Genomic DNA, 119,732 nt, shown 5'->3' on the forward strand with positions numbered 1-119,732 from the left:
TATAACCAGTAACTCCCAGTATAACCAGGTTTACCTTCCCATGCGACCACCCACACTCCCAGCCTTGTCCCTCCATGCCCCCAGTATAGGACCAGTATAACCAGTATAACCAGTATAACCAGTATCCCCAGTATAACCAGTGCCCTCCCAGTATCCCCAGTATAACCAGTACTCCCAGTATAACCAGTTACCTTCCCCGTGTGCCACCCACACCCCCAGCCGCGCCCCCTCCATGCCCCAGTATAACCAGTATAACCAGTATCCCCAGTATAACCAGTATCCCCAGTATAACCAGTACTCCCAGTATAACCAGTTACCCTCTCCATGCGCCACCCACACACCCCCAGCCGCGCCCCCTCCATGCCCCAGTATAACCAGTATAACCAGTATAACCAGTTACCTTCCCCATGCGCCACCCAACACCCCAGCAGGCCCCCTCCATGCCCCAGTATAACCAGTATAACCAGTATAACCAGTTTTACCTTCCCCGTCGCTCACCCACACCCCAGCAGCCCCCTCCATGCCAGCATATAACCAGTACTCCCAGGTATAACCAGTATAACCAGTATCCCCAGTACTCCCAGTACTCCCAGTATAACCAGTTACCTACCCGTCAGCCACCCACACCCCCAGCCGCGCCCCCTCCATGCCCCAGTATAACCAGTATAACCAGTATAACCAGTATAACCAGTATAACCAGTAAAACCAGTATAACCAGTATAACCAGTATAACCAGTATCCCCAGTATAACCAGTTACCCTCTCCGTGCGCCACCCACACCCCCAGCCGCGCCCCCTCCATGCCCCAGTATAACCAGTATAACCAGTATAACCAGTATAACCAGTATAACCAGTTACCCTCTCCGTGTGCCACCCACACCCCCAGCCGCGCCCCCTCCATGCCGCGCAGCATCAGCGCCGGGCCCGGCTCCACGCGCACGGTGACGAAGCGCGACTCGAAGCGGCCGGACGCGTTCCGCTCCAGGGCCACCGCGGGGACAGGGCCACCACCGGGGCTGTCACCTGTGACGGGACATGGCACCAGAGTGTCACCAAAGTGCCACCAGGGCGGTGGCATTGAGGGGACATTGAGGGGACACCTTGGGGACAGTCCGAGGACAGGAACCCCAAAGGGAAACCCCAAAGGGACAAAGTTGGGGACACCTTGGGGACATCCAGGGCCACCGCGGGGACAGGGCCACCGGGGCTGTCACCTGTGACGGGACATGGCACCAAAGTGTCACCAGGGGTTGGGGACACCTTGGGGACAGCCCTGGGACAGAAACCCCAAAGGGAAACCCCAAAGGGACAAAGTTGGGGACACGTCTGGGGACACCTTGGGGACATCCAGGGCCACCGCGGGGACAGGGCCACCGGGGCTGTCACCTGTGACGGGACATGGCACCAAAGTGTCACCAGGGGGTCACCAGGGCTTGGGGACACCTTGGGGACAGCCCTGGGACACCGCGGGGACAGGGCCCGGGGAGGTGTCACCTGTGATGGGAAATGTCACCAAAGTGCCACCAGGGCGGTGGCATTGAGGGGACATTGAGGGGACACCTTGGGGACAGTCCCGGGACAGCAACCCCAAAGGGAAACCCCAAAGGGACAAAGTTGGGGACACCTTGGGGACATCCAGGGCCATGGTGGGGACAGGGCCACCGGGGCTGTCACCTGTGACGGGACATGGCACCAAAGTGTCACAGGGGTTGGGGACACCTTGGGACAGCCCTGGGACAGGAACCCCAAAGGAAACCCCAAAGGGACAAAGTTGGGGACACCTTGGGGACACCTTGGGGACACTTCTGAGGGGACACAGCCACGCCCACCAGGACCTTGGGGCTGTCACCTGTCACGGCAATGTCACCAGAGTGTCACCAAGGGGGTGGACACAGTCAGGGGACACCTTGGGGACAGGAACCCCAAAGGGACAGAGTTGGGGACACTGCTGGGGACACCTTGGGGACATCCAGGGCCACTGCGGGGACAGGGACACTGGGGCTGTCACCTGTGACGGGAAATGTCACCAAAGTGTCACCAGGGGGTCACCAGGGCGGTGGCATTGAGGGGACATTGAGGGGACACCTTGGGGACAGTCCCAGGACAGGAACCCCAAAGGGAAACCCCAAAGGGACAAAGTTGGGGACACCTTGGGGACATCCAGGGCCACCGCGGGGACAGGGCCACCACCGGGGCTGTCACCTGTCATGGGAAATGTCACCAAAGGGTCACCAGGGGGTCACCAGGGGGTGGGGACACCGCGGGGACAGCCCAGGGCCACCGCGGGGACAGGGCCACCGGGGCTGTCACCTGTGACGGGACATGGCACCAAAGTGTCACCAGGGGGTCACCAGGGCTTGGGGACACCTTGGGGACAGCCCTGGGACACCGCGGGGACAGGGCCCGGGGAGGTGTCACCTGTGATGGGAAATGTCACCAAAGTGCCACCAGGGCGGTGGCATTGAGGGGACATTGAGGGGACACCTTGGGGACAGTCCCGGGACAGCAACCCCAAAGGGAAACCCCAAAGGCACAAAGTTGGGGACACCTTGGGGACATCCAGGGCCATGGTGGGGACAGGGCCACCGGGGCTGTCACCTGTGACGGGACATGGCACCAAAGTGTCACCAGGGGTTGGGGACACCTTGGGGACAGCCCTGGGACAGGAACCCCAAAGGGAAACCCCAAAGGGACAAAGTTGGGGACACCTTGGGGACACCTTGGGGACACTTCTGAGGACACGGCCACCGCCACCAGGACCGCGGGGCTGTCACCTGTCACGGGAATGTCACCAGAGTGTCACCAAGGGGGTGGACACAGTCAGGGGACACCTTGGGGACAGGAACCCCAAAGGGACAGAGTTGGGGACACTGCTGGGGACACCTTGGGGACATCCAGGGCCACTGCGGGGACAGGGACACTGGGGCTGTCACCTGTGACGGGAAATGTCACCAAAGTGTCACCAGGGGGTCACCAGGGCGGTGGCATTGAGGGGACATTGAGGGGACACCTTGGGGACAGTCCCGGGACAGAAACCCCAAAGGGAAACCCCAAAGGGACAAAGTTGGGGACACCTTGGGGACATCCAGGGCCATGGTGGGGACAGGGCCACCGGGGCTGTCACCTGTGATGGGAAATGTCACCAAAGTGTCACCAGGGCGGTGGCATTGAGGGGACATTGAGGGGACACCTTGGGGACAGCCCTGGGACACCACGGGCACAGGGCCCAGGGAGGTGTCACCTGTGACGGGAAATGTCACCAAAGGGTCACCAGGGGGTCACCAGGGCTTGGGGACACCCTGGGGACATCCAGGGCCACCGCGGGGACAGGGCCACCACTGGGGCTGTCACCTGTGACGGGACATGGCACCGAGGGTCACCAAAGTGTCACCAGGGCGGTGGCATTGAGGGGACATTGAGGGGACAACTTGGGGACAGGAACCCCAAAGGGACAAAGTTGGGGACACCTTGGGGACACCTTGGGGACACTTTTGGGGACACCACCACCCCCACTTGGACCTTGGGGCTGTCACCTGTCACGGCAATGTCACCAGAGTGTCACCAAGGGGGTGGACACAGTCAGGGGACACCTTGGGGACAGGAACCCCAAAGGGACAGAGTTGGGGACACTGCTGGGGACACCTTGGGGACATCCAGGGCCATGGTGGGGACAGGGCCACCGGGGAGGTGTCACCTGTGACGGGACATGGCACCGAGGGTCACCAAAGTGCCACCAGGGCTTGGGGACATCGAGGGGACAGCCCGGGGACAGGAACCCCAAGGGGACAAAGTTGGGGACATGTTTGGGGACAATTTTGGGGACACCATCACCTCCACCAGGACCACGGGGCTGTCACCTGTCACGGGAATGTCACCAGAGTGTCACCAAGGGGTCACCAGGGGTTGGGGGACATCACAGGGACAGCGAGGGGACACAGATGACACAGGTGACATTGAGGGGACATTGGGGCGACACACACAGGTGACACAGGTGACATTGAGGGGACATTGGGGCGACACACACAGGTGACACAGGTGACATTTAGGTGACATTGAGGGGACATTGAGGGGACATTGGGGTGACATTGAGGGGACATTGGGGTGACACAGGTAACACCAGTGACATTGAGGTGACCCCTGTGACACAGGTGACATTGAGGTGACACAGGTGACACAGGTGACACAGGTGACATTGGGGTGACACAGGTGACATTGGGGTGACACAGGTGACACACAGGTGACATTGGGGTGACATTGGGGTGACATTGAGGTGACACAGGTGGCACAGGTGACACCATCAGATGGAGATGCTCTCAGTGACACAGGTGACACAGGTGACATTGGTGTGACACAGGTGACACACAAAGGTGACAGGTGACCCACAGGTGACACACAGGTGACACAGGTGACATTGGGGCGACACACAAAGGTGACAGGTGACCCACAGGTGACACACAGGTGACACAGGTGACATTGAGGTGACACAGGTGACCCACAGGTGTCACTCACCTGTCCCCACCCATCCGAGCAGCGCCATCAGCTGGCAGCCGTTGCACACGCCCAGGCTGAAGGTGTCACACAGGTGACATTGGGGTGACACAGGTGACACAGGTGACATTGAGGTGACACAGGTGACACACAAAGGTGACAGGTGACACAGGTGACATTGAGGTGACACAGGTGACACACAAAGGTGACAGGTGACACAGGTGACACAGGTGACATTGGGGTGACACAGGTGACACAGGTGACACACAGGTGACACACAGGTGACACACAGGTGACACACAGGTGACATTGAGGTGACACAGGTGACACACAGGTGACACAGGTGACATTGGGGTGACACAGGTGACACAGGTGACACACAGGTGACATCGGGGTGACACAGGTGACATTGAGGTGACCCAGGTGACACAGGTGACATTGGGGTGACACAGGTGACACACAAAGGTGACAGGTGACCCAGGTGACCCAGGTGACCCAGGTGACCCACAGGTGTCACTCACCTGTCCCCACCCATCCGAGCAGCGCCATCAGCTGGCAGCCGTTGCACACGCCCAGGCTGAAGGAGTCCCCATGGGCCGGGTGTGACACAGGTGACACAGGTGACATTGGGGTGACACAGGTGACACAGGTGACATTAGGGTGACCCACAGGTGTCACTCACCTGTCCCCACCCATCCGAGCAGCGCCATCAGCTGGCAGCCGTTGCACACGCCCAGGCTGAAGGTGTCACACAGGTGACACAGGTGACACAGGTGACATTGGGGTGACACACAGGTGACACAGGTGACACAGGTGACATTGAGGTGACACAGGTGACATTGGGGTGACCCACAGGTGTCACTCACCTGTCCCCACCCATCCCAGCATGGCCATCAGCTGGCAGCCGTTGCACACGCCCAGGCTGAAGGAGTCCGCCGCGTGCGGAAGCGCTCGAGCTCCGAGCGAACTCGGCCGTTGAAGAGGACGGAGGCGGCCCAGCCTTGGGGCGAGAAACGGGGAAATCCCCCAAGGTTGGGGCGTTTGTTAGGATGGGATTGTTTTTGAATTTTTTGGGGGTTTTAAAAATATTTTTTGCGGAATTTTGGAGATTTTTAATGGATTTTTTGGGGAATTTTTAAGGATTTTTTGGGGATTTTTTCTGATTTCAAACAAAAATTTGGGGATTTTTTTGGAGATTTTTAATGGAATTGTGGGGATTTTTTGGGGGTTTTTGGTGGAATTTTTTAGGACTTTTTTAAAATTTTTTGGGATTTTAAAAACATTTTTTGGGTGATTTTTTTTGAGATTTTTATTGGAACTTTTTGGGATTTTTTGGGATTTTATTTTTTGATTTTTTGGGGTTTTAACAACATTTTTTGGGGATTTTTTGGAGATTTTTAATGGATTTTTTGGGGAATTTTGGGGTTTTTTGGTGAAATTTTTTAGGATTTTTAAAAAATTTTTTTGGATTTTAAAAACATTTTTTGGGGATTTTTTTGGAGATTTTTAATGGATTTTTTGGGGTTTTTTGTGGATTTTTGGGGATTTTATTTTTTGATTTTTTGGGATTTTAAAAACATTTTTTGGGGATTTCTTTTCAAGATTTTTTTGGAGATTTTTGGGGATTTTGGGGGGTTTTTGGTGGAATTTTTTAGGATTTACTTTTTAATTTTTTTGGATTTTAAAAACATTTTTTGGGGATTTTTTGGAGATTTTTAATTGAACTTTTTGGGATTTTTGGGGGTGTTTTTGGGATTTTTTGTGGAATTTTTAAGATTTTTTAAAATTTTTTTTGATTTTAAAAAACATTTTTGGGGATTTTTTGAGATTTTTAATTGAACTTTTTGGGATTTTTTGGGGTTTCTTTTGTGGATTTTTTGGGACTTTATTTTTTGATTTTTTGGGATTTTAAAAACATTTTTTGGGGATTTGTTTTCGAGATTTTTAATGGAATTTTGGGGATTTTTGGGGGATTTTTGGTGGAATTTTTTAGGACTTTTTTAAAATTTTTTGGGATTTTAAAAACATTTTTGGGGGATTTCTTTTCGAGATTTTTAATGGAATTTTGGGGATTTTTGGGGTTTTTTGGTGGAATTTTTTAGGATTTTTTAAAAATTTTTTTTGGATTTTAAAAACATTTTTTTGGGATTTTTTGGAGATTTTTAATTGAACTTTTTGGGATTTTTTGGGGTTTTTTTTGTGGATTTTTTGGGATTTTATTTTTTGATTTTTTTGGGATTTTAAAAACATTTTTTGGGGATGTCTTTTTGAGATTTTTAATGGAATTTTGGGGATTTTTGGGGGGTTTTTGGTGGAATTTTTTAGGACTTTTTTACAATTTTTTGGGATTTTAAAAACATTTTTTGGGGGATTTTTTTTGAGATTTTTATTGGAACTTTCTGGGATTTTTTGGGATTTTATTTTTTGATTTTTTGGGATTTTAAAAACATTTTTTGGGGGTTTGTTTTCGAGATTTTTAATGGAATTTTGGGGATTTGGGGGGTTTTTGGTGGAATTTTTTAGGATTTACTTTTTAATTTTTGGGGATTTTAAAAACATTTTTTGGGGATTTTTTGGAGATTTTTAATTGAACTTTTTGGGATTTTTTGGGGTGTTTTTTGGGGTTTTTTTGTGGAATTTTTTAAGACTTTTTTAAAATTTTTTGGGATTTTAAAAACATTTTTTGGGGATTTTTTTGAGATTTTTAATTGAACTTTTTGGGATTTTTTGGGGTTTCTTTTGTGGATTTTTTGGGACTTTATTTTTTGATTTTTTGGGATTTTTAAAACATTTTTGGGGATTTGTTTTCGAGATTTTTAATGGAATTTTGGGGATTTTTGGGGGATTTTTGGTGGAATTTTTTAGGACTTTTTTAAAATTTTTTGGGATTTTAAAAACATTTTTGGGGGATTTCTTTTCGAGATTTTTAATAGAATTTTGGGGATTTTTTGGGTTTGCTTTATGGGGTTTTTTGGTGGAATTTTTTAGGATTTTTTAAAAATTTTTTTTGGATTTTAAAAACATTTTTTTGGGATTTTTTGGAGATTTTTAATTGAACTTTTTGGGATTTTTTGGGGTTTTTTTTGTGGATTTTTTGGGATTTTATTTTTTGATTTTTTTGGGATTTTAAAAACATTTTTTGGGGATGTCTTTTTGAGATTTTTAATGGAATTTTTCGGATTTTTGGGGGGTTTTGGTGGAATTTTTTAGGACTTTTTTAAAATTTTTTGGGATTTTAAAAACATTTTTTGGGGGATTTTTTTTGAGATTTTTATTGGAACTTTCTGGGATTTTTTGGGATTTTATTTTTTGATTTTTTGGGAATTTAACAACATTTTTGGGGGATTTTTTGGAGATTTTTAATGGAATTTTGGGGATTTTTGGGGTTTTTTTGTGGAATTTTTTAGGATTTTTTTAAAATTTTTTTGGATTTTAAAAACATTTTTTGGGGATTTTTTTGGAGATTTTTAATGGATTTTTTGGGGTTTTTTGTGGATTTTTTGGGATTTTATTTTTTGATTTTTTGGGATTTTAAAAACATTTTTTGGGGGTTTGTTTTCGAGATTTTTAATGGAATTTTGGGGATTTTGGGGGGTTTTTGGTGGAATTTTTTAGGATTTACTTTTTAATTTTTGGGGATTTTAAAAACATTTTTTGGGGATTTTTTTGAGATTTTTAATTGAACTTTCTGGGATTTTTTGGGGTGTCTTTTGTGGATTTTTTGGGATTTTATTTTTTGATTTTTTGGGATTTTAAAAACATTTTTTGGGGATGTCTTTTTGAGATTTTTAATGGAATTTTTCGGATTTTTGGGGGATTTTTGGTGGAATTTTTTAGGACTTTTTTAAAATGTTTTGGGATTTTAAAAACATTTTTTGGGGGATTTTTTTTGAGATTTTTATTGGAACTTTCTGGGATTTTTTGGGATTTTATTTTTTGATTTTTTGGGATTTTAAAAACATTTTTGGGGGATTTTTTTGGCGATTTTTTATGGATTTTTTGGGGATTTTTGGGGTTTTTTGTGGATTTTTTGGGATTTTATTTTTTGATTTTTTGGGATTTTAAAAACATTTTTTGGGGATTTGTTTTCGAGATTTTTAATGGAATTGTGGGGATTTTTGGGGGATTTTTGGTGGAATTTTTTAGGACTTTTTTAAAATGTTTTGGGATTTTAAAAACATTTTTTGGGGGATATTTTTTGAGATTTTTATTGGAACTTTTTGGGATTTTTTGGGATTTTATTTTTTGATTTTTTGGGATTTTAAAAACATTTTTGGGGGATTTTTTGGAGATTTTTAATGGATTTTTTGGGGATTTTTGGGGTTTTTTGGTGGAATTTTTTAGGATTTTTTAAAAATATTTTTTGGATTTTAAAAACATTTTTTGGGGATTTTTTTGGAGATTTTTAACGGATTTTTTGGGGTTTTTTGTGGATTTTTTGGGGATTTTATTTTTTGATTTTTTGGGATTTTAAGAACATTTTTGGGGATTTTTTGGAGATTTTTAATGGAACTTTTTGGGATTTTTTGGGGTGTTTTTTGGGGTTTTTTTGTGGAATTTTTTAAGATTTTTTTAAAATTTTTTTTGATTTTAAAAACATTTTTTGGGGATTTTTTGGAGATTTTTAATTGAACTTTTTGGCATTTTTTGGGGTTTCTTTTGTGGATTTTTTGGGACTTTATTTTTTGATTTTTTGGGATTTTAAAAACATTTTTTGGGGATTTGTTTTCGAGATTTTTATTGGAACTTTTTGGGATTTTGGGGGGATTTTTGGTGGAATTTTTTAGGACTTTTTTAAAATTTTTTGGGATTTTAAAAACATTTTTTGGGGATTTCTTTCCGAGATTTTTAATGGAATTTTGGGGATTTTTGAGAGGTTTTTAGTGGAATTTGTTTGGATTTTATTTTTTAATTTTTTTGGGATTTTAGAAACATTTTTGGGGATTTTTTTGGAGAATTTTAATGGAATTTTTGGGATTTTTTGGGGGTTTTTTGTGTAATTTTTTAGGATTTTTTTAAAATTTTCTTGGATTTTAAAAACATTTTTTGGAGATTTTTTTGAGATTTTTATTGGAACTTTTTGGGATTTTTTGGGGTGTCTTTTGTGGATTTTTTGGGATTTTATTTTTTGATTTTTTGGGATTTTAAAAACATTTTTTGGGGATTTTTTGGAGATTTTTAATTGAACTTTTTGGGATTTTTTGGGGTTTCTTTTGTGGATTTTTTGGGATTTTATTTTTTGATTTTTTGGCATTTTAAAAATTTTTTTGGGGGGGATTTTTTGGGGTTTTTTTGTGGAATTTCTTAGGATTTATTTTTTAAATTTTTGGGATTTTAAAAACATTTTTTTGGGATTTCTTTTTGAGATTTTTAATGGAGATTTTTAATGGAACTTTTTAGGATTTTTTGGGGTTTTTTTGTGGAATTTTTTTAGGATTTATTTTTTCAATTTTTGGGGGATTTTTTCAGATTAAAAAAAACCTTTGGGGGATTTTTTTTGAGATTTTTAATGGAATTTTTGGGATTTTTTGGGGGGTGTTTTTTGGGTTTTTTTGTGGAATTTTTTAGGATTTATTTTTTCATTTTTTGGGATGTTAAAAATATTTTTTGGGGATTTTTTTTGAGATTTTTAATGGAATTTTTGGGATTTTTTGGGGGGTGTTTTTTGGGGTTTTTTTGTGGAATTTTTTAGGATTTTTTGGGGATTTTTTCAGATTTAAAACAAAAATTTGGGGATTTTTTTGGAGACTCAATGGAACTTCTGGGGATTTTTGGGGTTTTTTTGTGGAATTTTTTTAGTATTTACTTTTTCATTTTTTGGGATTTTAAAAACACTTTTTTGGGGGATTTTTTTTGGAGATTTTTATTGGAATTTTTGGGATTTTTTGGGGTGTTTTTTGGGGTATTTTTGTGGAATTTTTTTAGGATTTATTTTTTGATTTTTGGGGATTTTAAAAACATGTTTGGAAGATTTTTTTGAGATTCTTAATGGAACTTTTTGGGATTTTTTTGGGGCTGTTTTTTGGGAATTGTTGTGGAATTTTTTAGGATTTTTTGGGGATTTTTTTCAGATTTAAAACAAAAATTTGGGGATTTTTTTGGAGACTCTTAATGCAACTTTTTGGGACTTTTTGGGATTTTTTTGTGGAATTTTTTAGGATTTTTTTTTAATTTCGGGGATTTAAAAAAAAAATTGGGGGGGGATTTTTTTGAGATTCTTAATGGAACTTTTTGGGATTTTTTGAGGTGTTTTTTGCGTTTTTTTGTGGAATTTTTTGGGGGATTTTTTCGGATTTAAAAACAAACGTTTGGGGGAATTTTTTGGAGATTTTTATTGGAATTTTTGGGATTTTTTGGGGCGTTTTTTGGGGGTTCCAGACTCACCTTTGGCCGAGCCCAGCACGTCGGCGTAGCTGAAGCCCCCCACGAAAACGAGACCCCGGAACCCGTCCAGGGAGGCCGAGCCCGAGCAAAGGTCCTGGGTGGTCACGTCCCAAACCTGGGAACCCCAAAAACCCCAAAATTCAACCCAAAACCGACCCCAAAAAAAACCCCAAAAATCAACACAAAACCGACCCCAAAAAACCCCGGTCAGACCCCAAAAAATAAACCCAAAAAATACCCCAAAAATCAACCCAAAACCACCCCAAAAATAAACCCAAAAAAAACCCCAAAAATCAACCCAAAACCACTCCAAAAATAAACCCAAAAATCAACCCAAAACCGACCCCAAAAAAAACCCCAAAAATCAACACAAAACCGACCCCAAAATACCCCGGTCAGACCCCAAAAATAAACCCAAACAATACCCCAAAAATCAACCCAAAACCATCCCAAAAATAAACCCAAAAATCAACCCAAAACCACCCCAAAAAAAACCCCAAAAATCAACCCAAAACCAACCCAAAAAATACCCCAAAAATCAACCCAAAACCGACCCCAAAATACCCCGGTCAGACCCCAAAAATAAACCCAAAAAATACCCCCAAAATCAACCCAAAACCACCCCAAAAATAAACCCAAAAAAAACCCCCAAAATCAACACAAAACCGACCCCAAAATACCCCGGTCAGACCCCAAAAATAAACCCAAAAAATACCCCAAAATCAACCCAAAACCACCCCAAAAATAAACCCAAAAAAAACCCAAAAATCAACCCAAAACCACCCCAAAAATAAACCCAAAAATCAACCCAAAACCAACCCAAAAAAAAACCCAAAAATCAACCCAAAACCAACCCCAAAAAAAACCCAAAAAATCAACACAAAACCACCCCAAAAATAAACCCAAAAATCAACACAAAACCGACCCCAAAATACCCCGGTCAGACCCCAAAAATAAACCCAAACAATACCCCAAAAATCAACCCAAAACCATCCCAAAAATAAACCCAAAAAAACCCCCAAAAATCAACCCAAAACCACTCCAAAAAATAAACCCAAAAATCAACCCAAAACCAACCCCAAAAAAAACCCCAAAAATCAACACAAAACCGACCCCAAAATACCCCGGTCAGACCCCAAAAATAAACCCCAAAATACCCCAAAAATCAACCCAAAACCACCCCAAAAATAAACCCAAAAATCAACACAAAACCACCCCAAAAAAAACCCCAAAAATCAACCCAAAACCAACCCAAAAAAATACCCCAAAAATCAACCCAAAACCGACCCCAAAATACCCCGGTCAGACCCCAAAAATAAACCCAAAAAATACCCCCAAAATCAAGCCAAAACCACCCCAAAAATCAACCCAAAACTGACCCCCAAAAAAACCCCAAAAATCAACCCAAAACCGACCCCACAAAAAACCCCGAAAATCAACACAAAACCGACCCCAAAATACCCCGGTCAGACCCCAAAAATAAACCCAAAAAATACCCCCAAAATCAACCCAAAACCACTCCAAAAATAAACCCAAAAAAAACCCCAAAAATCAACCCAAAACCACTCCAAAAATAAACCCAAAAATCAACCCAAAACCGACCCCAAAAATAAACCCAAAAATCAACACAAAACCGACCCCAAAATACTCCGGTCAGACCCCAAAAATAAACCCAAAAATACCCCAAAAATCAACCCAAAACCACCCCAAAAAATAAACCCAAAAATCAACACAAAACCACCCCAAAAAAACCCCAAAAATCAACCCAAAACCAACCCAAAAAATACCCCAAAAATCAACCCAAAACCGACCCCAAAATACCCCGGTCAGACCCCAAAAATAAACCCAAAAAATACCCCCAAAATCAACCCAAAACCACTCCAAAAATAAACCCAAAAAAAACCCCAAAAATCAACCCAAAACCACTCCAAAAATAAACCCAAAAATCAACCCAAAACCACCCCAAAATTTTGGGTGTTTTTAGGGTGTTTTGGGGTGGTTTGGGGTGGTTTTGGGGTGTTTTGGGTGTTTTTAGGGTGTTTTTTGGGTGGTTTTGGGGTGTTTTGGGGTGGTTTGGGGTGTTTTGGGTGTTTTTAGGGTGTTTTTGGGTGGTTTTGGGTGTTTTTAGGATGTTTTCGGGTTGGTTTGGGGTGTTTTGGGGTGGTTTGGGTGTTTTTAGGGTGTTTTTGGGTGGTTTTGGGTGTTTTTAGGGTGTTTTCGGGTTGGTTTGGGGTGGTTTGGGGTGGTTTGGGTGGTTTTAGGGTGTTTTTGGGTGGTTTGGGGTGTTTTCGGTGTTTTTAGGGTGTTTTTGGGGTGGTTTTGAGTGTTTTAGGGTGTTTTTGGGGTGGTTTGGGTGTTTTTAGGGTGTTTTTGGGGTGTTTTTGGGTGTTTTTAGGATGTTTTCGGGTTGGTTTTGGGTGTTTTGGGGTGGTTTGGGTGTTTTTGGGGTGTTTTTGGGTGGTTTGGGGTGTTTTCGGTGTTTTTAGGGTGTTTTTGGGGTGGTTTTGAGTGTTTTAGGGTGTTTTGGGGTGGTTTTGGGTGTTTTTAGGGTGTTTTTGGGTGGTTTTGGGTGTTTTTAGGGTGTTTTGGGGTGGTTTAGGGTGTTTTGGGGTGGTTTGGGGTGTTTTGGGGTGGTTTTGGGTGTTTTGGGGTGGTTTGGGTGTTTTTAGGGTGGTTTTGGGTGTTTTTGGGTGTTTTGGGTGTTATGGGTGTTTTGGGGTGCTATGGGTGTTTTGGGGTGTTTTGGGTGTTTTTAGGGTGTTTTTTGGGTGGTTTTGGGTGTTTTGGGGTGGTTTTGGGTGTTTTCGGTGGTTTTAGGGTGTTTTTGGGGTGGTTTTGGGTGGTTTTAGGGTGTTTTTGGGGTGGTTTTGGGTGTTTTTAGGGTGTTTTTGGGGTGATTTTGGGAGGTTTTGGGTCTCACCTGGAAGCCGGCCATGGCGAAGGCCGCGGCCATCTCGCGGTCACCGTTGCTGCCCTCCTCCCTCAGCACGGCCACGCGCGGCCCCGGCAGCTCTGGGGGACCCCAAAAATCGGCACCGGCACCCCCAAAAACCCCAGAAACAGCCCCAAATCCCACAGACCACAAATAACCCCAAAAACCCCAAAATCCCATAAAATCCCATAAAAATCTCATAATAATCCCATAAAAATCCCACAAAAATCCCACAAAAATCCCACAAAAATCCCACAAAAATTCCATAAAAATCCCATAAAAATCTGACAAAAATCCTGCAAAAATCCCACAAAAATCCCATAAAAACCCCATAAAAACCTCACAGATCCTTCAGGCAGCTCTGAGGGACCCCAAAAATTGGCACCGGCACCCCCAAAAACACCAGAAACAGCCCCAAATCCCACAGACCCCAAATAACCCCAAAAAACCCCAAAATCCCATAAAATCCCATTAAAAATCCCACAAAAATCCCATTAAAATCACACAAAAATCCCATAAAAATCCCATAAAAATCTCACAAAAATCCCATAAAAACCCCAGAAACAGCCCCAAATCCCACGGACCCCAAATAACCCCAAAAAACCCCAAAATCCCATAAAATCCCATTAAAAATCCCACAAAAATCCCATTAAAATCACACAAAAATCCCATAAAAATCCCATAAAAATCTCACAAAAATCCCATAAAAACCCCAGAAACAGCCCCAAATCCCACGGACCCCAAATAACCCCAAAAAACCCCAAAATCCCATAAAATCCCATAAAAATCCCATAAAAATCCCATTAAAATCACACAAAAATCCCATAAAAATCCCATAAAAATCCCATAAAAATCCGACAAAAATCCCATTAAAATCTGACCAAAATCCCATTAAAATCTGACAAAAATCCCCCAAAAATCCCCCAAAAATCCCATAAAAACCCCACAGACCCTTCAGGCAGATCTGGGGGACCCCAAAAATCGGCACCGGCACCCCCAAAAAACCCCAAATGTCAAATCCCCCAATGTCCCCAATGTCCCCCAATCCCCCCAATGTCCCCAATGTCCCCAATGTCCCCAACGCCCCCAATGTCCCCAATGTCCCCCAATGTCCCCAATGTCCCCAATGTCCCCCAATGTCCCCAATGTCCCCAATCCCCCCAATGTCCCCAATGTCCCCAATCCCCCCCAATGTCCCCCAGTGTCCCCAGTCCCCCCAGTGCCCCCAATGTCCCCAATGTCCCCCAATGTCCCCAATGTCCCCAATCCCCCCAATGTCCCCAATGTCCCCAATGTCCCCAATCCCCCAATGTCCCCAGTGTCCCCAGTCCCCCAGTGCCCCAATATCCCCAATGTCCCCAATGTCCCCCAATGTCCCCAATCCCCCAATGTCCCCCCAGTGTCCCCAGTCCCCCAATGTCCCTAATGTCCCCAATCCCCCCAATCCCCCCAATGTCCCCCAATCCCCCCAATGTCCCCAATCCCCCCAATGTCCCCAGTGTCCCCACCCATGCTCCGCGCCACCGGTGCCACGTAGTCGGGGTCGAAGGTGACGCTGAAGTCGGGTCCCCAGCGCGTGCCCAGGTCCTGCTGCTCCTGCTCCACGCAGGCCGGCGTGGCCTGCAGCCGCTCCAGCTGGAAACTCGTCTGCTCCCAGATGTCCCTGATGTCCCCAAGGGGCTCGGACAGCACCTCCTGGTCACCCACGGTCACCGTCACCTGCGGGGACATCGGGGACGTTGGGAAAAATTGGGACATCGGGGACATGGAGAACATCGAGGGACGTTGGGGACATTGAGGACCTGAGGAACACTGGGGACATTGGGGACATCGGGGACATCGCGGACATGGAGAACATTGAGGGACATTGGGGACATTGGGGACATTGAGGACCTGAGGAACATTGGGGACATTGGGGACATTGGGGACATGGAGAACATTGAGGAACGTTGGGGACATTGAGGACATTGAGGGACATTGAGGGACATTGAGGACCTGAGGAACATTGGGGACATTGGGGACAATGGGGACATTGAGGACCTGAGGAACACTGGGGACGTTGAGGACATCTGGGACATTGGGGACATTGGGGACATTGAGGGACAATGGGGACATCGGGGACATGGAGAACATTGAGGGACATTGGGGACATTGGGGACCTGAGGGACATTGGGGACATTGGGGACATTGGGGACAATGGGGACATTGAGGACCTGAGGAACACTGGGGACGTTGAGGACATCTGGGACATTGGGGACATGGAGAGACACTGAGGACATCGGGGACGTGGAGAACATCGAGGGACGTTGGGGACATTGGGGACATTGAGGGACATTGAGGACCTGAGGAACATTGGGGATGTTGAGGACATTGGGGACATTGGGGACATTGAGAAAAATTGGGACATTGAGGACGTGGAGAACATCGAGGGACACTGGGGACATTGAGGGACATTGAGGACATTGAGGGACATTGGGGACGTGGAGAACATTGAGGGACGTTGGGGACATTGAGGACCTGAGGAACATTGGGGACATTGGGGACATTGGGGACATTGGGGACCTGAGGAACATTGGGGACAGTGGGGACATTGAGGGACATTGGGGACATTGGGGACATTGGGGACATGAAGGACACTGGGGACATTGGGGACATTGGGGTCACAGGGCCATTGGGGACACAGGGACATGGGGACAAGGGGACATGGGGACACAAGGATGAGGGGACAACAAGGACAACGAGGGACAACGGGGACAGCAACGCCACAAAGCCACCACTGCCCACCCCAGGGGACAGAGCCACCTCCTGTCCCCTGTCCCAAACCCCCCGATGTCCCCAAACCCCCCGATGTCCCCAAACCCCCCGATGTCCCTAAACCCCCTGACGTCTCCAAACCCCCAAATGTCCCCCAATGTCCCTGCTGTCCTCTAATGTCCCCAATGTCCCCAATCCCGCCAATGTCCCCAATGTCCCCATTGCCCTCAATGTCCCCAGTGTCCCCAATGTCCCCGGTGTCCCCAATGTCCCTGATGTCCCCAATGTCCCCAATGTCCCTGATGTCCCTGACGTCCCCAATGTCCTCCATGTCCTCCCAATGTCCCCAATGTCCCCAATGTCCTTGATGTCCCCAATGTCTTCGAATACCCCAATGTCCCCCAATGTCCTTAAACGCAATGTTCCCTGATGTCTCAATGTCACCAATCCTCCCCAAATGTCCCAAATCTCCCCTTGTCCCCAATGTCTTAATGTCCCCAGTGTCCCCACTCCTCAATCCCCAATTCCATCCCCCAACCCCAATGTCCCCAATATCTACCCCTAATCTCCCAATCCCCCCCAATTCCCCAATCCCCCAATCCCCCCAATGTCCCCACGCCTGTCCCTCACCATGGCGCTGGGGTCCATAGGGGGCCGCTGTGGCCGATGGGGACGCAGGTGACACCCGGCGTCCTGGTAGCGGCGGCACACGGGACAGCGCCGAGCCGGGACCTCGAGCAGCACCGGCCCTCGGCAAAGAGCGCCAGCGCTGGGGACACATTGGGGACAGTGAGGGGACACTGGGGACACTGGGGACATTGGGGACATTGGGGACAATGTGAGGATCCAGGGCATTGGGGACATTGGGGGATTGGGGACATTGACACTGGGGACATTGGGGACATAACGGGATTGGGGACATTGGGGACATTGGGGACATTGGGGACATTGGGGACACTGAGGGGATTTAGGGCATTGGGGACATTGGGGAGGGATTGGGGACATTGGGGACATTGAGGGGATTGGGGACATTTGGGACATTGGGGACATTGGGGACATTGGGGGGATTGGGGACATTGGGGACATTGGGGACATTAAGGGGATTGGGGACATTGGGGACATTGGGGACATTGGGGGGATCGGGGACATTGGGGACATTGGGGACATTGGGGGGACTGGGGACATTGGGGGGACTGGGGACAGTGGGGACATGGGGACATTGGGGACATTGGGGACATTGGGGGGGGATTGGGGACATTGGGGACATTGGGGACATTAAGGGGATTGGGGACATTGGGGACATTGGGGACATTAAGGGGATTGGGGACATTTGGGACATTGGGGACATTGGGGACATTGGGGGGACTGGGGACCTTGGGGGGACTGGGGACAGTGGGGACATTGGGGGGATTGGGGACATTGGGGACACACTGAGGGGACACACTGGGGACACATTGGGGACATTGGGAACACATTGGGGACATTGGGGACATTGGGGACATTGGGGACATTGGGGACACATTGAGGGGATTGGGGACATTGGGGACACATTGAGGACACCGGGGACATTGGGGACACATTGGGGACAGTGGGAACACACTGAGGGGACACTGGGGACACAGAGGGGACACGCAAAGGGGACACACTGGGGACACAGACAGAGGGGACACAGAGGGGACATTGAGGACACACAGAGGGGACACACATGGGGGACATTGTAGAGCACAGAGGGGACACACTGGGGACACAGGGGACACAGAGGGGACACACTGAGGGGACACACTGGGGACACATTGGGGACACATTGGGGACACAGACAGAGGGGACACAGAGGGGACACACACTGAGGTGACACTGGGGACACAGAGGGGACACACACAGAGGGGACACACTGGGGACACTGGGGACACAGAGGGGACACTGGGGACACAGAGGGGACACATTGGGGACACAGAGGGGACACGCACAGAGGGGACACACACACAGGGGGACACAGAGGGGACACATTGGGGACACTGAGGGGACACTGAGGGGACACAGAGGGGACACACTGGGGACACAGAGGAGACACGCAGAGGGGACACAGAGGGGACATTGGGGACACAGAGGGGACACACATTGAGGACACAGAGGGGACACTGGGGACACAGAGGGGACACTGGGGACACGCACAGAGGGGACACAGAGGGGACACACAGAGGGGACACAGAGGGGACACACGTAGAGGGGAGACTGGGGAGACATTGGGGACATTGGGGACACATTGAGGGGATTGGGGACATTGGGGACACTTTGAGGACATTGAGGGGACACTGGGGGACATTGGGGACACATTGAGGACATTGGGAACACATTGAGGGGATTGGGGACATTGGGGGGATTGGGGACACATTGGGGACAGAGGGGACACACACAGAGGGGACACATTGGGGACACAGAGGGGACAGACACAGAGGGGACATTGGGGACATTGACGGGACACACTGGGGACACAGAGGGGACACGCAGAGGGGACACAGAGGGGACATTGGGGACACACTGGGGACACTGGGGACACAGAGGGGACACACTGGGGACACACTGGGGACACTGGGGACACACTGGAGACACTGGGGACACAGAGGGGACACACTGAGGGGACACACTGGGGACACAGAGGGGACACTGGGGACACTGAGGGGACATTGGGGACATTGTGAGCACACACTGGGGACACACCGGGGACACTGGGGACACAGAGGGGACACACTGAGGGGACATTGGGGACACAGAGGGGACACACACAGAGGGGACACACACAGAGGGGACACACTGGGGACACAGAGGGGACATTGGGGACACAGAGGGGACATTGGGGGACACACCGGGGACACAGAGGGGACACGCAGAGGGGACACACACAGAGGGGACATTGGGGACACAGAGGGGACATTGGGGACACACTGGGGACACATTGGGGACACAGACAGAGGGGACACAGAGGGGACACACACTGAGGTGACACTGGGGACACAGAGGGGACACACACAGAGGGAACACACTGGGGACACTGGGGACACACTGGGGACACATTGGGGACACATTGGGGACACAGAGGGGACACACACAGAGGTGACACTGGGGACACTGGGGACACACTGGGGACACACTGGGGACGTAGAGGGGACACCGGGCACACTGACGGGTGACGCCCGGCGGCGTTGGCACCGCGCACCGCTGGCGCCGCAGTTGCCGGCGTAAGGCCATCTCCAGCACGCAGCCCAGCAGGCCCCCCGTCGCTGACGCCGGGGTCGCCGCCGCCAGCACGCTCTGGGGACAGGGTGTCACACGGGGTCACCGCAGGGTCACCGCGGGGTCACCCGGGGTCAGCAAATGTCACCCAGGGTCACCATGGGGTCATTGAGGGTCACCCAAAGTCATGCAATATATCACATCGGGGTCACCAAATGTCACCCAGGGGCTCCAAATGTCACCCAGGGTCACCAAATGTCACCCAGGGTCATCAGATGTCACCTCAGGGTCACCAAATGTCACCCAAGGTCATGCAATGTCACACTGGGGTCACCAAATGTCACCCAGGGTCAGGAAATGTCACCCAGGGTCAGGAAATGTCACTCAGGGTCATCAAATGTCACCCAGGGTCACCAAGTGTCACCCAAAGTCATGAAATGTCACCTCGGGGTCACCAAATGTCACCTTGGGATCATCAAATGTCACCTCAAGGTCACCAAATGTCACCAAGGGTCAGGAAATGTCACTCAGGGTCACCAAATGTCACCTCAGGGTCACCAAATGTCACCCAGGGGCACCCAAGTGTCACCCAAAGTCATGCAATGTTACCTCGGGGTCACCAAATGTCACCTTGGGGTCACCAAGTGTCACCCAGGTGCTCCAAGGTCACTTCGGGGTCACCAAATGTCACCCAGGGTCAGGAAATGTCATGTCAGGGTCACCAAATGTCACCCAGGGGTTCCAAATGTCACCGAGGGGCACCAAGTGTCACCCAGGGTCACCCATCGTCAGCAAATGTCACCCAGGGGCCACCAAATGTCACCTCAGGGTCAGGAAATGTCACCCAAGGTCGGGCAATGTCATGTTGGGGTCACCAAGTGTCACCCAAAGTCATGCAATGTCACCTCAGGGCCACCAAATGTGACCCAGGCACTCCAAGTGTCACGTTGGGGTCATCAAGTGTCACCCAGCCATGAAATGTCACCCAGGGTCATCAGATGTCACCTCAGGGTCATCAAATGTCACCTCGGGGTCACCAAGTGTCACCCAGGGGCTCCAAATGTCACCCGGGGGTTCCAAAGTCACTTCGGGGTCACCACAGGGTCACCGAGGAGCACCCAAGGTCACCAAATGTCACCTCAGGGTCACCAAATGTCACCCAGGGGCACCTCGGAGTCACCAAGGGGTCACCCAAAGTCATGCAATGTCACGTCGGGGTCACCAAATGTCACCCAGGGTCACCCAGGGTCACCAAGCGTCACCCAGGGGCTCCAAATGTCACCTCAGGGTCATCAAATGTCACATCGGGGTCACCAAGTGTCACCCAGTCATGAAATGTCACGTTGGGGTCACCGAATGTCACCCAAGGTCGGGCACTGTCACATCGGGGTCACCAAATGTCACCCAGGGGTCACCAAGTGTCACCCAGGCCCACCTCGGGGTCATCTTGAGGTTTTTCACCCAAACTTTTCACCCCAAAAATCCCCATTTTTTCACCCCCAAAATCCCCATTTCTTCCCCAAAAATCCCCATTTCTTCCCCAAAAATCCCCAATTTTTCACCCCAAAATCCCCATTTTTTCACCCCCCAAAAATCCCCATTTTTTCTTCCTAAAATCCCCGTTTTTTCACCCCCAAAATCCCCATTTCTTCCCCAAAAATCCCCATTTTGTCTTCCTAAAATCCCTATTTTTCACCCCAAAATCCCCATTTTTTCACCCCAAAATCCCCATTTTTTCACCCCAAAATCCCCATTTTTTCACCCCGAAATCTCCATTTTTTCTTCCTAAAATCTCCATTTTTTCTTCCTAAAATCCCCATTTCTTCCCCAAAAATCCCCATTTTTTCTCCCTAAAATCCCCAATTTTTTCACCCCTAAAATCCCCATTTTTTCACCCCCAAAAATCTCCATTTTTCACCCCAAAATCCCCAATTTTTCCCCCAAAAATCCCCAGTTTTTCACCCCAAAATCCCCATTTCTTCACCCCAAAAATCCCCATTTTCCACCCCAAAATTGCCATTTTTTTCCCAAAAAGCCCCAAAATCCCCATTTTTCACCCCAAAACCCCCATTTTCCATCTTCAATGTACAAATTTCCCCCCTAAAATCTCCATTTCTTCCCGCCCAAAAATCTCCATTTATTGCCCTAAAATCCCCATTTTTTCTTCCTAAAATCCCCATTTTTCACCCCAAAAAAATCTCCATTTTTCACCCCAAAATCCCCATTTCTTCCCCAAAAATCCCCATTTTTTTCCCCCAAAAATCCCCAATTTTTCACCCCAAAATCCCCATTTTTCCCCCAAAAAATCCCCAATTTTTCACCCCAAAATCCCCAGTTTTTCACCCCAAAAATCCCCATTTTCCACCCAAAATTGCCATTTTTTTCCCAAAAAGCCCCAAAATCCCCATTTTTCCCCCCAAAATCCCCATTTTCCATCTTCAATGTACCAACATTTCCCCCTAAAATCCCCATTTTTTCCCCAAAAATCTCCATTTTTTTGCCCTAAAATCTCCATTTTTCCCCTAAAATCGCCATTTTTGTCCAAAAATCGCCATTTTTCCCAAAAATCCCCATTTTCACCCCAAAATTCCCATTTTCCATCTTCAATGTGTGATTTTCCCCCTAAAAATCTCCATTTCTTCCCCCCAAAAACCTCAATTTTTTCCCCTAAAATCTCCATTTTTTGCCCCAAAATCTCCATTTTTTCACCAAAAGTCGCCATTTTTTTGCCCAAAATCCGCTTTTTCACCCCAAACCTTTGAGCAGCTCTGGTGTGACCGTAAAGGCCCTCCAGGCTCTGGGGCGCCCATGTTCCCCAAACAGCCCCAGACAGCCCCAAAATCCCCATTTTTCACCCCAAAATTCGCATTTTTCTTCCTTAAATCCCCATTTTTTCTTCCTAAAATCCCCATTTTTTCTTCCGAAAATCCCCAATTTTTCACCCCAAAATCCCCATTTTTTTCTTCCTAAAATCCCCATTTTTTTTCATCCCAAAATTCGCATTTTTCACCCCAAAAAATCTCCACTTTTGCCCTAAAATCGCATTTTTTCCCCCAAAATCACCATTTTTCACCCCAAAAATCCCCATTTTCCACCCCAAAATTCCCGTTTTTCCCAAAAGCCCCAAAATCCCCATTTTTCACCCCAAAATCTCCATTTTCCATCTAAAATGTACTATTTTCCCCTAAAATCGCCATTTCTTCCCGCCCAAAAATCTCCATTTATTGCCCTAAAATCCCCATTTTTCTTCCTAAAATCCCCATTTCTTCCCCAAAAATCCCCATTTTTTCTTCCTAAAATCCCCATTTTTCACCCCAAAAATCCCCATTTTTTCACCCCCAAAAATCTCCATTTTTCACCCCAAAATCCCCAATTTTTCACCCCAAAATCCCCATTTTTTCACCCCCAAAAATCCCCATTTTTTCTTCCTAAAAATCCCCATTTTTTCACCCCCAAAATCCCCATTTTTTCACCCCCAAAATCCCCATTTCTTCCCCAAAAATCCCCATTTTTGTCTCCCTAAAATCCCTATTTTTCACCCCAAAATCCCCATTTTTTCACCCCAAAATCCCCATTTTTTCACCCCAAAATCCCCATTTTTTCACCCCGAAATCTCCATTTTTTCTTCCTAAAATCTCCATTTTTTCTTCCTAAAATCCCCATTTCTTCCCCAAAAATCCCCATTTTTTCTTCCTAAAATCCCCAATTTTTCACCCCCAAAATCCCCATTTTTTCACCCCCCAAAAATCTCCATTTTTCACCCCAAAATCCCCAATTTTTCCCCAAAAATCCCCATTTTTCCCCCTAAAATCCCCATTTCTTCACCCCAAAAATCCCCATTTTCCACCCCAAAATTGCCATTTTTTTCCCAAAAAGCCCCAAAATCCCCATTTTTCACCCCAAAACCCCCATTTTCCATCTTCAATGTACAAATTTCCCCCCTAAAATCTCCATTTCTTCCCCCCCCAAAAATCTCCATTTATTGCCCTAAAATCCCCATTTTTTTTCCTAAAATCCCCATTTTTTCACCCCAAAAAATCTCCATTTTTCACCCCAAAATCCCCATTTCTTCCCCAAAAATCCCCATTTTTTCCCCAAAAATCCCCAATTTTTCACCCCAAAATCCCCATTTTTTCCCCCAAAAATCCCCAATTTTTCACCCCAAAAATCCCCAGTTTTCACCCCAAAAATCCCCATTTTTCCACCCAAAATTGCCATTTTTTTCCCAAAAAGCCCCAAAATCCCCATTTTTCACCCCAAAATCCCCATTTTCCATCTTCAATGTACGAATTTCCCCCCTAAAATCCCCATTTTTCCCCCCAAAAATCTCAATTTTTTTTGCCCTAAAATCTCCATTTTTTCCCCTAAAATCGCCATTTTTTGTCCAAAAATCGCCATTTTTCCCAAAATCCCCATTTTCACCCCAAAATCCCCATTTTCCATCTTCAATCCGTAAATTTCCCCCTAAAAATCTCCATTTCTTCCCCCAAAAACCATATTTTTTTCCCCTAAAATCTCCATTTTTCCCCCTAAAATCTCCATTTTTTCACCAAAAGTCGCCATTTTTTTTGCCCAAAATCGCCGTTTTTCACCCCAAACCTTTGAGCAGCTCCTGGGTGACGTTGAAGGCGCTCTCCAGGCTCTGGGGCCGCTCCAGGTCGGGGCAAACAGCCCCAGACAGCCCCAAAATCCCCATTTTTTCACCCCAAAATTCGCATTTTTTCTTCCTTAAATCCCCATTTTTTCTTCCTAAAATCCCCATTTTTTCTTCCGAAAATCCCCAATTTTTCACCCCAAAATCCCCATTTTTTCTTCCTAAAATCCCCATTTTTTTCATCCCAAAATTCGCATTTTTTCACCCCAAAAAAATCTCCACTTTTGCCCTAAAATCGCAGTTTTTTCACCCCAAAATCACCATTTTTTCACCCCAAAAATCCCCATTTTCCACCCAAAATTGCCGTTTTTTTCCCAAAAAGCCCCAAAATCCCCATTTTTCACCCCAAAATCTCCATTTTCCATCTTCAAAATCCCATTTTCCCCCTAAAATCGCCATTTCTTCCCGCCCAAAAATCTCCATTTATTGCCCTAAAATCCCCATTTTTTCTTCCTAAAATCCCCATTTCTTCCCCAAAAATCCCCATTTTTTCTTCCTAAAATCCCCATTTTTTCACCCCAAAAATCCCCATTTTTTCACCCCCCAAAAATCTCCATTTTTCACCCCAAAATCCCCAATTTTTCACCCCAAAATCCCCATTTTTTCACCTCCCAAAAATCCCCATTTTTTCTTCCTAAAATCCCCATTTTTTCACCCCAAAATCCCCATTTTTTCACCCCCAAAATCCCCATTTCTTCCCCCAAAAATCCCCATTTTGTCTTCCTAAAATCCCTATTTTTCACCCCAAAATCCCCATTTTTTCACCCCAAAATCCCCATTTTTTTCACCCCAAAATCCCCATTTTTCACCCCGAAATCTCCATTTTTTCTTCCTAAAATCTCCATTTTTTCTTCCTAAAATCCCCATTTTTTTCCCCAAAAATCCCCATTTTTTCTTCCTAAAATCCCCAATTTTTCACCCCAAAATCCCCATTTTTTCACCCCCCAAAAATCTCCATTTTTCACCCCAAAATCCCCAATTTTTCCCCAAAAAAATCCCCAGTTTTTCACCCCAAAATCCCCATTTCTTCACCCCAAAAATCCCCATTTTCCACCCCAAAATTGCCATTTTTTCCCAAAAAGCCCCAAAATCCCCATTTTTCCCCCCAAAAATCTCAATTTATTGCCCTAAAATCGCCATTTTTTCTTCCTAAAATCCCCATTTTTCACCCCAAAAAAATCTCCATTTTTCACCCCAAAATCCCCATTTCTTCCCCCAAAATCCCCATTTTTTCCCCCAAAAATCCCCAATTTTTCACCCCAAAATCCCCCATTTTTCCCCCAAAAATCCCCAGTTTTTCACCCCAAAATCCCCAGTTTTTCACCCCAAAAATCCCCATTTTCCACCCAAAATTGCCATTTTTTTCCCAAAAAGCCCCAAAATCCCCATTTTTCACCCCAAAATCCCCATTTTCCATCTTCAATGTACGAATTTCCCCCCTAAAATCCCCATTTTTCCCCCCAAAAATCTCAATTTTTTTGCCCTAAAATCTCCATTTTTTCCCCTAAAATCGCCATTTTTTGTCCAAAAATCGCCATTTTTCCCAAAATCCCCATTTTTCACCCCAAAATTCCCATTTTCCATCTTCAATGTACGAATTTCCCCCCTAAAATCTCCATTTCTTCCCCCCAAAAACCTCAATTTTTTTCCCCTAAAATCTCCATTTTTTGCCCTAAAATCTCCATTTTTTCACCAAAAATCGCCATTTTTTTTGCCCAAAATCGCCGTTTTTCACCCCAAACCTTTGAGCAGCTCCTGGGTGACGTTGAAGGCGCTCTCCAGGCTCTGGGGCCGGTCCAGGTCGGGGCACTCGTCGCCCACCTGGGCGAACACCTGGGCCAGGGCGGAGCCGCCCAGGCGGTGCCGCCCGGGGTTCAGCTGCACCCACAGCAGGGTCCCTGAAACGGCCCAAAATCACCCAAAAATGAGCCCAAAATGAGCCCAAAATGAGCCCAAAATGAGCCAAAAATCAGCCCAAAATGACCCGAAAATAACTCAAAAAATGAGCCAAAAATGAGCCGAAAATGACCCGAGAATGAGCCAAAAATGAGCCAAAAATGAGCCAAAAATCAGCCCAAAATGAGCCAAAAATGAGCCAAAAATAACTCAAAAAATGAGACGAAAATGAGTCAAAAATGGCCCAGAAATGACCCAAAAATGAGCCAAAAATCACCCAAAAATCACCCAAAAATAACTCAAAAATGAGACGAAAATGAGTCGAAAATGAGTTAAAAATCAGCCCAAAATGAGCCGAAAATGACCTGAAAATGAGCCCAAAATGACCCGAGAATGAGCCCAAAATGACCCAAAATGAGCCCAAAATGAGCCAAAAATTAGCCAAAAATGAGCCAAAATCAGCCCAAAATGACCGAAAATAACTCAAAAATGAGACGAAAATGAGTCAAAATGAGCCAAGAATGAGCAAAAATGACCCAAAATGACCGGAAAGGAGCCCAAAATGAGCCGAAAAAGAGCCAAAAATCAGCCCAAAATGAGCCCAAAATGAGCTGAAAATGACCCAAAATGACCCAAAAATGACCCAAAAAATGAGCAAAATGAGCCGAAAATGAGCCCAAAAGAGCCAAAAATAACTCAAAAATGAGACGAAAATGAGTCAAAAAATGAGCCGAAAATGAGCCGAAATGAGCCAAAAATCAGCCCAAAATGAGCCGAAAATGAGCTGAAAATGAGCCCAAATGACCCAAAAGTGACCCAAAAATGAGCTGAAAATGAGCCAAAGATGATCCGAAAATGAGCTGAAAATGACCCAAAAATGAGCTGAAAATGAGCTGAAAATGAGCCCAAAATGAGCCCAAAATGAGCCCAAAATAACTCAAAAATGAGCCAAAAAGGAGCCGAAAATGAGCCAAAATGAGCGAAAATGAGCCAAAATGAGCCAAAATGAGCCCAAAATGACCCAAAAATAACTCAAAAATGAGCCGAAAATGAGTGAAAAATGACCCAAAAATGAGCTGAAAATGAGCCCAAATGACCCGAAAATGAGCCCAAAATGAGCCAAAATCAGCCCAAAATGACCCGAAAATAACTCAAAAAATGAGCCAAAAATGAGCCGAAAATGACCCGAGAATGAGCCAAAAATGAGCCAAAAATGAGCCAAAAATCAGCCCAAAATGAGCCAAAAATGAGCCAAAAATAACTCAAAAAATGAGACGAAAATGAGCCAAAAATGGCCCAGAAATGACCCAAAAACGAGCCAAAAATGACCCAAAAATAACTCAAAAAATGAGACGAAAATGAGTCAAAAATGAGCCCAAAATGAGCCAAAAATGACCTGAAAATGAGCCCAAAATGACCCAAAAATGACCCAAAAATGAGCCAAAAATGACCCAAAAATGAGCCAAAAATCAGCCAAAATGAGCTGAAAATGAGCCAAAAATGACCCAAAAATAACTCAAAAAATGACCCGAAAATGAGTGAAAAATGACCCAAAAATGAGCTGAAAATGAGCCCAAAATGACCCGAAAATGAGCCCAAAATGAGCCAAAAATGAGCCAAAAATCAGCCCAAAATGACCCGAAAATAACTCAAAAAATGAGCCAAAAATGAGCCCAAAATGACCCGAGAATGAGCCAAAAATGAGCCAAAAATGAGCCCAAAATGACCCAAAAATAACTCAAAAAATGAGCCAAAAATGAGTCAAAAAATGAGCCGAAAATGCGTCAAAAATGAGCCGAAAATGAGCCCAAAATGAGCCCAAAATGAGCCAAAAATAACTCAAAAAATGAGATGAAAATGAGTCAAAAAATGACCCAAAAATGAGCCAAAAATGAGCCGAAAATCAGCCCAAAATGAGCCGAAAATGAGCTGAAAATGAGCCCAAAACGACCCAAAAATGACCCAAAAATGACCCAAAAATGAGCCAAAAATGAGCTGAAAATGAGCCAAAGATGATCCGAAAATGAGCTGAAAATGAGCCGAAAATGAGCCCAAAATGAGCCAAAAATAACGCAAAAAATGAGCCAAAAAGGAGCCGAAAATGAGCCAAAAATGAGCTGAAAATGAGCCCAAATGACCCGAAAATGAGCCCAAAATGAGCCAAAATGAGCCAAAAATCAGCCCAAAATGACCGAAAATAACTCAAAAATGAGCCAAAAATGAGCCAAAATGACCCGAGAATGAGCCAAAAATGACCCAAAAACAGCCCAAAATGACCCGAAAACGACCGAAAATGAGCCAAAAATGACCCAAAAATGAACCGAAAATGAGCGAAAAATGAGCAAAAATTAGCAAAAATTAGCCCAAAATGAGCCAAAAATGACCTGAAAATGAGCCAAAAATGACCCAAAAATGAGCCAAAAAAGAGTCAAAAATGACCGAAAAATGAGCTGAAAATGAGCCAAAAATGACCCATAAATGAGCCGAAAATGACCCAAAAATGAGCCAAAAATGAGCGAAAAAAGAGCCAAAAATGAGCCAAAAATCAGCCCCAGGCAGAGCAGAAATCAGACCCCAAATCTGGGGGGATTATGAGCCAAAAATGGGGGAAATTGACCCAAAAATGACCCAAAAATGACCCAAAAATGACCCAAAAATCAGGCCTGGGCAGAGCAGAAATCGGGGGGGAAATCAGGGGGGAAATGGGGGGATTTGACCCAAAAATTGAGCCAAAAATGGGAGAAATCCCCCCCAAAATGGACCCAAAAATAGAGAAAAATTGACCTAAAAATGGGAGAAATGGACCCAAAAATGGAGCCAAAAATGACCCAAAAATCAGCCCCGGGCAGAGCAGAAACTGGGGGGAAAATCGGGGAGGAAATGGGGGAATTTGAGCCAAAAATGAGGGAAATCCACCCAAAAACGGCCCCAAAAGAGCCGGGAAAAATTGGTACAGGAAGGGAGAAAAATGGCCCCAATGTGTCCCCAGGTGTGTCCCCAAATGTCCCCAGGTGTGTCCCCAAATGTCCCCAGGTGTGTCCCCTCACCTCTGTCGTTGGGACACTTGAGGTCAGGGGTCACGGTGGCGGTGACATCGGGGCACACGGCGTAGGCCGAGATCACCAGGGCACCTGGGGACACCGGGGACACCTCGGGGTCACCTCGGGGTCACCTCGGGGTCACCTCAGTGTCACCTCAGTGTCACCTGGGTGTCCCCGGTGTCCCCAATGTCCCCAATGTCCCCAATCCCCCCAATGTCCCCAATGTCCCCCAATGTCCCCAGTGTCCCCAACGTCCCCCAATGTCCCCCAATCCCCCCAATGTCCCCAATGTCCCCAATCCCCCCAATGTCCCCAATGTCCCCAATGTCCCCCCAATGTCCCCAACCCCCCCAATGTCCCCAATGTCCCCAATGTCCCCAATGTCCCCAACCCCCCAATGTCCCCAATGTCCCCAATCCCCCCAATCCCCCCAATGTCCCCAATGTCCCCAGTGTCCCCCAATGCCCCCAATGTCCCCAATGTCCCCAATCCCCACAATGTCCCCAATCCCCCAATCCCCCCAATGTCCCCAATGTCCCCAATGTCCCCAACGTCCCCATTCCCCCCAATGTCCCCAATCCCCCAATCCCCCCCAATGTCCCCAATGTCCCCAATGTCCCCAATGTCCCCAGTGTCCCCAATCCCCCAATGTCCCCAATGTCCCCAATGTCCCCAGTGTCCCCGTTGTCACCAGGCGCCATCACGGTGTCCGTCCCCACTCTGGCCGCCATGCTCAGCGAGTCCCCAATCCCCCCAATGTCCCCCAATCCCCCAATGTCCCCAACGTCCCCATTCCCCCAATGTCCCCAATGTCCCCCAATCCCCCCAATGTCCCCCAATCCCCCCAATGTCCCCAATGTCCCCAATGTCCCCAATCCCCCAATGTCCCCAGTGTCCCCAATGTCCCCAATGTCCCCAATGTCCCCAATGTCCCCAGTGTCCCCAATGTCCCCAATGTCCCAATGTCCCCAATGTCCCCAGTGTCCCCAATGTCCCCAATGTCCCCAATGTCCCCAGTATCCCCGTTGTCACCAGGTGCCATCACGGTGTCCGTCCCCACTCTGGCCGCCATGCTCCGAGTCCTTGCCGCCGTCGATGGCCACGCCCAGCTGGCGCCAGCGCTGCCACCAGCGCGTCACACGCGGCCACCAGCGCGCCGCCCTCGGCGCCCGCCTTGGAGCCCCACATCCAATTGCCCGAGCACTTCACGTCCTGGGGACAGCAACGGGGACAGCGGGGACAGCGGGGACAGCGGGGACATTGGGGACATTGGAGGGATTGCAGAGATTGGGGACAATGGGGACATTGGGGACAGAGGGGACAATGGGGACATTGGGGACATTGGGGACAATGGGGACATTGGGGACATTGGGGACATTGGGGACAGAGGGGGCAATGGAGGGATTGCAGAGATTGGGGACATTGGGGACATTGGGGACAGAGGGGACATTGGGGGGATTGGGGACAGAGGGGACATCAGGGACAGGGGGGTCAGGGGGACAGAGGGGACATTGGGGACATTGGGGACATCAGGGGGACAATGGAGGGATTGGGGGGTTGGGGACATTGGGGACATTGGGACATTGGGGGTTGGGACATTGGGGACATTGAGGGGACATTGGGGACATTGGGGGGATTGAGGGGACAGTGGGGACGAGAGGACATTTGGGGACATTGGGGACATTGCGGACATTAGGGACAGAGGGGGCAGTGGGGACAGTGGGGGGATCAGGGGGACATTGGGGACATTGGGGACATTGAGGGGACATTGGGGACATTGGGGGGACAATAGAGGGATTGGGGTTTGGGGACATTGGGGACAGTGGGGACATCCGGGACATTGGGGGGACATTGGGGGGATTGCAGAGATCGGGGACATTGGGGACATTGGGGACAGAGGGAACATCGGGGGTTGGGGACATTAGGGACAGAGGGACATTGGGGACATTAGGCATCAGGGGACATTAGGGACGTTGGGGACATTGAGGGGACATCAGGGGGGTTGGGGACATTGGGGACGTTGGGGACATTGAGGGGACATCGGGGGGGTTGGGGACATTGGGGACATTGGGGACACACAGAAGGACACGCAGGTGCCACACCCAAAGGGGACACAGAGAGACAAAGAGACAGATGGGGGAGGGGACAGGTCAGTGCCACCGCCTGTCACCTCCCCTGCTGCCACCCCCGCCACAATGTCCCCAACCCCCAATGTCCCCAAAATCCCCCAAAATCCTCAAACCCCGAATGTCCTGAACCTCCCCCATGTCCCCAATGTCCCCATGTCCCCAACACCCCAAATAACCCCAATTCCCCCAAATCCCCCAAAACCTTTAATGTCACCAATGTCCCCAATGTCCCCGATGTCCCCAATGTCCCCAATGTCCCAAACACCCCAAAAATCCCCAAAATCCCCAAACGCCCCCAATGTCCCCAGTGTCCCCAATGTCCCAGATACCTCAAACCTCCCCAAATCCCCCAAACCCCTCAATGTCCCCAGTGTCCCCAAGTGCCACCTTGAGGTGCGTGACCCTGGCGAACACCAGGTTGGTGATGGCCTCGGCCAGCGCCCCGATGTCCCCAATGTCCCCAATGTCCCCAATGTCCCCAATCCCCCCAATGTCCCCCCAATGTCCCTGATGTCCCCACTGTCCCCAATGTCCCCAATGTCCCCTCAATGTCCCCAATGTCCCAAACCCCCCCAATGTCCCCAAACCCCCTCGATGTCCCCAATGTCCCCGATGTCCCAAACACCCCAAACCCCCTCAATGTCCCCAAACCTCCCAAATGTCCCCAATGACCCCAATGTCCCCAGGTGCCACCTTGAGGTGCGTGACCCTGGCGAACACCAGGTTGGTGATGGCCTCGGCCAGCGCCCCGATGTCCCCAATGTCCTCAACATCTCAAACACCCCAAACCCCCTCAATGTCCCCAATGTCCCCAATGTCCCCAACATCCCCAATGTCCCAAACTCCCCCAATCCCCTAAACCCTCCCAAACCCCCCCAGTGTCCCCAATGTCCCCAGGTGCCACCTTGAGGTGCGTGACCCTGGCGAACACCAGGTTGGTGATGGCCTCGGCCAGCGCTCCAATGTCCCCAATGTCCCCAATGTCCCCAACATCCCCAATGTCCCCAACCCCCTCAATGTCCCCAATCCCTCCAATGTCCCCAATGACCCCAATGTCCCCAGGTGCCACCTTGAGGTGCGTGACCCTGGCGAACACCAGGTTGGTGATGGCCTCGGCCAGCGCCCCGATGTCCCCAATGTCCCCAATGTCCCCAATATCCCAAATATCCCCAATGTCCCCAGTATCCCAGACTCCCCCAAATCCCTGAAACCCCCCCAGTGTCCCCAATGTCCCCAAGTGCCACCTTGAGGTGCGTGACCCTGGCGAACACCAGGTTGGTGATGGCCTCGGCCAGCGCCCCGATGTCCCCAATGTCCCAAACCCCCCAATGTCCCCAATGTCCCAAACCTCCCCAATGTCCCAGACTCCCCCAAATCCCTGAAACCCCCCCGATGTCCCCAATGTCCCCAACATCCCCAATGTCCCAGATACCTCAAACCTCCCCAAATCCCCCAAACCCCCTCAATGTCCCCAGTGTCCCCAAGTGCCACCTTGAGGTGCGTGACCCTGGCGAACACCAGGTTGGTGATGGCCTCGCCAGCCCATGTCCCCCAATGTCCCCAATGTCCCCAATGTCCCAATCCCCCAATGTCCCCCCAATGTCCCTGATGTCCCCACTGTCCCCCAATGTCCCCAATGTCCCCTCAATGTCCCCAATGTCCCAAACCCCCCCAATGTCCCCAAACCCCCTCGATGTCCCAAATGTCCCCAATGTCCCAAACACCCCAAACCCCCTCAATGTCCCCAAACCTCCCAAATGTCCCCGATGTCCCCAATGTCCCCAAGTGCCACCTTGAGGTGCGTGACCCTGGCGAACACCAGGTTGGTGATGGCCTCGGCCAGCGCCCCGATGTCCCCAATGTCCCCAATGTCCCAAACCCCCCAGTGTCCCCAATGTCCCCAATGTCCCCAATGTCCCCAATATCCCCAATGTCCCAAACTCCCCCCAATCCCCTAAACCCTCCCCAACCCCCCAGTGTCCCCAATGTCCCCAAGTGCCACCTTGAGGTGCGTGACCCTGGTGAACACCAGGTTGGTGATGGCCTCGGCCAGCGCCCCGATGTCCCCAATGTCCCAAACCTCCCCAATGTCCCCAATGTCCCCAATGTCCCCAATCCCCCCAATGTCCCCCCAATGTCCCTGATGTCCCCAATGTCCCCAATGTCCCCTCAATGTCCACAATGTCCCAAACCCCCCCAATGTCCCCAAACCCCCTCGATGTCCCCAATGTCCCCGATGTCCCAAACACCCCAAACCCCCTCAATGTCCCCAAACCTCCCAAATGTCCCCGATGTCCCCAATGTCCCAAACGTCCCAAATATCCCCAATGTCCCAAACCCCCCAATGTCCCCAATGTCCCAAACCCCCAATGTCCCAGACTCCCCAAATCCTCGAAACCCCGATGTCCCCAATGTCCCAACATCCCCAATGTCCCAAACCTCCCCAATGTCCCCAATGTCCCCAGTATCCCCAAATCCCCCAAATCCCCCAAACCCCCCCAATGTCCCCAATGTCCCCAAGTGCCACCTTGAGGTGCGTGACCCTGGCGAACACCAGGTTGGTGATGGCCTCGGCCAGCGCCAGCCGCGCGCCGGCCGCGGGGTCCAGCAGCCCCTTGACGGGCTGCTCGCCGATGGCGGTGGCGGCGCCGCTGTCCCCGAACGGCGACAGGGCCACCACGGCCACGTCGGCCAGCGGCGTGTGCAGGGGACCCACGCACTGCTGCTGCGCCACCAGCCCCGTCACCGAGCGGTCCACCTGGGGACAGACATGGGGACATTGGGGACACTGCGGGGGGTTGGGGACAGTGGGGACATTGGGAGGATTGGGGACATTGGGGACACTGGGGGAGTGGGGGAATGGGGGGATTGGGGACATTGGGGATTGGGGACATTGGGGACAATGGGGGATTGGGGGACATTGGGGAATTGGGGACATTGAGACATTGGGGACATTGGGACAATGGGGGGATTGGGGAGTGGGGAATGGGGACATTGGGGACATTGGGGATTGGGACATTGGGACATTGGGGACATTGGGGACACATTGACATTAGGACATTGGGGACAATGGGGACAATGGGGACATTGGGGATATGTGAGACATTGGGGACATTGGGACATTGGTGACATTGGGGGATTGGGGACATTGGGGGCATTGGGACATTGGGGGGATGGGGGATTGGGAGGGTTGGGGACATTTGGGGACATTGGGGACATTGGGGACATTGGGGGACATTGGGGGATTGGGAGGGTTGGGGACATTGGGGGACATTGAGGGGATTGGGGACATTGGGGGATTGGGAGGGTTGGGGACATTTGGGGACATTGGGGACATTGGGGACATTGGGGGACATTGGGGACATTGGGGACATTGGGGGGATTGGGGACATTGGGGACATTGGGGGTGGCACAGGTGCCAGGTGGCACAGGTGACACCGATGTGATGCTGAGGTGACACAGAAGTGACACAGAGGTCACACTGGCGTGACAGGTGACACAGGTGTGACAATCAGGTGACACAGGTGACACAGACAGGTGACACAGGTGTGATAGGTGACACAGACAGGTGACACACACAGGTGACACACACAGGTGACACAGGTGTGATAGGTGACACAGACAGGTGACACAGGTGACACACACAGGTGACACACAGGTGTGTCCCTCACCTTGTTGGTCAGGTACCTCTTGCTGGCCACGGCCGGGGGTTGGGCTCACACAGGTGACACACACAGGTGACACAGACAGGTGACACAGGTGACACAGGTGACACAGACAGGTGACACAGGTGACACAGGTGACACACAGGTGACACACAGGTGTGTCCCACTCACCTTGTTGGTCAGGTACCTCTTGCTGGCCACGGCCGGGGGTTGGGCTCACACAGGTGACACACACAGGTGACACAGACAGGTGACACAGACAGGTGACACAGGTGACACAGGTGACACACAGGTGACACACACAGGTGACACAGACAGGTGACACAGGTGACACACACAGGTGACACAGGTGTGACAGGTGACACAGGTGTGACAGGTGACACACACAGGTGACACAGGTGACACACACAGGTGACACAGGTGACACAGGTGACAAACACAGGTGTGACAGGTGACACAGACAGGTGACACAGGTGGCACAGGTGACACACAGGTGTGTCCCACTCACCTTGTTGGTCAGGTACCTCTTGCTGGCCACGGCCGGGAGTTGGGCTCACACAGGTGACACAGACAGGTGACACAGACAGGTGACACACACAGGTGACACACACAGGTGACACACACAGGTGACACAGGTGACACACAGGTGACACAGGTGACACACGTGACACACAGGTGACACACAGGTGACACAGACAGGTGACACAGGTGACACACACAGGTGACACACACAGGTGACACAGACAGGTGACACAGGTGACACAGGTGACACACAGGTGACACACTCACCTTGTTGGTCAGGTACCTCTTGCTGGCCACGGCCGGCAGCCTCAGGACCCTCTCGAGGGCGCCGCGCACCGACAGCGCCGCGGGGAGGCTCAGGGGGCGCCGCGGGAGGGGCGCGCGCGACAGGTGGAACTCCTGGGGCCCCAAAAACGGGCGGGAAACGGCAAAATCGGGGTACGCCCAAAAAAAAGGGCGTCAAAAATTCGGGGGGTCACGGTTTTGAGGCATCCAAAAATTTGGGGGTTCACATTTTTGAGGTTTTCGAAAATTTCAGCGTTCACATTTTTGAGGTTCTCAAAAATCTGGGGGTTCACATTTTTGAGGTTCTCAAAAATTTGGGGGTTCACATTTTTGAGGTTTTCAAAAATTTGGGGGTTCACATTTTTGAGGTTTTCGAAAATTTCAGGGTTCACATTTTTGAGCCATTCAAAAATTTTGGGGGATTCAATTTTTGAAGGTTTCAAAATTTGGGGGTTCACATTTTTGAGGGATTCAAAAATTTGGGGTTCACGTTTTTGAGCAATTGAAAAATTTGGGGGTTCACATTTTTGAGGTTTTCAAAAATTTGGGGGTTCACATTTTTGAGGGTTTGAAAAATTCGGGGGTTCACATTTTTGAGGAATTGAAAAATTTGGGGTTCACATTTTTGAGCCGTTCAAAAATTTGGGGGTTCACATTTTTGAGGTTTTCAAAAATTTGGGGTTCACGTTTTTGAGCGATTGAAAAATTTGGGGGTTCACATTTTTGAGCCATTCAAAAATTCGGGGGTTCACATTTTTGAGGGATTAAAAAATTTGGGGGTTCACATTTTTGAGGTTTTCGAAAATTTCAGGGTTCACATTTTTGAGGTTCTCAAAAATTTGGGGGTTCACATTTTTGAGGGTTTCAAAAATTTGGGGGTTCACATTCTTCAGGTTTTGAAAAATTTGGGGTTCACATTTTTGAGGGATTCAAAAATTCGGGGGTTCACATTTTTGAGGCTTTCAAAAAATTTGGGGGTTCACGTTTTTGAGGTTTTCAAAAATTTGGGGTTCACGTTTTTGAGCGATTCGAAAATTTGGGGTTCACATTTTTGAGGTTTTCGAAAATTTCAGGGTTCACATTTTTGAGCCATTCAAAAATTTGGGGTTCACGTTTTTGAGCCATTCAAAAATTTGGGGTTCACATTTTTGAGCCATTCAAAAATTTAGGCGTTCACGTTTTTGAGCCATTCAAAAATTTGGGGGTTCCCATTTTTGAGGTTTTCGAAAATTTGGGGGTTCACATTTTTGAGGCATCCAAAAATTTGGGGGTTCACATTTTTGAGGGTTTTGAAAATTTGGGGGTTCACATTTTTGAGGTTTCCAAAAATTTGGGGTTCACATTTTTGAGCGATTCAAAAATTTGGGGTTCACATTCTTGAGGGATTCAAAAATTCGGGGGTTCACATTTTTGAGGGATTGAAAATTTCAGGGTTCACATTTTTGAGGTTCTCAAAAATTTGGGGGTTCACATTTTTGAGCCATTCAAAAATTCGGGGGTTCACATTTTTGAGCCATTCAAAAATTTGGGGGTTCACATTTTTGAGCCATTCAAAATTTTGGGGGATTCAATTTTTGAAGGTTTCAAAATTTGGGGGTTCACATTTTTGAGGGATTCAAAAATTTGGGGTTCACGTTTTTGAGTGATTCGAAAATTTGGGGGTTCACATTTTTGAGGGATTGAAAAATTTGGGGGTTCACATTTTTGAGGTTTTCAAAAATTTGGGGGGTCACATTTTTGAGCTATTCAAAAATTGGGATTCCAATTTTTGGGGAGGGGGAAGTGGGGACCCCAAAATTATATAGGAGGGACCCCAAAATTAGAGGGGGGGACCCCAAAATTTGGGAGGGAAAAGCCTCAAATTTGGGGCTCCCACCCAAAAAAAAATTTGGGATCCAAACTTTGGAGGCTTGGGGGTTTTTGGGTCGCATTTTGGGGGTGATTTCTCCCAAATTTTAGGGCCATTTTTTGGGGTCCCATTTGGGTCATTACCCCCAATTTTGGGGCCATTTTTGGGGTCCCATTTGGGGCCATCCCTCCCCAATTTTGGGGCCATTTTTGGGGTCCCATTTTGGGCCATCACCCCCAATTTTGGGGTCATTTTTGGGGTCCCATTTTGGAGTCTTCCCCCCCATTTTTGGGGTCCCATTCAGGGTGTTCCCCCCACATTTCGGCATCCCATTTCAGGGTGTCCCCCAAATTTTGGGGGCCATTTTTGGGGTCCCATTTCAGGGTATTCCCCCAACTTTCGGGATCCCATTTCAGGGTGTCCCCCGAATTTTGTAGGTCAATCTTTGGGTCACATTTGGGGCATCCTCCCCAATTTTGGGGGTCATTTTTGGCCCCATTTTCGCCATCCTCCCCAATTTTGGGGCCATTTTTGGGGTCCCATTTTGGGGTGCACCCCCAAATTGTGGGTCCATTTTTGGGGTCCCATTTCGGGGCGTTCCCCCCAAATTTCGGCATCCCATTTCAGGGTGTCCCCCCAAATTTTGGGGCCATTTTTGGGGTCCCATTTCAGGGTGTCTCCCCCAAATTTCAAGTCAGTTTTTGGGGACCCCGTTCACCTTTTGGGGTCCCTTTTTGGGGTCCTTTTTTTTGGAGTCTTCCCCCCCGATTTTTGGGCTTTTTTGGGGTCCCATTTTGGGCCATCACCCCCCAATTTTGGGGTCCCATTTCCGGGTGTTCCCCCCAAATTTTGGGGCCATTTGTGGCCCCATTTTCGGGCCGCCCCTCCCCACTTTGGGGTCATTTTTTGGGGTCCCATTTGGGGCCATCCCCCCAATTTTGGGGCCATTTTGGCCCCATTTTCAGCCATCCCCTCCCCCAATTTGTGGCCATTTTGGGGTCCCATCGGGGCGTTCCTCAATTTTGAGTCACTTTGGGGTTCCCCGCCACCTTTGGGGGCATCTTGCCCAGCACCCACTTCCAGCCCAGGTTGACGGGGTGGGGAGCCCCTCGTGGGACCCCCCTCGGCAACCGGCACGCCAGGTCATCGACCAGCACGATCTGGGGACACCCCAAAATCAACCCCCAAAACACCCCAAAATCAACCCCAAATACACCCCAAAATGAGCCCGAAACCACAACTAAATATCCCCAAAAACACCCACAAAAATTAACCCAAAAATCAACCCCAAAGCCACACCAAAATCAACCCCAAAACACCCCAAAATGAGCCCGAAACAGCCCAAAAACACCGACCAAAATTATCGCTAAAATCAACCCCAAACACCCCAAAATGAGCCCGAAACCACAACAAAATAACCCCAAAAACACCCACAAAAATTAACCCAAAAATCAACCCCAAACACCCCAAAATCAACCCCAAAACAGCCCAAAATGAGCCCAAAACCACAATAAAATAACCCCAAAAACACCCACAAAAATTAACCCAAAAATCAACACCAAAACCATCCCAAAATCAACCCCCCAATACACCCCAAAAATCGACCCCAAATGCACCCCAAAATCAACCCCAAAACCATGCCCAAAATGAGCCCAAAACAGCCCAAAAACACAGACCAAAATTATCACAAAAATCAACCCCAAACACCCCAAAATCAACCCCAAATGCACCCCAAAATGACTCCGAAACCACAACAAAATATCCCCAAAACACCCACAAAATTAACCCAAAAATCAACCCCAAACACCCCAAAAAATTACCCCCAAACACCCCAAAAACGCCAACAAAAATTACCCCAAAAATCAACCCCAAAACCACCCCAAAATCAACCCCAAAACACCCCAAAATGAGCCCAAAACAACTCAAAAACACCGACCAAAATTATCGCTAAAATCAACCCCAAAACACCCCAAAATGAGCCCGAAACCACAACAAAATAACCCCAAAAACACCCACAAAAATTAACCCAAAAATCAACCCCAAACACCCCAAAATCAACCCCAAAACAGCCCAAAATGAGCCCAAAACCACAATAAAATAACCCCAAAAAACACCCACAAAAATTAACCCAAAAATCAACACCAAAACCATCCCAAAATCAACCCCAAATACACCCCAAAATCGACCCCAAATGCACCCCAAAATCAACCCCAAAACCATGCCCAAAATGAGCCCAAAACAGCCCAAAACACAGACCAAAATTATCACAAAATCAACCCCAAACACCCCAAAATCAACCCCAAATGCACCCCAAAATGACCCCGAAACCACAACAAAATAACCCCAAAAACACCGACCAAAATTATCGCAAAAATCAACCCCAATCACCCCAAAAATTACCCCAAAACCCCAAAAACGCCAACAAAAATTACCCCAAAAATCAACCCCAAAACCACCCCAAAATCAACCCCAAAACACCCCAAAATGAGCCCAAAACAACTCAAAAACACCGACTAAAATTATCGCTAAAATCAACCCCAAAACACCCCAAAATGAGCCCTAAAACCACAACAAAATAACCCCAAAAACACCCACAAAAATTAACCCAAAAATCAACCCCAAAACCATCCCAAAATCAACCCCAAAACCATCCCAAAATCAACCCCCAAATACAACCCAAAAATCGACCCCCAAATGCACCCCAAAATGAGCCCAAAACCACAATAAAATAACCCCCAAAACACCCACAAAAATTAACCCAAAAATCAACACCAAAACCATCCCCAAAATCAACCCCAAACACACCCCAAAATCAACCCCAAAACAGCCCAAAATGAGCCCAAACAGCTCCAAAACACACCGACCAAAATGATCGCTAAAATCAACCCCAAAACACCCCAAAATGAGCCCAAACCACAACAAAATAACCCCAAAACATCCAAAATCCATCAATGTCCCTCATCCCCCCCAATGTCCCCCCATGTCCCCAATGTCCCCAAGTCCCCACGTCCCCAATCTCCCCCACTCCCCAATGTCCCCCCAACCCCCAATGATGTCCCCAGTGTCCCCAGTCTCACCCCTGCCATCCCCATGATTGTCCCCACCAGCTCAGGGGACAGCCACTGTCCCAAGCCCCACGTCCCTCACATCCACCCCCAATGTCCCCCAATCCCCCACGTCTCCAGTGATGTCCCTAAGTCCCCAAGTCCCCAATGTCCCCATCACCTCCACCGTCCCCAACGCCCCCTATACCGCCCTCATAACAACGTCCCTATATAGTCCCCAATGTCCCCAGTCTCACCCCTCCATCTCCCCTGATTGTCCCTCACCACGCCATAGGGACAGGCTTCTCTCCGCCAGCCAAGAAAGTAGGAGCTCCCGCCGCACTCACAGTAGCGTTGGACTCCTGGTACCTCCTAGAGCTCCAGGATGCTCAGTGTGGGGTCACCCAGCTGCCACCGAGGCCACCAAAGTGTCACCAAAGTGTCACCAAGTCATTGGGAACAATGGTGACACCTCACGGGATGGAAGGGGTTAAAGGGTTTGGGGACACTGGGGACACAGAACAAGTGGACAAGGGACACCCAGAGCCCAGGATGCTCAGGTGGGGTCACCCAGCTGCCACCGAGGGTCACCAAAGTGTCACCAGGGCCACCAAAGTGTCACCAGGGTCATTGGGAACAATGGCAAATATCACGGGATGGAAGGGGTTGAAGGGTTTGGGGACATTGGGGACACTGGGGACATTGGGGACATTTGGGGACATTGGGGACATTGGGGACATTTGTGGACACTGAGGACATTGCTGGACATTGAGGGGCATTGGGGACATTGAGAACATTGTGATAGGGGACATAGGGACTTGGGGTTGGGGACATTACACTTGACATGGTGACACTGGGGGACACTAGACATTAAACATTGGTGAGTGTGAGTATTGGGACACTGGAGATGAGGGACATCAGTGACATTGGACACTTGGATTGGGGTGACATGGGGGGATACTGGGGATATGGAGTGACATTGTGGGACATTAGTGACCTGAGGTGACATTGGAGTGACACTTGGGTACATCGGTGACACGTGAGAAGAAGTAGCCCAACCCCAACAGACAAGAGGTACAGAAAAAAAATAGTGTGAAACGGGGACGAGGAAGAGGTGGATGAAGATGGGGGAACATTGTGGGAATACAAGGACACAACATGACATGGACACAATTAATACCAGTGTCCAGAACACCAAGTTGGCACTGGGGAGTGACCACTGCACACTCAAACCTGCACACGGATACGGGACATTGGGACATAAAGGGTTACATTGGGGACATGGGGATGACAGGGGACATGGGAATGGGGAATGGGAGAGGGGGGAACATTGGGACAGGGGGGGTAGGGGGTTAGGGATGGGAGAGGGGGGAAGGGGAAGGAAGGAAAGACATGAGGGACATTGGGGACATGGGGGGCAGACATGAATTGGAATAGGGGGGACAACTGGGGACATGGAGAAGATCTTGGTGACATCAGCAGGACATGGGAGTTACTGAGGACTTTGGGGGGGATATCAGTGGGGACGCACGGGATCAGTTGGCACCACGACTTGTCCCATGGTGTGTCCCCAAGTCCCAAGCCCCATCCCCATCCCCAATCACCCACGCTCCCTCCTCCCCCTGATCAGGATGACTTCACGGTCCCAAGCCCCACAATGTCCCCCAACGTCCCCATGTCCCCACTGTCCCTTTGTGTCCCCACGTCCGGGGTCCCATTTTGGGTCATTACCCCAATTTGGGGCCATTTTGGGGTCCCATTTGGGGGCCATCCCTCAATTTGGGGCCATTTTTGGGTCCCATTTTAAATATCACCCCAATTTTGGGGGGTCATTTTTGGGGTCCCATTTGAGTCTTTCCCCATTTTGGGTCCCATTTCCTCTGTAGTGTTCTCCACATTTCAATCACCAGGTAAAGTCCCCCAAAATTCCTGCAAGTCATTTTGGGGTCCCATTTCAGGTATTCCCCCAAATTCTAGGGATCCCCATTTAGGAAGTCCGAATTTTGTGGGTCAATTTTTGGGGTCACATTTGGGGCATCCTCCCAATTTTGGGGTCATTTTTGGCCCCATTTTCCGCCATCCCTCCCATTTTGGAGCCATTTTTAGTCCCATTTTGGGGTGCACCTAAATTGTGGATCCATTTTTTTTTTGGGGTCCCCATTTAGGAGTTCCCCAAATTTCGGCATCCAATTTCAGGGTGTCCCCCAAATTTTAGGGGCCATTTTTGGGGATCCCATTTCAGGTGTCTCCGGACCTTTCAAGTCAAGTTTTTGGGGACCCCGTTCACCTTTTTGGGGTCCCTTTTTGGGTCCTTTTTTGGAGTCTTCCCCCTGTTTTTGGCTTTGGGGGTCCCATTTGGGCCATCACCCCCAATTTTGGGGTCCCATTTCGGTGTTCCCGCCATTTGGGGCCATTTGTGTGCCCCATTTTGACCGTAGTCCCTCCCCAATTTTGGGGTCATTTTTGGGGTCCCAGCCTTTGGGGGCCATCCCCCCCAATTTTGGGGCCATTTTTGGCCCCATTTTCAGCCATCCCTCCCCATTTTGGCGGCCATTTTTGGGGTCCCATTTTAGTGTTTCCCCCAAATTTTGGGTCAGTTTTGGTTTCCGTCACCTTTGGGGCATCTTGCCCAGCACCCACTCCAGCTCCAGGTTGACGGGGTGGGGAGCCCCTCCTGGGACCCCCTCGGCACGGACACCAGGTCATCGACCAGCTACGATCTGGGGGGACACCCTAAAATCAACCCCAAAACACCCCAAAATCAACCCCAAATACACCCCAAATGAGCCCGAAACCACAACTAAATATCCCAAAAACACCCACAAAAATTAACCCAAAAAATCAACCCCAAAGCCACACCCCAAAATCAACCCCCAAAACACCCCAAAATGAGCCGAAACAGCCCAAAAACACCGACCAAAATTATACGTAAAATCAACCCCAAACACCCCAAAAATGAGCCCGGAAACCACAACAAAATAACCCCAAAACACCCACAAGAAAATTAACCAAAAATCAACCCCAAACACCCCAAAATCAACCCCAAAACAGCCCAAAATGAGCCCAAAACCACAATAAAAATAACCCCAAAAACACCACAAAAAATTAACCCAAAAATCAACACCAAAACCATCCCAAAATCAACCCCAAATACACCCCAAAATCGACCCCAAATGCACCCAAAATCAACCCCAAAACCATGCCCAAAATGAGCCCAAAACAGCCCAAAAACACAGACCAAAAATTATCACAAAAATCAACCCCAAACACCCCAAAATCAACCCCAAATGCACCCCAAAATGACTCGAAACCACAACAAAATATCCCCAAACACCCACAAAAAATTAACAAAAATCAACCCCAAACACCCCAAAAATTACCCCAAAACACCCCAAAAGACGAACAAAAAATACCCCAAAAATCAACCCCAAAACCACCCCAAAATGAACCCCAAAAACACCCCAAAATGAGCCCAAAACAACTCCAAAAACACCGACCAAAATTATCGCGTAAAATTTCAACCCCCAAAACACCCCCAAATGAGCCCGAAACCACAACAAAATAACCCCAAAAACACCCACAAAAATTAACCCAAAAATCAACCCCCAAACACCCCAAAATCAACCCCAAAACAGCCCAAAATGAGCCCAAAACCACAATATAAAAATAACCCCCAAAAAACACCCACAAAAAATTAACCCAAAATCAACACAAAACCATCCCAAAATCAACCCCCAAATACACCCCCAAAATCGACCCCAAATGCACCCCAAATCACCCCAAAACCATGCCCAAAATGAGCCCAAAACAGCCCAAAAACACAGACCAAAATTATCACAAAAATCAACCCCAAACACCCCAAAATCAACCCCAAATGCACCCCAAAATGACCCCGAAACCACAACAAAATAACCCCAAAAACACCGACCAAAATTATCGAAAAAATCAACCCCAATCACCCCAAAAATTACCCCAAAACCCCAAAAAACGCCAACAAAAATTACCCCCAAAATCAACCCCAAAACCACCCCAAAATCAACCCCAAAACACCCCAAAATGAGCCCAAAACAACTCAAAAACACCGACTAAAATTATCGCTAAAATCAACCCCAAAACACCCCAAAATGAGCCCGAAACCACAACAAAATAACCCCAAAAACACCCACAAAAATTAACCCAAAAATCAACCCCAAAACCATCCCAAAATCAACCCCAAAACCATCCCAAAATCAACCCCAAATACAACCCAAAATCGACCCCAAATGCACCCCAAAATGAGCCCAAAACCACAATAAAATAACCCCAAAAAACACCCACAAAAATTAACCCAAAAATCAACACCAAAACCATCCCAAAATCAACCCCAAATACACCCCAAAATCAACCCCAAAACAGCCCAAAATGAGCCCGAAACAGCCCAAAAACACCGACCAAAATGATCGCTAAAATCAACCCCAAAACACCCCAAAATGAGCCCGAAACCACAACAAAATAACCCCAAAAACATCCAAAATCCACCAATGTCCCCAATCCCCCCAATGTCCCCAATGTCCCCAATGTCCCCAATGTCCCCAATTCCCCCAATGTCCCCAATTCCCCCAATGTCCCCAACGCCCCCAATGATGTCCCCAGTGTCCCCAGTCTCACCCTGCCATCCCCAGTGATTGTCCCCACCATGCTCAGGGGACAGCGCTCACTGTCCCAATGTCCCCAGCGTCCCCAATGTCCCCAATGTCCCCAATCCCCCCAATGTCCCCAGTGATGTCCTACAATGTCCCCAATGTCCCCAATGTCCCCAATTCCTCCAATGTCCCCAATGCCCCCAATGCCCCCAATGTCCCCATGTCCCCAATGTCCCCAGTCTCACCCTGCCATCTCCCGTGATTGTCCCCACCACGCTCAGGGGACAGAGCTCTCTCTCCGCCAGGCCCACGCAAGTGGAGAAGCGCCCTCCGGCCGCACCAGCAGCGCGTTGGACTCCTGGTACTCGGCGCCCCAGAGCTCCAGGATGCTCAGTGTGGGGTCACCCAGCTGCCACCGAGGCCACCAAAGTGTCACCAAAGTGTCACCAAGTCCATTGGGAACAATGGTGGACACCACGGGATGGAAGGGGTTAAAGGGTTTGGGGACACTGGGGACACAGAACAAGGGGGACAAGGGACACCCAGAGCTCCAGGATGCTCAGGGTGGGGTCACCCAGCTGCCACCGAGGTCACCAAAGTGTCACCAGGGCCACCAAAGTGTCACTGGGGTCATTGGGGAACAATGGCAAATATCACGGGATGGAGGGGGGTTAAAGGGTTTGGGACATTGGGGACACTGTGAGACATTGGGGACATTTGGGACATTGGGGACATTGGAGACATTTGGGGACACTGAGGACATTGGGGACATTGAGGGGCATTGGGGTATATTGAGAATATTGGTGACATTGGGGGACATCAGGGACATTGGGGGTTGGGGACATTGGGGACACTGGTGACATTGGTGACACTGGGGGGACACTGGGGACAGTGGGAACATTGGTGACTTGAGGGGCGTGGGGACATTGGGGGGAGACTGAGGCGGACATCAGTGACATTGGGGACATTGGTTCGGGATTGGGGTGACATGGGGACATGGGGACATTGGGGGTGACATTGTGGGACATTGGGGGTGACACTGGAGGTGACATGGGGTGACATTTTGGGGACATCGGGTGACCCGGGCGGTGACACTGACCTGGAGGCGGCTGGCGTGATGGCGGTGACGGCCCGAGATCTCCTTCAGGACATTGCCTGGGGACATGGGGGACATCAGAGGGGACACAGGAGACATCGGGGACATTAGGGACACTAGGGGATTGGGGACATTGGGGACATTGGGGGGATTGGGGGCATTGGGGACACTTGGGGACATGGGGATTGGGGACATTGGGGGCATTGGGGACAAAAAATTTGGGGACATTTGGGACATTGGGGACACTGGGGACTTGGGGACATTGGGGACATTTGGGACATTGGGGGGCATTAGGGGACGTGGGGACATTGGGGGCGTTGGGGACATTGGGGGACATTGGGGGCGGTGGGGACATGGGGGATTGGGGACATTGGGGGACATTGGGGACATTGGGGACATTGGGGACTAGGGACATTGGGGACATTGGGGCGTTGGGGACATTGGGGACATTGGGGGATTGGGGACACTGGGGACATTAGGGGACATTGGGGACATTGGGGACATTGGGGGTTGGGGGACATTGGGGGACATTGGGGACATTGGGGGGATTGGGGACATTGGGGGTTAGGGACTTTGGGGACATTGGGGGACATCGGGGGGACATCAGAGGGGACATTGAGGGACATTGGGGGGACATTGGGGTCATTAGGGGACATTGGGGACATTGGGGACATTAGGGGACATCACTGGGGACATGGAGAAGATCTTTGGTGACATCAGGGGACATGGGACGTTACTGAGGACTTTGGGGACATCAGTGGGGACGGCACTGGGGACATCAGCTTGGCACCACGGACTTGTCCCATGGTGTCCCCAATGTCCCAATACCCCCAATCCCCCACCCCCAATGTACCCACCGTTCCCTCCTGCCCCCCTGATCATGGATGGAGCTCACGGGGTTTCCCCAATGTCCCAATGTCCCCAATGTCCCCAATGTCCCCACTGTACCTTTGTGTCACAATGTCCCCAATGTCCCCTGTGTCCCCAATCCCAATGCCACCCCCAATGTCCCAAACCCCCCAATGTCTACAATGTCCCCAATATTCAATGTCCCCAATCCCCCCAATGTCCCCAATCCCCCAATGTCCCCAATGTCCCCAATGTCCCCAATGTCCCCAATATTTTCCCCAATGTCCCCAATGTCCCCAATGTCCCCAATACCCCAATGTCCCCAATGTCCCCAATCCCCCCAATGTCCCCAATGGCCCCAATGTCCCCAATCCCCCAATGCCCCCAGTGTCCCCATTGTCCCCAATGTCCCCAATGTCCCCAATGTCCCCAGTGTCCCCATTGCTGTCCCTCTCTCTCACCGTTGCCTTCTGGTGCGTGGATGGAGCTCCACGGGGTTCCGGGCCCCACTCTACGCAGCCCCGCGGGACGGTTCAGCTTCTGCTCCATCACGGGGTCCCCGCTGCGCCGGCCCCCAAATCCCGCTTCAACCCCGTTGTCCCTGCGCCTGCATAGGGGACGTCATGGGGACACCAGGGGTGGCACCAAAATTCCCAAAAATCCGTCCAAAAGCGACAAAAATCCCCAAAAATCCGTCCAAAACGACAAAAATCCCCAAAAATCCCATCCAAAACGACAAAAAATCCCCAAAAAATCCCATCCAAAAACGACAAAAATCCCATTAAAAATCCGTCCAAAACGACAAAAATTCCCCAAAAAATCCCATCCAAAAAGCGACAAAAAATCCCCAAAAATCCCATCCAAAACGACAAAAATCCCCAAAAATCCGTCCAAAAGCGACAAAAAATCCCATTAAAAATCCCATCCAAAAACGACAAAAATCCCCAAAAAATCCCATCCAAAAACGACAAAAATCCCCAAAAAATCCTGTCCAAAAACGAAAAAATCCCCAAAAAAATCCCATCCAAAAACGACAAAAATCCCATTAAAAACACGAAAATCCCCAACTAGAAACCTCAAAAATCCCAAAATCCCAAAATCCCCAATCAGAAACCTCAAAAAACCCAAAATCCCAAAAAAATCCCAACCAGAAACCTCAAAAATCCCAAAATCCCAAAAAATCCCAACCAGAAATATCAGAAATCCCAAAATCCCAAAAAATCCCAACCAGAAATCTCAAAAATCCCAAAATCCCCAAAAAAATTCCAACTAGAAACCTCAGAAATCCCAAAATCCCAAAAAATCCCAACCAGAAATATCAGAAATCCCAAAATCCCCGAAATATCCTGAGCAGAGACCCCAAAAAATCCCAAAAGTTAAAAAAATCCCATCCAGAGACCTCGAAAATCCCAAAATCCCCAAAAAATCCCGACCAGAGGCCAGAAAAATCCCAAATTCCCCCCAAAAAATCCCAAATTCCCCCCAAAAAATCCCAAATCCCCCCAAAAACCCCCCCAGGAACCCCAAAATGCCCAAATCCCGCTCGGCCTCGTTGTCCCCCTGCACCTGCAGGGACGCCGTGGGGACACCGGGGGTGGCACCCAAAATTCCCCCCAAAAAAAAATCCCGTCCAAAAACGACAAAAATCCCCAAAAATCCCGTCCAAAAACGACAAAAATCCCCAAAAAATCCCGTCCAAAAACGACAAAAAATCCCATTAAAAATCCCGTCCAAAAACGACAAAAAATCCCATTAAAAATCCCGTCCAAAAACGACAAAAATCCCCAAAAATCCCGTCCAAAAACGACAAAAATCCCCAAAAAAATCCCATCCAAAAACGACAAAAATCCCCAAAAATCCCATCCAAAAGCGACAAAAATCCCCCAAAAATCCGTCCAAAAGCGACAAAAAATCCCATTAAAAATCCCATCCAAAAAGCGACAAAAATCCCCAAAAAAATCCCGTCCAAAAACGACAAAAATCCCCCCAAAAAATCCGTCCAAAACGACAAAAAATCCCCCAAAAAATCCCGTCCAAAAAAACGACAAAAATCCCCAAAAATCCGTCCAAAAACGACAAAAATCCCCAAAAATCCCATCCAAAAACGACAAAATTCAAAAAAATCCCATCCAAAAGCGACAAAAATTCCAAAAAATCCCATCCAAAAATGACAAAAATCCCCAAAAAATCCGTCCAAAAACGACAAAAAATCCCCAAAAATCCCGTCCAAAACGACAAAAAATCCCATTAAAAATCCCGTCCAAAAACGACAAAAAATCCCATTAAAAATCCCGTCCAAAAACGACAAAAATCCCCAAAAATCCCGTCCAAAAACGACAAAAAACCCCAAAAAATCCCATCCAAAAACGACAAAAATCCCCAAAAAATCCCGTCCAAAACGACAAAAAATCCCATTAAAAATCCCATCCAAAAACGACAAAAATCCCCAAAAAAATCCCGTCCAAAAACGACAAAAATCCCCAAAAAATTCCGTCCAAAAACGACAAAAATCCCCAAAAAAATCCGTCCAAAAACGACAAAAATCCCCAAAAAATCCCGTCCAAAAACGACAAAAATCCCCAAAAAAATCCCATCCAAAAACGACAAAAATTCAAAAAAAATCCCATCCAAAAACGACAAAAATTCCAAAAAAATCCCATCCAAAAATGACAAAAATCCCCAAAAAAATCCCGTCCAAAAACGACAAAAAATCCCCAAAAAAAATCCCGTCCAAAAACGACAAAAATCCCCAAAAAAATCCGTCCAAAAACGACAAAAATCCCCAAAAAATCCCCGTCCAAAAACGACAAAAATCCCCAAAAAATCCCGTCCAAAAACGACAAAAATCCCCAAAAAATCCCGTCCAAAAACGACAAAAATCCCCAAAAAATCCCATCCAAAAACGACAAAAATTCAAAAAAATCCCATCCAAAAACGACAAAAATTCCAAAAATCCCATCCAAAATGACAAAAATCCCCAAAAAATCCGTCCAAAAGCGACAAAAATCCCCCAAAAATCCGTCCAAAACGATAAAAATCCCCAAAAATCCGTCCAAAACGACAAAAATCCCCAAAAATCCCGTCCAAAACGACAAAAAATCCCCAAAAATCCGTCCAAAAACGACAAAAATTCCAAAAAAATTCCGTCCAAAAACGACAAAAATCCCCAAAAATCCCGTCCAAAAATGACAAAAAATCCCATTAAAAATCCCGTCCAAAAACGACAAAAATCCCAAAAAATCCCATCCAAAAACGACAAAAATCCCCAAAAAAATCCCATCCAAAAACGACAAAAATCCCCAAAAATCCCGTCCAAAAAGGACAAAAAATCCCATTAAAAATCCCGTCCAAAAAACGACAAAAATCCCAAAAATCCCATCCAAAAAGCGACAAAAATGCGCCAAAAAATCCCGTCCAAACGGCGACAAAAATCCCCAAAAATCCCGTCCAAAAACGACAAAAATCCCCAAAAAATCCCGGCCAAAAACGACAAAAATCCCCAAAAAATCCCGTCCAAAAACGACAAAAATCCCCAAAAAAATCCGTCCAAAAACGACAAAAATCCCCAAAAAAATCCGTCCAAAAAAACGACAAAAATCCCCCAAAATCCCGTCCAAAAAACGACAAAAAAACCAAAAAAAAAACATCCCGTCCAAAAACGACAAAAAATCCCCAAAAAAATTCCGTCCAAAAACGACAAAAATCCCATTAAAAATACGAAAATCCCCAACTAGAAACCTCAAAAATCCCAAAATCCCAAAATCCCCAATCAGAAACCTCAAAAAACCCAAAATCCCAAAAAATCCCAACCAGAAACCTCACAAATCCCAAAATCCCAAAAAATCCCAACCAGAAATATCAGAAATCCCAAAATCCCCAAAATATCCCGAGCAGAGACCCCAAAAAATCCCAAAATTTAAAAGAATCCCATCCAGAGACCTCGAAAATCCCAAAATCCCAAAAAAACCCGACCAGAGACCAGAAAAATCCCAAATTCCCCCCAAAAAATCCCAAATTCCCCCCAAAAATCGCCCCAGGAACCCCAAAATGCCCAAATCCCGTTCGGCCTCGTTGTCCCCCTGCACCTGCGGGGACGCCGTGGGGACACCGGGGGTGGCACCCAAAATTCCCCAAAAAAAATCCCGTCCAAAAACGACAAAAATCCCCAAAAAAATCCCATCCAAAAACGAGAAAAATCCCCAAAAATCCCGTCCAAAAACGACAAAAAATCCCATTAAAAATCCCGTCCAAAAACGACAAAAATCCCGAAAAAATCCCGTCCAAAAATGACAAAAATCCCATTAAAAATACGAAAATCCCCAACTAGAAACCTCAAAAATCCCAAAATCCCAAAATCCCCAATCAGAAACCTCAAAAAACCCAAAATCCCAAAAAATCCCAACCAGAAACCTCAAAAATCCCAAAATCCCAAAAAATCCCAACCAGAAATATCAGAAATCCCAAAATCCCCGAAATATCCTGAGCAGAGACCCCAAAAATCCCAAAATTTAAAAGAATCCCATCCAGAGAGCTCGAAAATCCCAAAATCCCCCAAAAAATCCCAAATTCCCCCCAAAATCCCCCCAGGAACCCCAAAATCCCCTCAAAAATCCCTCAAAAATACCAAATTTCACTCAAAATCCCCCAAAATCTTCCAACATTCCATCCCAAATCCCCCAAAAATCCCCCAAATTCACACCCAAAACTCCCCCAAAATCTTCCCAAATTTCATCCCAAATTCCACCCAAAATCCCAAATTTTCCCCAAATTTCCCCCCAAATTCCCCTAAATCCCCCAGAATTCCACCCAAAATCCCCAAATTCCACCCAAAATTCCCCCAAATCCCCCTAAAATCCCCAAAATCTTCCGAATCCATCCCGAAATTCCCCCAAAAATCCCCCCAAATTGTCCCCACGAATTCCACCCAAAATCCACCCCCAAAATCCCCCAAAAATCCCCAAATTCCACCCAAAATCCCAAATTTTCCCTAAATCCCCCAAATTCCACCCCAAATTCCCCAAAATCCCCCAAATTCCACCCCAAATTCCACCCAAAATTGGCTCCAAAATCCCAAATTTTCCCAAAATCCCCCCAATCCCACCCAAAAATCCCCCAAAATCCACCCCAAAATCCCCAAATTCATCCCAAATTCCACCCAAAATTGGCCCCAAAATCCCAATTTTTCCCCAAATCCCCCAAATTCCACCCCAAATCCTCCCTAAACCCCCAAAAAAACCCCTCAATTTCCACCCCAAATCCCCAAAAATCTCCCCAAATTTTTTCCTAAAATCCCCCAAAATCCCAAATTTTCCCCAAATCCCCTAAAATCCTCCTAAAATCACCCCAAAATCCACCCAAAATTCCCTCAAAAATCCCCAAATCTTCCCTAAATCCCCCAAATTCCACCCCAAATCCTCCAAAATTCCCTCAAACCGTCCCAAAAAATCCCCAAATTCCACCCAAAAATCCCCAAAATCTTCCCAGATTTCATCCCGAATTCCACCCAAAATCCCAAATTTTCCCCAAATTTCTCCCCAAAATCCCCTAAATCCCCCAGAATTCCACCCAAAATCCCCAAATTCCACCCAAAATTCTCCCACATCCCCCTAAAATCCCCCAAAATCTTCCCAAATCCATCCCAAATTCCCCAAAAATCCCCAAATTGTCCCAAAATTCCACCCAAAATCCACCCCAAAAATCCCCCAAAAATCCCCAAATTCCACCCAAAATCCCAAATTTTCCCTAAATCCCCCAGAATTCCACCCAAAATTCCCCCAAAATCCCCCAAATTTCACCCCAAATTCCACCCAAAATTGGCTCCAAATTCCTAAATTTTCCCAAAAATCCCAATCCCACCCAAAAATCCCCAAAATCCACCCCCAAAACCCCAAATTTCACCCCAAATTCCACCCAAAATTGCGCTCCTTTGAAATCCCGAAATTTCCCCCAAATCCAAATTCCACCCCCAAATCCCTTTCCCCTAAACCCCCAAAAACCCCTCAATTTCCACCCCAAACCCCCAAAAAATCTCCCCAACTTTTTCCCTAAAATCCCCCCAAATTTCATCCCCAAAATCCCCAAAATATTCCCCAATCCACCCCAAAATCCCCCAAAATTCCCCAAATTGTCCCAAAAATCCCCCAAAATCCACCCCAAAAAATCCCCCAAAATCCCCAAATTCCACCCAAAATCTCCAAATTTCCCCAAATTCTCTCAAAAATCCTCCCCAAAAATCCCCAAATTTTCCCCTAAAAATCCCCCAAAATCCACCCCCAAAATCCCTCCCCACCCAAAATTCCCCCCCAAATCCCCTAATTCCACCCAAAATCTCCCACAAAAATCCCAAATTCCACCCAAAATCCCAAACCACCAAATCCTCGGAATTTCATCCCCAAATCCCACCCAAAAATCCCAATTCCCCAAAATCCCCCATTCCATCCCAAATTCCACCCAAAGGGAAAGCCCGCCTTGCTCCAAAATCCCAAATTTGTCCCAAAATCCCCAAATCCCACCCAAAAATCCCCAAAAATTCACCCCAAAATCCCCCAAATTCATCCCAAATCCCACCCCAAAATTGGCTCCAAAATCCCAAATTTTCCCAAAATCCCCAAACTCCACCCAAATCCTCCCCTAAACCCCAAAACCCCTCACTTCCACCCCAAATCCCCAAAAATCTTCCCCCCAATTTTTCCTAAAATCCCCCAAAATCCCAAAATTTTCCCCCAATCCCTAAAAATCCTCCCTAAAATCACCCCAAAATCCACCCAAAATTCCCTCAAAAATCCCCAAATCTTCCCTAAATCCTGCACCCCAGTTCCCAAATCTTCATGAATTCTCATAAGTGGTCCCAAAAATCCCCGGAGTTCACTTAAACTCCCCCAGAAATGTTCCCAAATTTCCAGATCCCAGATTCCACCCAAAATCCGCAACGTGCCCCAAATTGCCCCAGAATTCCCGGAATCCCCAGAATTCCACCCAAAATTGGGTCCACGGTTCACTTAAAATTCCCCAAATCCTGGGTCCAACACCCCCAAAAATGTTTTCAATCAGTCCCCCAGAATTCCCACAAACTCCCCCAAATTGATTAGGGAATTCCATCGAAAATCCCACCCCAAAAATCCCCCAAAATCCCCAAATTCCACCCAAAATCCCACTTACCCCCAAATTCCACCCAAAAATCCCAAAATTTTCCCTAACTCCCCCAAAATTCCATCCCAAATTCCACTCAAAATTGGGTCCATCCCAACTTTCCCAAATCGTCCCCAACCCAAAAATCCCCAAATTTCATCCCAAAATTCCCTACCCCCATCCTGGAGGGCCCAATCGCCATGGTTTTCCAAAACCCCATGTTCCCAAATTCACCCACCCAATCCTCCCTAAACCCCAAAACCCCTCAATTTCCACCCCAAATCCCCAAAATCTCCCCAAATTTTTCCTGAAATCCCAAAATCCCTGGGAAATTTCTCCAAATCACTAAAATCTCCTAAAATCACCCTGGCCTTCACCCAAATTCCCTCAAAAATCCCCAATCTTCCCTAAATCCTGCCCCACCCAATCCCAACTCCCCAAAATTCCCTCAACTGGTCCCAAAAAATCCCCTAATTCCACCCAAAACTCCCACAAATCTTCCCCAAATTTCATCCCAAATTCCACCCAAAATCCGGCAAATTTGCACCCAACTTTCCCCCAAATTCCCTAAATCCCCAGAATTCCACCCCAAAATCCCCGAATTCAACGCAAAAATTTTGAACCCCTAAAATCCCCCAAAATTTTCCCAAATCATCCCAAATCCCCCAAAAATCCCCAAATTGTCCCAAAATTCCACCCAAAATCCACCCCAAAATCCCCCAACCTCACCCACCCAAAATCCCAAATTTTCCTTAGAATCGGGTCCCACAGGTCACCCCAGGGTTCTTAATTCCCCAAAATCCCCAAATTCTAACTTATTCACCTTCCGAGGTCGGCCCGGGATTTGCTAAAGTGCCCCTTTACAAATGCTCCCAATCCCACTTTAAGGAATCCCCAAAAGTCACCCCCTAAAAATCCCTGGGTTTCATCCACCCGTATCCTTGAAATTGGCCCAAAATCCCAAACTCCCAAAGTCTCCGGTTTGATTCCCAAATCCTTCCTAAACCCCCAAAACCCTCGATTTCCCCCCCAAATCCCCTGCAAGATCTCCCAAATTTTTCCTAAAATCCCAAAATCCCAGTCCCCACTCGTCCTAAAATCCTCCGCAAAACGCCCCCAAAATCCACCCAAGAATTCCCCGCTAAAAATCCCCAAATCTTCCCGAACCCCCAAATTCCAACTTTCAAATCCTCCAAAAGAATTCCCTCAAATCGTCCCAAAAATCCCCAATTCCACCCAAAACTCCCGCAAAATTCTTCCCAAGGGTTTCATCCCCAAATTCCCACCTAAAATCTGGTACCACAATTTCCTCTCCAAATGGGCCCTAAATCCCCAGAATTCCACCCAAATCCCCAAATCCACCCAAAAATTCCCCAAATCCCCTAAAATCACAAAATCTTCCCCTGAATCCATCCCAAATTCACCCCAAGAAATCCCAAATTGATCCGAGTTAAAATTTCACCCAAAATCCACCCCGAAATCCCCCAAAATCCCCAATTCCACCCAAAATCCCAAATTTTCCCTAAATCCCACGGAGATTCCACCCAAAATTCCCCAAAATCCCCGCCAATGGGCTCCATCCAAATTCCACACAAAATTGGCTCCCAAAATCCCACATTTTCCCCCATAAAATCCCCCAATCCCACCAAAAAATGGGCCCCCAAAATCCACCCCAAAATCCCCACCTTCATCCCAATTCCACCCGAAAATTCCCTCAAAATCCCAAATTTTCCCCAAAATCCCCAATTTCACTCAAAATTCCTCAAAAATCCCAAATTCCATCCCAAATCCCCAAAAAATCACGATTCCACCCACAAGTACCCCGGCACAATCTCCCCAGATTTCATCCCAAATTCCACCCAAATTTCACTCCAAATTTCCTCAAACCCCAACTGGGCACCCAAGACCCAAAATCCCTACCCCACCTACCTCCCTTGAAAGTTCTAATCTTCCCCAGGTTCGTCCCAAATTCCCCATCCGAGTCTCCAAAAATCCACGCACTTTGGGATTCACGATCCACCCCGGGATGCACCCAAAAAATCCCAAAATTCACTACCGCCCCCAAATCCTCACCTACTTCACCCACCTAAAATCCCAAGTGCTGGATTCCCCGAAATCCCCCAGGACTTCACCCCAAAATCGGGTCCCATTGTTCTCATCCCTGGGTCCACGCAGAAATCCCCTAAAACCCCTACCCAGGGTTCCCAAAATTGGGTGTCCCAAAATCCCAAATTTGCCCCAGACCGGGCTTCCTTGGGTTCCTCCCAAAATCTCAAACTTTCCCACAAATCCCCCAAATCTCATCCCAAATCCACCCAAAAATCCACCAATCCCCTAAAGTCCGCAGTAATTTTCCTCCACTTACTCTAAAGTCCCAAATCCCCACGTTCACTCCAAAATGTTTCGGGATTTCCTCAAATTGTTCCAAAATTCCCTAAAAATCCCTATTCACTTCCCAAAACCCCAGTTTTCATCCCAGTTCCACTCAAAATTGGACCTACAATCCCAGAATTTTCCTGGAAAATCCCCGGATTTCATCCCAAATCCTCCAAACCCCCAAAAACGCCTCACTTTCACCCCAAATCCCCAAAAATCTTTCCCAAATTTTTTCCTAAAAATCCCAAAATCCCAAATTTTCCCCAAACCCCTAAAAAATCCTCCTAAAATCACCCCAAATCCACCCAAAATTCCCTCAAAAATCCCCCAAATCTTCCTAAATCCCCAAATTCACCCCAGTCTCTAATTTCCAGCCTCAAATCTTGATCCCAAAAATCCCCAAATTCCACCCAAAACTCCCCAAAAGGCATTTCCCAAATTTCATCCCAAATTCCACCCAAAATTGGCTCCAAAATCACAATTTTCACTGAAATCCCCCAAATTCCACTTAAATCACTCCCTAAACCCCAAAAACCCCATAAAACACTTTGATCCCAAAATACTTACTGGTACTGCAAAATTTTGGTGGAAATTTTGAGAATTTTGGGGAAGAATTTGAGATATTTGGGGGTGGGGGAGGGGAAATTTTTGGGAAATTTGGAAGAAGTGTAGGAGAAATTTTGGGGAATTTGGGGAGAAATTTTGGGGGAAAGTTTGGGGAATTTTTGGGGCCATTTTGGAGAATTTTTTTGGGGCCATTCTGGGGGATTTTTTGAGGATTTTTGGGGCCATTTTGGGGATCTTTTTTCAGAATTTCTGAGGCATTTTTTGGGGCCATTTTGGGAATTTTTGGGGCCATTTTGGGGCCATTTTGGAGGATTTTCTGGGGCCGTTCTGGCAGTTTTTTTGGGGCCATTTTGGGGCCATTCTGAGGCATTTTTTGGGGCCATTCTGGGGATTTTGGGGACCATTTTTAGGCCATTTTGGAGAATTTTTTGAGGCCATTTTGGGGGCATTTTTGAGGATTTCTTCGGGCCATTTGGGGGATTTTTGAGGATTTTTTGGGGCCATTTTGGGGCCATTTTGGGAATTTTGGGGCCCTTTTTGAGGCCTTTTTAGGGAATTTTTGGAGCTGTTCTGAGGAATTTCTTGGGGGATTTGGGGCCATTTCGGGGGATTTTTGGGGCCATTTTGGGGATCATTTTTGCAATTTTTGGGGTTTTTTGGGGGGATTTTGGGGCCAATTTTGAGGAATTTTTGGGGCCATTTTGGGGGATTTTGGGGCCGTTTTGGGGATTTTCTCTCACCCCCCTCTTCCCCCCGCCCCCCGGCTCCGGCATCGGGGGTCCGGGGGGGGGGGGCTCGGGGGGGGGAGGTGGGGGGGCGCACCCGCGGGGGGGGGCGGGGCTGGGCGGAGGGGGCGGGGCCTGCGGGAGGGGGCGGGGCTGGGGGCGGGGCCTGGCGCACCCACGAATTTAAAGCCCAACCCCGCAAACGGACCGAAAAAACTGGGAAGGCCCCCAGCCAAAAAACCAAAATATCCCAAACCCAAAAAAATAAAAATTATGGGGCAGGGGGGAGCCCCCAAAATACATTAACCCAAAATATCCCAAAAACTCACCCAAAATCCAAAAATCGAAAAAATACAGTAGAATTATACAGAGATATGGGGTCAGGAGCCCCAAAATACCCAAAATTAACCCAAAATATCCCAAAATTAACCCAAAATCACACTAGAATTATCACAGACATATGGGGTCAGGAGCTTCCCAAAATATCCCAAAATTAACCCAAAATATCCCAAAATTCACCCAAAATATCCAAAAATTAACCCAAAATCACGCTAGAATTATCACAGAGATATGGGGTCAGGAGCTTCCCAAAATACCCAAAAATCACCCCAAAATATCCCAAAATTAACCCAAAATATCCCCAAAATTAACCCAAAATCACGCTAGAATTATCACAGAGATATAGGTCAAGGACCCCTAAAATACCCAAAATTAACCCAAAATATCCCAAAATTAGGCCAAAATCACACTAAGAATTATCAAAAGATATGGGGTCAGCCCCAAAAATACCCAAAATATCCCAAAATATCCCAAAATTAACCCAAAATCACGCTAGAATTATCACAGAGATATGGGGTCAGGACCCCCAAAATAAAACCCGAAAATACCCCAAAATTAACCCAAAATATCCCAAAATTAACCCAAAATATCCCAAAATTAACCCAAAATCACGCTAAAATTATCACAGAGATATAGGGTCAGGAGCCCCGAAAATACCCAAAAATTAACCCAAAATCTCCCAAAATTCACCCAAAATATCGCAAAATTAACCCAAAATCTCGCTAGAATTATCACAGACATATGGGGTCAGGAGCTTCCCAAAATATCCCAAAATTAACCCAAAATATCCCAAAATTACCCCAAAATCACGCTTGAATTATCAAAAAGATATGGGGACCCGGAAACCCAAAATACCCAAAATACCCAAAAATTAACTCAAAATCACACTAAAATTATCAAGAGATATGGGGTAGGAACCCCCAAAACCGAAATACAAAAAATACCCAAAATAGCAAAAATTAACCCAAAATCACGTAAAATTATCACAGAAATATAACCCAAGATCCCCCCAAAATAACCCAAAAATAACCCAAAATATCCCAAAATTCACCCAAAATTACACTAACACAAAAAGGAGCTACCCAAAATATCCCAAAATTACCCCAAAATCACGCTTGAATTATCACAGAGATATGGGGTCAGGAGCCCTGCAAAATACCCCAAAATTAACCCAAAATACCCAAAAATTAACCCAAAATCACACTAAAATTATCAGAGAGATATGGGGTCAGGCCCCCCAAAATACCCCGAAATTAACCCAAAATATCCCAAAATTAACCCAAAATATCGCAAAATTAACCCAAAATCACAGCAGAATTATCACAGAGATATGGGGTCAGGACCCCCCCAAAATAACCCAAAATTAACCCAAAATATCCCAAAATTAACCCAAAATCACACTAGAATTATCACAGAGATATGGGGCCAGGACCCCCCCAAAATAACCAAAAATTAACCCAAAATATCCCAAAATTAACCCAAAATCACAGTAGAATTATCACAGACATATGGGGTCAGGAGCTTCCCAAAATATCCCAAAATTAACCCAAAATATCCCAAAATTCCCCCAAAATCACGCTTGAATTATCAAAAAGATATGGGGTCAGGACCCCCGGAAAATACCCCAGAATTAACCCAAAATATCCAAAAATTAACCCAAAATCACACTAAAATTATCACAGAGATATGGGGTCAGGAGCTTCCCAAAATACCCAAAAATCACCCCAAAATATCCCAAAGTTAACCCAAAATATCCCAAAATTCACCCAAAATCACACTAGAATTATCACAGACATATGAGGTCAGGACCCCCGCAAAATACCCCAAAATTAACCCAAAATATCCCAAAATTAACCCAAAATCACACTAAAATTATCAGAAAGATATGGGGTCAGGAGCCCCCCAAAAATAACCCAAAAATATCCCAAAATATCCCAAAATTAACCCAAAATCACGCTAGAATCATCACAGAGATATGGGGTCAGGACCCCCCCAAAATACCCGAAAATCACCCCAAAATATCCCAAAATTAACCTAAAATATCCCAAAATTAACCCAAAATATCCCAAAATTAACCCAAAATCACGCTAAAATTATCACAGAGATATAGGGTCAGGAGACCCGAAAATACCCAAAAATTAACCCAAAATATCCCAAAATTAACCCAAAATATCCCAAAATTAACCCAAAATCACACTAGAATTATCACAGAGATATGGGGTCAGGAGCTTCCCAAAATACCCCAAAATTAACCCAAAATATCCCAAAATTAACCCAAAATCACACTAAAATTATCACAGAGATATGGGGTCAGGAGCCCCTCAAAATACCCCAAAATTCACCCAAAATATCCCAAAATTAACCCAAAATATGACAAAATTAACCCAAAAGATATTGGGGTACCCAAAACCCAAAATACCTACAAAATACCCAAAATTCACCCAAAATATCCCAAAATTAACCCAAAATATGACAAAATTAACCCAAAATCACGCTAAAATTATCACAGAGATATAGGGTCAGGAGCTCCCCAAAATAACCAAAATCAACACCCCAGTCCCAAAAATTCACCCAAAACACAGACCAAAATTATCCACAAAAATCAAAACCCCCCAAACACCCCCAGGGAAATCGGCCCCAATATAACAAAAAGCACCCCAGAGCCAAGGTATATGAAATCAGCCCCCCAATCACCCCAAGAGTACCCCCCAAAACCCCCCTAGCGCCAGCAAGGGAAGTACCCCAAAGTCAGCCCCAAAACCACCCCAAAATCAACCCCAAAACACCCCCAAGAATGGACAAAACAGCTCCAAAAACACAGAGCTAAGAGTATAAACAAGAATCCTTAGCCCCAAAACTACCCCAAAAATGAGCCGAGAGCCACAACAAAATAACCCCAAAACACCCACAAGGGAATTAACCCAAAAATCAGCCTTCCCAAAGAGCCATCCCAAATCAGCCCCAAAACCATCCCAAAATCAACCCCAAATACAACCCAAAATCACGACCCCAAATGCACCCCAAAAAGAATGAGCCCAAAACCACAATAGAAGCAACCCCAAAAACACCCACAAGAATAACCCAAAAAATCAGCACCAAAACCATCCCAAAATCAACCCCAAATACACACCCCAAAATCAACCCCAAAACAGCCCAAAAACCAGCCCGAAGCAGCCCAAAAACACCGACCAAGGCGATGCCGCAAAATCAACCCCAAAACACCCCAAAATGAGCCCGAAACCACAACAAAATAACCCCAAAAACATCCAAAAACCACCAATGTCCCCAATCCCCCAAGTGTCCCCAATGTCCCCAATGTCCCCAATGTCCCCAATTCCCCAATGTCCCCAATTCCCCAATGACCCAACGCCCCCAATGATGTCCCCAGTGTCCCCAGTCTCACCCCCTGCCATCCCCAGTGATTGTCCCCACCATGCTCAGGGGACAAGCCGCTCACTGTCCCAATGTCCCCAGCGTCCCCAATGTCCCCAATGTCCCCAATCCCCCCAATGTCCCCAGTGATGTCCCCAATGTCCCCAATGTCCCCAATGTCCCCAATTCCTCCAATGTCCCCCAATGCCCCCAATGCCCCCAATGTCCCCATGTCCCCAATGTCCCCAGTCTCACGCCTGCCATCTCCGTGATTGTCCCCACCCGCACGCTCAGGGGACAGGGGCCTCTCTCTCCGCCGAAGAGCGCGCCCGCTTGGCAGCGCCAAGCAACCCCTCGGCCGCACACCTTAGCAGCGTTGGACTCCTAAGTACTTTCGGCCCCCAGAGCTCCCAGGATGCTCAGTGTGGGGGTCACCCAGCTGCCACCGAGGGCCACCAAAGTGTCACCAAAGGGGTGTCACCCAAGTCCATTCTGGAACAATGGGTGGACACCACCGGATGGGAAGGGGTTAAAAGGGTTTTAGGGACACTGAGGGACCAGAACAAGAGGGGACAAGGGGACAGCAAACTCCAGGATGCTCAGGGTGGGGGTCACCCAGCTACCACCGAGGTCACCAAAGTGTCACTAGGGCCACCAAAAGTGTCACCAGGGTAATGTGAGGAACAATGGCAAAGATCATCACGGGATGGAAGGGGTTAAAGGGTTTTAGGGACATTGGGTCTTTTCAAGGGACATTAAGGACATTTTGGGGACATTAAGGGATGTGGGATGAGGGAACTGGTAGGGGACATTGAGGGGAGTGGGGGAATTGAGATATTGGTGACATTGGGGGGGACATCAGGGGACATTGGGGGTTGGGGACATTGGGGACACTGGTGACATTGGTGACACTGGGGGGGACACTGGGGACATTGGGAACATTGGTGACTTGAGGGGCATTGGTGGGACATTGGGGGGAGACTGAGGGGACATCAGTGAGATTGGGGACATTGGTGGGATTGGGGGTGACATGGAGGGATTAGGGGACGGTTTAGGGTGACATTGTGGGACTTGGGGTGACACTAGGGTGACATTGGGGTGACATTTGAGGACATCGGGTGACACGGTGACACTGACCTGGAGCGGCTGGCGTAGATAGCCCGGCCCGGCCCGACTCCGGGATCTCCTTCAGGACATTGCCTGGGGACATAACCCGGGACATCAGAAAGGGACACAAAGAAAGACCGGGGACATTGGGGACACTAGGGGGATTGTGGGGACATGGGGGACATTGGGGGATTGGGGGGCATTGGGGACATTGGGGACTGGGGGGATTAGGGACATTAGGGGCATTGGGGGGGACAGTTGGGACATTTGGGACGGTTGGGGACACTGAGGACCTGGGGACAGGTGGGGAATTTGGGACATTGGGGGCATTGGGGCATTGGGGACATTGGGGGCATTGGGGACATTAGGGACTTGGGGACATTGGGACATTGGGGGGATTGAGGGACATTGGGGGGACATTAGGGACATTAGGGACATTGGGGACATTGGGGAATTGGGGACATTGAGGCGTTAGGGACATTGGGGACATTGGGGGGATTGGGGACACTTGGGGACATTGGGGACTTGTTGGGGACTTGGGGACGTGGGGGGTTGGGGACACATTGGGGGGACATTGGGGACATTGAGGGATTAGGGGACATTGGGGGTTAGGGACTTTTGGGGACATTGGGGGTTGGGACATCGGGGGACATCAGAGGGACATTGAGGGACATTAGGGGGGGACATTGGGGTCATTGGGGACATTAGGGGACATTGGGGACATTGGGGACATCACTGGGGACATGAGAAGATCTTTGGTGACATACGAGGACATGGGACGTTACTGAGGACTTTAGGGAACATCAGGTAGGGGGCGGCGCACTAGGGACATCAGCTTAGCACCACGGACTTAATCCCATGGTGTGTCCCCAATGTCCCCAATCCCCAATGTCCCCAGTGTCACCCACCGTTCCCTCCTGCCCCTGATCATGGATGGACTCACGGGGTTCCCAATGAGCCAATGTCCCCAATGACGCAGTATACACTGATGTCATGTGTCCCCCAATGTTACACAATGTCCCCTATACTATCCCCAACCCTGTCCCCAATGTGACCCAATCCCCAATACCCCCAATGTCCCCCCGCAATGTCCCCCCCAATGTCCCAATCCCCCCCCCCAATATTTATCCCAATGCCCCCAATATCCCAATGTCCCCAATATTTAATGTCCCCAATCCCCCAATGATCCCCAATGATCCCCAATGTCCCCAATTTCCCCCCAAAGTCACAATATCCCCCAATCCCCCAATGTCCCCACTGTCCTCCAATATTTGACACTCTTACTAATGCCCCAGTGTCCCCTTGACCCAATGTCCCCCCATATATCCCCAATGTCCCCAGTGTCCCCCCATTGCTGTCCCCCCTCTCTCACCCGTTGCGCCCCAGGCCTGAAAATTAAGTGGATGGGCTCCACGCGGGGTTCCGAGGGCCCCGCTCTCCGCGCACAGCCCACTTGGGGCTTAGCGGTTCAGCTTCTTCACTCCATCCCGAGGGGCCCCGCGCTGCCACGGCCCCCAAATCCGCTCTCGGCCTCGTTGTCCCCCTGCACCTGCAGGACGCCGTAGGGACACCAGGGGTGGCACCCAAAATTCCCCCAAAAAAAATCCGTCCAAAAGCGACAAAAATCCCCCAAAAATCCCGTCCAAAAACGACAAAAATCCCCCAAAAAATCCCATCCAAAAAACGAACAAAAATCCCAAAAAAAATCCCATCAAAAACGACAAAAAACCCATTAAAAATCCGTCCAAAAGCGACAAAGAATTCCCCAAAAAATCCCATCCAAAAACGACGAAAATCCCCAAAAATCCCATCCAAAAACGACAAAAATCCCCCCAAAATCCAGTCCAAAAGCGACAAAAAATCCCATTAAAACCCCATCCAAAAAGCGACAAAAATCCCCAAAAATCCCATCCAAAAGCGACAAAAATCCCCAAAAGTCCTGTCCAAAACGAAAAATCCCCAAAAAATCCCATCCAAAAAGCGACAAAAATCCCATAAAAAACCACGAAAATCCCCAACTAGAAACCTCAAAAAATCCCAAAATCCCAAAATCCCCAATCAGAAACCTCAAAGGCCCAAGATCCCAAAAAGATCCCGCCAGGAAGCCTCAAAAAACCCCAAAATCCCAAAAAATCCCAGCCAGAAATATCAAGTCCCAAAGAATCCCAAAAGACCCAGCCCGAAGTCTCCAAAATCCCAAAAATCCCCAAAAAATCCCAGCTAGAAGCCTCAGAAGTCCCCAAAAGTCCCAAAAACCCCAGCCAGAAGTATCAAGAAGTCCCAAATCCCGAAATATCCTGAGCAGGAGACCCCCAAAAATCCCAAAAGTTAAAAATCCCATCAGAGACCCCGAAAATCCCAAAAATCCCCAAAAAATCCCGACCAGAGGCCAGAAAAATCCCAAATTCCCCAAAAATCCCAGGAGATTCCCCCAAAAAATCCCAAATCCCCCAAAACCCCCAGGAACCCCACAAAATGCCCAAATCCCCTTTCGGCCCCGTTGTCCCCCTGCACCTGCAGGACACCATGGGGACTTACCGCGGGGTAGCACCAAAAATTCCCCCAAAAAAATCCGTCCAAAAAGCGACAAAAAATCCCCAAAAAATCCGTCCAAAAGCGACAAAAATCCCAAAAAGTCCCGTCAAAAGCGACAAAAATCCCATTAAAAAGTCCGTCAAAAGCGACAAAAAATCCCATTAAAAACCCGTCAAAAAGCGACAAAAAGTCCCCAAAAATCCCATCCAAAAACGACAAAAATCCCCCAAAAAATCCCATCCAAAAAGCGAAAAAATCCCAAAAAATCCCATCCACAAAGCGACAAAAATCCCCAAAAAATCCGTCCAAAGCGACAAAAATCCCATTAAAAATCCCATCCAAAAGCGACAAAAATCCCCAAAAAATCCCGTCCAAAAAGCGACAAAAAAATCCCAAAAATCCCGTCCAAAAACGTAAAAATCCCCCCAAAAATCCGTCAAAAAGCGACAAAAAATCCCAAAAATCCAGACCAAAACGCGACAAAAATCCCCCAAAAATCCCATCCAAAAACGACAAAATTCAAAAAAATCCCATCCAAAAACGACAAAAAATTCCAAAAATCCCATCAAAAAATGACAAAAAATCCCCAAAAAAATCCGTCCAAACGACAAAAGTCCCCCAAAAATCCGTCCAAAACGACAAAAGTCCCATTCAAAATCCCGTCCAAAAAGCGACAAAAATCCATTAAAATCCCGTCCAAAAGCGACAAAATCCCCAAAAAGCCCGTCAAAAGCGACAAAAATCCCCAAAATCCATCCAAGAACGAAAAATCCCCAAAAACGTCCCGACAAAAATCCCATTAAAAATCCCATCCAAAACGACAAAAACCCAAAAAATCGGTCCAAAAACGACAAAAGTCCCCCAAAAGTCCGTCCAAAAGCGACAAAAATCCCCAAAAAAATCCGTCCAAAGCGACAAAAATCCCAAAAATCACGTCCCGAAACGACAAAACCCCCAAAAATCCACCAAAAGCGACAAAAATTCAAAAAAACCCATCCAAAACGACAAAAATTCCAAAAAACCCATCCAAAAAATGACAAAAATCCCAAAAAATCCGGTCCAAAACGCGACAAAATCCCCAAAAAATCCGTCCAAAAACGACAAAAATCCCCAAAAATCCCGTCCAAAAACGACAAAAATCCCCAAAAAACCCGTCCAAAAACGACAAAATCCCCCAAAAATCCCGTCCAAAAGCGACAAAAATCCCCACAAAAATCCCGTCCAAAAACGACAAAAATCCCCAAAAAATCCCATCCAAAAACGACAAAAAATTCAAAAAATCCCCATCCAAAAACGACAAAAATTCCAAATCCATCCAAAATGACAAAATCCCCAAAAAATCCCGTCAAAAACGAAAAAATCCCCCAAAAATCCGTCCAAAACGAAAAAATCCCCAAAAATCCCCGTCCAAAAACGAAAAAATCCCCAAAAATCCCGTCCAAAAGCGACAAAAAACCCCCAAAAATCGCGCACAAAAATTCCAAAAACCCGTCCAAAAACGACAAAATCCCAAAAATCCGTCCAAAAAATGAAAAATCCCATTAAAAATCCCGTCCAAAAACGACAAAAAATCCCAAAAAATCCCATCCAAAACGACAAAATCCCCAAAAAAACCCATCCAAAAACGACAAAAATCCCCAAAAATCCCATCCAAAAAGGACAAAAATCCCATTAAAAATCCCGGCCAAAACGACAAAAACCCCAAAAAATCCATCCAAAAACGACAAAAATCGCCAAAAATCCCGTCCAAACCGACAAAATCCCAAAAAATCCCGTCCAAAAGCACAAAATCCCCAAAAAATCCGGTCCAAAAAGCGATAGAAATCCCCAAAAATCCCGGCTCAAAACGACAAAAAATCCCCAAAAATCCCGGCCAAAAACGACAAAATCCCCAAAAAAATCCGGGCCAAAAACGACAAAAATCCCAAAAAATCTCGGCCAAAAACGCAAAAATCCCCAAAAAATCCGTCCAAAAACGACAAAAATCCCAAAACTTTCGGCAAAAACGAAAAAATCCCATTAAAAATACCGAAAATCCCCAACTAGAAACCTCAAAAATCCCAAAACCCCAAAATCCCCAATCAGAAACCTCAAAAACCAAAAATCCCAAAAAAATCCCAACCAGAAACCTCACAAATCCCAAAAATCCCAAAAAATCCCAACCAGAAATATCAGAAATCCCAAAATCCCCAAAATATCCGAGCAGAGACCCCAAAAAATCCCAAAATTTAAAAGAATCCCATCCAGAGACCTCGAAAATCCCAAAATCCCAAAAAAACCCGACCAGAGACCAGAAAAATCCCAAATTCCCCCCAAAAAATCCCAAATTCCCAAAAAATGCCCCAGAACCCAAACCCCCAAATGCCCAACTTACCAGGCCGTTGTCCCCTGCACCTCCATTGGGACCCGTGGGGGACACCGGGGGTGGCACCCAAAATTCCCAAAAATCCCGTCCAAAAGCGAAAAAATCCCCAAAAAATCCCATCCAAAAACGAAAAATCCCCCAAAATCCCGCGTCCAAAACGACAAAAAATCCCATTAAAAATCCGTCCAAAACACGACAAAACCGAAAAAAATCCCGGCCCAAAATGACAAAATCCCATTAAAAATACGAAAATCCCCAACTAGAAACCTCAAAAATCCCAAAATCCCAAAATCCCCAATCAGAAACCTCAAAAAACCCAAAATCCCAAAAAATCCCAACCAGAAACCTCAAAAATCCCAAAATCCCAAAAAATCCCAACCAGAAATATCAAATCCCAAAATCCCCCGAAATATCCTGAGCAGGAGACCCCCCAAAAATCCCAAAATTTAAAAGAATCCCATCCAGAGAGCTCAAAATCCCAAAACCCCCAAAAACTCCCAAAATTCCCCCAAAATCCCCAGGAACCCCAAAAAATCCCCTCAAAAATCCTCAAAAATACCAAATTTCACTCAAAAATCCCCAAAATCTGTCCAACATTCCATCCCAAATCCCCCAAAAAATCCCCAAATTCCACCCAAGACTCCCCCAAAATCTTCCCCCAGGGGTCCATCCCAAATTCCACCCAAAATCCCAACTTCCCCCAAATTTCCCCCCAGATTCCTAAGCCCCCAATTCCACCCAAAATCCCCAAATCTCCACACCCAAAATTCCCCCCCAAATCCCCTAAAAATCCCCCAAAATCTTCCGGAGATCCATCCCAAAATCCCCCCAAAATCCCCCAAGTTGTCCCCAAATTCCACCCAAAATCCACCCCAAAAATCCCCCAAAAATCCCCAAATTCCACCCAAAATCCCAAATTTTCCCTAAATCCCCCAAATTCCACCCCCAAATTCCCCCCACAAAATCCCCAAAATTCCACCCCAAATTCCACCCAAAATTGCCCAAAATCCCAAATTTTCCCCAAAATCCCCCCAATCCCACCCAAAAATCCCCAAAATCCACCCCAAAATCCCCAAATTTCATCCCAAATTCCACCCAAGATTGGCCCCAAAATCCCAATTTTCCCCAAATCCCCCAAATTCCCAACCCCAAATCCTCCCCAAACCCCAAAAAACCCCTCATTTCCACCCCAAATCCCCCCAAAAAATCTCCCCAGATTTTTTTCCCAAAATCCCCCCAAAATCCCAAATTTTCCCCAAATCCCCAAAATCCTCCTAAAATCACCCCCAAAATCCACCCAAAGATTCCTCAAAAATCCCCAAATCTTCCCCAAATCCCCCAAATTCCACCCCAAATCCTCCAAAATTCCCTCAAACCGGTCCCCCAAAATCCCCCCAAATTCCACCCAACCTTCCCCCAAAATCTTCCCAGATTTACCCCGAATTCCACCCAAAATCCCAAATTTTCCTAAATTTCTCTCAAATTCCCTAAATCCCCAAGGGATTCCACCCAAAATCCCCAAATTCCCCCAAGGATTCTCCCACATCCCCCTAAAATCCCCCAAAGATCTTCCCAAATCCACCCCAAGTCCCCAAAATCCCCAAATTGTCCCAAAAATTCACCCAAAATCCACCCCAAAATTCCCCAAAATCCCCCAAATTCCCCCCAAAACCCCAAATTTCCCCTAAGTCCCCAGCATTCCACCCAAAGTTCCCCAAATCCCCAAGTTACCCCAAAGGTTCACCCAAGAGGTTGGCTCCCCAGGATTCCAGGTTCTCCCCAAAAATCCCCGGTCCCACCCAAAAATCCCCCCAAAGTCACCCCAAAATCCCCAAGTTCATCCCAAATTCCACCCAAAATGGTCCAAATCCCAAATTTTCCCCAAATCCCCCAAATTCCACCCCAGATCCTCCCTAAACCCCAAAAAACCCTCAATTTCCACCCCAAATCCCCAAAATCTCCCAAATTTTGTCCTAAAAATCCCAATTTCATCCCCCAAATCCCCAAAATGTTCCCAGAATCCACCCAAATTCCCCCAAAATCCCCCCCAAATTGCCCCAAAAATCCCCCAAGATCCACCCCAAAAACCCCCAAAATCCCCAAATTCCACCCCAAAATCCCCCCAAATTCCCCCAAATTTTCCCCCAAAATCCTCCCCCAAAATCCCCCAAAATTTCCCCAAAACCCCCAAAATCCACCCCAAAATCCCCAAATTTCCCCCAAATTCACCCCAAATCCCCCCAATTCCCCCCAAAATTCCCAAAAAAATCCCCAAATTCCACCCAAAACTCCCCCAAATTTTCCATAAATCCCTCGAAATTTCATCCCCAAATCCCCCCCAAAATCCCCCAAATTCCCCAAAATCCCCAAATTTCATCCCAAATCTCCCCACCCCAAAAATGCGGGCTTTTGGCACCGTCTCCCTGCAGGAATTTCTCCATGAACTCCTCGAGGCTCCCGGGGTCTTTGTAGGGCCGGAAAATCCGAGCGAAGTGGAAAAGGGACACGAGGACGTCCTTGGGGTCCCGCACGGTGTAAATCACCTGGCACGGGGCAAAAAAACCACAAAAATACCCCAAAACCCCAAATTTCATCCAAATCCGATGTTCCTGACCCAAAATCCCACAAAAATCCGATGGTTCTGACCCAAAATCCCACAAAACCCAATGCTTTTTGACCCAAAATTCCACTGAAATCCAGAATTTCTGACCCTGGCTCCCATGACAATCTGACATTTCTGACCCCAAAAAGCCCCAAAATCCCAAATCCCGCACGGTGTAAATCACCTGGGATGGAGCAAAAATCCCCAAAGTGTCAAAAAATCACAAATCCCGCCAAAATCGGACATTTCTGACCCAAAGTCCCCCCAAAATCCCCCCAAAATGCCCCGTTTTTGCCCCTATAATTCCCATTTTTTTGCCAAAAATCACATTTCTTTTTTCCCATTTCCCATTTTTTCTCCCCCAAACCCAAACCTCCATTCCCCTATGCCCCTAAAAATTCCACATCCTCCAAAATCCACATTGTTTAACAAAAAATCCCCATTTTTTCACCAAAAATCACCATTTTTCCCCTCCAAGCCCCCAAATCTCCTTTTTCTCTCCCTAAAAATCCCAATTTTTCTCAAAAAACTCCCCATTTTTTCCCCTAAAAAATCCCTTATTTTCCCCCTGAAACTCATATTTTTTGCCCTGAAAACACCATTTTTTCACCAAAAATCCCCATTTTTCCCCAAATCCCCAGGTTCCCATTTTTCCCCAAACTCGGCCTCTCCGACACTGCCGGGGTTTTTGGGGGGGGGGGGGTCCCTCCGAATTTACTGCACGGACACCACAGCACAGAACCGACCACGACACCGCCGGGGTCCCCAAAAATCCCCTAAACAACACCAACCCCCCAAAACCCCCAAAAATCCCCCAAAAATCCCCCCAAAAATCCCCCGGCTTCGGGGGGGGCGAGGGGCCCCCAAATTTTCCCATCATGCAACACTTTGTGCCCCGCCCCCCCCCCTCCGCCGCCATTAAAGTTCGGAGCCCCCTCCCCAAATTGGGGTTCCCCTCCCCCCCCCAGCTCTGTTATGGCTTTTGAAGGATTTTTGGGGGGGGTCGGGGTTTTTTGGGGGGTTTGGGGTTTTTTTTGGGGGGGTTTGGGGCCCCCCCTAGGTGAGGGTGATGAAGGCCGAGGCCTTTTCCTTCAGCTGCCTCAGGCACAGGTGGCAGCTCCAGCTCCCTGCGCCAAAACCGCCACATTTCAGCCCAAAAGGGCGGCGGGGGAAATTCCCATAAACGCAGCAAAAAATCCCGGCCGAAATCCACCCAAAAATCACCCCAAAAATCCAGCAAAAAAAATCACCAAAAATCAAACAAAATCCCCCCAAAAAGCCAGCAAAAAATCCACCAAAAATCAAACAAAATCCCCCAAAAAGCCAGAAAAAAATCCCCCAAAAATCAAACAAAATCCCCCCAAAAAGCCAGCAAAAAATCCCCCAAAAATCAAACAAAATTCTCTCCCAAAATCCACCAAAAATCCCCCCAAAAATCCAGAAAAAATCCCCCCAAAATCCAGCAAAAATCCCCCCAAAAATCAAACAAAATTCTCTCCCAAAATCCACCAAAAATCCCCCCATAAATCCAGCAAAAGTCCCCCCAAAAATCCACCAAAAACCCCCCCAAAATCAAACAATTACCCCATAACCCAAGAAAAACAGATCCCCCAAAAACCAAACAAAAAATCCCCAAAATCCAGCAAAAATCCCCCCAAAATCCAGCAAAAATCCCCCCAAAATTCCCCTAAATACAGCCCCAAAATCGCCCCAAAAATCTCCACAGAAAAATCCCCCAAAATCACAAAAGAATATAAAATCCCCCAGAAAATCCCCAAAATTCACCCAAAATTCCCCAAAATTCCCCCAAAATTCCCCCAAAATTCATCCAAAAACCCCCAAAATTCACCAAAAAATCCCCCAAAATTCCCACAAAAAAATTCCCAAATTTTCCCCCAAAAATCCCGCAAATTTTCCCCAAAAATAAAAAAATATTTGAATTTCCCCACCTTTCCTGCAGTCGGCCGTGTCTCTCTCCTGTTGGGCAGCGTTCCGCAGCCCACCGCAGTCCCGCAAATTCCCCAAAAATCCCCAAAAAAATCCCCCAAAAATTCCCCCAAATATCCCCCAAAAATCCCCAAAAAATCCCCGAAAAATCACCCAAAAAACCCCCCAAAATTCCTAAAAAATTCCCCAAAAAATTCCCAAAAATCCCCAAAATTCAACCAATTCTCCCCAAAAATCCCGCAAAAATTCCTAAAAATTCCGAAAAATCCCCAAAATTCCCCAGAATTCACCCAAAAATCTCAAAAAATTCCCCAAAAATTCACCCAAATTTTCCCCAAAATTCCCCCAAAATTCCCAAAAATCCCCCCAAAAATCTCAAAAAATTCCTCCAAAATTTACCCAAAAATTCCCCAAAATTCCCAAAAAAATCCCCCCAAAAATCCCCAAAAATTCAAAAAAAAATACCCCAAAAAAATCCCCCCAAAATTCCCAAAAAACAAATATCCCCAAATATCCCCCCCAAAAATCCCTAAAAATACCCCCAAAATCCCCCAAAAAATCCCCAAACCAAAAAATCTCCAAAATAATCCCCCAACATCCCCCAAAATTCCCCAAAAAAAAATTCCCCCAACATCCCCAAAATTCACCCAAAAAATCCCCAAATTTTCCCCCAAAATCCCCAAAATTTTCCCCAAAAATAAAAAATATTTGGAATTTCCCCACCTTTCCTGCAGTCGCGCCGTGTCTGTCTCTCCTGTTGGGCAGCGTGTTCCGCGCTCCCGGCGCCCCACCGCCGCCTCTGCCCCCAAAATTCCCCAAAAATTCCCCAAAATTCCCAAAAAAAGTTCCCCCCAAAAATTCCCCCAAAAATCCCCCAAATATCCCCCCAAAATCCCCCTAAAAATTCCGAAAAATCACCCAAAAATTCCTCAGAAAATCCCCCAAAATTCACCAGAAATTCCCCAAATTCACCAAAAAATCCCCCAAAAATCCCCCAAAACTTCCCCAAAATTCCCAAAAATCTGCCCCAAAATCCCCCAGAAAATCCCCAAAATTCACCCAAAAATTCCCCAAAATTCCCCCCAAAATTCCCCAAAATTCACCAAAAAATTCACCCAAAATTCCCCAAAATTCATCCAAAAAACCCCCAAAATTCACTCAAAAAATCCCCAAAATTTCCAAAAAAATTCCCAAATTTTCCCCAAAATTCCCCAAATTTTCCCCAAAAATAAAAAATATTTGGAATTTCCCCACCTTTCCTGCAGTCGGCGCCGTGTCTGTCTCTCCTGTTGGGCAGCGTGTTCCGGCTGCCGCCCGGCAGCGCCTCCGGCAAATTCCCCAAAATCCCCAAATTCCCGGCATTCCCAGAATTCCCGGAATTCTTTCCGGAACTTTCCGCGGCGCCGGGGCTGGGGCGGCGCCGCCCGCAGAGGCTCTCGTCCGACAGCGTCCGCGGGAGGGGCTGGGGAAGGAAAGAAAATGGGGAAAAAAAGAGCGAAAAAGGGAAAAATGAGAAATTTGAGGAATTTGGGGAATTTCGAGAATCGCGGCGCTTGGAATGCGGAAAAAATCGGGAATTTCCAAAGGTTGAGGTTGAAAAGGGGAAAAAACCGGAATTTTTACCGTAAAAAATGAAAAAAATTCAAATTTTTTACCATGACAAATGAGAAAATTCTGGAATTTTTTCCATGAAAAATGAGAATAAAATCCAAATTTTTTCCATAAAAAATCAGAATAAAATTCAATTTTTTTCCAGGAAAAATAGGAATAAAATTCAAATTTTTTCCCATACAAAATGAGAATAAAATTCTAATTTTTTTCCATACAAATGAGAATAAAATTCAATTTTTTTCTATGCAAAATGAGAATGAAATCCAAATTTTTTGCCATAAAAATGAGAATAAAATTCAAAAATTTTCCCATGAGAAATGAGAATAAAATCCATTTTTTTCCCATGGAAAATGAGAATAAAATTCAAGTTTTTTTCCATAAAAAATCAGAATAAAATCCAATTTTTTCCATTAAAAATGGGAATAAATTCCAAATTTTTCCCATGAAGAATCCAAACTTTTCCCATGAAAAATGAGAATAAAATTCAAATTTTTCCCATGAAAAATGAGAATAAAATCCAAAATTTTTCCATAAAAAATGAGAATAAAATTCAAATTTTTTCGCATGAAAAATGAGAATAAAATTCAATTTTTTTTTCCATTAAAAATGGGAATAAAATCCAATTTTTTTCATTGAAAAATGAGAAAATTCTGGGTTTTTTCCATGGAAAGAAAAGAGGGGAAAAAGGGAAAAATGAGAAATTTGGGGAATTTTGGGAGAATCGCGGCGCTTGGAATGCGGAAAAAATCGGGAATTTCCAAAGGTTGAGGTTGAAAAATGGGAAAAAAAATGGAATTTTTACTGTGAAAAATGAGAAAAAAATTCAATTTTTTTACCATGAAAAATGAGAATAAAATTCCAATTTTTTACCATGAAAAATGAGAATAAAATTCCAATTTTTTTCGCCATTTTTGGGGCTAAAAAATTCGAATTTTTGCCATTTTTTGGGCTAAAACCTTGGAATTTTTTGCATTTTGGGACAGGAAAATTTGGGAATTTTGGGAATTTTGGGATGTGGCTCTCACCGGGGCGGGCTCGGGCTCGGGACAGGAATTGTCCATCAGGAACATCGGGAATGGGGAAAAATTTGGGAATTTGGGGGAAAAATTGGGAATTTTCGCATTTTAAATTTCAAGAATTTTGGGAATTTGGGAATTCAGAAAATTCTTGGAATTTCCGGGAGAACATTTGAAATTTTTCACCATTTTTTACCATGAAAAATTCGATTTTTTTGCCATTTTTTGGGCTTAAAAAATTGAATTTTCGCGCGTTTTTTCACCTAAAACCCGGGGAATTTTTGCATTTTGGGACTGGAAAATTCGAGAATTTTGGGAATTTTAGAATTTGGGGAATTTCAGGGAGAAAATTTGACTTTTTCCCCATTTTTGGGGCTTAAAAAATCGAATTTTTGCCATTTTTGGGGCTAAAAATTCGAATTTTTGCCATTTTTTGGGCTAAAACCTTGGAATTTTTTGCATTTTGGGACAGGAAAATTTGGGAATTTTTGGCACTCAGGCGTGTTACGGGATTCGGGGAATTTCAGGAAAGATTTGAAATTGTTCACCATTTTACGAGAAAAATTGGATTTTGCCATTTTTTGGGCTAAAGATCCGGATTTCGCTGCTTTTCACCTAAAACCTCGGGAATTTTTGCATTTTGGGGCCGGAAATTTTAGAATTTTGGAATTTTAAAATTCCCAAATTTCGGGAGAAACCATTTAAAACCAAAAAATCCCAAAAAATTCCGTTAAAATTCATTAAAATCCAGAGCCGGGGCTGCCCAAACACGTTCACCTGCCTGGGATGGAAAGTTCCAGAAATTCCATCAATTCCATGGAAATCTGGGAAAAATCCTGGAGAAAATCCGTTAAAAATGAAAAAAATCCCAAAAAATTCATTAAAATCCCATCAAAATGCCCCAAATTCTGGGGTTGGGGCTGCCCAAACACGTTCACCTGCCTGGCATGGAAAGTTCCAGAAATTCCATCAAAATCCACCCAAAAATCCAGGAGAAAATCCATTAAAAATGAAAAAATCCCAAAAAATTCCGTTAAAATCCCATTAAAATCCATTAAAATCCGGAGCCGCGGCTGCCCCAACACGTTCACCTGCCTGGGGATGGAAAGTTCCAGAAATTCCATCAATTCCATGGAAATCTGGGAAAAATCCTGGAGAAAATCCGTTAAAAATGAAAAAAATCCAAAAAAATTCCATTAAAATCCCATTAAAATCTCCAGAAAAATCCAAGAAAATCCCACAAAAATCCCAATAAAATCCCTTAAAAATTCCACAAAAAATTCAAGAAAATCCCAATAAAAATCCCATTAAAATCCCAATAAAAATCCACAAAAAATCCGAATAAAAATCCCAATAAAATCCCATAAAAATCCCCATAAAAAAATCCCACAAAAATCCCAATAAAAATTCCACAAAAAATCCATTAAAATCCCATTAAAATCCATTAAAACCGGACAGCGCCAAAGATGCCGTTAACATCGCCAATGCCTGGGATGGAACATTCTAGAAATTCCATCAATTCCATGGAAATCCCCAAAAAATCCATCAAAATTCCACAAAAATCCTAAAAAAATTCCATTATAATTCACTAAATTTCATTAAAATCCCATTAAAATCCATTAAAATCCGGCAAAACGGGCTGCCGAAAATCCGTTAACCTGCCTGGCATGGAAAGTTCCAGAAATTCCATCAATTCCATGGAAATCTGGGAAAAATCTGGGAGAAAATCCATTAAAAATGAAAAAAAATCCAAAAAAAATCCCCCAAAAAATTCCATTAAAATTAAAAAAAATAGCACAAAAATCCCATTAAAATCCCACAAAAATCCCAATAAAAATCCCATAAAAATCCCACAAAAATCCAAAAAAATCCCACAAAATTCCAATAAAAATCCTACCAAAAATCCCACAAAAAATCCCAAAAATCCCATGAAAATCCCATAAAAATCCCACAAAAATCCTAAAAAAATCCACCAAAAAATAAAAATCCCACAAAAATCCCATTAAAATCCCACAAAAAATCCCCACAAAAATCCCATAAAAATCCCACAAAAATCCCATAAAAATCCCACAAAAATCCCATAAAAATCCTACAAAAATCCCAATAAAAATCCCATTAAAATCCCACAAAAATCCATAAAAATCCCAAAAAATCCCATTAAAATCCTACAAAATCCCACAAAAATCGCAAAAAATCCCACAAAAATCGCAGAAAAATCCCACAAAAATCCGACAAAAATCCCATAAAAATCTGACAAAAACCCCAATAAAAATCCCACAAAAATCCCATCCAAATTGCATTCAAATGGAAACAAAAAACCCATAAAAATTTGCATTAAACCTGAAAAAGATCCCATTAAAATCCCAATAAAAATTCCCACAAAAATCCCACCAAAATCCCATTAAAATTCCCACCAAAAATCCCATTAATACCCCATAAAAATGGCATTAAAATCCCATTAAAATCCCATTAAAATCCCATTAAAATCCCACAAAAATCCCACACAAATCCAATAAAAATCTCGTAAAAATTCCCACAAAATCCCATTAAAATCCCATAAAAATCCCGTTAAAATCCCATAAAAATCCCGTTAAAATCCCACCCAAAAAATCCCATTAAAATTTAATTAAAACCCTATAAAAATGCCATTGCAATCCTATAAAAATCCCATAAAAATCCCACAAAAAATCCCACAAAAATCCCATAAAAATCTGACAAAAATCCCATAAAAATCTGACAAAAATCCCACAAAAATCTGACAAAAATCCCATAAAAATCGTACAAAAATCCCATAAAAATCTGACATAAATCCCACAAAAATCCCATAAAAATCCCATAAAAATCCCATAAAAATTCCCACAAAATCCCACCAAAAAATCGGACAAAAATCCCATTAAAATCCAACAAAAAATCCCACAAAAATCCCATAAAAACCTGACAAAAATCCCACAAAAAATCCCATAAAATCCCACAAAAATCCCATAAAAATCCCACAAAAATCCCATAAAAATCCCATAAAAATCCCACAAAAATCCCATAAAAATCCCATAAAAATGTGACAAAAATCCCATTAAAATCCCATAAAGATCCCACAAAAATCCCATAAAAATCCCATAAAAATTCCACCAAAAATCCCATAAAAATTCCCACAAAATCCCATAAAAATCCTACAAAAATTCCCACAAAAATCCCAGAAAACTCCCATTAAAATCCCATAAAAATCCTACCAAAAAATCCCATAAAAATCTCATAAAAATCCCTTAAAAAATCACCAAAATTTACCCAAAAAAATCCCAATTTTTCACCCAAATTTGCCCAAAATCGCGGTTTTTGACCCAATTCTCACCGGCCCATCCAGGTGAGCTCAGACCTCTCAGGTGACCCCAAAAATCCCCCAAAAAATCCCAAAAATCCCAAAAAAATTCACCAAAAAATGGCAAAAAAATCCAAAAAACCCCTAAAAAATCCCAATTTTTGCCCAAAATCGCCGTTTTTGGCCCCAATTCTCACCGGCCCAGCCCAAGTGAGCTCAGAGCTCACAGGTGACCCCAAAAAATCCCAAAAAACCTCAAAAATCCCCAAAAATTCCCAAAAAAATGCAAAAAAAAAAAATCCCTAAAAACATTTCAAAAATTTTGGCCACAAAAATGGCAAAAACTCACAGGTGACCCTAAAAAATCCCCCAAAAATCCCAAAAATTCTTTCCCCAAAAATCCCCAAATTTCACCCAAATTTGCCCAAAATCGCCGTTTTTGACCCAAATCTCACCGGCCCAGCCCAAGGGAGCTCAGACCTCTCAGGGAAAACCCCCAAAACCGCAAAAAACCCCAAAAAACCCCAAAAATTCACCCCAAAAAATTCCCAAAAATCCCCAAAAAATTCACCCAAAAATGGCAAAAAAACCCCTAAAAAATCCCAATTTTTCACCCAAATTTCGCCCAATTTTTGCCCAAAATCGCCGTTTTTGACCCAAACCTCACCAGCCCAGCCCAAGTGAGCTCAGACCTCTCAGGTGACCCCAAAAAACCCAAAAAAAATCCCCAAAAATTCACAAAAGATGGCAAAAAAAAGCAAAAACCCCTAAAAAATCCCAAATTTTCACCCAATTTTTGCCCAAAATCGCCGTTTTTGGCCCCAATTCTCACCGGCCCAGCCCAGGCAGTAGCAGAGCTCACAGGTGAGCCCAAAAACCCCTAAAAAAATTTTTTTAAAACCCCAAAAAATCGCCAAAAAATGGCAAAAAAAACCTAAAAATCCCAATTTTTCACCCAATTTTGCCCAAAATCGCCGTTTTTGGCCCCAATTCTCACCGGCCCAGGCCAGGTAGTAGCAGAGCTCACAGGTGACCCCAAAAACCCCCAAAAATCCCAAAAAATCCCCAAAATTCCCCAAAAAATTCACAAAAGATGGCAAAAAAACCCTTAAAAATCCCAATTTTTCACCCAAATTTCACCCAAATTTGCCCAAAATCGCCGTTTTTGACCCAAATCTCACCGGCCCAGCCCAAGGGAGCTCAGACCTCCCAAAAACTGCCCCAAAAATGCCCCAAAAAATTCCAAAAATTCACCAAAAAAATCCCAAAAATTCACCCAAAAAATCCCAAATTTTGCCCAAATTTCACCCAAATTTGCCCAAAATCGCCGTTTTTGGCCCCAATTCTCACCGGCCCAGGCCAGGCAGTAGCAGAGCTCGCAGGTGACCCCAAAAACCCCCCAAAAAACCCCAAAATTCACCAAAAATTCACCAAAAATATCCCAAAAATTCACGCAAAAAATCCCAAATTTCACCCAAATTTGCCCAAAATCGCCGTTTTTGGCCCCAGTTCTCACCGGCCCAGGCCAGGTAGTAGCAGAGCTCGCAGGTGAGCCCGGTGACCGCCGGCTCCGCCGCCTTGGCCGCGCTCAGGGGGGAGCCCAGAGCCGAGGGGAGCCCCAGGTCCGGACGGGGACGCGGGGAGGACGAAGAAACGGAGCAGCTGCATCTGGAATGGGGAAAAAAAGCACCCAAATGAACCCAAAATAGCCCCAAAATGCACCCAAAATAGCCCCAAAATTCACCCAAAACATCCCCAAAATTCACCCAAAATAGCCCCAAAATTCACCCAAAATAGCCCCAAAATTCACCCAAAATAGCCCCAAAAAACAAAATAGCCCCAAAATAGCCCCAAAATTCACCCAAAATAGCCCCCAAAATAGCCCCAAAATTCACCCAAAATAGCCCCAAAATTCACCCAAAAATTCATCAATTTTAGCCCAAAAAATCCCCAAAATTCACCCCAAAAATAGCCCCAAAATTCCCCAAAAATCCCAAACCCCAAAAAACCCAAATTGCCCCAAAATATCCCCAAAGGAACCCTCAAAAATCCCCAAAATGAACCCAAAAATCCCCAAAAATCCCCAAAAATCGAAAATTCCCAAAAAAGCCCCAAAATTCAGCCCAAAAAACCCCCAAAATCCCAAATTCCCCAAAATCCCAAAATTCCCCCAAAATCCCCAAAAATGCTCAAAAATCCCCCAAAAAAAAAAAAAAACCCAAAAATCCCAAAAACCCCAAAATTCAAAAAATCCCCAAAAAACTCCCCCCCAAAAATCCCCCAAAAAAACCCAAAATTTCCCCCCAAAAAATCCCCCAAAAATTCCCAAAAACCCCAAATGCCCCCCAAAAAACCCCCAAACCAAATAAACCCCCAAAAATACCCAAAAAATTCCCAAAAACCCCAAAAAATCCCCCCCAAAAAATCCCCAAAACCAAAATTCACCCAAAAATTCATCAATTTTAGCCCAAAAAATCCCCAAAATTTCCCCAGAAAAATTCCCCAAAATTCCCCTAAAAATTCCCCAAAAATCTCCAAAAAATCCTTCAAAAAATCCCAAAATTCTCCCCAAAAAATCCCCCAAAGAAATCCCAAGAAATCCCACAAAAAACCCCCAAATTCCCCCCAAAAATATCCTCAAATAAATCCTCAAAAAATCCCAAAAATCCACCCCAAAGAATCCCCCAAAAATCCCCAAAAAGCTCCCAAAAATCCCCCAACATCCCAAATCCCCAAAATCAAAAATCCCCACCCCAAAAAAATCCCCCAAAAAATCCCCAAAAAATCCCCAAAAATCCCAAAAGTTCCCCCAAAAAATCCCCCCAAAATCCCCCCAAAAAAATCCCCAAAAAATCCCAAAAAATTCCCAAAAAATCCCCAAATGTCCCCCCAAAAATCCCCCAAATCCCCCCAAATAAATCCCCCAAAAAATCCCCAAAAAATCCCCAAAAATCCCCCCAAATCCCCCCAAAGAAATCCCCAAAAATCGCCAAAAAAATCCCCAAAAATCCTCAAAAAATCCCCAAAATTCACCCAAAAATTCATCAATTTTAGCCCAAAAAATCCCCAAAATTTCCCCAGAAAAATGCCCAAAAAATCCCCAAATTGCCCTGAAATTTCCCCAAAGAAACCCTCAAAAAATCCCCAAAATGAACCCAAAAAATCCCCAAAAAATCCCCCAAAAAATCGAAAAATCCCAAAAAAAATCCCCAAAATTCTGCCCCAAAAAATCCCCCCCAAAAATCCCAAAAATCCCCCAAAAATCCCCAAAAAACCCCCAAAATTCCCCCCCAAAAAATCCAAAAAAATCCCCCAAAAATGCCCAAAAATCCCAAAAATCAAAAAAAAACCCCAAAAATCCCAAAAAAAATCCCCAAAAAATCCCAAAATCCCAAAAATCCCCAAAAACTCCCCCCCAAAAATCCCCCCAAAAATCCCAAAATTTCCCCCCAAAAAATCCCCAAAAATTCCCCAAAAATCCCCAAATGTCCCCCCAAAAATCCCCCAAATCCCCCCAAAGAAATCCCCCAAAAATACCCAAAAAATCCCCAAAAATCCCCCAAATCCCCCCAAAGAAATCCCCAAAAATCGCCAAAAAAAATCCCCAAAAAATCCTCCAAAAATCCCCAAAATTCACCCAAAAATTCCCCCAAAACATCCCAAAATTCCCCCCCAAAAATCCCCCAAAAATACCAAAAATTCCCCCAAAAAATCCCCAAAAATCCCCCAAAAATACCAAAAAATCCCCAAAAAATCCCAAAAATTCCCAAAAATTCCCCCAAAAAACCCCAAACTCCCCACGTGCGCCCCCCCCCCCCCTCCCCTCCCCCCTCCCCCACCCCCGGCCCCTCCCCCACCCCCGGCACCTCCGCGGCTTTCGCCGATTCTGTCCCAAAACGGCCCCGCGGGGAGGAGAAAAGGGTGGGGGAGGGGCGGGGGGCGGGGCTGGGGGCGGGGCCATGCGGAGGCCACGCCCACCATGAAAAAATGCCCCAAATTCGCCCAAAATTGGCTCCAAATTCACTCAAAATTGGCTCAAAATTGGCCCAAAATTGGGATTTTTGTCACCCTGAGGGATCAAAATGCCCCAAAACCCCCGAAAATTCACCCAAAAAGCCCCAAAATCACCAAAAATTCACCTAAAAGCCCCAAAATCACCGAAAATTCACCCAAAATTCACCCAAATGCCCCAAATTTGCCCCAGGGGGGAGGGGGGCGGGGCTGGGGGCGGGGCCACGCTGAGGCCACGCCCACCATGAAAAAATGCCCCAAATTCGCCCAAAATTGGCTCCAAATTCACTCAAAATTCGCTCAAAATTGGGATTTTTGTCACCCTGAGGGACCAAAATGCCCCAAAACCATCAAAAATTCACCCAAAAAGCCCCAAAATCACCCAAAATTCACCTAAAAACCGAAAATTTACCCAAATTTCCCCCAAATTTGCCCCGGGGGGGGGGGGGGGGGGCGGGGCCAATCTGAGGCCACGCCCACCATGAAAAAAATGCCCCAAATTCGCCCAAAATTGGCTCCAAATTGGCCCAAAATTGGGATTTTTGTCACCCTGAGGGACCAAAATGCCCCAAAACCACCAAAAATTCACCCAAAAAGCCCCAAAACCACTAAAAATTCACCTTAAAAGCCCCAAAATCACCGAAAATTCACCCAAAATTCACCCAAATTTGCCCCAGGGGGGAGGGGGGCGGGGCTGGGGGCGGGGCCAATCTGAGGCCACGCCCACCATGAAAAAATGCCCCAAATTCGCCCAAAATTGGCTCCAAATTGGCCCAAAATTGGGATTTTTGTCACCCTGAGGGACCAAAATGCCCCGAAACCACCAAAAATTCACCCAAAAAGCCCCAAAACCACTAAAAATTCACCTTAAAAGCCCCAAAATCACCGAAAATTCACCCAAAATTCACCCAAATTTGCCCCAAATTTGCCCCAAGGGGGCGGGGCTGGGGGCGGGGCCAACGTGAGGCCACGCCCACCATGAAAAAAATGCCCCAAATTCGCCCAAAATTGGCTCCAAATTGGCCCAAAATTGGGATTTTTGTCACCCTGAGGGCAAAATGCCAAAAAAAACAACTTTGACAGCCCAAAAAAATCCAAATTGCCCAAAATTGGGATTTTTGTCACCCTGAGGGACCAAAATGCCCCAAAACCACCAAAAATTCACCCAAAAAGCCCCAAAACCACTAAAAATTCACCTTAAAAGCCCCAAAATCATCCAAAATTCACCCAAAATTCACCCAAATTTGCCCCAAATTTGCCCCAAGGGGGCGGGGCTGGGGGCGGGGCCAATCTGAGGCCACGCCCACCATGGAAAAAATGCCCCAAATTGGCTCCAAATTGGCCCAAAATTGGGATTTTTGTCACCCTGAGGGACCAAAATGCCCCGAAACCACCAAAAATTCACCCAAAAAGCCCCAAAACCACCAAAAATTCACCTAAAAAGCCCCAAAATCACCGAAAATTCACCCAAATGCCCCAAATTTGCCCCAAATTTGCTCCGGGGGGAGGGGCGGGAGGAGGGGCCGGGGGCGGGGCCACGCGGAGGCCACGCCCACCATGAAAAAATGCCCCAAATTGGCTCCAAATTCACTCAAAATTGGGATTTTTGTCACCCTGAGAGGCTCCAAAATTGCCGAAAATCACCGAAATTTACCCCAAAAACCAAAATTCACAAAAAAAGTCACAAAAAAAGTCACAAAATTCACCAAACATTCATCCCAAAAAAGCCCCAAATTCGCCCCAAATTTGGATTTCTTTTTGCACCCTGGGATCCCCAAATTCACCCGGAATTCCCCCAAAATTGGCATTTTTCCGAACTTTAGGAAAATATTTGGATTTTTAGAGGAACTGTCAAGAATGTTGGGGAAAATTCGTGATTTTGAGGAATATTTTTTGGCAATTTCGGGAGCAATTTGGGAGAATTTTGGGGATTTTTCGAGGAATTTTGGGGGAATTTTGGTGGAATATTTTTGGGTTTCCAGGAAATTTTGTGAATTTGGGGCTTTTTAGAGGAATTTTGGGGATTTTTGAAGGGATTTGGGGAATTTTAGAGGCATTTTTGGCGAATTTCGGGGAAATTTGGGGGTTTTTTTGGGTGATTTTGGGCTTTTTTGGACAAATTTTGGGATTTTTTGGGTGGAATTTTGAGGGTTTTTTTGGGAATTTTGGGATTTTTGGGGGGGTTCCCAGGACGGGGGGTGGGGCGCCCCTTCCCCCGCCCCTCCCCCCACCCTCCTGACCCCTGAGGGGGGCGGGGCAGGGGTGGGAAGGTCGTTGGTGACGTCATCGATGACGTCACGACCTTGACATCCCTCCCCCACTCCAAAATCCCCTCAGGATCCCCAAAAATCCAACCAGGGACCCCAAAATTCGCTCGGGAACCCCAAAAATCCAACCAGGGACCCCAAAATCCCCTCAGGGACCCCAAAAATCCCTCAGGGACCCCAAAAATCCCCTCAGGGACCCCAAAAATCCAACCCGGGATGTCCAAAATCCCCTCAGGAACCCCAAAATTCGCTCAAAACCCCAAAAATCCCCTCAGGGACCCCAAAATCCTCTCAGGGACCTCAAAAATCCAACCCGGGACCCCAAAATCCCCTTAAGGACCCCAAAATCCCTCAGGGACCCCAAAAATCCAACCCGGGACCCCAAAATCCCCTTAAGGACCCCAAAAATCCAACCCGGGACGCCCAAAATCCTCTCGGGGACCCCAAAATCCCCTCAGGGACCCCCAAAATCAAACCCGGACACCAAAATCTCCTCAGGGACCCCCAAAATCCCCTCAGGGACCCCAAAATCCCCTCAGGGACCCCCAAAATCAAACCCGGACACCAAAATCTCCTCAGGGACCCCAAAATCCCCTCAGGGACCCCAAAAATCCTCTCAGGGACTCCAAAATTCGCTCGGGAACCCCAAAAATCCAACCTGGGACCCCCAAAATCCCCTCAGGGACCCCAAAAATCCAACCCGGGATGCCCAAAATCCTCTCAGGGACCCCAAAATCCCCTCAGGGACCCAAAAATCCTCTCAGGGACCCCAAAATTCGCTTGGGACCCCCAAAATCAAACCCGGGATACCAAAATCCCCTCAGGAGCCCCAAAAATCCGCTCAGGGACCCCAAAAATCCTCTCAGGGACCCCAAAATTCGCTCGGGAACCCAAAAATCCAACCCGGGACCCCAAAATCCCCTCAGGGACCCCAAAATTCACTCGGGACCGCCAAATCTCCTCAGGGACCCCAAAAATCCCTCAGGGACCCCAAAATTCGCTCGGGAACCCCAAAAATGCAACCTGGGACCCCCAAAATCCCCTCAGGAGCCCCAAAAATCCGCTCAGGGACCCCAAAAATCCAACCCGGGACCCCAAAATCCCCTCGGGGACCCCCAAAATCCCTTCAGGAACCCCAAAATTCGCTCGGGACCCAAAAATCCACCCCGGGACCCCAAAATCCCCTCAGGGACCCCAAAATTCACTCAGGAACTCCAAAAATCCAACCCGGGACCCCAAAATTCGCTCAGAAACCACAAAATCCCTCAGGGACCGCCGAATCCCCTCATGGACCCACCATGGATCCTCCCACAGACCTCGTGGGGGGAGCCGGGACCCCCAAAACCCCTCAGGGACCCCCAAAACCCCTCAGGGACCCCCCCGATCTCCTCACAGACCCTTCAGGAGGATTCGGGACCTCCAAAATCCCCTCAGGGACCCCAAAAATCCCCTCGCGACCCCAAAAATCCGCTCGGAACCATAAAAATTCCCCCGGGACCCCCAAATCCCCTCATGGACCCACCATGGATCCTCCCACAGACCTCGTGGGGGGAGCCGGGACCCCCAAAACCCCTCAGGGACCCCCAAAACCCCTCAGGGACCCCCCCGATCTCCTCACAGACCCTTCGGGAGGATTTAGGACCCCCAAAACCCCTCAGAACCCCAAAAATCCCCCTCGGGACCCCAAAAATCCGCTCGGAACCATAAAAATCCCCGGGACCCCCAAATCCCCTCATGGACCCACCATGGATCCTCCCACAGACCTCGTGGGGGGAGCCGGGACCCCCAAAACCCCTCAGGGACTCCCCCGATCTCCTCACAGACCCTTCGGGAGGATTTGGGACCCCCAAAATCCCCTCAGGGACCCCAAAAATCCCCTCAGGGACACCCAAAATCCGCTCGGAACCATAAAAATTCCCCGGGACCCCCAAATCCCCTCACGGACCCACCATGGATCCTCCCACAGACCTCGTGGGGGGAGCCGGGACCCCCAAAACCCCTCAGGGACCCCCAAAACCCCTCAGGGACCCCCCCGATCTCCTCACAGACCCTTCGGAAGGATTTAGGACCCCCAAAACCCCTCAGAACCCCAAAAATCCCCTCGGGACCCCAAAAATCCGCTCGGAACCATAAAAATTCCCCGGGACCCCCAAATCCCCTCATGGACCCACCATGGATCCTCCCACAGACCTCGTGGGGGGAGCCGGGACCCCCAAAACCCCTCAGGGACCCCCGATCTCCTCACAGACCCTTCGAGAGGATTTAGGACCCCCAAAATCCTCTCAGGGACCCCAAAAATCCCCTCAGGGACCCCCAAAATCCGCTCGGAACCATAAAAATTCCCCGGGACCCCCAAATCCCCTCATGGACCCACCATGGATCCTCCCACAGACCTCGTGGGGGGAGCCGGGACCCCCAAAACCCCTCAGGGACCGCCCCGATCTCCTCACAGACCCTTCGGGAGGATTTGGGACCCCCAAAATCCCCTCAGGGACCCCAAAAATCCCCTCAGGACCCCAAAAATCCGCTCGGAACCATAAAAATTCCCCCGGGACCCCCAAATCCCGTCATGGACCCACCATGGATCCTCCCACAAACCTCGTGGGGGGAGCCGGGACCCCCAAAACCCCTCAGGGACCCCCAAAACCCCTCAGGGAGCCCCCCGATCTCCTCACAGACCCTTCGGGAGGATTTGGGACCCCCAAAATCCCCTCAGAGACCCCAAAAATCCCCTCGCGACCCCAAAAATCCGCTCGGAACCATAAAAATTCCCCCGGGACCCCCAAATCCCCTCATGGACCCACCATGGATCCTCCCACAGACCTCGTGGGGGGAGCCGGGACCCCCAAAACCCCTTAGGGACCCCCAAAACCCCTCCGGGACCCCCCCGATCTCCTCACAGACCCTTCGGGAGGATTTAGGACCCCCAAAACCCCTCAGAGACCCCAAAAATCCCCTCGGGACCCCAAAAATCCGCTCGGAACCATAAAAATTCCCCGGGACCCCCAAATCCCTCATGGACCCACCATGGATCCTCCCACAGACCTCGTGGGGGGAGCCGGGACCCCCAAAACCCCTCAGGGACTCCCCCGATCTCCTCACAGACCCTTCGGGAGGATTTGGGACCCCCAAAATCCCCTCAGGGACCCCAAAAATCCCCTCGGGACCCCCAAAATCCGCTCGGAACCATAAAAATTCCCCGGGACCCCCCAAATCCCGTCATGGACCCACCATGGATCCTCCCACAAACCTCGTGGGGGGAGCCGGGACCCCCAAAACCCCTCAGGGACCCCCAAAACCCCTCAGGGAGCCCCCCGATCTCCTCACAGACGCTTCGGGAGGATTTGGCACCCCCAAAATCCCCTCAGGGACCCCAAAAATCCCCTCAGGACCCCCAAAATCCGCTCGGGACCCCCCCCAAAATCCCCCCCCCCCTTTCCACCACCTTGGGGGGGTTCCGGGAAGTTCCCGCGCGTGGTGTGGCCACTCCTCTGGCCACGCCCCCGTGGGGCGGGGTTTATGTAAATGAGGGGGCTGGGTGGTTACAGCGCCCTCTGGCGGCGCCCGCCGGGATCGCGCATGCGCGGTGGGAACGGACCCGAAATGTCCCAAAAATGCCCCAAAATGTCCCCAAAATGTCCCCAAAATGTCCCCAAAATGGACCTAAAAGGCACCAAATGGCCCCAAAATGTCTCCAGATGTCCCGAAAAAGCCCCAAAATTTCCCCCAAGAAACCAAAAATTTCCCCCCAAAAAAGTCCCCAAAATGTCCCAAAATTCCCCCCAAAAGTCCCCAAAATTCCCCCAAATGTCCCCAAATTGTCCCAAAATTTCCCCAAATTTTCTTAAATGGCCTCAAAAAGTACTAAAATGGCCCCAAAAAGCCCCAAAATTTCCAGAAATGGACCCAAAATATCCCCACAAAATCCCAAAAAACCCAAAAATTGCCTCAAAAAATCCCAAAATTTGCCCCCCAAAATTTTCCTAAATTTGCTGAAATGGCCCCAAAATTTTCCTCAATGTCGCCAAAAAGTCCCAAAAACTCCAAAATTGTCCCTAAATGTCCCAAAAAAACCCCAAATTTGCCCCTAAAAGCCCCAAAATGTCCCTAAAAAACCCAAAATTTGCCCCAAAATGTCCCAAATTCCCCAAATTTTGGGGTCCCCTCCCCCCCCCGGGGCTCACCTGGAGCAATTCGGGGTCCCCGAAAGTTGAGAATTCTCAAAATGACCCAAAATGGCCCAAAATGGCCCCAAAATGGCCCCGAGGGGCAAAGTCCGGCCGGGGGGGGGAGGGGAAATGGGAGGAAATCGCGAAAATTTGGGAAGAAAGCCAAAAAATGGGAAAAATGAAATAAAAGGGAAAAAAAGCCAAAAAATTTGGGGAAAAAAAAAAAAAAAAAAGGGAAAAATCGAAATAAAAGGGGAAAAAATTGGGGAAAAAGCCTCCCAAAATTGGGAAGAAAAGCCCAAAAAATGGGAAAAAAACCAAAATAAAAGGGAAAAAATTAAAAAAAGGGAAAAAACAAAAAAATTGGGGGAAAAAAACTAAAAAAAAGAAATAAAAGGGAAAATATCCAAAAAATAGGGAAAAAATCCCTCCCCCCAAAAAAGGGGGAAAAACGAAATAAAAGGGACAAAAGCAAAAAAAATTGGGGATAAAAACCAAAAAAATGGGGAAAAAATTGAAATAAAAGGGAAAAAAAACCAAAAAATTGGGGAAAAAAGCAAAAAAAAAAAAAAAAAAAACCTGGGGAAAAATTTTAAAAGGGAAAAATATCCAAAAAATTAGGGGAAAAAACGAAATAAAAGGGAAAAATAATGGGAAAAAAACCGAAAAAAATTGGGGAAAAAAATTGGGGAAAAATAAAAAAAAAGGGAAAAATATCCAAAAAAATTAGGGGAAAAAAACGAAATAAAAGGAAAAAAATTGGGAAAAAACCCAAGAAAAAAGGGGAAAAACACGAAATAAAAGGGAAAAAAAAGAAAAAAAAATTGGGGGAAATAAAAAGAAATGGGAGTAGCCAAAAAAAAAGGGAAAAACCGAAATAAAAGGGAAAAAAACCCCAAAAATTGGGAAAACTCAAAAAAAACAAAAGGGAAAAATTCCAAAAACAATGGGGGGAGGGGAAACGAAATAAAAGGGGAAAAAATTTGGGGAAAAAAAACCAAAAAATTGGGAAAAAAAAATAAAATAAAAGGAAAAAAAACCCCCAAAAATTGGGAAAAAACCAAAAACATTAGGAAAAAAGCCACAAAAATGGGGGGAAAAAACGAAATAAAAGGAAAAAAAAACCAAAAAAAATGGGGAAAAAAAACCCCAAAAATTGGGGAAAAAACCCCCAAAAATTGGGGAAAAAAACAAAAAATTGGGGAAAAATCCAAAAAAATGAGGGAAAAACCCCCAAAAATTGGGAAAAAAGCCAAAAAATGGGGATAAAACGAAATAAAAGGGAACAAAAATGGGGAAAAAGCTAAAAAAATTGGGATAAAACTCAAAAAAATTGGGGGAAAAACCCAAAAAATTGGGAAAAACAACCCAAAAAATTGGGAAAAAAATCCAAAATAATGGGAAAAAAAAACCAAAATAAAAGGGGAAAAAACAAAAATTTGGGGAAAAAACCCAAAAAATTGGGGGAAAAAAAGCCCCAAAAAACTGGGAAAAACAACCCCAAAAAATTGGGAAAAATATCCAAAATAATGGGGGAAAAAAAAACCAAAATAAAAGGGGAAAAACCAAAAATTTGGGGGAAAAAACCCAAAAAAATGGGGAAAAAAAACCCAAAAAATTGGGAAAAATCCAAAAAAATGGGAAAAAAAAACCAAAATAAAAGGGGAAAAACCAAAAATTTGGGGGAAAAAACCCAAAAAAATGGGGAAAAAAAAAACCAAAAAATTGGGGAAAACAACCCAAAAAATTGGGAAAAAATCCAAAAAAAATGGGAAGAAAAACGAAATAAAAGGGAAAAAAATTAAGAAAAAACCCCAAAATATTTGGGATAAAAACCAAAAAATTGAGGATTCAAGAATCGAGATTGGACAGCAAGAATTGATTTCATTCATTCCGGTTTAATTCTTAATTAGCATGAATTACAAACGATTGGTTAATGAGCAATTAATTAATTCCGCGCTAATAATTAATAGGAAATTCCTGCTGCCCCTGGTGGTCGGATCAGGAACTGCACCCGAATTTTGGGGGGGGATCCCAAAAAATTTTTGGGATTTTCCCCAGAATTTTTTGGGATCTTTCCAAGAATTTTTGGGGATTTTCCAAATAATTTTTGGGATCTTCTGAAGCATTTTTTGGGGGATCTTCCCAAGAATTTTTGGGATCTTTGTTTGGGATCTTCCAAATAATTTTGGGGGATTTTCCCAAGGATTTTTTGGAATCTTCCTGAGAATTTTTTTGGGATCTTGCAAATAATTTTTGGAATCTTCCCAAGGATTTTTTTTTTTTCCCCAAGAATTTTTTGGAATCTTCCTGAGAATTTTTTTGGGGACATTCCAAGAATTTTTGGGATCTTTCTTTGGGATCTTCCCAAGGATTTTTTGGGATTTTTCCGCAGAATTTTTGGGATTTTTCTGATGATTTTTTGGAATCTTCCAAATATTTTTTTGGGGGGGGTGGGGGTGGGGTCCATTATTTGGGTACCTGGGGGGGGTTGGGGACATCTCAGGGGGGTTGGGGACACACCTGGGGGGGTTGGGGACACACCTGGGGACATCTCAGGGGGGTTGGGGACACACCTGGGGACATTTTGGGGACACCTTGGGGGAATTGAGGACACACCTGGGGGGGTTGGGGACACACCTGGGGACATCTCAGGGGGGTTGGGGACATCCTGGAGGGGCCTGGGGCCACCCTGGGGGCTGTTGGTGACACCGGTGACGCAGGTGACACAGGTGACACAGGTGACACACAGGTGACACAGGTGACACAGGTGACACAGGTGACACAGGTGACGTCAGATGGAGATGCTCTCGGTGACACGGGTGACACAGGTGACACAGGTGACACAGGTGACACACAGGTGACACAGGTGACACACAGGTGCCACCATCAGATGGAGATGCTCTCGGTGACACAGGTGACACAGGTGACACAGGTGACGTCAGATGGAGATGCTCTCGGTGACACAGGTGACACAGGTGACACACAGGTGACACAGGTGACACACAGGTGACATCAGATGGAGATGCTCTCGGTGACACAGGTGACACACAGGTGACACAGGTGACACAGGTGCCACCATCAGATGGAGATGCTCTCGGTGACGCAGGTGATGTTGATGATGACACAGGTGACACAGGTGACACAGGTGGCACACAGGTGGCACACAGGTGACACAGGTGACACACAGGTGACACAGGTGACACAGGTGCCACCATCAGATGGAGATGCTCTCGGTGACGCAGGTGATAGTTGTTGACACAGGTGACACAGGTGGCACACAGGTGACACACAGGTGACACAGGTGCCACCATCAGATGGAGATGCTCTCAGTGACGCAGGTGATGTTGATGATGACACAGGTGACACAGGTGACACAGGTGGCACACAGGTGGCACACAGGTGACACAGGTGACACACAGGTGGCACACAGGTGACACAGGTGACATCAGATGGAGATGCTCTCGGTGACGCAGGTGGGCTCCAGGTAGGGGTAGGGCAGCTCCAGCTCCGCGTTCCGGGCCCGGATCCGCTCCGAGATCTCGGCCAGGCGCGCGCGGAACGCGGCCAGCAGGGAGCGCGGGGCGGCGCCCGAGAGCAGGTCCTGGGAGCGGGAGCCCAGGGGGCGCTGGGGACACCAAAAGGGACATTGGGGACATCGGGGGGATTGGGGACATCAGAGGGGACATTGGGGACATTGGGGACATTGGGGACATTGGGGACATTGGGGGGATTGGGGACATCAGAGGGGACATTGGGGACATTGCGGACATTGGGGACATTGGGGCATTGGGGGACATTGGGGACATTGGGGACATTGGGGACATTGGGGGGATTGGGGGCATTGGGGACATTGGGGCATTGGGGGACATTGGGGACATTGGGGACATCGGGGGACATTGGGGGGATTGGGGGCATTGGGGGCATTGGGGACCCTGGGGACATCAGAGGGGACCTGGGGTCACCATGGTGGTTACAACCCCCAGTGTCCCTGTGCCCAAAAAGGTCCCTGTCCCCCCCAATGTCCCCAATGTCCCCAATGTCCCCATTAATGTCCTCAATTCCCCCAATCCCCCCAATGTCCCCAATATCCCCAGCCCCATTTTTCCCAATTCCTCTCATTTTTTCCCATTGTTCCCCATTTTTCCCCCAATGCCCCCAATGTCCCCAGCGTCCCCAATGTCCCCAATGTCCCCCAATATCCCCCAATATCCCCCAATGTCCCCCCAATGTCCCCAACCCCCCCAGTGTCCCCAACCCCCCCAATGTCCCCAATCCCCCTGCTGTCCCCGCTGTCCCCGCTGTCCCCACTGTCCCCCCGCTGTCCCCACTGTCCCCCCGCTGTCCCTGCTGTCCCCGCTGTCCCCACTGTCCCCGCTGTCCCCGCTGTCCCCACTGTCCCCGCTGTCCCCACTGTCCCCCCGCTGTCCCCGCTGTCCCCAATGTCCCCGCTGTCCCCGCTGTCCCCGCTGTCCCCACTGTCCCCGCTGTCCCCAATGTCCCCGCTGTCCCCGCTGTCCCCGCTGTCCCCAGGTGTCTCACCGGCTCTCCCCCCTCGTAGCTGACCACGCTCAGCAGGGCCAGCAGGGCGCCGGTGGCCTCGGGGGACGGCAGCGTGGCCACCAGCAGCTCCTCGGTGGCCTCGGCCGCGCTGGCCGGCGGCGGCCGCTGCAGCGTGCCCGGCGTGTTGGGCATCCAGGCGGCGTAGTCGTACTGGGGGAGGGGTCACCGGGGTCACCCGGGGTCACCCGGGGTCACCCGGGGGTCATGGTCGCCAAAACTGCCCTGGGGTCACCTGGGGGTCATCTGGGGTCACCCACCCCAAAACTGCCCCGGGGTCACCTGGGGGTCACCTGGGGGTCATTGTCCTCAAAACTGCCCCGGGGCCACCTGGGGGTCACCCACCCCAAAACCGCCCTGGGGTCACCTGGGGGTCACCTGGGAGGGATCACAGACCCTAAAACTGCCGCCCCAGGGTCACCCGGGGTCACCTGGGGGTCATTGTCTCCAAAACTGCCCCAGGGTCACCTGGGGGTCACCCACCCCAAAACCGCCCTGGGGTCACCTGGGGGTCATTGTCCCCAAAACTGCCCCGGGGTCATCTGGGGTCATCTGGGGGTCAGCCACCCCAAAACCGCCCCGGGGTCACCTGGGGTCACCTGGGGGTCATTGTCCCCAAAACTGCCCCAGGGTCACCTGGGGTCACCTGGGGTCAGCCACCCCAAAACCGCCCCGGGGTCACCTGGGGTCACCTGGGGGTCATTGTCCCCAAAACTGCCCCAGGGTCACCTGGGGGTCACCTGGGGGTCATTGTCCCCAAAACTGCCCTGGGGTCACCTGGGGTCACCCACCCCAAAACCGCCCCGGGGTCACCTGGGGTCACCTGGGTCACTCAGGTGCCACTGGGGCCACCTGGGGAGTTGCCACATCTCCTGCACGTCCTTGGTGGCCTCGCTCGGGTGTGTCCCTCCCACCAGTGTCCCCAATGTCCCCCCAGTGTCCCCCCAGTGTCCCCAGGTGTCCCCCCGGTGTCCCCAGTGTCCCCAGTGTCACCTGGCCGCTGTTGACGGCCGCGTGCCGGGCGGAGCAGCAGAAGATGATCATGGTCAGGAACTTGACCAGCTCGGGGCGGCTGCAGAGCTTGGACGGGAACCCTGGGGACAGAGGGGACATTGGGGACATTGGGGACACTGGGGACACTGGGGACATCGGGGACATTGGGGACATCGAGGACATTGGGGGGACATTCAGGGGACATCGGGGGACATTGGGGGCATTGGGGACGTTGAGGACATTGGGGGGACATTGAGGGGACATTAGGGGGTTGGGGACATTGGGGGATTCACCCACCATGGGTCACCCCACCACATCACCACCGAGGCCTTGGACATGGACGTGGACATGAGTGGGGTCACCCCCTGACCTGACCATGACCATGACCATGACTTGACCACAACCATGACCATGACCACGTCCATGGCTATGACCATGATTTGATCACCACCATGACCACAAGCATGACCATGCCCATGCCATGACCATCACCATCACCATCATCATGACTTGACCATCATCATGACCATGACTGTGACCACGACTTGACCGTGACTTGACCATGACTTGACCATGACTTGACCACAACCATATCCATGACCATGTCCACGGCTATGACCATGACCATACCTATGACTTGACCATCACCATGACCATGATTTGATGGTGACCATGACCACAACCGTGACCATGCCCATCACCACGACTTGACCACGACCGTGACTGTGCCCACGGCCACGGCAATCCCGATGCCACACCATGACCATGACCATGATTGTGAGCATGCCATGACCATCACCATGACCACAACCATGACCATGACCACAACCATGACCATGACCATGGCCATGCCTATCACCATCACCATGACCATCCCATGACCACAAACATGACCATGACCTTGACCATGACCACAACCATGACCATGACCATGTCCCACATCCATGACCACGTCCCTCATCCATGACCACAACCATGACCATGACCATGCCTATGCCCATCACCATGACCATGCCGTGACCACAACCACATCCATGACCATCACCACGACCATCACCACGACCACGACTTGACCATGACCATGCCCACGACCATGACCACCACCCATCACCCACCACCCATCCCCGTGTCCCCCCAGCTGTCCCTGTCACCCCCCGGTGTCCCCTACCGCTCTTCTCGTTGCCCAGGACGCCGTAGGTGAAGATCTCGCCCACCCACTCCTGCAGCTCCTCATCCTCGGCCACCTCCTCGTCCGCGGCGTAGAAGAGCGCCACGATCCCCTCCACGTAGCTGGGACACCGCGGGGACACCGGTGACACGCGGGGACACCGGTGACACGCAGGTGACAGCCCACGCCATGGCCCTGTCCCCGTGTCCCCACCGTCGCTGATGTCCCATCCCCAAGGTCCTGTTCCCGTTGTCACCTCCATGGGGTCCTTGTCCCCATCCTCACTGTCCCCGCGGTCCCCACCATGCCCATCTCCATGTCCCACTGTCCCCATTGTCCCCATTGTCCCCATTGTCCCCATTGTCCCCATCATCTCCACCCCATTGTCCCCAGCACTGCCACCTCACTGTCCCCATGTCCCTATCCCATTGTCCCCACTGTCCCCACTGTCCCCACTGTCCCACCCCATTGTCCCCATCTCCATGTCCCCACTGTCCTCATCCCACTGTCCCCATTGTCCCCACCATCCCCATCGCCATGTCCCCATTGTCCCCATTGTCCCCATTGTCCCCACTGTACCCATCCCCTTGTCCCCACCATCCCCGCTGCTGTCCCCTTCCTGTCCCCTCAGTGTCCCCAGTGTCCCCTCAGTGTCCCCAGTGTCCCCTCAGTGTCCCCAGTGTCCCCACCAGCGGATGGCGCCCCAGATGTTCCCTCAGTGTCCCCAGATGTCCCCTCAGTGTCCCCTGCTGTCCCCTCAGTGTCCCCTCAGTGTCCCCAGTGTCCCCACCAGCGGATGGCGCCCCAGATGTCCATGGCGTCGTCCCTGTAGTGGTAGCCGGGGATGTCCCCAACGCCGCGTTCGGCCACGTCGTCGGGGACACAGAGCTCGCTGAACGTCAGCGCCGCCGTCGCGCGGGCCACCAGCGCCAGCGTCCCCTCGCGGCCCACCGAGGTGGCCTGGGGACGGGGACACCCTCAGTGCCACCCTCAGTGTCACCCTCAGTGTCCCCCTGTGTCCCCTCCCGGCCCACCGAGGTGGCCTGGGGACGGGGACACCCTCAGTGCCACCCTCAGTGTCACCCTCAGTGCCACCCTCAGTGCCACCTGTGTCCCCTCCCGGCCCACCGAGGTGGCCTGGGGACGGGGACATCACTCAGTGTCACCCTCAGTGTCCCCCAGGTGTCCCCAGTGTCCCCTGTGTGCCACTGACATGGCCTGGGGACAGTGCCACCCCTCAGTGTCACCTCCTGACCACCGAGGTGGCCTGGGGACAGGGACACCCTCAGTGTCACCCTCAGTGTCACCCTCAGTGCCACCTGTGTCCCCTGTGTCCCTCCTGGCCCACCGAGGTGGCCTGGGGACGGGGACACCCTCAGTGTCACCCTCAGTGTCACCCTCAGTGCCACCCTCAGTGCCACCTGTGTCCCCTGTGTCCCCTCACGGCCCACCGAGGTGGCCTGGGGACAGTGTCACCCTCAGTGTCACCCTCAGTGGCACCCTCAGTGCCACCCTCAGTGTCCCCTGTGTGCCACTGACATGGCCTGGGGACAGTGCCACCCCTCAGTGTCACCCTCAGTGTCCCCCAGGTGTCCCCAGGGGGACCCAGGTGTCCAGGTGACACCGAGGGGGACCAACATGTCCTGGTGCCGCCAGAGGGGACACAGGTGACACCCAGGTGACAGAAGTGACACAGGTGACACAAAGGTGACACCCAGGTGACACAGGTGACAGGTGACACAGGTGACAGGTGTGTCCCAGGTGTGTCCCAGGTGTGTCCCCTCACCTGGTCGATGATGCCCCCGGGGTTCAGCAGCGTCTCCCGGGCCAGGATGTTGATGTGGAAGGTGAAACGCACGTGGGGGAGGAGCAGCTGGGGACATTGGGGACATCGGGGTCATTGGGGACATTGGGGACATTGGGGACATTGGGGGGGACATTGGGGGGATTGGGGGGATTGGGGACATTGGGGTCGTGGGGACATTGATTGGGGACATTGGACGGGGACATTGGGGACATGGGGGTCATTGGGGACATTGGGGACATTGGGGACATTGGGGGATTGGGGACATTGGGGACATTGGGGACATTGGGCATTGGGGACATCGGGGACATTGGGGACATTGGGGACATTGGGGGACATTGGGAGGATTGGGGACATTGGGGACATTGGGAGGATTTGGGAAATTTGGGGATTTTGGGGATATTTGGGGACACTGGGGACGTTGGGGACATCAGGGCGGGTATTTTTGGGTCCATTTGGGGTATTTGGCGCATTTCTTTCAGTCACGGGGAAGGTTTTGGGGTCATGGTTGGGTTTTTAGGGTCAGGATTGAGGATTTTGGGGTCAGGGTTGGGATTTCGGGACGGGGATTTTGGGGTGCAGTTTTTAGGATCGGGTGCAGTTTTTGGGGTCAGGGTTGGGGATTTTGGGACTCAGGGTTGGGATTTCGGGACGGGGATTTCGCGGAGCCGTTTTTGGGGTCAGGGTGCAGTTTTTGGGGTCAGGGTTGGGATTTCGGGATGGGGATTTCGGGGTGCCGTTTTTGGGGTCAGGGTTGGGATTTCGGGACGGGGATTTCGCGGTGCCGTTTTTGGGGTCAGGGTTGGGATTTGGGGGGATTCGGGGTTCGTGATTTGGGACGTTTTTGGGGTCGGGGTGCATTTTTGGGGGTACCTGGTGCACGGGGTGCGTGGCCGGCAGGTGCTGGGTTTGGGTGCAGTTTTTGGGGTCAGGGTTGGGATTTCGGGGCGGGGATTTCGCGGTGCCGTTTTTGGGGTCAGGGTGCAGTTTTGGGGTCAGGGTTGGGTATTTCGGACGGGGCGGGGTTTCAGGTGCAGTTTTTGGGGTCAGGGTTGGGATTTCGGGACGGGGATTTCTCGGTGCCGTTTTTGGGGTCAGGGTTGGGATTTCGGGACGGGGATTTCGGTTGGCGTTTTTGGGGTCGGGGTGCTTTTGGGCGGGGTACCTGGTGGTCAGGGGTGGTTTGGGCGGCAGGTGCTGGGTTTGGGTGCAGTTTTTGGGGTCAGGGTTGGGATTTCGGGACGGGGATTTCGCGGTGCCGTTTTTGGGGTCAGGGTGCAGTTTTTGGGGTCAGGGTTGGGTATTTGGGACGGGGATTTCGCGGTGCCGTTTTTGGGGTCAGGGTTGGGATTTTCGGGACGGGGATTTCGCGGTGCAGTTTTTGGGTCAGTGTTGGGATTTCGGGACGGGGATTTCGCGGTGCCGTTTTTGGGGTCGGGGTGCATTTCGGGGGGTACCTGGTGCACAGGGTGCGCGGCCGGCAGGCGCTGCGTGGCCACGGCGAAGGCCTCGCACAGGAAGTGGCCGTGCAGCAGGTGCGGCACCATCTCATGCAGCACGAAGTGCGCGCCCCGCACCCACAGCTTGACCAGAGCCCACCCGGGGCCGCCCGGGACGAAGATCGGGGAGCCCGGCCCGGGGCGCTGGGACAGCTGCGGGGACAGTGGGGACATTGGGGACACTGGGGGTTGGGGACATTGGGGACACTGGGGACATTGGGGACATTGGGGGGCTTGGGGACACTGGGGACACTGGGGACATTGGGGACATTGGGGACAGTGGGGTCAGCGGGGACACTGGGGGGATTGGGGACATTGGGGACAATGGGGACATTGGGGACATTGGGGACATTGGGGACAATGGGGGGATTGGGGATATTTGGGTCAGCGGGGACATTGGGGACATTGGGGACATGGGGGACATTGGGGGCATTGGGGACATTGGGGACAGTGGGGACATTGGGGGACATTGGGGGGATTTGGGTCAGCGGGGACATTGGGGACATTGGGGACATTGGGGACATGGGGGGACATTGGGGGCATTGGGGACATTGGGGACAGTGGGGACATTGGGGACATTGGGGGACATTGGGGGGATTTGGGTCAGCGGGGACATTGGGGACATTGGGGACATTGGGGACATCGGGGGGGGTCACAGGGGTCATCAGGGGACATTGGGGGACACGGGACACAGGGGACCCTGGCCCGGGGTACTGGGACAGCTGCGGGGGGGACACTGGGGACATTTGGGGACATTTGGGGACATTGGGGCCATGGGTGAGACATGAAGGATATTTAGGGACATTTGGGGACATTTGGGGCCGTTTGGGGCCATTTGGGGACATTTGGGGACATTTGGGAACACGGGTGAGACATGAAGGATATTTAGGGACATTGGGGGCCATTCAGGGACATTCAGGGACATTCAGGGACATTTGGGGACATTGTGGCCGTACCTGGATGGCCACGGGCAGCAGGCGGCCGCGGGGGCTGAGCCAGAGCAGGCACAGGGGCGCGGCCACGAACTGGGGGCGCCCCCCGATGGTGCCCGTGGGGAGCCCCTCGAGCAGCGCGTAGTCGGCCAGGAAGAGGCGCCCGGCCTGCGCCCCGGGAGCGGGACACGGAAACGGGGACACGGAAACGGGGACACGGAAACGGGGACACGGAAACGGGGACACGGAAACGAGAAACGTGAAATTGGGGACACGGAAACGGGGACACGGAAACGAGAAACGTGAAATTGGGGACACGGAAACGGGGACACGGAAACGGGACACGGAAACGAGAAACGTGAAATTGGGGACACGGAAACGAGAAACGTGAAATTGGGACATGGAAATGGGGACACGGGAATGGGGACACGGAAACGAGAAACGTGAAATTGGGACACGACGGGGAAATGGGACGCGGGGGGACGGAAGGACGGGCGAAACGTGAAATTGGGGACACGGAAACGGGGAAACGGGAAATTGGGGACACGGAATTGGGACACGGAAAAGGGACACGAAACGAGCTGAAATGGGGAATGGGGACAAAGGAAACGTGAAATTGGGGACATGGAAATGGGGACACGGAAATGGGGACACGGAAATGAGAAACATGAAATTGGGGACACGGAAACGGGGACACGGAAGGAAACGGGGAACACGGGGAATGGGGACACGGAAAGTGGGGACAATGGGGAAGAATGGGGACACGGAAATGAGAAACATGGGAATGGGGACACAGAAACGGGGACACGGAAACGGGGACACGGAAACGAGAGACACGAAATGGGGACAGGGAAATGGGGACACGGAAACGGGGACACACGATGGGGACATGGAAATGGGGACACGGGAATGGGGACACAGGAATGGGGACACGGAAACGAGAAACATGAAATGGGGACATGGAATGGGGACACAGAAATGAGAAACGTGAAATTGGGGACACGGAAACGGGGACACGGACGAGAAACGCGGGAATGGGGACACGGAAACGAGAAACATGAAATGGGGACACGGAAATGGGGACACGGGAATGGGGACACGGGAATGGGGACACGGAATGGGGACACGGAAATGGGGACACGGAACGAGAAATGCAGGAAGGAGAAACATGAAATGGCGGAAATGGGGACACGGAAATGAGAAACATGGAAATGGGGACATGGAAATGGGGACACGGAAATGAGAAACACGGGAATGGGGACATGGAAATGGGGACATGGGAATGGGGACATGGAATGGGGACACGGAAATGGGGACACGGAAACGGGGACACGGAAACGGGGACATGGGAATGGGGACACGGAAACGGGGACATGGAAACGAGAAACACGGGAATGGGGACACGGAAATGAGAAACACGGGAATGGGGACATGGAAACGGGGACACGGAAATGGGGACATGGGAATGGGGACAAGGAATGGGGACACGGAAATGGGGACATGGGAATGGGAACATGGAATGGGGACACGGAAATGGGGACATGGAATGGGGACACGGAAATGAGAAACACGGGAATGGGGACATGGAAACGGGGACATGGGAATGGGGACATGGAATGGGGACACGGAAACAGGGACATGGAAATGGGGACATGGAAATGAGAAACACGGGAATGGGGACACGGAAACGGGGACACGGAAATGGGGACATGGGAATGGGGACACGGGAATGGGGACACGGAAACGAGAAACAGCAGAATGGGGACAAAAATGGGGACAGGAAATGAGAAACGAAAAACGGGAATGGGGACATGGAAAGGGAATGGGAATGGGGAAAAATGGGACACGGAATGGGAAATGGAACGAAAATGAGAGACATGAAATGGGGAAACAATAGGGACACGAAAGAGAAAACGGGGACACGGAAATGGGGACACGGAATGGGGACACAAAATGGGGACATGGAAATGGGAACCCCGAAAATGGGGACACGGAAACGAGAAACAGCAGATACCCCAAAAATGGGGACATGGAAATGAGAAACCCAAAACTGGGGACATGGAAATGGGAACCCCGAAAATGGGACACCAAAATGGGAACCCCAAAAATGGGGACACAGAAATGAGAAACAGCAGATACCCCAAAAATGGAGACCCCAAAAATGGGGACATGGAAATGAGAAACCCAAAAATGGAGAGCTCCAAAATGGGGACACCAAAATGAGAAACCTCAGACGCCCCGAAAATGGGAACCCCAAAATGGGAAACCCCGGGAACCCTGGGAACCCCAAAAACGGGAACCCCTGGGAACGCTGAGAGTGGGAGCCCCAAAATGGGGACACCGAAATGGGAACCCTCAGACACCCCGAAAATGGGAACCCCAATAAATTCGGGTGTCCCTCAGACTCGGGGCCACCGCGGGCTCGGTGTTTGATCGGGGTGCTTGGGGTGGTTTTGGGGTGGGTTTAGGGGGTTTTGGGTTTTTATGGGTTTTGGGGTGTTTTGGGGTGCCTCACCTCCATCTCCTGTCTCAGGGACGTGCCCGTGCCCAGGCTCGGGGACACCGTGGCCTCGGGGTTTGTTTGGGGTGTTTATGGGGTTTTGGGGGTGTTTATGGTGTTTTGATGACTTTGGGGGTGTTTATGGTGTTTTGATGACTTTGGGGTGTTTTTGGGGTATTTTAGGGTTTCTGGGGTGCCTCACCTCCATCTCGCGCTGCAGGGATGTCCCCGTGCCCAGGCTCGGGGACACCGTGGGAGTTCGGGGTGTTTATGGGGTTTTTGGGGTGTTTATGGGGTTTGGATGACTTTGGGGTGTTTTTGGGATGTTTTTGGGGGTATTTTACGGTTTCTGGTGTCCCTCACCTCCATCTCCTGTCTCAGGGACGTGCCCGTGCCCAGGCTCGGGGCCACCGTGGGACACCGGGAAGTTGGGGTGTTTATGGGGCGTTTATGGGGTTTTGATGATTTTGGGGATGTTTATGGGGTTTTGGGGGTGTTTATGGGGTTTGGATGACTTTGGGGTGTTTTTTGGGGTGTTTTGGGGGTATTTTAGGGTTTCTGGGGTGCCTCACCTCCATCTCCTGTCTCAGGGACGTGCCCGTGCCCAGGCTCGGGGACACCGTGGGACACCGGGACGTTGGGGTGTTTATGGAGTTTTGGGGATGTTTATGGGGTTTTGGGGGTGTTTATGGGATGTTTATGGGGTGTTTATGGGGGTGGGGTTTTATGGGGTTTTGGGGTGTTTTGGGATGTTTTTGGGGTATTTATGGGGTTTTTGGTTGTTTAGGCTTTTGGGTGTTTTGGGGTGTTTCTGGGGTGGGCGTGTTTTGGTGTTCGGGCGTTTTGGGGTGTTTATGGGGCGATGACTGTGGGTGTTTATGTTTTTGGGTGTTTATGGGTTTGGGATTTTTTGGGGTATCAGGGTCTGGTGTCGTTCACCTCCTCGCTACAGGAACGTGCCTCGTGCCCAGGCTCGGGGACACCAGTGCACCGCACGTTTATGGGGTTTATGGGGACATTGTTTGGGGACTTTTTGGGGTTTTTGGGGGTTTATGGGGTTTTTATTTGGGGACTTTGGGGGACATTTTTGTGGGGTGTTTTGGGGATGGGGTGTTTATGGGGTGTTTTGTGTTTTGGGACATTTTTGGGGATTTTTGGGGTTTTTGGGGTGTTTGGGGACACCTTGGGGACATTCATTTGCGGGACATTATGCCCAGGCTGGGGACACCGGAAGTTGGGGGGACACGTTGCGCACAGGGGGGTACCCCATTGGGGACATTATTGGGGACATTGGGGACATTATTTGGGACATTATTAGGGACATTGGGGACACCTTGGGGACATTTGGGGACACTATTGAGACACCTTGGGGACACCTTCAGGACACCTGGGGACATCTGGGGACATCTTGGGGTAACTTTGGGGACATCAGGAGACACCTTGGGGACATTACTGGGACGTTTTGGGACATCGGGGACACCTTGGGGACATTTGGGGACACTATTGAGACACCTTGGGGACACCTCAGGACACCTGGGGACATCTGGGGACATCTGGGGTAACTTTGGGGACACCAGGAGACACCTTGGGGACATCACTGGGGACATTTTGGGACACCCAGGGACACCTTGGGGACATTGGGGACACCTCAGGGACACCTGGGGACACCTGGGACACTTCTTGGGCACCTGGGGACACTTGGGGGCATCTCAGGAACCCCTGGGGACACCTTGGGGACACCTTGGGGAGACCTTGGAACACCTGGGGACACCTTGGGGACATTGGGGACACCTTGTGGACACCTTGGGGACACCTTGGGGACATTGGGGACACCTTGGGGACACCTCCAGAACATCTGGGGACGCCTTGATCAAACCTCAGGGACACCTTGGGCACACCTTGGGCACACCTTGGGGACACCTTGGGGACACTGTGGAGGGGCACCCACCGCTGATGGGGGTCCCGGGACCCTCGAGCGCCGCCCGCACGTCCTCGAGGCTGCGCCAGGAACCCCCGGAACGGAGCCCCCGGAGCCGGATCCGGATCTGCCTGAGGGGACAGCGGGGACATTGGGGACATTGGGGACACTGGGGACATTGGGGGACATTGGGGACATTGGGGGACATTGGGGACATTGGGGGGATTGGGGACATTGGGGACATTGGGGGGGACATTGGGGGCATTGGGGACATTGGGGACATTGGGGACATTGGGGACATTGGGGGGACATTGGGGGGTTGGGGACATTGGGGACATTGGGGGCATTGGGGACATTGGGGACATGGGGGGGGTTGGGGACATTGGGGACAGAGAAGGGACACAGAGGGTGGGGACATTGGGGGACATTGGGGGGTGGGTGGGGGTGGCTGGGACCCTCGAGGACCCTCAGTGACCCTCAGGGGACATTGGGGGGTTGGGGACCTTGTGCGACAGAGAAGGGACCCCACAGAGCGTGGTGACACTTGGGACATGAGCCCCAAGTGGGGGGCTTGGCCTCGGGGACCCCATTGACCCGTACCCCTGTTGACCCCCAATGACCCCATTGCCCCCCATTGCCCCCATGACCCCCATTGACCCCATTGACCCCCGCTGACCCCATTGACCCCTGTTAACCCTCAATGACCCCCGATGACCCCGATGACCCCCATTGACCCCATTGACCCCCGCTGACGCCCATTGACCCCTGTTAACCCTCAATGACCCCCATGACCCCCATTGACCCCCATTACCCCATTGACCCCAGGCCCCATTGACCCCATTAACCCCAATGACCCCCGATGACCCCGATGACCCCCATTGACCCCATTGACCCCCGCTGACCCATTGACCCCTGTTAACCCCCATTGCCCCCCGATGACCCCCGATGACCCCGACCCCGATGACCCCCGATGACCCCCGATGACCCCGTTGACCCCCGTGGGTGTCACTGACGCGGCGGCGGCGCGCGCGGCCAGCTGGGCGCGGTGCCCCAGGGGGAAGCTCAGCGCGGGCGGCAGCGCGGGGGGCGGGGCCTCTGACGTCACCGGCCGCCCCTCTGACGTCACCGACCGCTCCTCTGACGTCATTGACCGCTCCTCTGACGTCATCGGCGGGGGCGGGGGCGGCCACGGGCACAGGGCCGGGGGCAGCGCCCGGAGACACCAGGGCCAGCCCGGGGCGTAGGGAGCCCACCTGGACAGAGTGACCAGCAGTGACCGCCAGTGACCGGTAGTGACCAGCAGTGACCACCAGGACCACGGTGACCCAGTGACCGATGACCCAGTGACAGCAGTGCCGGTGAACGGTGACCAGCAGTGACCACCAGTGACCGCCAGTGACCGCAGTGACCACCAGTGACCATAATGACCATTAGTGCAGTGACCGTGAGTGACCAGCAGTGACCGCCAGTGACCAGCAGTGACCAGCAGTGACCACCAGTGACCATTGGTGCCCACCAGTGACCATCAGTGACCATTAATGACCATTAGTGCCCACCAGTGACCAGCAGTGACCACCACCAGTAATTGCCCAGCGACCACCAGTGACTGCCTGGTGACCACCACTGACCACCACTGACCACCAGTCCATCCCAGTCCATCCCAGTCCCTCCCAGTCCATCCCAGTCCCTCCCAGTCCATCCCAGTCCATCCCAGTCCACCCCAGTCCCTCCCCAGTCCCTCCCAGTCCCTCCCAGTCCATCCCAGTCCATCCCAGTCCATCCCAGTCCCTCCCAGTCCCTCCCAGTCCATCCCAGTCCCTCCCAGTCCATCCCAGTCCATCCCAATCCCATCCCAGTCCCATCCCAGTCCCTCCCAGTCCCTCCCAGTCCATCCCAGTCCATCCCAATCCCCTCCCAGTCCCTCCCAGTCCATCCCAGTTCGCACTCGAAGCTCTCCCGCCGCTCTCTCCGCTCCTCCTGGCGCTGCTGCAGCAGCTGCGGCACCCGGGTGGCGTCACGGGGAGTGCGGGCTGGGGACAGGGGACAGCAATGGGGACATTGGGGACATTGGGGACATTGGGGGGATGGGGGACACTGGGGACATTGGGGACATTGGGGGGACTGGGGACATTGGGGGGATTGGGGGATTGGGGGACATTGGGGACATTGGGGACATTGGGGACACTGGGGACATTGGGGACATTTGGGGGATTGGGGGGATTGGGGACATTGGGAACATTTGGGGGGAAAATGGGGTTGGGGACATTGAGGGGATTTGGGGATGTTTGGGACACTTTGGGGACATTGGGGACATTGGGGGGACACTGAGCAAAAATGGGGAAAATTGGGAAAAAATTGGGAAAATGGGATTTGGGGCATCGGGGACACTTTGGGGTCATTGGGAAAAATGGGGGGAATTAGGGGGGGACAAAGGGATTGGGGACGTTGGGGACGTTGGGGACGTTGGGGACATTGGGGACACCGGGACAGTGCTGGGGACACATTTGGGACACGTGGGGGACATTGGGGACAGTGGGAGGATTGTGAAGGAACCTGATGTCCCCAACCCCCCCAATGTCCCCAATGTCCCCAATGTCCCCAGTGTCCCCCAATGTCCCCCAATGTCCCCAATGTCCCCAACCCCCCCAATGTCCCCAATGTCCCAATGTCCCCAACCCCCCCAATGTCCCCAATGTCCCCAATGCCCCCAATGTCCCCAATGCCCCCAATGTCCCCAGTGTCCCCAATGTCCCCCAATGTCCCCAATGTCCCCCAATGTCCCCAATGTCCCCAATGTCCCCAATGTCCCCAATGTCCCCAACCCCCCCACTGTCCCCAATGTCCCCAATGTCCCCACTGTCCCCAATGTCCCCCAATGTCCCAATGTCCCCAATGTCCCCCAATGTCCCCAATGTCCCCACTGTCCCCAATGTCCCCCAATGTCCCCAATGTCCCCATTGTCCCCAATGTCCCCAATGTCCCCAACCCCCCCACTGTCCCCAATGTCCCCAATGTCCCCACTGTCCCCAATGTCCCCCCAATGTCCCCAATGTCCCCAATGTCCCCCAATGTCCCAATGTCCCCATTGTCCCCAATGTCCCCAATGTCCCCCACCCCCCCACTGTCCCCAATGTCCCCACATCCCCAATGGGGTCCCCAATGTCCCCCAATTCCCCCCAATGTCCCCACTGTCCCCGAATGTCCCGCACGTGTCCCGGGCAGGGGCCCGGTGACGCGCGCTCTCCAGAACCAGCGGTCGGGGACGAGGGACAGTGGGGACGTCCCTTGTCGCCAATGTCCCCAGGGACGCTGACGTCCCCGAGGTGTCCCGGGGACAGGTGACATGGGCCACAGCGTCTGGGACGGGGACCCTGCGGAACCAGGGTCACACCTGAGTGTCACCTGTGCCACCCCCAGTGTCTGTGCGCAGGGACAGCAGCGTCCCCAGGGGCCGGGGACAGGTGACATCGAGCCACAGCGTCTGGGACAGGGACACCTGGGTCACCTGGGTCACACCTGAGTGTCACCTGTGCCACCCCCAGTGTCTGTGACAGGGACAGCAGCGTCCCCAGGGGCTGGGGACAGGTGACATCGAGCCACAGCGTCTGGGACAGGGACACCTGGTGTCACCTGTCACACCTGTGTGTCACCTGGGCACCTGAGTGTCACCTGTGTCACCTGTCACACCTGAGTGTCACCTGTGTGTCACCTGAGTGTCACCTGAGTGTCACCTGAGTGTCACCTGTCACACCTGTGTGTCACCTGTGTCACCTGTGTCACCCTCCAGGGCACCCTCTGTCCCTCCTCATCCTCATCAGTCCATCCCAGTTCCATCCCAGTTCCATCCCAGTCCCCCCAGTGCCCCCCAGTGCTCACTCACGGTCCATCCCGGTCCATCCCAGTCCATCCCAGCGTCCCCCAATCCCATCCCAATCCCATCCCAGTCCATCCCAGTCCATCCCAGTCCATCCCATTCCCCCCCAGTCCATCCCAATCCCATCCCAATCCCATCCCAATCCCATCCCAGTCCATCCCAGTGTCCCCCAATCCCATCCCAGTCCCTCCCAGTCCCTCCCATTCCCCTCCTAGTCCCTCCCAGTATATCCCAGTGTCCCCCAATCCCCTCCCAGTCCATCCCAGTCAATCCCAGTCAATCCCAGTCCCTCCCATTCCCCTCCCAGTCCATCCCAGTCCCTCCCAGTCCATCCCAGTCCATCCCAGTCCATCCCAACCCCCTCCCAGTCCATCCCAGTATATCCCAGTCCCTCCCAGTTCATCCCAGTCCATCCCAGTCCCTCCCAGTCCATCCCAGTCCATCCCAGTCCCTCCCAACCCCCTCCCAGTCCATCCCAGTATATCCCAGTCCCTCCCAACCCCCTCCCAGTCCATCCCAGTATATCCCAGTCCCCCCCAACCCCCTCCCAGTACATCCCAGTACATCCCAGTGTCCCCAACCCCTCCCAGTCCATCCCAGTATATCCCAGTGTCCCCCAACCCCCTCCCAGTACATCCCAGTCCATCCCAGTCCCCCCAACCCCTCCCAGTCCATCCCAGTATATCCCAGTGCCCCCAACCCCCTCCCAGTCCATCCCAGTATATCCCAGTCCCCCCCAACCCCCTCCCAGTATATCCCAGTATATCCCAGTGTCCCCCAACCCCCTCCCAGTCCATCCCAGTATATCCCAGTGTCCCCCAACCCCCTCCCAGTCCATCCCAGTATAGCCCAGCTCTCACTCACGCTGCCGGGCCGCAGGTGGTGCCGGGGCCAGCCCAGGTGCCAGCCCGGCCCCTCCCCCGCTGTCCCCGCCGCTGTCACCGTCACCGCCCCCAGGGTGCCCCCCCCCCACTGCGCCCCCGTGGCCACGCCCAGCCGGTACCGGGCCCCGCCCCCACCCCCGCCGCGCGCCAAAGGGGACGCCAGGGTCACACTGGGGTCAGGGGTCACGCAGGGGTCACTCGGGGGTCACTCAGGGTCACTAAGGGGTCACTCAGCAGTCACTCAAGGGTCAGGGGTCACTCAGAGGTCACTCAGGGGTCACACAGGGGTCACACAGGGTCACTCAGGGGTCAGGGGTCACGCAGGGGTCACTCAGGGTCACTAAGGGGTCACCCGGGGGTTCTGGAGGGTCCTGGGGTCACTCAGGGGGTCCCTGGGGGGGTTTTGGGGTCCCCTGAGGGTCTCCCAGCCCTTGGGGGGTCACTCAGGGGGTCCCTGGGGGTCTCAGGGGTTTTTGGGGTCCCCTCAAGGGGTCCCTTGAGGGGTTTTGGGGTCCCCGGGGGGTCTCTGGGGGGTCCTTGGGGGATTTTGGGGGTCCCTGAGGTTTTTGGGGGTCCCTGGGGGTCCCTGGGAGGTCTCAAGGGGTTTTTGGGGGGGTCCCTTGAGGGGTTTTGGGGGGGTTCCCTGGGGGTCTTTTGGGGTTTTGGGGGTCCCTGGGGTTTCTGGGGGGGTCCCTGGGGGTCTCCTGAGGTCCCTGTGGGGATTTTGGGGTCCCTGGGGGTCCCCTGGGTGGTCTCAGGGCGTTTTGGGGTCCCTTGAGGGGTTTTGGGGGGTCTCTGGGGGTCCTTTTGGGGTTTTGGGGGGGTCCCTGGGGGTCTCCCAGTCCTGGGGGGTCTCTGGAGGTTTTTGGGGGGGTCTTTTGGGGTCTCCGGGGGTCCCTGAGGGGTTTTGGGGGCTCCTTGAGGGTCCCCGGGGGGTTTGGGGCTCTTTGGGGGTCCCCGGGGGTTTTTGGGGGGGTCCCTGGGTTGGTTTTGGGGTCCCTGGGGGGTCCTGGGGGTCCCTCGGCGGCTCCGGAGTCCCTCGGGCGCGGCTGCTCCCAGCGCTCCCAGTAACAGCTCCCAGCGCTCCCAGTAACAGCTCCCAGCGCTCCCAGTCCCGCCCAGTCCATCCCAGCCCCTCCCAGTTCGTCCCAGTTTGTCCCAGTCCCGCCCACTTCCCGCCCAGTTTGTCCCAGGAATGTCCCAGTTCCCTCCCAGTTCCCTCCCAGTTCCCTCCCATTTCCCTCCCAGTTCCCTCCCAGTCCCTCCCAGTCCCTCCCAGTTTCCCTCCCAGTGCTCCCAGTCCGGCCGGTCAGGGCGCTCCCGGCCCCAGGAATGTCCCAGTTCCCTCCCAGTTCCCTCCCAGTTCCCTCCCAGTTCCCTCCCAGTTCCCTCCCAGTCCCTCCCAGTTCCATCCCAGTTTCACCACCGCTCCCAGTCTGACCAGTTCCAGCCCCGCCGGCCTCAGCCACCCCCGCGCCCGGCACGCCCCAGTTCAGACCAGTTTGCCCAGTTTGTCCCAGTTGCGACACTGGGGCTGACCCCTACCCCAGTTCCATCCCAGTTAACCCCAGTTCATCCCAGTTCCATCCCAGTTCCATCCCAGTTTGTCCCAGTCCATCCCAGTTTGTCCCAGTTCCATCCCAGTTCCATCCCAGTTAACCCCAGTCCATCCCAGTTCCATCCCAGTCCATCCCAGTTTGTCAAAGTTCCATCCCAGTTCCATCCCAGTTAACCCCAGTCCAACCCAGTCCATCCCAGTCCATCCCAGTTTGTCCCAGTTCCATCCCAGTTGCGACACTGGGGCTGACCCCTACCCCAGTTCCATCCCAGTCCATCCCAGTTTGTCCCAGTTAACCCCAGTTCCATCCCACTTTGTCCCAGTCCATCCCAGTTCCCTCCCAGTTCCATCCCGGTTTCAACACTGAGGCTGCCCTCTACCCCAGTTCCATCCCAGTCCATCCCAGTTCCATCCCAGTTTGTCCCAGTTCCATCCCTGGGTGTGCCCCACTCCTGCCCAGTACAGACCAGTACAAACCAGTATGCCCAGTCCCCTTCTCCCACACAGACGCTGCTCCACCGACACCTTTATTGACACCAGTATGCTCCAGTACAGACCAGTACAGACCAGTAATGCTCCAGTATAGACCAGTACAGACCAGTAATGCTCCAGTACAGACCAGTACAGACCAGTATGCTCCAGTACAGACCAGTAACGGCTCCCAGTACAGACCAGTAACAGCTCCCAGTACAGACCAGTACAGACCAGTAACAGCTCCCAGTACAGACCAGTAACAGCTCCCAGTGCAGACCAGTAACAGCTCCCAGTACAGACCAGTAACGGCTCCCAGTACAGACCAGTAACAGCCCCCAGTACAGACCAGTACAGACCAGTAACGGCTCCCAGTACAGACCAGTAACAGCTCCCAGTGCAGACCAGTAACAGCTCCCAGTACAGACCAGTAACGGCTCCCAGTACAGACCAGTAACAGCCCCCAGTACAGACCAGTACAGACCAGTAACGGCTCCCAGTATAGACCAGTAACAGCTCCCAGTACAGACCAGTAACGGCTCCCAGTACAGACCAGTAACAGCCCCCAGTACAGACCAGTACAGACCAGTAACGGCTCCCAGTATAGACCAGTAACGGCTCCCAGTACATAACAACATTCCCAGTACAGACCAGTAACAGCTCCCAATATATAATAACATTCCCAGTACAAACCAGTACAGACCAGTAACAGCCCCCAGTACAAACCAGTACAGCCCAGTGCCACACTGGGTGATTTCGGGATATTTTTGGGGTGGATTTTGGGGCATTTCTGGGATATTTTTGGGGATATTTCGGGGTGTTTTTGGTGCATTTTTGGGATATTTTCGGGGTGTCTCAGATGGCCACGCTGTTCTGGGGGTCCAGGTAGGGGCAGGGCTATTTCGGGGTGAATTTGGGCTATTTTGGGGTGAATTTGGGATATTTGGGGCTGTCTCAGATGGCCACGCAGTTCTCGATGTTCTTGGGGTCCAGGTAGGGGCAGGGCTATTTCGGGGTGATTTTGGGGTATTTTTGGGGTGGTTTTGGGGTATTTCGGGGTGATTTTTGGGGTGAATTTGGGATATTTTGGGGGTGTCTCAGATGGCCACGCTGTTCTCGATGTTCTCGGGGTCCAGGTACGGGTAGGGCTATTTCGGGGTGAATTTGGGATATTTTTGGGGTGGTTTTGGGGTATTTCGGGGTGAATTTTGGGGTGGTTTTGGGGTATTTCGGGGTGATTTTTGGGGTGAATTTGGGATATTTGGGGCTGTCTCAGATGGCCACGCTGTTCTCGATGTTCTCGGGGTCCAGGTAGGGGCAGGGCTATTTTCGGGGTGATTTTGGGGTATTTTGGGGTGGTTTGGGGTATTTTGGGGTGATTTTGGGATATTTTGGGGTGATTTTGGGATATTTTGGGGTGAATTTGGGATATTTGGGGGTGAATTTGGGATATTTGGGGGTGTCTCAGATGGCCACGCTGTTCTCGATGTTCTCGGGGTCCAGGTAGGGGCAGGGCTATTTTGGGATGATTTTTGGGGTGAATTTGGGGTATTTTTGGGGGGGTTTTTTGCCGGTTTTTTGGGATATTTTTGGACTATTTCGGGGTGATTTTTGGGGTGAATTTGGGATATTTGGGGTGTCTCAGATGGCCACGCTGTTCTCGATGTTCTCGGGGTCCAGGTACGGGTAGGGCCGCTCCAGCGCCGCGTTCCGGGCCGGATCTGGCGCGAGATTCGGCGCAGGCGGCGCCGGAAGCGCCGGATCAGGGAGCGCGGGGCGGCCTCGGTGAAGTGACGGTCGGGGTAATGGCCCAGGGGGCGCTGGGGGGACAAACTGGGGTTACTGGGAGCACTGGGAGCACTGGGAGGGACAAACTGGGGTTACTGGGAGCACTGGGAGCACTGGGAGGGACAAACTGGGGTTACTGGGAGCACTGGGAGCACTGGGGTAATGGCCCAGGGGGCGCCGGGGGGACAAACTGGGGTTACTGGGGTTACTGGTGTAACTGGGAGGGACAAACTGGGGTTACTGGGAGGGACTGGGAGGGACAAACTGGGGTTACTGGGGTTACTGGTGTTACTGGGAGAACAAACTGGGGTAATGGCCCAGGGGGCGCTGGGGGGAGAAACCGGGGTTACTGGGAGCACTGGGAGCACTGGGAGCACTGGGAGCACTGGGAGCACTGGGGTAATGGCCCAGGGGGCGCTTGGGGGACAAATGTGCCCCGGGGTTACTGGGGTTACTGGGAGCACTGGGAGCACTGGGAGGGACAAACTGGGGTTACTGGGAGCACTGGGAGCACTGGGAGCACTGGGGTAATGGCCCAGGGGGCGCTGGGGGGACAAACTGGGGTTACTGGGGTTACTGGGAGCACTGGGAGCACTGGGAGGGACAAACTGGGGTAATGGCCCAGGGGGCGCTTGGGGGAGAAACCGGGGTTACTGGGGTTACTGGGAGGGACAAACTGGGGTTACTGGGGTTACTGGTGTAACTGGGAGAACAAACTGGGGTTACTGGGAGCACTGGGAGCACTGGGGTAATGGCCCAGGGGGCGCTGGGGGAGAAACAAACGGGGGTTACTGGTGTAACTGGGAGCACTGGGAGGGACAAACTGGGGTTACTGGGGTTACTGGTGTAACTGGGAGCACTGGGAGCACTGGGAGGGACAAACTGGGGTTACTGGGAGCACTGGGAGCACTGGGAGCACTGGGAGCACTGGGAGGGACTGGGAGCACTGGGGTAATGGCCCAGGGGGCGCTGGGGGAGAAACAAACGGGGGTTACTGGGAGCACTGGGAGCACTGGGAGGGACTGGGAGCACTGGGATGGACAAACTGGGGTTACTGGGAGCACTGGGAGCACTGGGAGGGACAAACTGGGGTTACTGGGAGCACTGGGAGGCACTGGGGTGGGTTTGGGGTCCTGGGTGGGGTCCAGGGTGGGTTTTGGGTGGGTTTTGGGTGGGTTATTTGGGATGTTGGGTGGGTTATTTTGGGGAGGGGTCCCACAGGGGTTCATTGATTTGGGTTGGGGTCTCACCATGTCCATGGGCTCGTTGCGGAGCACCCAGAGCAGGGGTTGGGTCAGGTTTGGGTCAGTTTTGGGTGGGTTTTGGGCGGGTTTGGGTGGGTTTGGGGTGGGTTATTTTGGGTCAGTTTTGGGCGGGTTTGGGGCGGGTTATTTTGGGTTTGGGGTGGGTTATTTTGGGTCAGTTTTGGGCGGGTTTTGGGGGGGTTTGGGTGGGTTATTTTGGGGAGGGGTCTCAGGAGGATCAGGTAATTTGGGCTGGGGTCTCACCATGTCCATGGGCTCGTTGCGGAGCACCCAGAGCACGGCTGGGGTCAGTTTTGGGTCAGTTTTGGGTGGATTTGGGTCAGTTTTGGGCGGGTTTGGGGTGGGTTATTTGGGATGTTGGGTGGGTTATTTTGGGGAGGGGTCCCACAGGGGTTCATTGATTTGGGCTGGGGTCTCACCATGTCCATGGGCTCGTTGCGGAGCACCCAGAGCAGGGTTGGGTCAGGTTTGGGTCAGTTTTGGGTTATTTTGGGGTGGTTTTGGGTGGGTTTGGGGTGGGTTATTTTGGGTTTGGGGTGGGTTATTTTGGGTCAGTTTTGGGCGGGTTTTGGGGGGGTTTGGGTGGGTTATTTTGGGGAGGGGTCTCAGGAGGATCAGGTAATTTGGGCTGGGGTCTCACCATGTCCATGGGCTCGTTGCGGAGCACCCAGAGCACGGCTGGGGTCAGTTTTGGGTCAGTTTTGGGTGGATTTGGGTCAGTTTTGGGTTATTTTGGGGTGGTTTTGGGTGGGTTTGGGGTGGGTTATTTTGGGTTTGGGGTGGGTTATTTTGGGGAGGGGTCTCAGGAGGATCAGGTAATTTGGGCTGGGGTCTCACCATGTCCATGGGCTCGTTGCGGAGCACCCAGAGCACAGCCAGGGCTTGGTTTGGGTCAGGTTTGGGTTATTTTGGGTCAGTTTTGGGCGGGTTTGGGGCGGGTTTGGGTGGGTTATTTTGGGGAGGGGTCTCAGGAGGATCAGGTAATTTGGGCTGGGGTCTCACCATGTCCATGGGCTCGTTGCGGAGCACCCAGAGCACGGCCAGCACCGTGGCCGTGGTGTTCATGGCCGGCAGCGCCTCCAGGAAGTCGCGCTCGGACAGCGCGGCCTTGCGGCGGGGAGGGGGCGCGCGCATGGCGGCCGGCGCGTTCGGGGAACGCGGAGAGCTCAAACTGCCCAAAAACGGGAAAAGAGACCCAAAAATGTGTGAGAGGGACCCCAAAAATGGGGGAGAGAGAAATCAGTGTCAGAGAGCTCAAACTGCCCAAAAACGGGAAAAGGGACCCAAAAAATATAACAGAGGGACCCCAAAATGTCACAGAGGGACCCCAATGTCAGAGAGCTCAAACTGGCTGGAAACGGGAAAAGGGACCCAAAAATGTGTGAGAGGGACCCCAAAAATGGGGGAGAGAGAGACCCCAATGTCAGAGAGCTCAAACTGCCCGGAAACGGGAAAAGGGACCCAAAAATGTCACAGAGGGACCCCAAAAATGGGAGAGAGAGAGACCCCAATGTCAGAGAGCTCAAACTGCCCAAAAACGGGAAAAGGGACCCAAAAAAATATAACAGAGGGACCCCAAAATGTCACAGAGGGACCCCAATGTCAGAGAGCTCAAACTGGCTGGAAACGGGAAAAGGGACCCAAAAATGGGGGAGAGGGACCCCAAAAATGGGGGAGAGAGAGATCAGTGTCAGAGAGCTCAAACTGCCCGGAAACGGGAAAAGGGACCCAAAAATGTAACAGAGGGACCCCAAAAATGGGGGAGAGAGAGACCCCAATGTCAGACAGCTCAAACTGGCCAAAAACGGGAAAAGAGACCCAAAAAATATAACAGAGGGACCCCAAAAATGGGGGAGAGAGAGACCCCAATGTCAGAGAGCTCAAACTGGCCGGAAACGGGAAAAGAGACCCAAAAAAATATAACAGAGAGACCCCAAAAATGGGGGAGAGAGAGACCCCAATGTCAGAGAGCTCAAACTGGCCAAAAACAGGAAAAGGGACCCAAAAATGGGGGAGAGGGACCCCAAAAATGGGGGAGAGAGAGACCCCAATGTCAGAGAGCTCAAACTGCCCGGAAACAGGAAAAGGGACCCAAAAAAATATAACAGAGGGACCCCAAAAATGGGGGAGAGAGAGACCCCAATGTCAGAGAGCTCAAACTGCCCGGAAACAGGAAAAGGGACCCAAAAATATAACAGAGGGACCCCAAAAAATGGGGAGAGAGAGACCCCCAATGTCAGAGAGCTCAAACTGCCCAAAAACGGGAAAAGGGACCCAAAAATGTAACAGAGGGACCCCAAAAATGGGGGAGAGAGAGACCCCAATGTCAGAGAGCTCAAACTGGCCGGAAACGGGAAAAGGGACCCAAAAATGTGTGAGAGGGACCCCAAAAATGGGGGAGAGGGACCCCAATGTCAGAGAGCTCAAACTGCCCAAAAACGGGAAAAGAGACCCAAAAAAATATAACAGAGGGACCCCAAAAATGGGGGAGAGAGGGACCCCAATGTCAGAGAGCTCAAACTGCCCAAAAACGGGAAAAGGGACCCAAAAAAATGCAACAGAGAGACCCCAAAAATGGGAAAACTGACCCCCAAAATGGGGGCATTTGGGGGGAACGCAGAGAGCTCAAAATGACCCCAAAAACGGGAAAAGTGACCCAAAAATGGGGCAGAGGGACCCCAAAAATGGGGGAGAGAGAGATCAGTGTCAGAGAGCTCAAACTGCCCGGAAACGGGAAAAGGGACCCAAAAATGTGTGAGAGGGACCCCAAAAATGTCCCAGAGACCCCAAAATGCCCCCAAACCCCAGAGCCCCCCCCAAACACCCCCGGAGCCCCAAAACTGCCCCAAAACTGGGGTGGGGGGATGGGCAGGAGAAGTGGGGTCAGTGTGGGGGTCAGAGGTCAGAAGTCACTGTGTGGTCAGTGTGGGTCAGTGGTCAGTGGTCACTGTGGTCAGTACCTGGCCGCTGTTGGTGGCCGCGTGGTGCGCAGAGCAGGTGTGACTGTGCGGGTCAGTGGTCACTGCGGTCAGTGTGGGTCACTGTGGGTCAGTGGTCAGTGCAGTGGTCACTCTGGTCACTGTGGGTCAGTGGTCACTGTGGTCAGTGGTCAGCGCTCACCTGGCCGCTGTTGGTGGCCGCGTGGTGCGCAGAGCAGGTGTGACTGTGCGGGTCACTGTGGTCAGTGTGGTCAGTGTGGTCAGTGGTCACTGTGGGTCACTGTGGGTCAGTGGTCAGTGCAGTGGTCACTGTGGTCACTGTGGTCAGTGGTCAGTACCTGGCCGCTGTTGGTGGCCGCGTGGTGCGCAGAGCAGGTGTGACTGTGTGGGTCAGTGGTCACTGCGGTCAGTGTGGGTCACTGTGGGTCAGTGGTCAGTGCAGTGGTCACTCTGGTCACTGTGGGTCAGTGGTCACTCTGGTCAGTGGTCAGTGCTCACCTGGCCGCTGTTGGTGGCCGCGTGGTGCGCAGAGCAGGTGTAGATCACGGTGGTGACGAAGGTGACCAGGCCACGCACGGAGTCCAGACGGGAGGGCACCCCTGGCACCGGGCACACGGCGGGTCACCTGAGGGGGCACCTGAGGGGGCACCTGAGCCCACCTGAGCCCCTGTACCCCACCTGTGCCCACCTGAGGGGTCACCTGAGGGGGCACCTGAGCCCACCTGAGGGGGCACCTGAGGGGGCACCTGAGCCCACCTGTGCCCACCTGATCCCACCTGTGCCCACCTGAGGGGGCACCTGAGGGGGCACCTGAGCCCACCTGATCCCACCTGTGCCCACCTGAGGGGGCACCTGAGGGGGCACCTGAGGGGGCACCTGAGGGGGCACCTGAGCCCCTGTACCCCACCTGTGCCCACCTGAGGAGTCACCTGAGCCCACCTGTGCCCACCTGTGCCCACCTGAGGGGGCACCTGAGCCCACCTGTGCCCACCTGTGCCCACCTGAGGGGGCACCTGAGGGGGCACCTGAGCCCCTGTACCCCACCTGTGCCCACCTGAGGGGTCACCTGTGCCCCTGTACCCCACCTGTGCCCACCTGAGGGGGCACCTGTGCCCACCTGAGCCCCTGTACCACACCTGTGCCCACCTGTGCCCACCTGAGGGGGCACCTGAGCCCTCTGTGCCCACCTGAGGGGTCACCTGAGGGGGCACCTGAGGGGGCACCTGTGCCCACCTGAGCCCCTGTACCACACCTGTGCCCCTGTACCCCACCTGTGCCCACCTGATCCCACCTGAGGCCTCACCTGTGCCCACCCGTGCCCACCTGTGCCCACCTGAGGTGTCACCTGAGGGGGCACCTGTGCCCCTGTACCCCACCTGTGCCCACCTGTGCCCCGCCCCCGTTCCCACCTGTGCCCCTGTGCCCCCCCCCCCGTGCCCACCTGAGCTCCTCCTGCCCAGGAAGCCGCGGGTGAAGATTTCGCCCACCCAGGCCTGGAGCTCGGGGTCCTCGCGGACGGCGGCGTCCGACCGGTAATAGAGGGACAGGACACCTGAGACAAACCTACGGACAGACGGACAGACACCTGAGACAAACCTGGGACAGACAGACAGACAGACAGACAGACCGGTAATAGAGGGACAGGACACCTGAGACAAACCTACGGACAGACAGACAGACGGACAGACAGACAGACCGGTAATAGAGGGACAGGACACCTGAGACAAACCTACGGACAGACAGACAGACGGACAGACAGACAGACCGGTAATAGAGGGAGAGAATGCCGGAGACGAACCTACGGACAGACAGACGGACAGACAGACAGACCGGTAATAGAGGGAGAGAATGCCGGAGACAAACCTGGGACAGACAGACAGACAGACAGACAGACAGGTAATAGAGGGAGAGAATGCCGGAGACGAACCTACGGACAGACAGACAGACAGACAGACAGAGCGGTAATAGAGGGAGAGAATGCCGGAGACAAACCTACGGACAGACAGACGGACAGACAGACAGACCGGTAATAGAGGGAGAGAATGCCGGGGACGAACCTACGGACAGACAGACAGACAGACGGGTAATAGAGGGACAAGACAGACAGCACGAACCTGGGGACATCAATGGGGACATTGGGGCATTGGGGACATCAATGGGGGCATTAATGGGCACACAGAGGGGTCTCGGGGGTTGTCCCCAGGTGTCCCCACCTGCGGATGGCCCGCCACACCTTGCTGGCCTGGGGACACTGGGGACATTGGGGGACACTGGGGACACTGGGGGACATTGGGGACACTGGGGGCACACAGAGGGATGTCACGGGGGTGTCCCCAGGTGTCCCCACCTGCGGATGGCCCGCCACACCTTGCTGGCGTCGCTGCCGAAGTGGTGCCCCCTGGTGGCCGCGGGGAGCCCGCGGTGCCGCAGGTCCCGCGGCAGCACCAGCGCCGCCAGCGCAGCGCCCGCAGCCGCAGCCACCAGCGCCAGCAGCGCGCGGCCCAGCGCCACCGCCTGCGGACAGTGGGGACAGCGGGACACTCAGGGGACATCGGGGGACATCGCAGTGCCACCAAAATCCACCATTCCGCAAACCCCGCAACCCACCGGTGCCCGCAGCCCCCGCCCCCCCAGCGCCAGCAGCCCGCGCCGGCCCAGCGCCACCGCCTGCGGACAGTGGGGACACTCA

At 49.8% G+C, this 119,732-nt stretch overlaps 3 protein-coding genes across 3 annotated transcripts; all 3 read right to left on the bottom strand.

The window, feature by feature from the left end:
* Nucleotides 1–857: 857 nt before the first annotated feature.
* On the bottom strand, nucleotides 858–47,989 carry LOC115916973 (phosphoribosylformylglycinamidine synthase-like; the record flags this gene model as incomplete). The annotated part of the gene is given in 24 exon segments (XM_030970710.1): nucleotides 858–1,022; nucleotides 5,009–5,089; nucleotides 5,170–5,225; nucleotides 5,403–5,487; nucleotides 10,872–10,986; nucleotides 13,792–13,883; nucleotides 15,312–15,522; nucleotides 16,146–16,237; nucleotides 19,772–19,796; nucleotides 19,798–19,864; nucleotides 26,178–26,340; nucleotides 29,386–29,469; nucleotides 30,071–30,123; nucleotides 30,463–30,491; nucleotides 30,493–30,591; nucleotides 34,036–34,266; nucleotides 35,963–36,094; nucleotides 38,879–38,989; nucleotides 45,521–45,565; nucleotides 45,782–45,904; nucleotides 46,595–46,650; nucleotides 47,449–47,464; nucleotides 47,466–47,539; nucleotides 47,902–47,989. Coding segments are annotated over 24 exon segments (2,293 nt in total), but the record flags the coding sequence as incomplete, so codon positions are not given.
* Nucleotides 47,990–92,338: 44,349 nt separating this feature from the next.
* LOC115916974 (hydroperoxide isomerase ALOXE3-like) lies at nucleotides 92,339–102,554 on the bottom strand. The gene is made up of 10 exons (XM_030970711.1): nucleotides 102,549–102,554; nucleotides 102,362–102,415; nucleotides 99,871–100,014; nucleotides 98,873–99,067; nucleotides 97,398–97,484; nucleotides 96,402–96,571; nucleotides 95,612–95,733; nucleotides 94,444–94,544; nucleotides 93,433–93,603; nucleotides 92,339–92,518 (listed from the first exon to the last, which is right to left on the bottom strand). The coding sequence occupies exons 1-10, from the start codon at nucleotides 102,552–102,554 to the stop codon at nucleotides 92,339–92,341; spliced, it is 1,230 nt and encodes a 409-aa protein (XP_030826571.1).
* Nucleotides 102,555–112,680: 10,126 nt separating this feature from the next.
* On the bottom strand, nucleotides 112,681–119,557 carry LOC115916975 (arachidonate 8S-lipoxygenase-like; the record flags this gene model as incomplete). The annotated part of the gene is made up of 5 exons (XM_030970712.1): nucleotides 112,681–112,871; nucleotides 115,107–115,275; nucleotides 117,542–117,642; nucleotides 118,485–118,606; nucleotides 119,391–119,557. Coding segments are annotated over 5 exons (738 nt in total), but the record flags the coding sequence as incomplete, so codon positions are not given.
* Nucleotides 119,558–119,732: the final 175 nt, after the last annotated feature.

The sequence above is a fragment of the Camarhynchus parvulus genome, unplaced genomic scaffold (genome assembly GCF_901933205.1).
Source record: "Camarhynchus parvulus unplaced genomic scaffold, STF_HiC, whole genome shotgun sequence".
NCBI classification, from domain to species: domain Eukaryota; kingdom Metazoa; phylum Chordata; class Aves; order Passeriformes; family Thraupidae; genus Camarhynchus; species Camarhynchus parvulus.

Bases quoted from the DNA above. Each gene is read 5' to 3' on its own strand.
- LOC115916974 (XM_030970711.1), bottom strand. The intron at 97,485-98,872 runs GTACCCCCCGAA...CAATGTCCCCAG, and splicing joins CCGCGCACCCTGTGCACCAG to CTGCTCCTCCCCCACGTGCG. The intron at 96,572-97,397 runs GTGAGGGGACAC...CCCCGTCCCCAG, and splicing joins CCGGGGGCATCATCGACCAG to GCCACCTCGGTGGGCCGCGA.